Source organism: Abramis brama (assembly GCF_963993115.1).
Source record: "Abramis brama genome assembly, chromosome: 7".
NCBI lineage: Eukaryota > Metazoa > Chordata > Actinopteri > Cypriniformes > Leuciscidae > Abramis > Abramis brama.
The window spans coordinates 5,259,720-5,388,533 of NC_139969.1; the positions used below are offsets into that span (position 1 = coordinate 5,259,720).

The 128,814-nt window shown below is 37.6% G+C and overlaps 4 protein-coding genes and 2 long non-coding RNA genes across 9 annotated transcripts in view; all 6 read left to right on the forward strand.

Annotated features, from left to right (window-relative positions):
- The first annotated feature begins 795 nt into the window (after window positions 1-795).
- On the forward strand, window positions 796-9,198 carry LOC311085992 (uncharacterized protein). Its single transcript, XM_084118614.1, has 12 exons — window positions 796-938; window positions 1,085-1,411; window positions 5,917-6,225; window positions 6,306-6,351; window positions 6,652-6,710; window positions 7,402-7,435; window positions 7,526-7,615; window positions 7,750-7,850; window positions 8,293-8,342; window positions 8,457-8,522; window positions 8,795-8,956; window positions 9,167-9,198. Exons 1-11 carry the CDS (start codon window positions 893-895, stop codon window positions 8,954-8,956), a joined length of 1,290 nt encoding a protein of 429 aa, XP_083974740.1. The 5' UTR covers window positions 796-892; the 3' UTR covers window positions 9,167-9,198.
- Window positions 9,199-13,794: 4,596 nt separating this feature from the next.
- On the forward strand, window positions 13,795-73,363 carry LOC311085990 (uncharacterized protein). 4 transcript variants are annotated; one of them, XM_084118608.1, is made up of 14 exons: window positions 13,795-14,009; window positions 17,096-17,244; window positions 17,393-17,719; window positions 30,532-30,840; window positions 30,925-30,970; window positions 31,263-31,321; window positions 31,963-31,999; window positions 65,137-65,226; window positions 65,362-65,462; window positions 65,895-65,944; window positions 66,020-66,067; window positions 67,454-67,519; window positions 72,785-72,832; window positions 73,019-73,363. In XM_084118608.1, exons 2-14 carry the CDS (start codon window positions 17,199-17,201, stop codon window positions 73,178-73,180), a joined length of 1,389 nt encoding a protein of 462 aa, XP_083974734.1. In that variant the 5' UTR covers window positions 13,795-14,009; window positions 17,096-17,198; the 3' UTR covers window positions 73,181-73,363. The 4 variants fall into 4 exon arrangements, with proteins under 4 accessions (XP_083974734.1, XP_083974735.1, XP_083974736.1 ...); XM_084118609.1 differs by lacking the exons at window positions 13,795-14,009; window positions 65,137-65,226; window positions 65,362-65,462; ... (3 more) ...; window positions 72,785-72,832; window positions 73,019-73,363 and adding exons at window positions 32,093-32,179; window positions 32,312-32,412; window positions 32,856-33,028; ... (1 more) ...; window positions 37,160-37,225; window positions 38,524-40,736 and having other exon boundaries at window positions 17,072-17,719; XM_084118610.1 differs by lacking the exons at window positions 13,795-14,009; window positions 65,137-65,226; window positions 65,362-65,462; ... (3 more) ...; window positions 72,785-72,832; window positions 73,019-73,363 and adding exons at window positions 32,093-32,179; window positions 32,312-32,412; window positions 32,856-33,028; ... (1 more) ...; window positions 37,160-37,225; window positions 38,524-40,736 and having other exon boundaries at window positions 17,072-17,719; window positions 31,966-31,999.
- On the forward strand, window positions 45,034-52,076 carry LOC311087193. Its single transcript, XR_014607185.1, has 5 exons — window positions 45,034-45,086; window positions 49,582-49,670; window positions 50,586-50,670; window positions 51,396-51,452; window positions 51,570-52,076. It is a non-coding gene; the product is annotated as an uncharacterized lncRNA (long non-coding RNA).
- A 7,750-nt stretch (window positions 73,364-81,113) lies between the features above and the next one.
- LOC311086003 (polymeric immunoglobulin receptor-like) lies at window positions 81,114-88,361 on the forward strand. The gene is made up of 7 exons (XM_084118631.1): window positions 81,114-81,202; window positions 81,360-81,677; window positions 84,754-85,062; window positions 85,145-85,190; window positions 85,489-85,547; window positions 86,174-86,239; window positions 86,813-88,361. The coding sequence occupies exons 1-6, from the start codon at window positions 81,157-81,159 to the stop codon at window positions 86,191-86,193; spliced, it is 798 nt and encodes a 265-aa protein (XP_083974757.1). The 5' UTR covers window positions 81,114-81,156; the 3' UTR covers window positions 86,194-86,239; window positions 86,813-88,361.
- Window positions 88,362-109,459: 21,098 nt separating this feature from the next.
- On the forward strand, window positions 109,460-118,856 carry LOC311087052 (polymeric immunoglobulin receptor-like; the record flags this gene model as incomplete). The annotated part of the gene is made up of 4 exons (XM_084120303.1): window positions 109,460-109,520; window positions 109,669-109,992; window positions 118,416-118,724; window positions 118,807-118,856. The coding sequence occupies exons 1-4, from the start codon at window positions 109,475-109,477 to the stop codon at window positions 118,854-118,856; spliced, it is 729 nt and encodes a 242-aa protein (XP_083976429.1). The 5' UTR covers window positions 109,460-109,474.
- A 6,354-nt stretch (window positions 118,857-125,210) lies between these two features.
- Window positions 125,211-128,814, forward strand: part of LOC311086369 — an 8,007-nt gene continuing 4,403 nt past the window's right edge. Inside the window, exon 1 of the long non-coding RNA XR_014607050.1 lies at window positions 125,211-125,265. This is a non-coding gene — a long non-coding RNA (uncharacterized lncRNA). The remainder of the gene's footprint in view (window positions 125,266-128,814) is intronic.

Here is a 128,814-nt window from a genome sequence, read left to right on the forward strand (position 1 = left end):
GTCTCATCCTGTTAGTCTGTCTATTTATACCATGTTCATTCATTCACTCACCGCGAAGTCTTGTTAAGTGTTACACTGCATTTCTGAGCGTTTCCCTGGTTTTCTTGTTTCTTGGTTTTTGATATCTTGCCCTGTTCCCTGGATTACTCTCTTGCCTCTGGTCCCTGGATTACTCTCTTGCCTCTGGTCCCTGCCTGTTTTGTTTGTTTTGTTTGTTTCTTTGTTTTGACTACCTGCCTGTGTATGACCCTAGCCTGTACTTTGGATTACGCCTCTGGATTGCCCCAGCCAATAAAGCTGCACTTGGATCTCCTACTTTGTGTCTCTGAGCAGTTCGTAACAGTAGCCACAACACATTTTTAAATATTCTTGAATACATTTTAAATACATAATTGTGAATTATTTTAAGGAAATATGAGACACTGGGGATGGTTGCAATACTTTTTTATCTCAAACTTTAATATATTTTTTTCCTATATTCTTTGCTATGAATAGTGTTTTGAAATATTTTGAGTTGTTATATTTGAAAACATGTACAGTTTAGATTTTGTATGCATTTATTTTGTCAATCAAAATGTCCAAGTTTTATATCAAATTGAACAAGAGAATCTGCTTATTCAGATTATACCACTACTACAGTATCTTTTAACATGCTTTAACCTGTTCACAAATCAAATTAGCCATAAGTAAAATGTTGATTGTTGTTGTGTTGTGGCTAGTTTGAGTTTGCTGCTGCTACTTTGCTCACTTGCTGACGCTTATTTTATGTGGTTTCAGGCGATGATATTTCTGCTCTGAAACGGAAACAGGAGGAAACAGAGACACTTCAAGAAGAGACCAGCTCCTCTCATACACACACACTCCACTATAGCACACACACTCCACTATAGACATGATTTACTTTCTGATTTTCTCTGGGATTTTACTTTACATCTCGGGTAAGAGAATATATATATAATTTTGTTTAAAGTATTACTAAACCATTGTACAGACTGTTGTTAAATTTTTTAAATGGTTTAAGTTATAATTATCATGTGCAGTTTGTGTTTTATGGTTTCTCCCCTACGTTTATTCTTGTCTACAGGTGGTGCTAGAGTTAATACACTGGAACTTAATATAGCAGTGAAATCTGGATCATCTGGCATTATTCCATGTGTGTATGATAAACAACATAAAGTAAACCACAAATTTTTCTGTCAGGGGAGATATTGGGTCATTTGCAGTATATTGGCATTTGGAGCAGGAAAGACAGGAACATTTTCCATCACTGATTATCGAGACCAGAGTATTTTTACAGTGCGATGGGACAAACTGGAGATCTCCGACTCTGGATATTACTGGTGCGCTGTGGAGATTGGTGGCCCTGGCACTGTAGACCCTGGTTATTATTTGTATCTGACGGTCCAATCAGGTAAAAAACTTCTTTCCAAATTACGATTTACGAATTACAGTTTTGTTTTCTGACAATGCAATTTATTAAAATAGAATAAATATGAAATGATTAAGCTATAAATAGCGTTATAAATAATGTAAAAGGTAAGTGTTGTTGTTGGGTTATATATTTATTATAAATATAATATAATACAATATAAAAATGAAATAATGAAGATATAAATAACATTGTAAATATTATAAAAGGTAGGCTAAGTGTTGTTGGGTTATAATATGTATTTCTTTACACACAAGTAAACCGGATTACACCTTTAAAGTATTGGGTTTCAACTTACTCAAATATCTAATGATACATATGTAAAAAAAAAAAAAAAAAAAAACTTTTAAAAAATATTGAAAGTGCAATTTTGACTTATATTACTAAGATGCGATTAGTCAGTTTACAGATTTCTAAGATTATATAGTTTACTCTTTATAGAAATGGACGATGGCGACCATATTTAGACAGTTTGTGAACCCCTTTAAGAGAGTTTAATATAACTTTCAAAAAGTCCAGTACAAACGTTACTGCCACTCATCAACGGCAGCTGTCACAGTTGGCGACAAGAACAATCCTCCGGCTAGACCGTCCCATTTAACAACGTTCAGTCAGACCGTTTCACACATACTCCTGTGCAGTACCACAAACACATACTCACTTTGTTTCAAATCCATAAGTTATCAGCAACTTTTATTTAAAAAAACAATTTGTCAGCATTGCGATTCTCTTTGTATATAATAGACGTATCGTTTAAACACAATTTAAACAACGTATTATTCAATGCATTGCTTCTATATAGATTATTAGTTCCTCAAGCAGTGGTAAAATATTGAATCATGTAGGCCTACTTAAAATCGCATAGGCCTACATTTTAAATTAAAACTTAAAGGGATACTCCACCGTTTTTCATATTAAACTATGTTATTCCCTTAACTAAGACGAGTTGATACATAGGCTACCTCTCTCATCTCAGTGCATGCACTTAATCGCTCTGGCGCGCAGCGACACTCTGATAGTACTTAGCTTAGCCAAAGTCCTTTTAGGCAGTCTCTGGCTTACCCCAGTATATTCAATGGTATCTAACAGCAATGAATTTAGAAGTGACCAAACACATCAACGTTTTCCCTATTTAAAAACAGTTACACGAGTAGTTATACGACCAAGTATGGTGACACAAAATAAAACGTGGCGCTTTTCTAAGCGGGTTAAAAAGGATAACTATAATGTATGGCGTAATAGCACTTTTGGAAGTACTTCGACTCGGCGCAGTAAAAAGTCACGCCTGATCCTCTTCGCGCCACGTTTTATATTGTGTCACCATACTTGGTCGTATAACTACTCGTGTAACTGTTTTTAAATAGGGAAAACTTTGATGTGTTTGGTCACTTCTAAATTCATTGCTGTTAGATACCATTGAATATACTGGGGTAAGCCAGAGACTGCCTAAAAGGACTTTGGCTAAGCTAAGTACTATCAGAGTGTCGCCGCGCGCCAGAGTGATTAAGTGCATGCACTGAGATGAGAGAGGTAGCCTATGTATCAACTCGTCTTATACCATTATACTGGGGTAAGCTAAGTGCTTTCAAAGTGTCACCGCGCGCTAGAGCGATTGAGTGCGCGCACTGAGATGAGAGAGGTATGTATCAACTCGTCTTAGTTAAGGGAATAACATAGTTTAATATGAAAAAACGGTGGAGTATCCCTTTAAAATTGACAAAAACAGCAAATTCAAACCTTTTCTTTTGCATAATTTAAATCTGTATACAATAAATCTTGCATGTCACAAATAACTTGTTTTTCCACCTCCACGAATGAGTGTCATTCATTATGTCGCCTTGTTGCAGTAATTTTCCTTGCTTTACCCCAGTCTTAAAGTAAAAAGATGACTGTGAAAAATAGCAGTATTTAATTAAATGCATTTATTATGATATTATATTGTATTTAATCAAATGCATTTATGATGAAATTATTTAGCCTGGTTAAAACCAGACCATTTTCAGTAGTAACTGAGGTCTGGCAACGCTTCATTAATAACTCATTTCCAAAGGGGCGCCACCAACGGACGTCGCTCAAATGCCTCTGGGCGCAGTTGGATAGACCTAAAACCAATCAGAGCGATCGCCATCGTGTAAAGCCCGCCTCAATGTTTCTGATCGGCTTGAATGGGCTCTTTGCCAGACTACTTGCAAAGCAAATCTAAACTTGCCGGAAGGTTGTCTGGGTTTTCCCAGGCTAGAAATTACTACATTTTCATGTCAATCTGTGTTCATTTTTACCACAAACATACGCTGTCACTTTAATTCAGCATTTGCAGCACAGCAGAAATAGACTCAGTGCAGAAACGATCGCAGCACTGCTGTATACGCACCGCTCCTGCAATGTCTACTGCATTGGTCAGACTTGATGACTGCAGCTACGACAGCTCGTGTTCTCAATAAAGAATGCTGCTGAAGAAAGAACCAAGTCTTCTGGTCTCTGCTTTGATGAAGGAAAAGTTTCCAACACATCTAAAACTTTTTTGTATAAAATGTATTTCTGTCAGGACCACTACCGTCAAATATGATTGACAATTAGCATACAGTTTGGATTGGCGGAATGGTTCCATTCTGGGCGAGAACTCCCTGCGCATCCATGCAGCCTAGCATGGATAAGAGCAGGGAGAGCAGCAATAATCCCCCTTGGGGTAAACAGAACAGAACCAACATGAAAGTTTGCAAATATATTTAATTCAAGTTCTTAAAGTACAACATTATTCGATAATTATTCTAATTCAAGGGGAATCAGAATGTCAAATCCTGACTGGGCAAGAGGAGGAGCTGGGGAAGGAGGAGGGTAATTAGCTCCTGAGAAACGCGATAGCTGCTGATAATACTGAAGGAGCTTATATATGTATATGGTGATAGGCGTCGTATTCCTATAGGTAGATGTGGATCAGCTGAGGGTCAGCTGATGTGAGCTTGACTAACGTGACCTGCCAGAACTAACGCTACGCTTGATATTTGCAACAGTCATGTTAACATACACACATTAACAGCAATGATACAAAATTTCTGTTGTAAGAACAGATATTCAGCTGATGGACACCAACTGCATTATCATAGGAACATCCCAGATGAAAATAATGAGGAAATTACATTCTTTGCTCACTTCGCCAAGTGGCAACGCTACATAATGGCACACAAGTGCCCTGCTCACTCCAAAGTCCCCACTTCAAGGGCTTGGCCCTTCAAAGTTGTGAGTATTTGGAGCACACGTGTGTAAACTGATGAAGATGTTTTCTTAATTTGCGGGTGTTTTTCTATTTGCATGTGAGTTCTTCAGTTGCAGTGTGTTGAGCTCTCTCAGCCACCGTAGGGCCTCCTGTCACATACCAACAAGCTTTTAGCATTCAATTCCAATCAGAATAGGGATTGTGTGTGCTCTTTTACTGTCCATATGATGGTCACACACATCTTAAAGATAAAACTTCTCGTAGTGAATCAGACACCTTTGATATCAAGGGTGGATATCGCAGGATTCACACTCGTGCGCTTTGTTGCTGATAAACTGTTGCTTAAGTTCTGTTGCTTTTATGAAAATAAATATGATGAACGAGACACCCAAAGTACTTATTTATTTCCGTTTAAAAGACATTTTTACAGGCCTAAATATGACAGCAATCACATAACCCATAGAGAAATCGCACTGTCAGAAAGTTTAGGAATAGTCACACGTCATTTATACACATAAAAGCAGGATATCAGGGTTTTAAAATCAAACATTGTAAAAGAAAACAATATATCACGGTTGTTTAAACCAATGAACATTAAGCTGTGTCGTCAGCAAATCGTTTCCCATCACTTTTACTCAGCGCAGTCGGTGGAGATCAACTGCAGAATCCGACACGTCCGCCTCGCCTTCGCAAGAGTTTTTTTACATAGCCTACGTCAGCAGGACATCAGAGCGTTTTATACAGTCTACGGTACAGGACCACTCGGACACATTTCTAACCGGCATTTCGCGGTGATCACCGGTGATCGCTTCTGCGCAGATTTTGCTCTTATCAAACAAGCCTATTCATTCTGGAGTTGGACTGGTTGCTCTGTAGCCTATTTTTTAATGCACTGAAAAGAACCGTCTCATAAGAGTGATTCGTTCTGGATCACATTACTCGCTGAATGTGGTTTAAAAAAGCAGTAAAGCGGTATCAGTGCAGGAGACATTTTTTTGAATACGGAAACAGAAATTATGTTATTTTTTGTTAATTTTTTGTATTTTAGTACAGCATTCCTGCATACCGGTGAAAGAATGAACTTTCTATAGTACAGGAACCAAACTTCCACAATTTTCAGTTCTGTGACTGTAACTGTTACCAACCGTAACAAGTAAACACTTACAAATATCAAATATATCAATATCAAGGGAATTTAGATAGGTCTATTTACATTTTATAGCCAATAAGACAATTGATGGACAAATCTTATTGTCTTTTTGACTGTGTTCAGCTCCTGATGTGTCTGTGATGAACAGCAGTGTATCTGGACATGAAGGTGATAATGTCAGTGTCCAGTGTTTCTACACTTCTGGATATAAGTATAAACTCAAACAGTGGTGCAGATATAAAGATCAGAGCTGTTACACTGGGAAGAGGACTGACACATCCCAGAATTCATCAGTCCAGATCAGTGATGATGGGAGAAGCTCCTTCACTGTGTTGATGACTGGACTGAGACTCAGTGATTCTGGATGGTACTTCTGCTCTGCTGGAGATCTGCAGGCTCCTGTTCAACTCACTGTCAATGAACCCAAACCTGGTAAGATCACAAATCAGTTCAGCTATAAAAATGGTGATTCTCAATAGCCTAAAAATAACTTCATGTTTTTCTCCTTTCAGTGACACATATTCCAACAACTACACCATCTGACCCTGAGACAGACAAGTAGGTGTACTTTTTGACCATTTAAAAGAATCAAATGCATCTATTTATTTTTGTAGCCCGAAAACCTGTTGATCCTGTTCCCAAAACTGGTCTACATGATTTGGTCACAATTTGGACTGATTCGATATTTTTTAAGGAAAGAAGTACAGGAGAAGAGCATACAAGCCTACTTTTTTTTTTTTTTTTTCACTGAAGAAAGAAAGTATACAGTTTACATACAGGTTTGGAATGATAAGACTTGATTGTACTTTCATTTTTGAGTGAACATATTTTTCTTTCTCTTTTTGCATTGTTTTGCAGGTACACAACTCAGACATCTGCAAACAGAAATCCCACAAGTGTGAATGAAATAATAACCAGTAAGGAGCAGCTGAACTGGGTTAATCAGATCAAATATTTTTAATGTGTTTAATTACCAATTATGAAATGACATGTGTAATCATTTATCCATCAGAAAAAAAATACTCTGGAAACAGTCGTTGTTTAGATGCACTGCATACAATGGAAGCCACATACGAAAAAAAAAATCATGCTTTAGTAAATCATAATTATGACATTTATGACAAAAAAAATGCTGAAGTCTGAATTATGAGATAAAAAGTCATAATTATGACGCTGAAATTCTATAAAATGTCAGAATTATGACAAATGTCTAAATTATAAGATAGAAGTCATAATTATGACATAAAATGCTGAGACTGTGACAAGTCAAAATTATATCATAAAAAGTTATATCATAATTATGACAATTTTTAATTATGACATTAAAAAGTATGAAAAACCTATGTAACTTAAATCATGCTTAATTCAATTATAACAGAAAATTATGACATAAGACTAAATTATAAGAAAAGAATGACATCAAATGACATCTATTATGACATCAAAAGTCACGATTATGACAAAAAGTCAACTTTTTATGTCATAATTATAATTTACTAAAGCATTAGTTTTTTCCTTGTGTGGTGGAAACGGGCTCCTAACAAACAGCTTCTTTCATTAATGATAACACTAAGACACTTGTTTCTCTGTTTCTGTTGTTGGCAGCAGTTATGATTACTGATTTTAGACCTGAGACACGCATGTAAGTGTGAACATTGTTATTCAGTCATTCATAGCAACTGATACCAAACTATTACATGTCAACATAATGTAATGTTAATTTTAATTGCAGAGATGAAGCTCATCCATCTCTAACAACAACAGCCTCAGCGACTATTAATACAGAAATACACCGCCAGGATGAGCAAAACAACTATTTAAGGCATGTAAATTAATTAATTTGCTTATATTGGATCTCTAAATTAGAAACAAAGCTTTAACAGATGAATTTGCTGCACATTAAAAGTGAGAATAGTTCTGTATGATAAACACACATATGTCTCTCCATCACTGCAGGCATGATGTGATTCTGCTCATGAGTCTTGTAGCGACGCTTGTGCTGTTCCTGCTTGTTTTTCTCGCTGTAATAGTAACCTGGAGGCTGAGAAAGAAGCCGGGTGAGTTTTCTCTTTACACTTCTGGAGGACTGACAGTATATTATTGTGCTTCATTTACAGCTATTTAATAAAGAAATCAAATAAATGGGCATAATATACTGTCTATATGGATTACAGTATGTGAGAAGAAAGAGCCTGTAAAGTGACTCGAGAGGCATCAAACTCGCACAATTACAAAAACAGGGACAAAAAATGGGTCAAATTTACAGTTTTGCATCATGATACACACACATTTGACAACAAAAAGATACAACTGACAAGAATCAAGTATTTTATATCTTTTGTATATGCCATTCATAAACCCTGTCAACTGTAATTGTATAATCTTAAAAATAAAGGTTCCAAAAGCTGGTTTTCACAACAATACAAAAAAAGAGGGGTTTTTTTAACAGTGTATATGGAAAATATTATGATATTTAATCTTCATATCTCACTCTGACAGAGAGGGGTCACATTAGAGAAGAAGAACATTTTAACACCACCAGTAATACAGTAAGTAGAATACAGTAATACAGCAGCCGCTACTGTAAGTCATCAGTCCTCTCTGCAGACATTTACTGAGATGATGATTGAAAATTAATGATCATCAGTTGTGTTTCTTCACAGTCTTCTGCCTCAGTGGACGGCTGTTTGGTGACGGTGACTTACAGTTCTGTGATCTTTCATAAGGCAGTAAGTGTGGTCTTTGAATGCTCTGAATGACTGAGTCACACTGCAGTTTGGGCTGGGACGTCCTGTTTGTCCAAATCAAAAGGGAAACTTGATTTAGGATGGGGTGCTGGGGAGGGGGGTCAACACATTTGATTAAGAAACAATATCATGTCTATAAAACACATCAAACTCCACGACGCACAACAAGCGTATTGGTGAGAAGAACACAAAAATACACACCGAGATACAAGGAACATTAAAATTAGCACAAAAAACTTTTGCCTACCTTGCAGAACACTGAAGATGGACTTGGATTTTCTATTTTGAGATTCAGTTTCTTCACATCATTTACAGCTCATGTCGGACACAAGAGGAAGGATTGGGATAGGCTTATCCAGTTTCGAGAAAGAAAACATCACATGCTAAATGAAATGAATCCTATTGGAAAGAACTAGGTTTAATGCCAACATACAATTTATATTTTGTTTATTACAAATTAATTACTAAATGCTTAAATGGAAATCCCCAGCACACCTGCTTCCCATTGCCCCTTTTTGTAAATTATCACTATTTTTGCATTTCTGTTATGTGACATTTGTAGCACAGAAATTACAGACTAATGGTTGTGATACAGAACTCTTAAAGCTGATCATGTTTATTCACAGCCTTTATCGTCAGTGTATCCAGAGGACGACGGGATCTACAGCTCTGTGAACTTGAAACTTGAAAGGCTGTGAGTTCATATCCATACACACCCTGATCGTTCTTAATGACGTTTTGAGCAAATTAAAGTAATTTGTGAAAGTAAATGAAAGTCATTGTAAATTAATAATAAATCTATTTGTACCATTTCAGTTTTTAGTTAGTGTAAACCTGTTAAATGTCACTTTGGAAGTAAAAACACTTTAAAAAAAAGTTACTTTAAGTTTACTGTAAAGAAAATGTTCTGTACTAAACTTATTTTATGCAAAAATATATATTTTACAAACTCTGAAATTGCTAAAACATCAAAGCCACATGCTAACCAAGCTGTGTTCCAAAGTTGGCTATAGGCCTTCTAAACTGAATACTGAGATCACTCAATGTGCTGCAGGTGCAACTGAAGAAAACACAAGCAAATAAAAAAACACCAGCAAATTAAGAAAACATCATCAGTTTGATAACATGTGCTGCAAATACAGACACGTATTTGCATTGTGAGTGCGTTTTGAGTTTTTGCAGCACATTTTCTTAATTTGCTGGTGTTTGTTTCTATTTGCATGTGTTTTCTTTAGTTGAGCTCTCTCAGCCACCGTAGTTTAAGCTTTCAAATGATACCTAATTTAAGATGAATAATAAAATATGTGATAGGAAAAAAAGGCAATAAAAAAGAGCACTAAGCATCCCACTGGTGGGACAAGTTAAAGGAATAGTTCACTTTAAAATGAAAATTCTGTCATCATATACTCACCCTCATGTTGTTTCAAACCTGTATGAATTTCTTTCTTCTGCTGAACAGAAAGGAAGATATTTAGAAGAATATCAGTAACCAGACAGTTTCTGGGTCCCATTGACTTCCATAGTATATTTTTTTCCTATGGAAGTCAATAGGACATGAGGGTGAGTATATGATGACAGAATTTTCATTTTAAAGTGAACTATTCCTTTAACAGGTTGTATGCAGCTAAAACTGTAAATGTGTCAGCGTTGGGTGTGTGCGTGTTTAAATGTAGTTGGCTTTTATAGTTGAAACAAAATGAATAATTCCAGTCTTGCATAGAAGTGCATTTCATTTATCAAAGAGCTGAAACCTTCATTTTTATTTTCATGCAAGTCCAAATTAGGCCTACATAAATTGTAGGCTTACGGAAATGCAATTTTGTTAGTAGTTATTAAATTACAGTTAATTTAAAAAAAAAACTAAGTTATTTTACTTTTTAGTTTATTAATGTTTTGTTTTGAATTAATTAATTTTAATTGCACAATAAATAAGTATGTAAAATTGCTCATATAGCCAATGCACATCTGTCCTGTAAGTGTGACGCCATCTGATGGTGAATTTTCTACAGTTTTACCATGTACCTCTTCATCTGCTCAAATTTATATCAACAAATTTTAAAACCAAGTAATGTATCATTCGTGATGCCTTGACCTGTTCAACAATCATCTCATGTGTGATGTTCTCATTGTAACTTTTTAACATCTCAGTGATGTTTTCGTTTTTTCTTTAAGTTCTGATGTGAAACTTCCTGAAATTTTTAAAGGAATAGTTCACCTAAATTAGCCTGGCTAACGTCAGACCAAGTCTCATTTGAGACTTGGTCTGGGAACCACGTGTTCATTTTCTCGTATTTGAGGCGTGGTTTACGAATGCCCAGAGCCGTTTATTGGGCGCTATGAATGTCTATCAAATGCGCCTGTACGTAGCTCATAGCCAATTGTTTCAATTATACCAGATGACGTATGTAGAGTGACAGAAATTCGACGAGGAAAAAGACGATGGGTCAAAGATTTATTTGTACACGATGGCGTTTAGCGAATATTACCGTTTGTGCAAGATAAACATGAGGGTAGAAGGTAACGTTGAGTCTGATGCCATGTTGGATCCATAGATATAAACAAACTGCTTCGGTGTCGTCATCGTCTTGCTGTTCCCTCCCCGTTCTGTGATTGGTTCCCTTTTTCAGGGGAAAATCTGGTCCATGGTGTCCAGGCTGCCTAGCAGCGTGAATAAAACGGATCCTGATTTCCTTCTACTCTGCTGCTGTACAGAGTATTCTGACTGGAGCTATATCTGTTTGGTACGGTAGCAGCTCCTGTAGGGACCAGTGAGCCCTGCAGAGGGTGGTGAAGGCCACTGAGCGGATCCAGGCAGACGCCTGCGCTGCCACAAAACACGTACAGAGAGGATGAGGAACAGTTTTTTCCCTGCGGCAATCAGAGCCCTGAACTCTGCACTCTGAACTTTTTAAACTTTTAATACACTTTCAACACTTTTAAAAACAGCCATTGAATTTTAACATTTGTACATCTGTCTGTCGATCTAGCTTTAACTTATATTATAATAATATTTTTTTCTTTCATAACTATTATACATTGATTTTATTACTATTGTATATGTAAATTAGTCATAATCATAACTTAATTATAACTTAATATTAATTTAAATATAAACTTCCGCTAAAACCGCTATTGTACTTTATTGTATTTATTGTTTCTATTGTATTTTATTTTTTAGTTACATTGCATTTATTTTTATTACAATTGAGTACAGAAGTACAGTGTGTGTCACAAAAACATTTCACTGCGCATCTTGTATGAGTATGTGACAAATATGAACCTTGAACCTTCATCTTCCAAACACAAATGAAGCTCTTTTTAATGAAATCTGAGATCTTTCTGTCCCTCCATTGACCACTACCACTTTCAAGCCCCAGAAAGGTAGTAAAGACATCATTAAAGTGATCCATGTGACTCCAGTGGTTTAACCTCAGCTTTATTGAAAGTGGAAGTTGCGTTGGCTGTCAATGGAGGGACAGAAAGCTCAGATTAACCTCAGAACTAACCCTTTAATATCTGCCTTTAGATGCTATAGAGACCATGCAGCGCCGGTTCTCTGAATATTCTGCAATTATGGGTACATTAACTAAGTTAAATGGTTTAATCAGTTCAGTCTCGTGTGTATCATATGATGTATTTATATTGTTACTGACCAGCATAGTTTAGCAGTTTAATGATGATTTTTATTGGGTATATACTTGTAATTCAGGCATTATTTGAGTGTTTTGTTCTACTGTGCTGTATTCTATAGAGTCTCTGTCTCCCTCATCTGGTTCTGTTTGGGATCTACACCCCTGTAATGGGCTAATGATGTGGGTTGAGATGATCAGTGGAGGCAGGTGTTTCAGGTTCATGAGAAGCCTTAAAAACCCTCAGATTGTGGCGTTCCTGGAGGAGAAGGAGGGGGTGAAGATATTTGCTGGGTTTAGTCAACTGGTGCTTTGTGTGGCTGTTGAAGGAGTCAGTGTGTTTTTATTGAAAGAGTGGGATGATATTGTCCCCCCAAAAAAACAAGGTTGGAAAAATAATGAGGGATACAAATGCTTTTTGCTTTTGTTGGCTTTATTTTCTTTAGTTTCAAACAGTCAGTGAAGCAGGGTTACTTGTCTTTTTTATCTTTTTAAGCCTGGAAACAAAGTTTCAGTTTGTCTTTCAACATGAAAAATGTGTACCCTTTAAAAATCTGTTTAACTTGCCCTCTATATGAACCTGACCAGTTAAATAAACTGTGTTTGAACAGTCTTTTATGGGTTGTTTTAGTCTGTTATACAAATGAGTCTTATTTGCATTCGTCATTATTTATTTTGCTTGTTGAATTACTTTGGATTTGTACTTTGTACATGTTTTTATGGTTTTGACTTTATCAGTGAATATTTATAATTACTTTTTGAAAGTCCTTCGAATTAAGATAAAAAGCTGTAGAAATTAAAAATCCTGCAATTATTACCCAAGATAAAAGGTACAGACTCATTCTACAATGACCAATATAGTGGGGCATGTTGTCACAATGGAACCTGCTATTTCAAAGCGAAATTTAAATTGTAAACGATTATGAAACGGCAAAGATTTTATTTTGGCCAGCCAATGTTATAAATGTATTCATTTATTTGACATAACTGTGATAACTGTCACTGTGTCACAACCACCAGCTGAGGGCACTCCATCATTCTGCTTTATCTCACCATGAACTACATTTCCCATAAACCATTGCACTGCAGTTCTGAGTGTTATCCTAGTTTCCTGTGTCTTGGGTTTTTGATTCTCTGCCTGTGTGTTTGACCTTTTGACTGTAATATGTATTACGATTCTGGATTGTCCCAATAAATCTGCATTTGGATCTTCACCCCAAGTCTCTGAGCAGTTCATAACACCCTGAAATTGATAATGTGTGAAAAGGTTCTCAATTCTGCTTTTTACATTACATCCCTGACTCTTGTCTGAATGTGTGTCAGTGATGTTTTGTTGGGCTTGATACCCAAACAAGAATGGAATTGTAATTTTAGTTTGGAGAATGAAATAAGATGCTTGTGTAAATTCTGTTCTGCCTGGTTCGTAATATGCATGAAGCACACCATGCACTATATATAAAATATCTCTTTTTATGAATTAAGGGTCAATAATCTATAAGGTCTTCAGCTTCAGTGTTTTGTACATTGTATTTGTGCATATTTCTTTGGGAAGTGTTGTACTGTAAGGCTGCCTCAGCTCTTTGCTTTTATCTAAACCTTTTCAAGTGCATGTAAAATACTCTTTTGTCAAACCATTCATAGAGTGTGTGTGTGTGCGCGCGCAGGATTGATGATGTCTCTGCTGACTTCAGTTTTCATTACATCAATGAGTAGAAACAGGAACGGCTCATTATCAGAGGCAGGAAGTCAAGATTTTCATTTCAGGTTCTGTCTTTTACTCATTCAGACGGTCACATGGCTCTTCCTCCGATTCTCCTTGGTGTTTTACTTTACACTGCAGGTAAGAAAGAAATTACATTCTTAATCTTCCCTCAAAACATGCTTTTATATTTGTTTGTAGAAACTAGCCTGTTCTTCTGTTGTTTCTTTGTATACTTTGATTGATTTCACTTCTTAAAGACAGCAGGGTGAGCAAGTACTGCATGTAGATTTGATTATAAGTGTGTATATATAATATATTCTACTTTACAGCCACTGTTCAGTTTATATTCAGCTGTGTAAGACTTGAACATTGCATAAAAAACCTTTCAACAGCTTAAAAAAAACAACAACAACAAAAGAACTTCCAGTAACCGTACAGTTGCAACACTCATTGTTGACTTGGAAATTTTTAAAATGACAGTATTAAAATAAATCACTGGAATGTTCTTAACACAAATGTACCATTTCATTTGATGTCTATATCCCACTATTTCTAAAATCACCTTCCTCTGACCATGACTTAACACTTTCATATTGTCATATTATGTTACATTATATTGTATTAAACTTAAAAAGTCCCCCTTTCTATATTTCACCTGCTGTAAGTTCAACAACATCAAACACATTCATAAGTTAATGGAGGCAGGAGGTCAAACCAAATAAAAACCACTGGACATGCTGAACAAATAATTATTTGATGCATATATTTTTTATTTAATTTGAAAATTGTTTTAGCTATTTCGTACCAGTATTATCATTAAAGCTTAAAGTTCTAAAGTAGTGGTTTGAGAAAACTTGTTTATAACATAACTTGTTTAAATCCTCGGAAGTGTGTGTGTGTGTGTGTGTGTGTCTGTGTGTGTGTGTGTGCGTGCGTGCGTGTGTGTGTGTGTGTGTGTGTGTGGTTTAGGTATGTTATGGGGACAAAGTGTACCCGAAAAAAAATACCAGACATTTTTGATCTTGTGGGGACATTTTTTTTTTTGGACCCCATGAGTAAATCAGCTTATAAATCATACTAAATTAGGTTTTTTGACAATTTAAAAATGCAGAAGGTTTTCTTAGATGTGTAGGATTGTTTTGGGTTAGGAGATAGAATATACAGTTTGTACAGTATAAAAATCATTATGTCTGTAGAAACCCCCCATAAAACATGGAAACCCATGTGTGTGTTCGTTCTCCAAATGTCCCCACGAAGATAGAAAATTGTGTAATATTTTGACATTGATAATGTAAAAATGCAGAAGGTTTTCTGTGATGGGTTAAGTTCCTATTGGCTCACTGAAGAGTTAAAGGCCACTGTCGGAGTGACCTCTCTCCTCTCTCTTCTCTGCGTGTTCTGGTTGCTGTTCGAGTGTGAACTCACCCGGCCTCAGAGCTCACACACCACATCAAGACACAGGCCTCAACACATCAAGACATGTGTAACTTCCTCAACCATTAGAGAGTCAAACTAAAATTGCAAGTTCATCATCATTTCTTTGTTTAACATGGAAGAAATTGATTGCAACTTCAACACCATTGACTCAAGTATCAAGTCATCAAGCATCAAGTCTTTATCCTGAGACTGCATCCAGACGCTTGTTCAAGGGATACTTCACCCAAAAATGAAAATTCTGTGATCATTTACTCTCCCTCAAGTTGTTCCAAACCTGCATGACTTTCTTTCTTCTCCTGAACACAAAAGAAGATATTTTGAAGAAAGTCGGTAACCAAATGTCTGATGGACCCCATTGACTTCCATAGTAGGAAAAAAAACATACTATGGAAGTCAATGGGGACCAGCAACTGTTTAATTACCAACCTTCTTTAAAATATCTTCTTTTGTGTTCAGCAGAAGAAAGAAAGTCATACAGGTTTGGAACAACTTGAGGGAGAGTAAATGATCACAGAATTTTCATTTTTGGGTGAACTATCCCTTTCAACGGACCGTCTACTCTCCACCTGCTGACATAATGCGTAAACATTATGGGAAGTGCGCTAGCCAGACGGGATTTAAAGTTTGTCTGGAGACCCAAGTTTGCTTTGTAGACGAAAAAACGTACCAAGCACATACTGAAACCTAACGTGTGTGTGTGTGTGTGTGTGTGTGTGTGTGTGTGTGTGTGTGTGTGTCTGTGTTGTTTGCCTTTGGCTTCATGTTCTATTGTCCTGTCTTGTTTTGTAATGTGTAGGGGAGACCTGAAATGAACACTTCCAATTTTTCCAACTAGAAACAATACACACAAACACACAAATAGTGTTCAATTGTTGAAGCTGGTGCACATTTGCTCATTTTATTCAGTTTTGTTACACACACACACACACACAGCAATTATGTTAAAAAGCCTGTGTTGAATAAAACCTTTCAAATTAATTTTTTATACATTTTCTAATGTTACATCTAATGTAAGTTTCAACTAACCCGGACTATGTATTGTAACATTTCATTCCTCGTTTGAAACTGTTGCTATACTGTATTCTGGATATAGGCTACACTACTTTTTTCTTTTGAATGGCCGTCAACAGAGACATCAGTTTTTTTTTTTTTGTCTGCCCATATACTGTATGTATCTCACTGTATCTGATTTCCATGTGGTGAACAGTGCCGGTGGAGCTGAGGTCAGTCTCTGCGTGAATGTGTTGCTTCTTTACTGACTCGTGTGTTTTTGTGGTTGGTTTCTGTCCAAAGGCCACAGTGCAGATTCACACTCACACATTATTATTTTACTTGCACACTCACTACAGGAACCAATGTAGACACATTTTTAAATATTCTTGAATACATTTTAAATACATAATTGTGAATTATTCTAAGGAAATATGAGACACTGGGGATGGTTGCAATACTTTTTTATCTCAAACTTTAATATAATTTTTTCCTATACTCTTTGCTATGAATAGTGTTTTGAAATATTTTGAGTTGTAATATTTGAAAACATGTACAGTTTAGATTTTGTATGCATTTATTTTGTCAATCAAGACGTACAAGTTTTATATCAAATTGAACAAGAGAATCTGCTTATTCAGATTATACCACTACTACAGTATCTTTTAACATGCTTTAACCTGTTCACAAATCAAATTAGCCATAAGTAAAATGTTGATTGTTGTTGTGTTGTGGCTAGTTTGAGTTTGCTGCTGCTACTTTGCTCACTTGCTGATGCTTATTTTATGTGGTTTCAGGCGATGATATTTCTGTTCTGAAACGGAAACAGAGACACTTCAAGAAGTGACCAGCTCCTTTCATACACACACACTCCACTAGCGCACACACTCCACTATAGACATGATTTACCTTCTGATTCTCTGTGGGATTTTACTTTACATCTCAGGTAAAATATATATAATTTTGTTTAAAGTATTACTAAACCATTGTATAGTCTGTTGTTAATTTTTTTTAATGGTTTAAGTTATAATTCCACTACATCATGTGCAGTTTGTGTTTTATGTTTTCTCCCATACGTTTATTCTTGTCCACAGGTGATGCTAGAGTTAATACACTGAAACTTAATATAGCAGTGAAATCTGGATCATCTGGCATTATTCCATGTGTGTATGATAAACAACATAATAAAAAACACAAATATTTCTGTCAGGGGACATATTGGAGCTCTTGCAGTATATTGGCATTTGCAACAGGAAAGACAGGAAAATATTCCATCACTGATTATCCAGACCAGAGTATTTTTACAGTGCGATGGGACAAACTGGAGATCTCCGACACTGGATATTACTGGTGCGCTGTGGAGATTGGTGGCCCTGGCACTGTAGACGCTGGTTATTATTTGTATCTGACGGTACAATCAGGTAAAAAACTTCTTTCCAAATTACAATTTACGAATTACAGTTTTGTTTTCTGACAATGCAATTTATTAAAATAGAATAAATATGAAATGATTAAGCTATAAATAGCGTTATAAATAATGTAAAAGGTAAGTGTTGTTGTTGGGTTATATATTTATTATAAATATAATATAATACAATATAAAAATGAAATAATGAAGATATAAATAACATTGTAAATAATATAAAAGGTATAGGCTAAGTGTTGTTGGGTTATAATATGTATTTCTTTACACACAAGTAAACCGAATTACACCTTTAAAGTATTGGGTTTCAACTTACTCAAATATCTAATGATACATATGTAAAAAAAATAATACTTTTAAAAAAGATTGAAAGTGATTCCAATTTTGACTTATATTACTAAGATGCGATTAGTTAGTTTACAGATTTATAAGATTATATAGTTTACTCTTTATCATAGAAATGGACAATGGCGAACATATTTAGACAGTTTGTGAACAGTTTTATATAACTTTTAAAAAGTCCAGTACAAACGTTACTGCCACTCATCAACGGCAGCTGTCACAGTTGGCGACAAGAACAATCCTCCGGCTAGACCATCCCGTTTAACAACGTTCAGTCAGACCGTTTCACACATACTCCTGTGCAGTACAGTACCACAAATACATAGACATTTTTACAGGCCTAAATATGACAACAATCACATAACCCATAGAGAAAGTTTAGGAATAGTCACACATAATTTATACACATACTGTAAAAGCAGGATATCAGGGTTTTAAAATCAAACGTAAAAGAAAACAATGTATCACGGTTGTTTAAACCAATGAACATTATGTGTCGTCAGCAAATCGTTTCCCATCGATAACGTTCCCATTAAGTTATAAAAACGTTATTTCTGAATGTTCTAGAAACGTTCAAAGCGTCCACTTTTTTAGACGTTGTATTAACGTTATTTCTTAGTTATAAGAACGTTATTCAAAACGTTATTAGAACGTTCAATTCTCCTGTTATATAAACGTTGTATTAACGTTCTTGCTTGGTTATAAGAACGTTATTCAAACGTTATTAGAACGTTCAATTCTTAGGTTATAAGAACGTTTCCATAACGTTCCCATTAAGTTATAAAAACGTTATTTCTGAATGTTCTAGGAACATTCAAAACTGTAATGATGCTGGCTGAATCAAAGGAGGAATCAGGATCCATGTGCAACAGCTTTAATTAAACAGACTCAGAACTAGACAGACATAGACTTAGACTAGGGAACATGACTCAGGAACAGGAACAGGAACAGGGAACAGGGAACAGGGAACAGGAATCAGGAACAGTACAAACAACATTACAAAGTCAAGAACCCACAAACACTGACACAATACACAGGGTTTAAATACAGAGACAAACAAGCTAAACAAGATAACAAGGGGGCGTGGCTAATCAGAAACACCTGAGGAAACTAATCAACATAACAGGGAACTGTTAAACAAGGGACAAGACAGGGGAACACAGACATGAATCATGACATAACCCCCTCTCTATGGGCGGCTCCTGACGCCCAACAAAACAAAAAAACAATAGTTCAGGAGGGTGGTGGAGCGGAGGCGGACCCGGGGGCGGGATGGAGGGCCAGGCCCATGGAGCGGCAGAGGGCCTGGAGACTGCGGCAGGACGAGAGGCCAGGGCGGATCAGGCTGTGCAGGCGACCAGGGCGAAGCAGGCATTGCAGGCGAACAGGGCGGAGCAGGCAGTGCAGGCTGTGCCGGCGACCATGGTGGAGCAGGCAGTGCAGGCGGCCAGGGCGGAGACGACCCTTCAGGCGGCCAGGGCGGAGCAGACGGTTCAGGGGGACCAGGCGGACCTGGCGGTTCAGGGCTACAGGGCGGACCAGACAGTACAGGAGACCATGGCAGCGTGGCCTCCATGATCCTATCAGGGGACCTCCTGCCCCCCCCAAAAATTTCCTTGGGGGCGGCTATGGGGTTATGGGCAGGAACAGACACCGGCTCAGGAACAGACACCGGCTCAGGAACAGGAACAGACAGCGTGGCGGCGGCCATCTCTGCTGAGGGCTCAGGTTCAGGCGTGGCGGCAGCCATCTCTGCTGAGGGCTCAGGTTCAGGCGTGTCGGCGGCCATCTCTTCCGGAGACACTGGCTCGGCGACGGCCATCTTGTCCGAAGACACTGGCTCGGCGGAGACCATCTTGTCCTGAGACACTGGCTCGGCGGGCGTGACGTGAACAGTCTCTGGATCGGCAGAAGTGACGTGAACAGTCTCTGGATCGGCAGACGTGACGTGAACAGTCTCTGGATCGGCAGACGTGACGTGAACCGTCTCTGGATCGGCAAACGTGACGTGAACAGTCTCTGGATCGGCAGACGTGATCTCAGGAACAGAAAGAAGCTCAGGAAGCATGAAGGCGGCCATCCTGGGTACCAGAATTAGGCGTGGCCGCCTTCTTGGCTGGAGACTCCCCAAAGCTGCTGCTAGATCCATTTTTGGTGGGTTCTTCTGTAATGATGCTGGCTGAATCAAAGGAGGAAGCAGGATCCATGTGCAACAGCTTTAATTAAACAGACTCAGAACTAGACAGACATAGACTTAGACTAGGGAACATGACTCAGGAACAGGAATCAGGAACAGGGAACAGGAACAGGGAACAGGAACAGGGAACAGGAACAGGGAACAGGAACAGGGAACAGGAACAGGGAACAGGAATCAGGAATCAGGAACAGGAATCAGGAACAGTACAAACAACATTACAAAGTCAAGAACCCACAAACACTGACACAATACACAGGGTTTAAATACAGAGACAAACAAGCTAAACAAGATAACAAGGGGGCGTGGCTAATCAGAAACACCTGAGGAAACTAATCAACATAACGGGGAACTGTTAAACAAGGGACAAGACAGGGGAACACAGACATGAATCATGACAAAAACGTCCAGTTTTTTAGACGGTGTATTAACGTTATTTATTGGTTATAAGAACATTATTAAAAACATTATTAGAACGTTTAATTATCTCGTTATAAAACGTTGTATTAACATTATTGCTTGGTTATGAGAACGTTATTCAAAACCTTATTAGAACATTCAATTCTCCTGTTATATAAACGTTCTCTTAATGTTTTTCTAAGATTATGAAAAACGTTCTTAAATCATTACATTCACTTGTTTAAACATTCTCAATGTTTTTGCATATAATGTATATATGACAATCATTTTATGAAAGCACCTTATTAAGAACTTTCAGATTTTAAAATTAAGACAAAAGATCTAGAAAGATAATTAAAATCAAAAAGACCCATGAATCATGTCTATAATATGTGTAATGTAGTCCACTGAAGGCGAGCTGAAGTGAACCAAAGTGTTGTTTATTTCAAGATACAGATACAATTGAATCCGACTTGGGTTAAATTGAAATATGAAATTAACATGAAAATAAACCTGGACTAAAACATAGAACAAACTGATTAAACTTCAAAATAATGAAACATGAAACAAAACTAAAACTACCTCTTTACCTAACCCTAACCTATCAGCAAGCTAAAAAAATATATATATATATATATTTTTTTTAAATGATTATCCACGATCACATCAGCTTCCACTTCCGGCACATCGGACTGGACTGGACTAAACCCTGAGAGGATCTCCGGAGAGAGATCCACAGGGAGAAAATATAACAGTGTTGTATTAAAGTGTGGTGAGATTAGTATAAAAGCACTGGGATGCTGTACTTGCTCATGCAGAATATCTAATTAGATTTTCTGACAATTTACAAAAAGTTTAATCTGCTTTGGAATATTGGGTTCGCCACGTCTTTTAAATTCGAACACATTATTCTCTATGAGTGTACACACACCGGCGGCAACTAACACAGTGTTGTTCTCAGTGAAATATGTTATTTAACTGAGTTTGTTAAAGTCTGCGTGAACCGGAAGTTGCAAACGACTTTTCTCCAGTGCTGTGACGTATTTTCCCAGTGAAACGGAATATTGAACAGAGGGCAGGGTTTTACTCTAGCGCTCCTCCTCTCCATCTCTTGCTCATTACAGACTAACGATTTGAGGGGAGTGGTTTTATGGAGAGAGAATTGTGTCTTTATTACATGCGAGAAAATAAATGATCTGAGAGAGAAAAAGAAGATCAAGAGAAAAAGTTATCACACTGATAGCAAAAAAGCATTTCATGAGAGAAAAAAAAATATTTGAGAGAAAAAGTTTTCATACCAATAGCAAAAAATAATAATATTTGACACTAAAAAAAGTTTTGAGAGAAAGTATTTTCTCATAGAACATAAAAAAATATAAATTTGAATTTTTTAAAATTATTTCTGAGAAAAAAAAATCTCAAAATACTTTGAAAAAAACTCTCAAATATATATTTTTGCTATCAGTGTGAAAACATTTTCTCTAAAAAAAGTGTTTCTCTCAAAACGCTTTTCTTTGCTCTTGATGCAATTTCTTGCTCTCATGTCAGGATTCTGCTTTCACTGTGAAAATTGTGTCATGGGCGGGGCCACGTTCCTATTGGCCAATCAGGTGAGCATCGTCTTGTCTTGGGAGTCGAACTGAATCATTATACCATTGTTCGGTTCACCGACATAGATGCCCGCCTCTGCCTTAGCACGGACATTCCAATGTTTGGGTAAGATGATTCACGGTGATCATATGCCTGGTTCAGATTACAAGAATGTTGTGTCTGTTACGATAGTCACGGTGTCAGATTACACGATTTTGACTCCTAAAAATCTTGTTATGTCGTGGATGGACAAGAAATATGTCAGACTACACGTTGCTTTCCGACCAGTCACCGCGAGCCGTCTCACGCACACATTCACTCGCACATACACGCACTCACTCAAATACACACACACCGCACACACACACACACACACACACACACTGTGCTCGCTCGCTCACTCACTCGCGCGCACACACACACACACACACACTTACTGTGCTCGCTCACTCACTCGCGCGCACACACACTGTAGCTCGCTCACTCACTCGCGCACACACAATCGCTCACTCGCACACACACAATTGCTCTTGCACACACTCACTCGCTGTCGCACACACACACACACACACACACACACACTCGCTGTTGCTCTCACTCTCACTCTCACTCACATACTCACTCTTGACGGAACCCGTCGTGGAGGACCGTTAAGCCGGGTTTTCGCCTGGAAAGCTCTATAGAAATCTGGCACTCTGTTGAACGAAGTTAAACTGAGAGAGCGTTCACAGACACCAAAATGAACGAGTTCACAGCAGGGGCGTAACACAAGATCCCGGGCCCTATGCATGATGGGCCCCCGTGTTCCTCATAAAAAATAATAATAATAATAATAATATGGCCTCTGCACACATGAATCTGTAGACCTAGATTATAGCGTAATAACTATTAACTGTAGGCTAAATGCTTAGAGTAGCCTGATAATTTGTCATGTGTGCACCATAGACTGTAAAAAAATATGGACGTATTGTCCGTGACGTCACCCGTAGGTTTCTGAAGAGCATTTTTGAAGCCTAAAGTGGGCGGAGCCGGCCGTCGCCATCTTGGCCTTGCGTCACTCCCGGATAACAGAAAATAGACAAACAGGCGGGGCGTGAGTGGAGCTGAGGAGCCTGGCTATCTGAAATCACCTAGCTCGACGTGATCGAGTTAGCTGATGATGTAAAGCCAATTAAACGTTCCTATTTTTGCCCTTCGAAATATTATAATAGTTAAAAGACATGGCTACAAGTGAGACTGTGTATTACTTCGAGAGTGTTTGTGTATGACAGTGATTTATGTGCATACATGTCCGTCACTCTTTCATGGTCCGTCAGCGCGGCATCGCTCAAGTTCGTAGAGAGCTTATTCAGTCCATTTTAAATTCTGATGTTGGCCGTCTCTCAAATGGGTTATGGTTTAACCGTTAAACCATAGATATATTGCCTTTGAAGTGCAAATAAATGCGCTAGAAAATCCGCGCTCATTCATGCGCATTTATTGCACGGACGGAGAAGCGCCGACGCCTGCATGATTTCATCTGACGGTAACTTACATAAGCATATTATAATCCATCTGTTCCATGGGAGCAGAACGAACGAGCATTTATTGACGTTTTAAATTTGAAAACCCCAAAAAGCAACGAAATTGTCAGACATCCATTAGTGCATGTTCACAGAGGAAAACAACTGAAATACAGCGCTGGTTGTTCTCTCGAACGATAACGACGGAATCCAAAGACGTGGGCTTTGTAACGTTACCCAAGTATTAAATTGTATGAAATAATAATCCCGAAAAAAAGCACAAACACTGCAGAGATGGCAAGTTCAGCAGCTAACATTGCTGAGGTGAAGTGACGGCTAGTAACAGCAGACAAACGGCTAGCACTGACAGCGGCAATCCATCTGTCACTCAAGTGGCTTGGCCACACCCTTAAATTTAAATATTAATCAACTAAACGGACGAGTTATAAAATAATTCACCCCCCTCACAGTTGTTATGAAGGGCAAAATTAGCTGTATAGGCCAAATCCACATACAGACACCAGGCTTTAAACACGTTTTTTTCTGCTGTAAAATTTGGCATTTTAACATGGGGGAGATACAGATTTGACTCACTTCTGACAACAGCCTCAAGCGGCCAGTCAACGAATTGCAGTTTAACTCACTTCCGTGTTGGTTTCAAGAGAGAGACGGGGAGGTTGCCGCTTGGTGTGCACACACCAGGCACGGCGTCATGGGTGGGCCTGACGGGCCTAGGCCCACCCACTTTTCAACAGGCCCACCCAAAAAATAACTAAAAAATAATAATTAATATATTCTAATTTTGTCAAGAATTATAAAAAAAAATCGTCAATAAGCTCATAATTTGTACTAAAATAGTCTAAATGTTTAGTTTTAAAAACAATTTTAAAAAGCTGGCTATGTCTATTTTGATGTTTCTGCGCAAGTTCAGCAGACAGTTCGGGTTTGTTCCGATCAGAGCTCGTGAGCGGAGAGCGCATTTCTGAATATTCCGCTCCGCTCACTCATTCCGCAGGGTCGCTCGCTCAACCCAGAATGGCCTGCTGGTTCGAAAATATGTGGAATAAGGGCTGCCTCCGACTAATTTTTTTTTCTAGTCGACTAGTAGTTGTTCATTTAAGCCATTCGTGGACAAATCGCCGCTTTATATTAATTTAATTACTTAAATAGGCTATAGCCTACAGGATAATAAGCGTTATGACCGCACGCATAAAGCTTGCCACAACCGGTTAAAGTAATGATTATGAATGTGTCTAAATTAGCAAGGAGACATTTAATTGTTTAGTAATAAACTGGTGTTTTCTGTGTCGCTGCAAAGATGAAGTTGACGATGCGAGTCCGAGAGAAATGCACGCCAGAGAGAAATGCACATTTCATATGGATTATATAATCAGAGAGTAGCCTATAGCCTATTTATTTTGGTTTTAATATTTTCGTTTAAAAGTAGACATTTCAAGCTTTCTGTAATATATAGCCTATATTTCTCAAATCTGTGAGGCACAAGCTGAGTTTCGGCGCCTTCCAGTTCACATGCAGTGATCGTACCGGCGCCTTATTACATTGTCTTATTTATTAAATACGGGCAATTGATTGATAAAACATTGATCAAAATTAAGATACAATTTATACAAAACGAAAATCTTTTAAAAAGAGTTTTCTATAAAACAAAACTTAATGAAGTCGTCAAAATCATGTTTTACCAAAAACAGCGCCGTTTGCTAGGAGGGCGCCAGCGCCTCTGCCTTTCAGCGCCTCTGCCTCGCGAGTGGATGATAGCCCTGAAGACGCCTAGCAATGATATACCTTTAGTGGTAGTATACCTTTAGTTAAGCTATACCTTAAGAGTCTTCGTAGCGCGCTAAGAGACAATGTTATCGGAAAATGCAGCCCAGGTATGATGCCTATGATGCGTAACGGAGATTCCAATTCCTTCTTTGGTCAGAACCATGGAGAGCGATCGCGGATAGGTCTGTCCTATGCACCGAAACTTTTAACAATGCAACAAAATATTAAAAGAGCATCAAGCTATTAAAATCTATATCATGTATACGCACAGATAATATAACTGTAGGCTATTTTAGTCAATATTTTTTTATTAGGTTAAGCATTGATTGGATAACGTTTTTTTTATATTTTTTTTTTAACGTTTTTAATTTAAGGCCCACCCACAATTGGTCTGGCCCATCCAAAACTGGAATCCTGGCGCCGTGCCTGGCACACACATTTCAAACCTCCTTTCAACATTCTCTAGCCTACTTTACTGTGGTTACTAAGTTTAAGCTAAATGATATTACAATTTTTTTTTGTATATAACACTCAACGTAGGTTATATAATTGCTAATTATTGCTAATTTTAGATATTATAGCCTATTAATTTAAAATTAAACAGGTTTCAATTTAGGCTATTATAATGGTGTGTTGTGCAAACAGCATTGTTAGTGTACAGTTTATTTATTTAGCCTTTTCCTCAGATTACATGTATAACCAAATTATCATCTGAAAGTGTATGTTCTGCTCTTTCAGTGGGTTGTCTCAGTTGATTTTTAGCACTAACGATCGCGGAGATATTCAAGCAGTTTAGCACTACAGATTTCGTGTTCTAGATTGTGCTCACCTTTCTTTGAAAATAAGTCAGTTACCAATTGTTTCCCCTCATTTTGTTTTCTTTCCTTCTAATGTCGTTCCTTTCATTTTGGGGGGCCTGATTTGCCTTGCTTTGAGAAAGACATTTCTACAGCAGAAGTTTGCGCTCCTCCAGATGCTGAACTATAACTAACATAAACAAAATGCGTGCAGATGGACTAAACCATTTGGCGCATTAGCAAGGGGTGGGACCAGTCAGTCAATCAACAAAGTTATTCAGCCAATACACTAATTTTACATTTCATCTGACATTCATTATGAAATTTAATTAGGAAATGAAAATATCTAGGTAACATAAAATATATTCCAGACTTTTCAAGGGCCCTCTCTCCCTTTGGGGCCCTGGTACTGGTTTTACCCCCAGTCCGACGCCCCTGGTTCACAGTAACGTTCATCAGGCAGTAATACAGTAGGCTACTTTCAGTTCACGTTCGCCCAAAATATGAACGAGTTCATGAACTATCGTTCAATGAACCGTTCAGGCACAACACTGATAGTGCTATAGCCTACCTATAGTGAGAGATACAGATGCTAAACACATGAATAAAAATCATTTTAGGTTATAGTTAAGTTATAGGTTCAAACAGGAAATGTATCATATTGACCTTAAAACAAAATTGTTTATTCTGAGTCCGAGTAAAACTGTGGAGGTTGTATATGATGAACTAGGGCTGGGCCTGGGCGATATATCGGATGACATTGTTATGCGCATCTCGTCAGTAAAGCCGGTTCCTTGATTAGTAGTAAATCGCCATCGCCTGCTTTCAGATGAAGCGGCATTAACACAGAGCCGTAGTTCACTGACAAGCTGAGCAATATCGCATTAATTATCGCAGGCAATACGTCCATGATCATCTAAGATCACCATGAATCATCTTGCCCAAACATTGGAGTGTCCGTGCTCAACTGATCCACTTGTCCGACACGACTGTTGCGTGGTGTCGCGACGCCTCCCCACATTGGTACGTTGATGGGCGTTTACCGCTATGGGCGTGGTTTTGACCGAGTGGGAAATGTAACAGAGGACCTGCGAGAGACTTCCCTCCGTCTCCATATGCTCTACTTCTATTGGAGAGACGCGTCGCGTTTAACGGAATTCATTTGCATAAAGATGGGCATCGGCCAGCTTTTTGACGCGCAGCATTTTTTCAAATGAAGCGCCGCCTTCCCGGAATGCTTTGCGGGCACGTCAAAGTCGCTTGACGTCACCCATAGGAATATAGTGGAGAGCGGCGCGACAGAAGTGTCGCACGGACAAGTGGATCAGTGGCAGAAGGCTGATTTATACTTCTGCGTCGGACCTACGCCGGAGCCTCTACGCTGTAGGCAACGCGTTGGTTTTCATTTATACTTCTGCGTCGTTGTCCGCGTTGACACGTGCAGAGGGAGCATGTGAAACCCGAGGGAGTGGTCCTAGCAGACCAATCACAGCGCTTGCGTCCGCGTAGAGTTGACGCGGTGTTAAGGCCTATTTATACTTCTGCGTCGAACTGCCGCCGTAGCTACGTCGTAGGCTGTGTGTAGCGCGCATACCCTACGGCGTACCCTGACGTGCACCTCTCCAAAAATTTAACAACGCGTCAATTCTACGCGGACGCAAGCGCTGTGATTGGTGTGCCAGAACCCCTCCCTCGGGGTTTCACATGCTCCCTAGGTGCGCGTCAACGCGGACAACGACGCAGAAGTATAAATTAAAACCAACGCGTTGCCTACGGCGTATAGGCTCCGGTGTAGGTCCGACGCAGAAGTATAATGAGGCCTTTACATTTTTGAAGAGGTGCACGTCAGGGTACGCCGAAGGGTACGCGCGCTACACACAGCCTACGACGTAGCTACGGCGCGAGTTCGACGCAGAAGTATAAATTGGGCTAGAGGCGGCATCTATGCCGGTGAACCTAACAATGGTATAATGATTCAGTTCGACTCCCAAGACAAGACGATGTTCACCCGACTGGCCAATAGGAACGTGGCCCCGCCCATGACACAATTTTCACAGTGAAAGCAGAATCCTGACACGAGAGCAAGAAATTCCATCGAGAGCAAAGAAAAGCATTTTGAGAGAAACACTTTTTTTTTTTTGAGAAAATGTTTTCACACTGATAGCAAAAATATATATTTGAGAGTTTTTTTCCAAGTATTTTGAGAGATATTTTTTTTCTCAGAAATAATTTTTAAAAATTCAAATTGATATTTTTTTATGTTCTATGAGAAAATACTTTCTCTCAACTTTTTTAGTCTCAAATATTATTTTTTGCTATTGGTATGAAAACTTTTTCTCTCAAATATATTTTTTTTCTCTCATGAAATGCTTTTTTGCTATCAGTGTGATAACTTTTTCTCTCAAACTTTTTTTTTCTCTCAGATCATTTATTTTCTAGCATGTAATAAAGACACAATTCTCTCTCCATATGGTTTAGCGTTTCCCAAACCAAGTCCTCAAACCTACGTCATCAGAGAAGGGACGCCATTCCAGACCGGAAGTAACTTTTCAGACTTTGATTAAAGATTACGACGGCAAACAATTTTTTTCTGTGTTTTAACTTGCACGGATTAATTGTTCACCACAAGACTAGTAATATGCGCTAACAAGGTAAATAGGGTCAATTTTGATTTCAGTTGGACTTTAAGCAGTTTTTGAGATTTCAGTATTCCCCAATTCAAATAGATAGTACTTTCCCAAAAATAGCTGCCTGGAGGAATTGAAAATATGGCCTTCCATACACTGTATATTATAAATAGCACAATTTACTATACTGATGGTTGTTAAAACGCGTAATTACAGTCTGTGAAAACTGGGGTCCATTACTGTTGTCAAGTGCTCGATCCAAATATCAAATTTAAAGGGGTGTTTCTAAACTAATAATAATATTTTAATAAATATTTTAACCCCCCCCCCCCAAAAAAAAAAAATCAGTGCACTGTCACTGTATATACAAATTATGTTTCTGAAGTTGTTTTGCAGAAGATAAAAGCTGTATGATTAATTTGTAATTACTAATATTTGTTTTAATTTAGTAACGTTTTTAAAACGTTCCACTAACAAGTAAGAATAACGTTTTAATGCTAACGTTTTTAGAACGTTTATCAATGAAGTTAATCAGCATTGTGATAAAAGTGTCTAATTCATACAACAAGCAAAATGCACTCAACTTAAATGAATACTGCTATTTCCTTTTGAATACATAATTATTTTATATTCTGGGATTTTTTTTTCTGACCATAAAAAATAAGTTAAATAATGTCAGTGCATTGTGTCATTAGTTGTGTCACTGGATTTGCAGAATAAAAAGCTGTATAACTAATTTGTAATGACTAATATATATATTTTTAACATACTAACGTTTTTAAAACGTTCCACTAACAACGTAAGAATAACATTTTAATGCTAATGTCTTTAGAACGTTTATCAATGACATATAACGTTGGCACAACGTCATAATAACGTTACAGCAAGAACGTTTTTGAAAACTTTTAGAGAACTTTCAGAAAACGTTAGCCAATGTTCTGAGAACGTTCCCTGTTAGCTGGGTCGCAAGAGTTTTTTTACATAGCCTACGTCAGCAGGACATCAGAGCCTTGTATACAGTCTACGGTACAGGACCACTCGGACACATTTTTAACCGGCATTTCACGGTTATCACCGGTGATCGCTTCTGCACTGATTTTGCTCTTCTCAAACAAGCGTATTCATTCTGGAGTTGGACTGGTTGCTCTGTAGCCTATTATTTAATGCACTGAAAAGAACCGTCTCATAAGAGTGATTCGTTTTGGATCACATTTACTCGCTGAATGTGGTTTAAAAAAGCAGTAAAGCGGTATCAGTGCAGGAGACATTTTTTGAATACGGAAACAGAAATTGTTATTTTTTGTACATTTTTTGTATTTTAGTACAGCATTCCTGCATATCAATTGAAGAATGAACTTTCTATAGTACAGGAACCAAACTTCCACATTTTTCGGTTCTGTGACTGTAACTGTTAAAAAATAAAACCAGTTTTGAATAAAGTGTGTTACCATATAGTAAACACTTACAAATATCAAATAAATCAAGATCAAGGGAATTTAGATAGGCCTATTTACATTTTATAGCCAATAAGACAATTGATGGACAAATCGTATTGTCTTTTTGACTGTGTTCAGCTCCTGGTGTGTATGTAAAGAGCAGCAGTGTATCTGGACATGAAGGTGATAATGTCAGTGTCCAGTGTTTCTACACTTCTGGATATAAGAATGAACTCAAACAGTGGTGCAGATATAAAGATGAGGGCTGTTACACTGGGAAGAGGACTAAAACATCCCAGAATCCATCAGTCCAGATCCGTGATGATAGGAAAAGCTTCTTCACTGTGTTGATGACTGGACTGAGACTCAGTGATTCTGGATGGTACCTCTGCTCTGTAGGAGATCTGCAGGCTCCTGTTCAACTCACAGTCAATGAACCCAAACCTGGTAAGATCACAAATAAGTTCAGCTGTAAAAATGGAGACACTCTTAATGGCCTAAAAATAACTAATAATGTTTTTCTTCTTTCAGTGACACATATTCCAACAACTACACCATCTGACCCCGAGACAGACAAGTAGGTGTACTTTTTGACCATTTAAAAGAATCAAATGCATACATTTGTAGCCCAAAACCCTGTTGATCCTGTTCCCAAAATTGGTCTACATGATTTGTTCACAATTTGGACTGATTAGGTATTTTTTAAGGAAAGACTTACACGAGAAGAGCATACAAGCCTACTTTGTTTTTGTGTTCCACAGAAGAAAGAAAGTATACAGTATACATACAGGTTTGGAATGATAAGACTCGATTGTACTTTCATTTTTGAGTGAACATATTTTTCTTTCTCTTTTTGCATTGTTTTGCAGGTACACAACTCAGACATCTGCAAACAGAAATCCCACAAGTGTGAATGAAATAATAACCAGTAAGGAGCAGCTGAACTGGGTTAATCAGATCAAATATTTTTAATGTGTTTAATTACCAATTATGAAATGACATGTGTAATCATTTATCCATCAGAAAAAAAATACTCTGGAGACAGTCGTTGTTTAGATGCACTGCATACAATGGAAGCCAATTTCAGCCACATACGGAAAAAATAATAATGCTTTAGTAAATCATATTTATGACATAAAAGTAGAATTTGACATAAAAAAGTCATAATTATGATACAAAAAGCTGAAATTCTATAAAATGTCAGAATTATGACAAAAGTCTAAATTATAACATAAAAAGTCATAATTATGACAACATTTTTAATTATGACATTAAAAAGTATGAAAATGTGTAAAATCATGCTTAATTCATAATTATAACAGAAAATTATGACATAACTCTAAATTATAAGAAAAAAAAGTCATAATTATGACATCAAAAGTCACGATTATGACATAAAGTCAACTTTTTATGTCATATGATTTTTTATTTTTATGATTATGATTTACCAAAGCATTCGTTTTTACCTTATGTGGTGGAAACGGGCTCCCATAACAAACAGCTTCTTTCATTAATGATAACACTCTGATCAAACTAAGAAACTTGTTTCTCTGTTTCTGTTTTTGGCAGCAGTTATGATTACTGATTTAAGACCTGAGACACGCATGTAAGTGTGAACATTGTTATTCAGTCATTCATAGCAACTGATACCAAACTATTACATGTCAACATAGGAATGTAATGTTAATTTTAATTGCAGAGATGAAGCTCATCCATCTCTAACAACAGCCTCAGCGACTATTAATATAAAAATACACCGCCAGGATGAGCAAAACTACTATTTAAGGCATGTAAATTAATTCATTTGCTTATATTGCATCTAAATTAGAAACAAAGCTTTAACAGATTAACTTTCTGCACAATAAAAGTGAGAATAGTTCTGTATGATAAACACACATATGTCTCTCCATCACTGCAGGCATGATGTGATTCTGCTCATGAGTCTTGTAGCGACGCTTGTGCTGTTCCTGCTTGTTTTTCTCACTGTAATAGTAACCTGGAGGCTGAGAAAGAAGCCGGGTGAGTTTTCTCTTTACACTTCTGGAGGACTGACAGTATGTTATTGTGCTTCATTTACAGCTATTTAATAAAGAAATCAATAAATGGGCATAATATACTGTATATATGGATTACAGTATGTGAGAAGAAAGAGGCTGTAAAGTGACTCGAGAGGCATCAAACTAGCACAATTACAAAAACGGGGACAAAAAAACGGGTCAAATTTAGTTTTGCATCATGATACACACACATTTGACAACAAAAAGATACAACTGACCAATCAGAATCAAGTATATCTTTTGTATATGCCATTCATAAACCCTGTCAACTGTAATTGTATAATCTTAAAAATAAAGGTTCCAAAAGCTGGTTTTCACAACAATAAAAACAATAAAAAAGGTTTTTCGTTAACAGTGTCTATGGAAAATATTATGATATATAATCTTCATATCTCACTCTGACAGAGAGGGGTCACATTAGAGAAGAAGAACATTTTAACACCACCAGTAATACAGTAAGTAGTTTACACACTGATGGAATTCAGAAATCTTCAGAAAAGAATCTAAATCTGTGTTTGTGTTTGATGCAGACCACCTCTGAAAACCAGATGACATCCATCAGTCCAGCAGCCGCTACTGTAAGTCATCAGTCCTCTCTGTAGACATTTACTGAGATGATGATTGAAAATTAATGATGCCTCAGTGGACGGCTGTTCGGTGACTTACAGTACTGTGATCTTTCATAAGGCAGTAAGTGTCGTCTTTGAATGCTCTGAATGACTGAGTCACACTGCAGTTTGGGCTGGGACGTCCTGTTTGTCCAAATCAAAAGGGAAACTTGATTTAGGATGGGGTGCTGGGGGAGGGGGGTCAACACATTTGATTAAGAAACAATATCATATCTATAAAACACATCAAACTCCACGTTGCACAACAAGAGTATTGGTGAGAAGAACACTTGTTACACAATTACACACCGGGATATTTAACTGCACATAACATTAGTGACATCATCGATACTGCTTGCAATAATGCAATGGGAATTGTCTACGGGAAGTAAATTTAGCCTTTAAATAAAAGGGTTTTGAGCTGTTGTTTACACTGCCACATACAATAAAAGTGCATGCACAGCGACAGGAACATTAAAATTAGCCCAAAAAACTTTTGCCTACCTTGCAGAACACTGAAGATGGACTTGGATTTTCTATTTTGAGATACAGTTTCTTCACATCATTTACAGCTCATGTCGGACACAAGAGGAAGGATTGGGATAGGCTTATCCAGTTTCGAGAAAGAAAACATCACATGCTAAATGAATACTAGTTAGAAAGAACTAGTTTTAATGCCCACATACAATTTATATTTAAAGTGTTTATTACAAATTAATTACTAAATGCTAAAAAGGAAATAAATGGAAATCCTCAGAATTCTTATTCTTAAAGCCACACCGCGGACTTTGTGACCTAAAGAGTTGACGCATACGAGTTATTTTAAATGATTCCTCAGGCCAATATACAGCGTTTGACACTATTAATGCTCCGAGCGGGGCTGCCCTCTTGAAATACCGCCTATGTAAGTTTGGAGAAGACGGACCGTCGTTGGTCAGGTCATGTGACCTGGAGAACGTATCGCTTTACGGCCATCACGTGACCATAGGCTCTGATATACTCATGGAGCAGACTTTTGCGACAGTGCTGCGGCGCTTGTGGCCTCTAGGGGCGCTAGACGTGAAAGTTACCGGTCTAGCGCCCCTAGCGCCCGCAAAAGTTCCGTGGTGTGGCTTTAAGCTGATCATGTTTATTCACAGGCTTTATCGTCAGTGGATCCAGAGGGCGACGTGATCTACAGCTCTGTGAAAAAACCTCGAAAGGCTGTGAGTTCATATCCATACACACCCTGCTCCTTCTTAATGACGTTATGAGCAAATGAAAGTAATTGATTGTAAATTAATAATAAATCTATTTGTACCATTTAAGTTTTTAGTTAGTGTAAACCTGTTAAATGTCACTTTGGAATAAGATTGCTGAAGTAAAAACACTTAAAAAAAGTTACTTTAAGTTTACTGTAAAGAAAATGTTCTGTACTAAACTTATTTTATGCAAAAATATATATTTTACAAAACAATTTGGACTCTGAAATTGCTAAAACATCAAAGCCACATACTAACCAAGCTGTGTTCCAAAGTTGGCTATAGGCCTACTAAAAATAGTTTTAGGGATGAATCTTTGATTTGGGAAGGAATTAGGAATGAACTCGGGGGCCATGACAATACTATGCGTGTCAGGGGAATGTGTTCGGGAGAGACCTGGACAGTATTGGGCACCGACTCGGAACCGTGCTCCGTGGCTGAAGGGATATACACATGACTGGACACTAGGATGTCCCCAAGGGCTGCTGAGGTGTCTCTCAGGGTATCACTGGCGTGCTCAGGGATAGACTCGGGAGCGCCCTCCTGGGCTGCACTGGCGTGCTCTGGGGCAGCTTCCTCCAAAACGGCGGGCTCAGGACTGACAGGAGCAGACTCGACTTGTTCATAGGCTGATGCAGTGATCTTGGTTGCTCTCTTCCTTCGTTTCTTTGGAGTCAGAAGACGATCTAGAACTTGACTCGAAGGTGGGAGAGAAAGTTTGTCACTGCAACCAGACTCTGGAGGTACTGGAACAGGCTTGACAGACTCTGGGATGACTGCAGTGGTCTTGATTGACTCAGTGGAAACTGCAGGAACAGTCTCAGCTGATACCAGGCTGACTAGAACTGACTTGACTGGATCTGGGGTGGCTGGACTTGACAGACTCAGGAGTCACTAGAGTGGACTTGACAGACACTGAACTTGGGGTGCCCTCGGGGGCTTCAGGAACAAACACTGGACATGGCTCCGGGGCTGGAGCCGACACTGGAACTTGCTCAGGGGCTGGAGCCGACACTGGAACTTGCTCAGGGGCTGGAGCCGACACTGGAACTTGCTCAGGGGCTGGAGCCGACACTGGAACTTGCTCAGGGGCTGGAGCCGACACTGGAACTTGCTCAGGGGCTGGAGCCGTCACTGGAACTTGCTCAGGGGCTGGAGCCGACACTGGAACTTGCTCAGGGGCTGGAGCCGACACTGGAACTTGCTTCAGGACCTCCCGGGCCAATGCGCTAGGGGCCTCTAAAAGGACATTTGACTTGCCAACATGGGACCTCCTTTTCTTCGGCTTCTGAGGGCATGACAGTTTGTGCTTGACTGGCTCTGGACTGGCATTCTTGTTCAAAACAGATGAAATGAGCTGCTCTGGAACTTGAGCGGGCTCATGGACTGTAGGAGACTCTGGACTGTGCTCAGGAGTGGCCTGCGTGGCAATGACAGCAGGCTCCTCGGAGACAAACTCCATGACTGTTACAGGGAAAGCAGGCCGCTTGAGAATCACCTCTCGGTCCAGGACAGTGAGAGCGGGCTGCTCAGGAACGGCCTCCTTGGCCATGATGGGCTCAATGAGAGCCTCTGGAATGGTCTCAGGGGCCAAAACTATGAGACTGCGCTGCTCTGGAATGGACTCCTCTGGGTAGACTGGAACGGTCTCTGCAGGCTCTGGGGTGACTGGAACTGGCTTGGGAAGATTTTGAACTGACTCGATGGAGACAGAGACTGATGCAGCAGTCCGAGCTGCCCTCTTCCTTCTCAACCTTTGTTTTTCAGTTGGATTCAAAAGAGCAAGAGCTTGACTCGACGAAGAAGGATGGGTGAGGTGGTCACTACTGTCAGGCTCTGGTGGTCTCAGGATCCTCCAATCCTTGCGATGATGCAGGTAATTGGTAAAATTCCAAAAGTCCAGGATCCTTAAATGCTCCATCTCCCACTGAGGAAGGGGATCATCCAGACAGTGGTTGAAAGCCTCTTTAGGAGCTGCATCATGGTACTCCAATCCCCTAGCCATTGTCCAGAAGAACTGGGCGAAGGATCGTACCTCACGGCCCTGCTGGCGCAGCGATGCCAACCGCTGCTGGAGTGCTAGTCTCTCCTGAGCTGTCGCCGGGGGGAACAACACGGATGCTCATTCTCCTGGGTCCGATTAGGGCTGGTTCGTTATGTCAGGATTCAGAGAGGGAGGACCCAGGCGCATTTATTGACAAAGACAGGTAGAACAGATGATAATACTCAAAACACCATGTAAAGCAGACGGGCGACCAGGATACAAATACACCGGAGAGGATGAGTGATATGAATAATCCTGTGTGGATGCCAAACGGGAACTGGAATGAAGAGAACTCCAAACGATTTCCAAGTTGTCAAGTTGTCAATTTCTGTGGTAACTTCATACAAACATTGAACACAGACAACACACCAAAACGAACCAGCAAAGACATGAGGAAAAGAGGCACAATATAAAGGGACCAGAGCACATGACGATCAGGTGAGCACAATTAGTGAAACGAGGGCAAGACGTGAACTAAACAAGGGGGCGTGGAAACAGGAAACAAGGAGGCAGGACAAGAGGAGCACATGGCAAACACAAACAAAGACAGAGCCATGTGCTCAAACACAAGACAAACATAGAAACATGAAACCACGACAACACAGACAAGGCTTCCAGGGCAGAACCCTGACAGTTTCGAGAAAGAAAACATCACATGCTAAATGAAATTAATCCTAGATGGAAAGAACTGGGTTTAATGCCCACTTACAATTTATATTTAAAGTTTTTATTACAAATGAATTACTAAATGCTAAAAAGGAAAGAAATGGAAATCCTCAGAATTCTTATTCTTTAGCTGATCATGTTTATTCACAGGCTTTATCGTCAGTGGATCCAGAGGGCGACGTGATCTACAGCTCTGTGAAAAAACCTTGAAAGGCTGTGAGTTCATATCCATACACACCCTGATCCTTCTTAATGAGGTTATGAGCAAATGAAAGTAATTGATTGTAAATTAATAATAAATCTATTTGTACCATTTCAGTTTTTAGTTAGTGTAAACCTGTTAAATGTCACTTTGGAATAAGATTGCTGAAGTAAAAATACTTCAAATAAGTTACTTTAAGTTTACTGTAAAGAAAATGTTCTGTACTAAACTTATTTTATGCAAAAATATATATTTTACAAAACAATTTGGACTCTGAAATTGCTAAAACAACAAAGCAACATGCAAACCAAGCTGTGTTGCAATGTTGGCTATAGGCCTACTAAAAATAGCCACCAAGTGTCACGGTTTGTTGTAAACACGCGTATGAAGATGAAGGATCAAAAGTCTTTAATATCAGGCAACAGGACCACAGGATAAACTTCTGCAAAGTATTGACGAGGCCGAACAAACTGAACAAAGAGAGAAAGTACTAGGCTGAATCAGAAATCGCCCCCTATATCCACAAAAAGGGCATTATTTGAGGGGACAGCCATTTGTAGTGGTGTCCGAAACCATAGTGGACGTTATTGAGTGCACTTATTCAATCCCATAATGCACCGCAGTTAGTGCAATAAAGAGTGTACAACCGATGTACGCTCAACGGCTGTCCGAATTCGCTCACTCCTTTTCATTCTCTCCCTCAAGTGAACGGTGTTAGTGGACTAACGTAGGGAATAGTGAATGAGGGATTAGGGGATGATTTCGGATTCAGCCCTAGAGATAGTGAGGTGCACACCGCTGAACTACCGTTTTCATCATAAGGCAATGTCTGATTTGAACAAGATGAATACTGAGATCACTCAATGTGCTGCAAATGCAACTGAAGAAAACACAAGCAAATAGAAAAAAACACCAGCAAATTAAGAAAACATCATCAGTTTGATAACACGTGCGTTTCGAGTTTTTGCAGCACGTTTTCTTAATTTGCTGGTGTTTTTTTCTATTTGCATGTGTTTTCTTTAGTTGAGCTCTCTCAGCCACCGTAGTTTAAGCTTTCGAATGATACATAATTTAAGATGAATAATAAAATATGTGATAGGGAAAAAAAGGCAATAAAAAATAGCACTAAGCATCCCACTGGTGGGACACTGACAGTTAACAGGTTGTATCAGCTAAAACTGTAAATGTGTCAGCGGTGTGTGTGTGTGTGTGTGCGTGTTTAAATGTAGTTGGCTTTTATAGTTGAAACAAAATGAATAATTCCAGTCTTGCATAGACGTGCATTTCATTTCTCTGCATCTTTACATCACAGGGACATTCCAGAATGGATTCTTGACCAAATGGAGGACAAAAGTGACACAACAACACGTTAGAAAGAGCTGAAACCTTCATTTTTATTTTCATGCAAGTCCAAATTAGGCCTACATAAATTGTAGGTTTACGGAAATGCAATTTTGTTAGTAGTTATTAAATTACAGTTCATTTAAGTTAGAATTCATTTTAATTGCACAATAAATAAGGACATTAAATTCTCTGCATAAAATTGCTCATATAGCCAATACACATCTGTCCTGTAAGTGTGACGCCATCTGATGGTGAATTTTATCTACAGTTTTACCATGTACCTCTTCATCTCAAATTTATATCAACAATTTTTAAAACCAAGTAATGTATCATTCGTGATGCCTTGACCTGTTCAACAATCATCTCAACTTTTTAACATCTCAGTGATGTTTTCGTTTTTTCTTTAAGTTCTGATGTGAAACTTCCTGAAATTTTTAAAGGAATAGTTCACCTAAAAATGTAAATTCTGTCATTAATTTCTCACCCTCATGTCGTTCCAAACCCGTTCGACTTTCGTTCATCTTCGGAACACAAATGAAGCTCTTTTTAATGAAATCTGAGATCTTTCTGTCCCTCCATTGACAGCTACGCAACTACCACTTTCAAGCCCCTGAAAGGTAGTAAAGACATCATTAAAGTGATCCATGTGACTCCAGTGGTTTAACCTCAGTTTTATTGAAAGTGGAAGTTGCGTTGGCTGTCAATGGAGGGACAGAAAGCTCAGATTAACCTCAGAACTAACCCTTTAATATCTGCCTTTAGATGCTATAGAGACCATGCAGCGCCGGTTCTCTGTAATATTCTGCAATTATGGGTACATTAACTAAGTTAAATGGTTTAATCAGTTCAGTCTCGTGTGTATCATATGATGTATTTATATTGTTACTGACCAGCATAGTTTAGCAGTTTAATGATGATTTTTATTGGGTATATACTTGTAATTCAGGCATTATTTGAGTGTTTTGTTCTACTGTGCTGTATTCTATAGAGTCTCTGTCTCCCTCATCTGGTTCTGTTTGGGATCTACACCCCTGTAATGGGCTAATGATGTGGGTTGAGATGATCAGTGGAGGCAGGTGTTTCAGGTTCATGAGAAGCCTTAAAAACCCTCAGATTGTGGCGTTCCTGGAGGAGAAGGAGGGGGTGAAGATATTTGCTGGGTTTAGTCAACTGGTGCTTTGTGTGGCTGTTGAAGGAATCAGTGTGTTTTTATTGAAAAAGTGGGATGATATTGCCCAAAAAAAGCAAGGTTGGAAAAACAATGAGGGATACAAATGCTTTTTGCTTTTTTTGGCTTTATTTTCTTTAGTTTCAAACAGTCAGTGAAGCAGGGTTACTTGTCTTTTTTATCTTTTTAAGCCTGGAAACAAAGTTTCAGTTTGTCTTTCAACATGAAAAATGTGTACCCTTTAAAAATCTTTTTAATGCACTAACAAATGCTTGCCCTCTATATGAACCTGACCAGTTAAATAAACCGTGTTTGAACAGTCTTTTATGGGTTGTTTTAGTCTGTTATACAAATGAGTCTTATTTGCATTCGTCATTATTTATTTTGCTTGTTGAATTACTTTGGATTTGTACTTTGTACATGTTTTTATGGTTTTGAATTTATCAGTGAATATGTATAATTACTTTTTGAAAGTCATTCGAATTAAGACAAAAAGCTGTAGAAAATGCCTGCAATTATTACCCAAGATAAAAGGTACAGACTCATTCTACAATGACCAATATAGTGGGGCATGTTGTCACAATGGAACCTGCTATTTCAAAGCGAAATTTAAATGGTACAACGATTATGAAACGGCAAAGATTTTATTTTGGCCAGCCAATGTTATAAATGTATCCATTTATTTGACATAACTGTGATAACTGTCACTGTGTCACAACCACCAGCACTCCATCATTCTGCTTTATCTCACCATGAACTGCATTTCCCATAAACCATTGCCTGGATAATCATGTTCTGATTACTTCCACTTGTGTGTTATTATCTTGTTCACTTTTGTCTATTTAAGCTCTGTGTATTCACTCTTACTTTGTGAAATGTCTTGTTGCACTGCAGTTCTGAGCGTTATCTTAGTTTCCTGTGTCTTGGGTTTTTGATTCTCTGCCTGTGTCTTTGACCTTTTTCCTGTAATATGTATTACGATTCTGGATTGTCCCAATAAATCTGCATTTGGATCTTCACCCCAAGTCTCTGAGCAGTTCATAACACCCTGAAATTGATAATGTATGAAAAGGTTCTCAATTCTGCTTTTTACATTACATCCCTGACTCTTGTCTGAATGTGTGTCAGTGATGTTTTGTTGGGCTTGATACCCAAACAAGAATGGAATTGTAATTTTAGTTTGGAGAATGAAATAAGATGCTTGTGTAAATTCTGTTCTGCCTGGTTCGTACGATGCATGAAGCACACCATGCACTATATATAAAATATCTCTTTTTATGAATTAAGGGTCAATAATATAAGGCCTTCAGCTTCAGTGTTTTGTACATTATATTTGTGCATATTTCTTTGGGAAGTGTTGTACTGTAAGGCTGCCTCGGCTCTTTGCTTTTATCCAAACCTTTTCAAGTGCATGTTTAAAATACTCTTGAAAACCATTCTTATAGCATTCCTGTGTGTGTGTGTGTGTGTGTGTGTGCGCGCGCAGGATTGATGATGTCTCTGCTGACTTCAGTTTTCATTACATCAATGAGTAGAAACAGGAACGGCTCATTATCAGAGGTCAGAGGAAGTCAGATTTTCATTTCAGGTTCTGTCTTTTACTCATTCGGACGGTCACATGGCTCTTCCTCTGATTCTCCTTGGTGTTTTACTTTACACTGCAGGTAAGAAAGAAATTACATTCTACCCTCAAAACATGCTTTTGTGTTTGTTTGTAGAAACTAGCCTGTTCTTCTGTTGTTTCTCTGTATACTTTGATTGATTTCACTTCTTAAAGACAGCAGGGTGAGCAAGTACTGCATGTAGATTTGATTATAAGTGTGTATATATAATATATTCTACTTTACAGCCACTGTTCAGTTTATATCCAGCTGTGTAAGACTTGAACATTGCATTAAAAAACCTTTCAACAACTTAAAACAACAACAACAAAAAAACTTCCAGTAACCGTACAGTTGCAACACTCATTGTTGACATTTGGGAAATGTGGATTGTTGACTTTTGGAATTTTTTTAAATGACAGTATTAAAATAAATCAGTAGAATGTTCTTAACACAAATGTACCATTTCATTTGATGTCTATATCCCACTATTTCTAAAATCACCTTCCTCAGACCATGACTTAACACTTTCATATTGTCATATTATGTTACATTATATTGTATTAAACTTAAAAAGTCCCCCTTTCCATATTTCACCTGCTGTAAGTTCAACAACATCAAACACGCTCATAAGTTAATGGAGGCAGGAGGTCAAACCAAATAAAAACCACTGGACACGCTGAACAAATAATTATTTAATGCATATATTTTTTTATTTAATTTGAAACTCGTTTTAGCTATTTCGTACCAGTATTATCATTAAAGCTAAGAGTTCTAAAGTAGAAGACTTGTTTATAACATATTTTTAGTGTGTGTGTGTGCGCGTGTGTGTGTGTGTTTGTTTGTTTGTTTTCTGCAGATACTTTGAGCATGAATATATTAGATCATGTAACTGTGAGAGAAGGAGGATCTGGTACAATCCCGTGTCTGTATGACAGTCAGTATAAACCAAACTCGTAGAGGGTTTTTATTGGACATTCTGCCAAATCACAGCCCGTGCAAATGATACAGGGAAATGTACAATAACTGATTATCCAGCCCACAATATTTTTACTGTGAAACTCAACAATGCAACATCTTCAAAAAATATTTATTACTTTTTTGTTTGTTTGTTTGCTGTGTGTGTTCAGCTCCTGCACTGAAAAAAGTGCATATGGCTTGTCATTAGTTTAAATAACTTTTTATACTTGATCTGACTCAATAAATTCACTTTTCTGGCTTGTCGTTGGTCTAATGTAATTGAGTTTAGTTGTCTTGAAGTAAAACAATTTTTTTGGGTGTAATTTAAACTAATAGCTTGTTTGCATATGACGTCACGTCACTGCGTTGCCATGGCGCGAAATGCAGATGGAGGGCAGGAAGTGTTGTGCTACATTTAGGAAGCACTATAACAAACTCAAAATGCCTATGTTTTGCGTCGTTTATGGTTGCTCAAATCGATCAGACTTTTCAATTTTGCTTATAGTTTCTATAATTCGCAAAGAGCATTTGTGTTAAATAGGAATACATTGTAATAATGTTAATCAAGCTGACTAAATCACACGCAGCAGTTCACATGCACTCACAATAAAAATACAATTTAATTTAAAACAAAGACAAGCTCATTATACAAAGGAAATAATATTACATATCTAGACAAATTGGGTTGCTTATAGTTAAAAGAATGTCATGAACTATTTAGGCTAGATGTATTGATAGCATTAGTGCGTGATATTGAAGAGTGCGCGCCTCGAGCGCAAGGCTGACACGACAGGAAAGTTCGTGTTTCTGAGTTTTATATTCGGACATATACCGTGACAACATCTCATCTGACAGAGGACTGTGCGGCGCTGCTGACTGCGTTATTTATATAAAAAAAATAATTGCTGTGAGATTGTTTGCTGTTGCGCGCAAATCCTGGAGAAATCTAGGATAGGCTGAAATCACTCACGTGGTGCGTCTCTGTGTGAGACAGATTTCAACAAGTCAAAGACAGCAGCAAAGCCATAGCACAATGAAATAAGGCAACTTATGATTTCGGAGGTTTACAATAGGCTATTGTCCGGTTTCATATTTGTCAGTTAAAATTTCAAAATACATTCGGGACTTTGAAGCCCCGGCAAAATCCAAGAAGTCCTCGCTGCAGCCTGTAGCACGATGACGTAGCTGGATGATCCCATACGTACTGGAGGCGCATGCGCGGTGGTGTGTTTTCGTCTGTACAAAAAAAAAAAAAAAAAAAAAATGAAATAAATTAAATATAAATTATCACTTGAGTGACAACAGCGTGATCTAACTGCTGTGATCAGTTTGTATATTAAACTTAAATTAAGTTTTTTTTTTTGTTTGTTTGTTTTTTATGTATGTAGGCTACATCATGGCATGTATGTAGTAACAAGTTACATAAAAATCCGTCGCTATAGAAACAAAGACGCTAAAATGCAATCATGCAATGAGCTTCTCTACTACTTATTGTGAAATTTATTTCTTTATATTTGCTATTAGTATTATTCATACGGCAAAATCCTTATGTTTGTATTCAACTATGTGTGGGCCTAATGAAAAATACGGGACAAATCCCGTCCCTTATTGATTTGATACGGACGCATCATCTTACTTGTAAATACGGGACGATTCCGTATTTAAAGTGACGGGTGCAAGAGGAACCTTATGTACAGATCACTGTGGAAAAATTAGTATAGCCATTAAAGAAGGAACTCTTACCAGGCAAAATATCATTAAGGACTTTTTTTTCTGACAAGATTTAGTTTCTTGATGCTATTATTATTTTTGCATTTTCCTTGAATGTAGGCCTACTGAGCTGGTCCATAATAATTTGACTTTTGGCTCGATTTTTTGACAGTTTTCAGTGGTTATGAGGAGCAATATATGAGAGAGAAATTTGGTAATCATTGTTTTGGTACATTAAACCACGTCATGTCATATTGTCAACATGGTGAAGCAGAATAGTGGGTCATAGTCTAATGCTTTTTGAAAACTTAAGGCTTTCTTCCTCATAAAACGAGTCGGACATCATCACATTTTTGTATACATTTTTATTTATTTACATTAGTAAGCTACAGGACATCGTCATTCAAAACCTGCGCGAAAGAGAGAAAAAAAAGAAGAATGCGTCATTGTACCCAGCGCATTTCAAACCAAACTGACGCCCATGATAAACGCATTAAATCCATCACATTTAGGTTTAAAATGTTATGTCATGTTATTTAAAATGCTGTAAAATTAACTATTTTGCATGTAAGTAGAGATAAACTAGGAAAGCATCACATTTATGTAAATAATTACTTATTCATCAATAATTACTATTTATCAGTAGGCTACTACTACTACACAGGTTAGATCTCACTTAAGACCAGCGCATCCGAATTATGAAAGTGACTAATGAACGAAAGACTCGGAAGGTAAAGTAAATTATGTATGTTCCCTGTAAATTATTTTTGACTGCATTATAATGATTTCTTAATTCAGAATATGATCAAGATTGCGTAGGTGGATGTGTTCGGGGAATTTGCTAGTTAAAAGTATAACATTTAAAGCCCCTTAAATGAACGAAATGACTCGAAAAAAGATTCGTTCATTTTGATGAAAGAGATCGAACAAGAGAGTCAGCATAATGATCCGAACTTTCCCATCCAGTACGTATTGGATCATCCAACTACGTCATCGTGCTACAGGCTGCAGCTCTGCTTGCAAACCTACGTCTGCGGTCGGGAGGAGCTGAATCGGAAAATGCCCGTGTGTGCAGTGATCACTTCGTCAAAGGTGAGTTAATACAACTTATGTGGCTAGTATGTTTGTATAACGTACCAGTTTCCGAACTTTGTAAAGTCAAAGTAATTGTTTCTTCTTTTCTTTGGGTTTGTAAGTTACCCCTGTAACTGAAGACAAACGTAACGTTACAGGCAAATCTTTCAATTCAGTTGAAAAATCGCTCTCTTCATAACGTAAAGATCACGTCCAACATATGTTTAGATTTTTTTTGTTATAGGGGAGAGTGGGGTGATTTGTGCCAGGGGGGGAAGTAGTTCCACCCTTGTTTCTGGAAAACCATAGAAGAAATTGGTCATGTGACCACATAATTTTGAAAAGCAATCACTTTTACTCGTCCTCCAAAGAAGAGAGACACATGGCATGAGAGTTAAGCACATTTTAGTGCAAAAAACTGTTTTTTGAGTAATTTTGTATTGAATTTATCTTGCTTTCATATATATGAAATATATGCTATAGCATTACGGTTCATAACATTAAAATGTTCTGTTTTACTTCAGAAATCACTGGCACAATTTACCCCCAATGTATTCCCCCAAAGGCACAACTTCCTCCGCACCAGGTGGGGCAAGTTGTGCCATGAGACCACTTTTTTCCCAAGAGCTATATTTCTGAAACAATTTATTTCAGATCCAAAGTTATTGTTCTCAGGGATGCACCACATCCTGAAATATATGTACATCCTTAAGTTGAAGGCATTACTGCCATGGCCTCACTTTAAAGTCACTTTGAGTAAAAACTGGCACAACTCACCCCACTCTCCCCTATCTTTCTTTTGTAATAGCGTCTAAAGTAGTACAGTACGGACTTTCCTCCATCTCGTCCATTCCGCTCTTCACTTCCTGCCCTCCATCAGGGTTGCCAGGTGCCAGCAAGGTTTTCCGGCCCAAAACCTCGTCACTTTCGTTTCAAAAACGTTTCAGGATGAAATGTGTCGTTATAGAGCTGCACGATTCATCTTTAAAAGACTGTGATCTCGATTCAAACACCCACGCGATCTTATTCCATTTCGTCTGTCTATTAAACCTTTGACAAAATCATATCGCAACATTCAAATCTGTGTTGGCGCTGCCGCTGACCCAGAGAGAGTTGTCATGAAACCGCATGTCAGTCAGCTAGCTAAGTAACTTTGAAAACCCCGCGGCGCGATCTAGTGTGTTGTTGTTTGAGGGGCGGGCGCGGGCATCACTGAAGGTAGTGGGAAGGAGTGTCTGTTGTGAGGTTAGGGGGCACGTAGTGTGGGTGTGTGTGTGTGAGTGAGTGAGACTGCTGCCTGCTGAACACTGGGTCGCAGGAAGAAGGATCTGAAGTGCCGGTGTTTCGGAAATAAAAACCCGCCGAACTGATCCGAAACCAGCCCAATTTTTATCCACCCGCCCAAACCCATTTTTGCCCGCAAAATAGATTGCAAAACCGCCCAATTGGGCGGTAAACCGCCCAATCTGGCAACCCTGCCCTCCATCTGAATTTCGCGCGTCATCACAATCACGTGACTGCAAACCACCTATTGCTTTACAGTTTTTCTCCATTGGTTTGGCTCATTTCTTGAAACAGAAATTACATTCTCAAACTCTAAGATCATTTGGCAAAAACTCATATCTCTCCCAAAACTGTTCACTCATGCTTCAAAACTAAATCTGTTTCTCATATAAAAAGTCAGTGCCACGAAAACGGCAAAGATCCTTCTCAATTGCTTTGGCTCATTTCTTGAAACACACCGGACGTTCTCAACACTCTTGGTGCTTTTGCCAAAATAACGTGGATGGTTCGGCACAACACCATGGTTCATCTGCAAAAGTTCATACCTCTCCCAAAACAGTTCACTCATGTGTCAAAACTAAATTTCCTTCTCATTTAAACAGTCAGTGCCCCCAAAATGCTTTGTCCCTTTGGCATTGTGTAAGCACTGCAAGTCAAAATGTTTAGATGTTTTGTCACTATGGCAGAGGACCATTGAAATATCCCTCATGTCCACCTTTCAGTCTTAGCCCAGTCCTTCATTGACAATGGTTACTGTACTGTTTTCTGTCTAGCTAACAGAATACAATTGTGTATAAAACTGAAAAAAAGAAATAGGATTTTAGGGTAAGAGTAGCCTCCAAGGTTTGACATCACACATTGCACTCATACTGCCAAGGAAATTGTAACCATTATCATTCACACACATAAAGTAACTTCCATACATCAGAGTAAAAAGAAAATGTATACAGCATAATATACTGTAATATAAACACACAAACAAAAAACAATGAAAATGATATGCAGCCTACAGTGCTGTAAATAAAGCTGGAGTTTCACAACTAACAGTTCTTCACTGGTCGCTGTCCTCACCCTCCTGGCCATCCACACGCTGCTGTCTGTCTGGCCACAGATTCTCGTCCACATCACAGCGTATATTCTCCCTTGCGATGCAACGAGGGAAGAAACGGCATGCATGTCACAACCATCCCCTACACTGATCTCATGTAATATCCTCACACGCAGCGTCCATTGCATGGAGCAGGGACCTCTGATCTTGAGCCCGATGCTCATACACTCTCCACCTCCAAGCGGATAAATACTCCTCAATAGGATTGAGGAAAGGAGAGTAAGGTGGTAGGAACACCATGACCATCCTTGGATGAATAGTGAACCAGGCCCTGATGAGCAGGCCACGGTGGAAATTCACATTGTCCCATACAATGACATATAGTGGTAGGTGAGGCCCTACGAGACCTCTCTCATTTTCAGGGATCAAATAAAAATGAAAGTGGTCCAAGAAGATGAGGAGCTTCTGTGTATTGTATGGGCCAAGACTGGGGATGTGAGTGGCCACACCATTGTCAGATATGGCAGCACACATATTTATATTGCCCCCTTGCTGGCCTGGGACATCCACCATTGCCTGGTGGCCAATAGGCCAATAATATTATATGGTATAATATATATGTACAGTATATATATATATATATATATATATATATATATGCACACATATATACACACATACATATACACACACACACACACACACATATATATATATATATATATATATATATATATATATATATATATATATATATATATATATATATATACACACACATATGGTATTCATGGTATTATGTTTTTGACTAATTTTGACAATTGAACAGACTATTGTGCATGTGATGACTTATACAATGAAATGACGCTCACATGTTTTGGAGCGAACAACCATTAGACTGAGAATCAACAATCAGTTTAGATCAACAAGATCTATTCACTTGGAAATTGTGCTAAATGTAGGCTACCTGTACTTAATCATTTGCAAAGATGTACTGAGACATTGAGACATGTACTTAGACATTTGCAAATTGATGAAATGAATGAGAAATTCAATTCTGTTGTGAACAATTGCCAAGTGGTTTGGAGGTTTGTCCATGTTGTTTTGAGAATGTCATTTCTGTTTCAAGAAATGAGCCAAACCAATGGAGAAAAACTGTAAATCAAATTACAATTTTACGTCCACGTCCAAACCTCGTGACTACTGACGTCATCAAGCTTGGGTCGAGAATACTCGAATTTTCTGTTCGGCCGCCATATTGTTTTGCTGTTGGCATTCTTTGCTTCCACGTCCATTGAAATGCATTGCAGTTAGTCAGTTTTCATTCGTTTTTATCTGTTTTTTCTTGTCATTTTAAGTTTAAAATGGTCAAACGGTGTGCATGGGGTACATTCAACTCCAACACTAGGTATCCTGAGAGGCTGGGCGACGGTGTGTATTTTTTAACCCTTTCCCAAGCCACATTTCAACCGAGATAAGTGTCTGCTCTGGATTAATTTACGCGGTAACTTGGACCACAATACCAACTAAACGTGGATAAATTAAACAAGGATGTCTACATCTGTTCTAAGGTAAGTCAACAACGTATTTGAACGTTATCTTTAACATTTAGCCTAGCTTCTAGCTGCGTTGCAGTTTGACAAGAGTAGTTTGACAAAAGCACAATGTTGTGTCTTACACAAATATAAGTAGGCTGAACACTTTGCAGTTTTAATGATGTCCTGTATGAACAAAATGGAGTTATTACACAAATAACGTTATGTTTTTATGTTTCCACTGTTCGATCGCGATCGCGCCCGCGGCTCTCTCTCTCTGACACACACACTGCTGCGTTCACACCAAACACGAATAGAGCGTCAAATTTGCGCGTATCGCATCTACTTCGACGCTTGAACATTTTGAATCCATTTGCGCGTCCAAAGCGAATAGGACGCGTGTATAAAGCGAGCGTTTGAAGCGAAATAGCACCAAACTATAACGTTTACACACTGACCTGTAACATTAAATCTTTGTCTGACTCTGGAGCTGAAGCTTTTCATCGACCTTCTCAAAATAAAATGATTAATATAACCCTCCAATGCATAGTTAAGGCCCATTTGGTAACTTTGAAAGATGATATATAATCTTTCTGTCTCCAAAAATCATCAATTGCCTCCTGTGAAATGTCTCCGACTGTGACAGCTGCCATAGCGCCTGTTACCGAATGTAACTGTTTGTCCGAGTGAGTGGAAGGGGCGTGGCTCAGCCATAGGTCAATTTCCACAGTATTGGTGAGTAATCCTAAAAATAAGTTTTCATTAAGTTTTATCACCATTGATATACATTTGTATAATATTAAAGTAGAATTCAATGCATTCATGCATGTGTTTGGTTGAATATCTTTTATTTTGGTCAGAGTCATCTGATATTTCAAGTAGCCTACAGTTAGCTAAGTTATAACTGTTAGGCCTAGTAACGATGGATAGCCATTAATAAATACTTAAGTAGTAACGTTAGATAATTTGTGGACTTTTAATTAGGCCTAACGTTACATTATTTATTTGGGTTTTTCATGCATCGAGAATTAAAAGGCGGCCGCCTCCGTCTAATGTCGTTCCCGATCCGGCTGTCCTCGATTAGGCCTGTCGCGATAAATAATCAGAAATATATATCTTTGTTACTCAATCATTCACAAATTCTAATATAATTATTTAAGTGGTGCAAAGCCATTTCATATCTTGTTGTGAGGGACAGAAGAAATTTTACATCGTTAAATTAAAGTTTACGCAAACTCGTCTTCCCTCCGCTGCAGCTGTCAATCATTTGATCCATTCAGCATTCAAACAGCGCGTCGCGGTAAAACTCCTCGTCTACCAAATTTAATAATCGTGACAGCCCAAGTTCAGATACCTATTTTCCAAGCAGGATTTTACCACCTTCAACTCATTTTGATCCAGGAAAAACCCTAAAATAGTATATAATTGTTACTATCGGTAGAGATTGTATATATAATACATTGCGTATCTGCATTTCGTTCATTGAGTGGATTGCATAAAGTTTCTGACATTTGATTGATGTAGAAACATTGGTGAATGAGAAAAATAAAGCAGCAAGAGTGGTTAATACTTTAAAATTAGTCAAGCAACAGTTAAGTTGGTGTGATGATTATGCTTCAAATCAAATGACAAGTTTGCATTCTGTTTAAGCCACGTGACCACGGACAAAATTCTTCTCGACCATCATCTTCTTTTGCTGCAGGATAACCTCATGGTGGACACAAAATTACATATGGTGAGTAATCATACAAATTAAGTTAAGTTTGTTTCTATCATACATTTATAATCACATGAGGATCAGTTAACTGATTAATGCAAGTGTTTTATCAAATAATTCAAAGTTTGTATTCAAAGTGGACATCAGAGAATTTACACTTTATCAATATATTGCACAGCACTGAATTGAGTTCTTTTTAGTGTCATATATGGCGTTTGAATGGTCATAGATATTTTATTTTAATTGAAAATGTCTACCTTGCCAAGTATTCACTTTAACACATTTGGTTGTGTCTTAAACATTTGCCAAAAAATCGAGTTTGTCTTTGTCGGTATGTGTGTCAATTCTTAAAGTGACAGTAGCCTCATATATACATACTACTGTATAACCTTAAAAGAATAAATATATGGTAAATACTTGATTGATCAATTACGTTGTTGACGTTTTAACACACTGCAGTAGGTTCCGATTACGTCATAAAAGTTTAAACATGCATGCACGCAATGACCTATTACATAATACGTTACACAAAATACATTTTTTTATGAAATCTGTATGACATGACATCTTTGCAACTTTGAAAATAATTATTGATAAACGTTCAAATTACACCAATTTATTTAACGTATTTTTTATAAATATCTAAACTTGCAAAATTTTTGGCTCTTAGGTGCAAAAGCATATCCATGCATTTTAATTTTCTTTATGAAAGTTGGTGATTGCTGTGTTTGTCTTTTTTTAAGATACAGATGTTGAAAGACAACAGTTTGGAGTCATTGTAGTCCAGTCAGAAGATAACGGTAAGTAATTGGTCTCTTTTTGGTAAGAGCAGTTGAATTTATGAATTAGCTCTCTGAGTAAGAATTGTTTCTTTTTTTTTTTTGCTTTTTTTTTTTTTTTGCTTGTGTGTCTTTCAGATTGGCCAGAAAGATGAAGCACAGAGAGAACTTGGACAGTTTTTGTGCTCTGTGAAAGTGATGGTCTAAGCACTCCCCTGGACATCAGCATTGTCATTGATGGTACTGAGGTTTTACATGAGTTGTCCTCGGTTGCATCTGCTTGTGCCATGATGTTTGGAATTACGTACTGAGAACTTGAGGTATCCTGAAGTACTTAAATATACCTTTGAGGCCTTTCAAAAAATTGTCATGGACATAGCGAAGATGCAAATGGATTTTAAAGGGTTAATTCATCCAAAAATGAAAATTCTGTCAGTATTTACTCACCCTCAAGTTGTTCCATCCCCGTAAGACTTTCGTTCATTTTCTTGACGTGTTCACAAAAGCAACACAACGCATGCGCAAGAACTGAGAAGATGCCGCAGATGGGTCTCGGTGTAGTGTTTAAAATGGTTCTAAAGTGTGCATTTACTGGATGTCCGAATCATGAAAAACCAACGAGAAAACGTATAAGTGCCTTGCCAGTGCCGCTAAATGAATGGCTTACCTTTCAACCTTTTCCCATCAAATGATCGTGAGCGTCATCTTCTCAGTTCTCGCGCATGTGTCGTGGCGCTCTCGTGAACTCACTCAGACCCAAACTGAAGAAAATTAATAGTTGAATAAAGTCGAAATTTTTGTTTGTTTTTTTGTACACAAAAAGTATTCTCGTCGCTTGATAAACTTAAGGTTGAGCCACTGTAGTCACTTGGACTATTTTAACAGTCTTTAACTTGTCTTGGCCGGCAGAATGAAATTACCTAGCAACCTATGAAGGAGTGAGACAGCTTTCAGATCTCATTAAAAATATTTTAATTTGGTGAACTAACCCTTTAAATGTTCCTGCATGTCATGTCTTTTAAGGAGCTTTCAATGTTGATTTGTTTCAATGTTTTTTTTTTTAATGAATTGATGTTACACTGGATGATTTATCAATGCCATATTAAGGGCTTTTCAATGTTTTCTGTTACATTCCTAAATTTAATGCAAGATAATCTGAAATGTCGAGTGACAATTTTACTGTAGCAAATGGAATTGATGTATACATTTATTGATGGATGTTTGTTTTTTATTGTTGTACAAAATGACATTGTTGACGGTTTTATTATTGAATGTATTTTTTTTATTTATTAAGTCATGCACTAAAACGGTTTCAGTATTGACTTTTGTAAATCAAATGAATTCTTCATCAAATGTTTTTAGAACAAGTGGAAATTCTGGTTTCTGTGAGTTTGTTGGAAGATTGCACTAAATAAACAGTTAAATGTTTGATTCCAGAGTGTAAAAGGCTTATTTTTTCAGACAAAAATTCGGTGATATTTCATGTTTGTAATTTTGTTTTGTATTTATTTTGATATTTAATATATAAAAGTTGTAAAAATTAAGTTAATCCAAATAATAATTTATAATTTAATGCTAATTAAACAAATCTCTTTGGTTGAAAGAGTATTTTTACTTTTCAGTTGACTATGGAAATGTGATTTGAGTAAATTAATTTTTTTAAGTTGAGATAAAGTAAACCGATTACTTGTAACAAGTTGAAGTAATTTTTTTACTTTGATCCAACGACTTTTTTTCAGTGTATATAATCAGGTAAAACCCATGATTAAAAAACTAAATAACAATTAAACATATTGACTTGAATAATGCAACATTTTGTTCAGTTATGGGTGAAGAAAGTATTTTATTTAGTATTTTTGAGTAAATGTTTTATATCAAATTGAACAAGAGAATCTGCTTATTCAGATTATACAGTACGACTACAGTATCTTTTAACATGCTTTAACCTGTTCACAAATCAAATTAGCCATAAGGAAATAGTTGATTGTTGTTGTGTTGTGGCTAGTTTGAGTTTGCTGCTGCTACTTTGCTCACTTGCTGATGCTTATTTTATGTGGTTTCAGGCGATATTTCTGCTCTGAAACGGAAACAGGAGGAAACAGAGACACTTCAAGAAGTGACCAGCTCCTCTCATACACACACACTCCACAAGCACACACACTCCACTATAGACATGATTTACCTTCTGACTCTCTGGGATTTTACTTTACATCTCAGGTAAAAAATTAAATAAATAAATAAATAAATATATAATTTTGTTTAAAGTATTACTAAACCATTGTACAGTCTGTTGTTAATTTTTTTTAATGGTTTAAGTTATAATTCTACTACATCATGTGCAGTTTGTGTTTTATGTTTTCTCCCATATGTTTATTCTTGTCTACAGGTGGTGCTAGAGTTAATACACTGAAACTTAATATAGCAGTGAAATCTGGATCATCTGGCATTATTCCATGTGTGTATGATAAACAACACAAAGAAAACCGCAAATATTTGTGTTGGGGGAGAGATTGGAGCTCTTGCAGTATATTGGCATATGCAGGAAAGACAGGAAAATATTCCATCACTGATTATCCAGACCAGAGTATTTTTACAGTGCGATGGGACAAACTGGAGATCTCCGACTCTGGATATTACTGGTGCGCTGTGGAGATTGGTGACCCTGGCACTCTAGATGATGGTTATTATTTGTATCTGACGGTCCAATCAGGTAAAAAACTTCTTTCCAAATTATGATTTACGAATTAGCCTACAGTTTTTTTTTTTTTTTTACTTTTAAAAAAGATTGAAAGTGATTCCAATTTTGACTTATATTACTAAGATGCGATTAGTTAGTTTACAGATTTATATATTAGCCTATATACTCTTTATCATAGAAATGAACCATGGTGAACATACACTACCGTTCAAAAGTTTGGGGTCAGTAAGATTTTTTTTATGTTTTTAAAAGAAGTATCTTCTGCTCACCAAGGCTGCATTTATTTGATTAAAAAAATAAAAAAACAGTAATATTGTGAAATATAATGACAATTTAAAATGACTGTTTTCTATTTCAATATATTTTAAACTGTAATTTATTCCTGTGATCAAAGCTGAATTTTCAGCATCATTACTCCAGTCTTCAGTGTCACATGATCCTTCAAAAATCATTCTAATATAATGATTTGATGCTCAAGAAACATTCATTATTATTATCAATGTTGAAAACAGTTGTTTACATTTTTATTTCATGATGCTATGATGAATAGAAAGTTCAAAAGAGCAGCATTTATTTAAAATAGAATATTTTCTAACATTATAAATGTCTTTACTGTAACTTTTGATCAGTTTAACTCAGGGGTCTCCAACACGTCGCTCGCGAGCTACCAGTAGCTTGTGGCCTGATTGGAGGTAGCTCGCCAAGGGCTGTTCACATATTGCGTCTTTTGCGCGCTCAAGATCGTTATTTAAATTTTTTTTTTGAGTCAACATGAAGGATGGTGGTGCACCCAAACACTACGGGTGTTTTTTTCTTCACCGTAAATAAATCTTGTAGCAGAGCTTAGCTACATCAAGCGTTTTTCGGTGGTGGAAATCCATTAGCTATTAAAACTTCTTTGTCTGTGGAGAGCGCATGGTTGAATAGCAACGACAGACGCCACGGGAAAATCGGACCGAATTTGACTATTAATAATAAAATATAAGCTAATGTGCATTGTAAATGTCAGTAATTTATCTTTTTTGACTCATTCTTTTTATAAAAATGATTTAAAAGGCTGAAATATGCGAGGTTTGTATTTTTATAAAAACTTTTTTGTCAAAACTTTATTTGAACACTCCTTTAAAATCTGGCCATCATTTTTAATGTTATTATTTTAATGTTTATGTAAACAAAAAGTGCATATTGATGCTAAGTTTATTTGTTATTTGCTGGTTTTCGACATAAAACTTGGTGAATTGATTTTATTGTGTAGTAGCCTATTAGTACTTTTTGAAAAGGATTCTGAGATAACCGTGATAATTTTGGTCACTATAATCATGAAATTAAATTTTCATGCCATTTCATCTCTAGTTATCATGCACTATAAAATCAACTATAATTATGTGTTTTTACAGTATAATATGCAAAGTACAATTTTCTATAATTTTTTTTTTATCTCTGATTTTGTTCTTTTCTCTGACATTTAAGGGTGACATATATAGGCCTACAAAAAATATTTTAGGTCTAAAAAAGTTTGGATAGTTGTTAATATGAGAGTTATGAGACATTATTTAAGAGATTTAAGTATTGTATTGCATGAGTACCTCTCGGCCACTTTCATTTTTAAAAAAGTAGCTCTCAAATGAATAAAGGTTGGAGACCCCTGGTTAACTCATCCTCGATGAATAGAAGTATTGATTTATTTTATTTATTTCCCCCAAAAATAAAATTAAAATTCTTACTGACCCCAAACTTTTGAAGGGTATTTAATGTTGAAGGGTTAATGTTGAAGAGTATTTAAAGGTGTTTAATGTTACAAAAGCTTTCCATTTCAGATAAATGCTGTTATTTTGAACTTTCTATTCATCATAGCATCATTAAATAAAAATGTAAATAACTGTTTTCAACATTGATAATAATCATAAATGTTTCTTGAGCATCAAATCATCATATTAGAATGATTTCTGAAGGATCATGTGACACTGAAGACTGGAGTAATGATGCTGAAAATTCAGCTTTGATCACAGGAATAAATTACAGTTTAAAATATATTAAAATAGAAAACAGTCATTTTAAATTGTCATAATATTTCACAATATTACTGTTTTTTTATTGTTTTTTTTATCAAATAAATGTAGCCTTGGTGAGCAGAAGATACTTCTTTTAAAAACATTAAAAAATCGTACTGACCCCAAACTTTTGAACGGTAGTGTATAATTTGTGAACCCCTTTAAGAGAGTTTAATATAACTTTCAAAAAGTTACTGCCACTCATCAACGACAGCTGTCACAGTTGGCGACAAGAACAATCCTCCGTAGGCTAGACCGTCCCATTTAACAACGTTCAGTTCTTTGTGGCCTTCGAATGATCCAGCCTTTGAATTGGGACACAGCAGTTGTTAGCCAACTATGGTCGCAAGAAGCAGCAAAAAGAACCGTTTGGGAATTGGACAACATTGGTTCTGCTGTATGTTTTAGGCTTGTTCGACTTGATCGGTGCTGCAGAGACCGATCGGTGTATGACATCAAAGTACCGCGAGAGCGATTCAAAAGCATACAGTGTCGTCTGCTAATCGCTCTCGCTGTGCATTCATGTCATACACTGATCGGTCTGTGCAGCGCCGCTTCAGTGTGAACAAGCCTTTTAATTTAATAAAAATAACCGACTCGTAAAGTCATAAGGCTCGTTTGAGATGCGCCTCGCCTGAAATATAGGCAAGAGTATGCGGCTACAGTGATGGGGAGTGAAAAAACTGCTGGCAAGATAGACGAGATGGCAAATAAACAAATAAACAATTCTGAATAAGAGACAAATTGACTAATTTTATTTTCTCTTAAGTTAAGGCCAGCAGTCATACAGTCACACAGAGTGGCTGCAGTGTGACAGTGAAGGGAGGGCATCCTTCCTCTTTTATAGTCGTAACTCTCAGAATGTTATCTCTCTAGGCCAGTGATGGTATTTTCAACCATATGTGGAACATTTTTTAGATTTCACTCCTCGAGTGGAGGCTATACGGTGGCAGAGAGCACAATGCAACTGAATAAAACACATGCAGATAGAAAAAAAAATGGCCGCAAATTAAGAAAACATCTTCATCAGCTTTTTAACACACGTGTGCTCCAAATACTCAACATACAACCAAATACAGAAACATGGTGCAAAAGTTGACAACTTTTCTTTTCTTTCCTTCTTTTTTTTTTTTTTTTGCAAAACGTACAGAGATGACATGTTTATGACAAACAACTTTGTATGCAATATACAAAATGCATTAACAATATATTCAATGTCATCAGAATACAAATGAGAAAAGAGTTAACAATGAGCTGAAATAAAAAAGATAGAGAAATAGAACATCAGGGTAAGATATTAATATATACATCAGTTACATTGTACAAATTTTGTCATGTTAAGTTTAAATAAGTTTCATAAGAAATGTTAGGTAATGCAGGGTCCAAAGATGAGATGACAAGTTTTAAAGTTGAGGCACTCACTCACACACAGATATATAACATCTAAAACTTTTTGTATAAAATGTATATTTGCAACAGTTATGTTAACAGCAATAATAAGAAATGTCTGTTGCAAGAACAGCCTATTCAGCTGATGGACACCATTTGTGTTTTCATAGGAACATCCCAGGTGAAAATAATGAGGAAATTACATTGTCTTTCGTTGCTCCCTTCGCCAAGTGGCACCGCTACATAATGCTACACAAGTGCCCTGCTCACTCCAAAGTCCCCAATTGCAGGAAGTAGGGCATAAGGATGCTCACGAGCAATAAGCATGTCCCAGCCTGGTTCGTCACTTATTGGGGTCCCCTGGAAACATTTCCGTTGTGTTATTTTTATTATTCCATTGTGCTATTTGTAGCGCGTTTCTATATTTGGTTGTGTTGTGAACTTTTGCAGCACTTTTCTGTATTTGGTTGTGTTGTGAGTATTTGGAGTACACGTGTGTTATAAAACTGATGAAGATGTTTTCTTAAAGGGGTGGTATAATGCCCTTTTCTCAATATGTAAAATAAGTCTCTGATGTCCCCAGAGTGTGTATGTGAAGTTTCAGCTCAAAATACCCCACAGATATTTTTATATAGCATGTTAAAGTTGTCACTTTTTGAGGGTGAGCAAAAATGCACAGTTTTGTGTCTGCTCCTTTAAATGCAAATGAGCTGCTGCTCCCGGCACAGGGGGCGGAGCTTCAAGAGCTTGTGTCCTTTTACCTCACACAGACACGCACTGAAAATTTCTAAAACTTTTAGCCTTTTATGTTCAAACCGAAGTCAGAAAGATGGAGAGACTCAAGAAGAAGTGACAATATGTAACATTTCTGAATGGTTAGTTGGTGAATTTATGTAACTTATGTGTAGTTATCTTCTAGTCATTGATTAGCATATTCTGTCTTGATAATCTATAAATCGTGTTCTGGGGGTGGGGTTTATGTAAATTATAGGGTTGGTGATGTCACTAACAGGGCCGTGCACAGACCTTTTGAGGGGTGCTGAAACTGAAAAAGGGCACCCTCCTCCCGTTTTCTTTTTATATCAAGATTATTTAGTAAGCCTACATAAAATGAAGAAATGGTCACATCTTCATGACAAATTCAATAAGACAAAATAAAAATAATAATAAAATAATAGTCTCAAAAGCTTTAGATTTATTCACGATTAATAACAACCATAATTCAGCTTTGATCACAGAAATAAATGACATTTTAAAATATATTCAAATAGAAAACAGTTATTTTAAATTGTAAAAATAGTTCACAATATTACTGTTTTTGCTGTATTTTGGATCAAATAAATGAAGCCTTGGAATGAATTAAATCATGAATTACATTATGCATGATAAAATATAAAGATTTCACAGTGATCTTCTGTAATGTTTTTTTTAGTTACTACTACAACATTACTGTAGTAAAACCATGTTTTACTACATTTTATACATGTGAGGACGAGCAGAGAGTATAGAATACTATAGATTAAAAAATTAGCTAGATAGCGAATATTAACAGCCTTGAATTAACCATAATTAAGTCTAATTAGTCTAATTTCGCTTTGTGTAAGTTCCAGTACGAAACAGCACGGGGGCGCACCTGTTATGATTTTCCGATGGTAAAAACAAATTATATGTTGTTGTATTACTTATCAATATATAGTTTTTGACCAGCGAATGCGTGCAAATGTGCATTTTTTTGTCCATCATTAAAACGACGCCAGCGCCTGCCGGCATCACATTACATTTTCATCAACAGGTTACAAACTAGTTTGTTGTAGCTATATGGGCGGGGCGCTCAGTTTTTCCTGTTGTAAAATACATTTGGCCAAAATCGCATTTCATAAAAGATGAAATGCTACTGTATGCACGCACAGGCTATTTAGGCTATGTATTGGCTATGACTAGATGGCAAATGCTACCTCTCAATCAGGCGAAGTCCCACATGTCTCAGTCAGTGAGTCGGACATCAAATAAATAAAATATGAGCCTTTATAGACATAGTGTTTAGTAGTACTTATTCAAACAACAAGATATTTATTTACCCTTCGCAAAACTTCGTTCAGCTGCTGTCTACTGTGCGGCTGCTGTGGAACTTTAGTTGATTCAGTGAATATAGAGGGGGCGGAGTTATCAGCTTACTGACAGCTTGAGGATCGAATAAGATTTACACAAGCTTGTTTTAAGAACTTTCATTGGCTAAATATTTGTAAAACAGACAGACAGACGTAAAGGGTGACCAATAGCATTGATTTAAAAAAAAAAAAAAAAACACCACCAAAATAAGGGCACTTCGGAGTGTAAGGGTAAAAAGGGCATGTGCTCTGCATAGGTTGAGCCCTATCTGTGCACGTGCCTGGTCACTAACCTGGGAGGAATGTTGTGTAGTTCCTACCAGCCGTTTGTTGTAGTCCTTAAAAAGTAATTTCTTTAAAAGAAAATATCTCCCTTTGCTTTGAACTTTGAGCATTGTAACTTTGCAGATGTTGTTTATGTTCAAACAGCAACATTACACACTAACTAAAGTTAGAAAAGTGAAATCATAATCAACCACCCCTTTAATTTGCAGGTGTTTTTCTATTTGCATGTGAATTCTTCAGTTGCAGTGCGTTGAGCTCTCTCGGCCACCGTAGCGCCTCCTGTCACGTGCCAACACGCTTTTACCATTCCATTCCAATTAGAATAGGGATTGTGTGTGCTCTTTTACTGTCCATATGATGGTCACATACATCTTAAAGATAAAACTTCTCGTAGTGGATCAGACACCTTTGATATCAAGGGATATTGTGGGATTCATGCTCGTGCGCAAATCGCACTGTCAGAAAGTTTAGGAATAGTCACACATCATTATACACATAAAAGCAGGATATCAGGGTTTTAAAATCAAACATTGTTAAAGAAAACAATATATTACGGTTGTTTAAACCAATGAACATTAAGCTGTGTCGTCAGCAAATCGTTTCCCATCGTGCTTTTACTCAGCGCAGTCGGTGGAGATCAACTGCAGAATCCGACACGTCCGCCTCGCCTTCGCAAGAGTTTTTTTACATAGCCTACGTCAGCAGGACATCAGAGCCTTTTATACAGTCTACGGTACAGGACCACTCGGACACATTTCTAACCGGCATTTCGCGGTGATCACCGGTGATCGCTTCTGCACAGATTTTGCTCTTATCAAACAAGCCTATTCATTCTGTAGTTGGACTGGTTGCTCTGTAGCCTATTATTTAATGCACTGAAAAGAACCGTCTCATAAGACAGATTCGTTCTGGATCACATTACTCGCTGAATGTGGTTTAAAAAAGCAGTTAAGCGGTATCCGTGCAGGAGACATTTTTTGAATACGGAAACAGAAATTATGTTATTTTTTGTTAATTTTTTGTATTTTAGAACAGCTTTCCTGCATATCGGTGAAATAATGAACTTTCTATAGTACAGGAACCAAACTACCACATTTTTCGGTTCTGTGACTGTAACTGTTAAAAATAAAACCAGTTTTGAATAAAGTGTGTTACCAACCGTAACAAGTAAACACTTACAAATATCAAATATATCAATATCAAGGGAATTTAGATAGGCCTATTTACATTTTATAGCCAATAAGACAATTGATGGACAAATCTTATTGTCTTTTTGACTGTGTTCAGCTCCTGATGTGTCTGTGAAGAGCAGCAGTGTATCTGGACATGAAGGTGATAATGTCAGTGTCCAGTGTTTCTACACTTCTGGATATAAGAATGAACTCAAACAGTGGTGCAGATATAAAGATCAGAGCTGTTACACTGAGAAGAGGACTGACACATCCCAGAATTCATCAGTCCAGATCAGTGATGATGGGAGAAGCTACTTCACTGTGTTGATGACTGGACTGAGACTTAGTGATTCTGGATGGTACCTCTGCTCTGTAGGAGATCTGCAGGCTCCTGTTCAACTCACTGTCAATGAACCCAAACCTGGTAAGATCACAAATAAGTGATAATCTTATCAATTAAATATCTACACAAATAATCTTAATGGCCTAAAAATAACTTCATGTTTTTCTCCTTTCAGTGACACATATTCCAACAACTACACCATCTGACCCCGAGACAGACAAGTAGGTGTACTTTTTGACCAATGCATCTAAATACTTTTGTAGCCCGAAAAACCTGTTGATCCTGTTCCCAAAACTGGTCTAAATGATTTGTTCATAATTTGGACTGATTAGGTATTTTTTAAGGAAAGAAGTACAGGAGAAGAGCATACAAGCCTACTTTTTTTTTTTTTTTTCATTGAAGAAAGAAAGTATACAGTATACTTACAGGTTTGGAAAGACTCGATTGTACTTTAATTTTTGAGTGAACATATGTGACCCTGGACCACAAAACCAGTTACATGGGTACATTTTTTGAAATTGAGATTTATGCATCAGTTGAACGCTTAATAAATAAGCTTTCCATTGATGTATGGTTTGTTATGATAGGACAATATGTGGCCGAGATACAACTATTGAAAATCTGGAATCTGAGGGTGCAAAAAAATCGAAACATTGAGAAAATCTCCTTTAAAGTTCTCCATTTATGTTGGCGATTGTGCTGCATTCATTCACAAAAATAAATGTTTTATATATTTACGGTAGGAAATTTACTAAATATCTTCATGGAACATGATACTTTACTTAATATCCTAATGATCTTTGGTAAAAAAGGAAAATCGATGATTTTGACCCATACAGTGTATTGTTGGCTATTGCCACAAATATGCCCGTGCGACATGTGACTGGTTTTGTGATCCAGGGTCACATATTTTTCTCTCTCTTTTTACATTGTTTTGCAGGTACACAACTCAGACATCTGCAAGCAGAAATCCTACAAGTGTGAATGAAATAATAACCAGTAAGGAGCAGCTGAACTGGGTTAATCAGATCAAATTTTTTTAATGTGTTTAATTACCAATTATGAAATGACATGTGTAATCATTTATCCATCAGAAAAAAATAAAATACTCTGGAGACAGTCGTTGTTTAGATGCACTGCATACAATTTCAGCCACATACGGAAAAAAATCATGCTTTAGTAAATCATAATTATGACATTTATGAAAAAAAAATGCTGAAGTCTGAATTATGAGATAAAAAGTCATAATTATGACACAAAAAGATGAAATTCTATAAAATGTCAGAATTATGACAAAAGTCTAAATTATAAGATAGAAGTCATAATTATGACTTATCATATAGGGATTGTCAAAGGTTTTTTTTTTTTTTTTTTTCGTCATCTACTGAATTTTTTCGTCAACGATACCAGGGACACCGAAACACCGGGGAACATGAAATTTGGTGGGCATGTAGCCCCACTAGACTTTTACGGAAAAATTTCGTTTGGTCCCCGGGGGCCACTCCCCCCCCCGCGCTGGGCCCCCCCAAACCCAAAAAATGCAGTTTTTCCTAAATAACTACCTGAACCGTGGCACCGAGGATGAAGAAATGTTTATGGTATGTTGCTCTTAAGGGCCCACATCAACCTAGCCCATAATCACTCATTTGTGATTTGCGCCCCTCCCATAAAAAATGAAAATGCAATATTATTCTGCTTTAATCGCCCCTATCTTCAGTTGAGATGTTCAGAACTGCACCATATTTCATGTGTATGATTAACTTGACATCCTCTGGGGGTATGCTAAGTTTCGTAGAATTTCATCCATGGGGGGGTATAAAATAAATTCATTTATGTGCACATTTAGTGACTGTACACTCATCGGCCTGTAGATGGTGGTGTTGAGCGAAGGGTTGCTGGTTTAGGATGATACTGTCACTAAGGTTGCCAACTGTCCCGAATTAGGCGGGACGTCCCGCATTTTGGCCCTAATTTATTTGTCCCTTGCGTGACCTCCCGTGTCCCGTTTTTTGACAAGCTGATAAACCACTGACTGATACAACAGCAACAGCAGCAGTGCTGACCACGAGACTTGAGAATGATCACAGACACCTGTCATCATCCAATCACAGCTTTTTTTAATCACTGTTTTGAGACAAATCATTGTTTGATTTGCGAACATCCTCTGCCGTCTGGTCGCTTCCGCTTCAAGCCGGACTCGTCTCGCGCTAACGGTAATTTCCTTTCACTGTCCACGTTTTGATTTCGGCTAATAAATTTTGGCGAATGCAAACAACGTGATTATTGTTCATGAGTCTAACATCCAGCCACGCAAGAAAACATGTAATCTACCTGAGGGAATAATATGCTCAAAAAACATTTCTGATTATTATTAATGTTTTAAAGCTTTTAGAAAGTACATAGAAAGCTTTTGTAACATTATCTTAACTGTCACTTTTGATTAATGTAATGCATCCTTGCTGAATAAAAGTAGGCAATTACTTTCTTTATTTTTTTCCCCAAAAAATAATCTTACTAACCCCAAACTTTTGAACTGTAAGCCTAGTGTATAATGTTAAAAAAGCTTTCTATTTTATATAAATGCTGTTATTTTGAACTATGGTTTGTTTGTAATGTGACTTTTTTCATGTATGACATTAAAATTATTTTTAGAATTAAATACATAAATAGGTTAAGCAATACAAATGTGTTTATGTCTGATAACCTTTTAAACACAAACTTAACTGCAGACACTGAAATGACGTACACTGTGTGATACAGTACAAATATTTTGAGTGTCCCTCATTTTCCTATAAATAACCACGATTGTCCCGCATTTTCCTTTTCTGAAGTTGGCAACCCTAACTGTCACACACACACATGCAGGAATACAAACAAACGCAAGCATGCACACACACTGACATCCACACGCACAGACACACACCCATACACACACACATACAAATCCACATGCACAGACACACACACACACACACACACGCGCACACACATGTACGCACGCATACATACACGCACAGACACACACACACAGACACACACATACACAAACACACAGACAGACATGCACATACTACTACTTTTTTTAGGTATATACATAAACACGCAATACAGCCAAATTGCTCACGTCATTTCTTTTTGTGGAAAGCCAGTGCAGGCCTGAGCGGCGGTCATATTTTGTACATCTAGTTATGACATAAAAAGACTGTGACATAAGTCAAAATTATAACAAAAAAAGTCATAATTACGACAGCATTTTTAATGATGACATTAAAAAGTATGAAAAACGTAAAAAACGCTTAATTCATAATTATAACAGAAAATTATGACATAAGTCTAAATTATAAGAAAAAAAGGCATAATTATGACATCAAAAGTCATAATTATGACAAAGTCAACTTTCTATGTCATAATTATCATTTACAAAGGCATTAGTTTTTTTCCTTATGTGGTGGAAACGGGCTCCCATAACAAACAGCTTCTTTCAAATAATGATAACACTCTGATCAAAATCTGTTTCTGTTTTTGGCAGCAGTTATGATTACTGATTCAAGACCTGAGACACACATGTAAGTGTGAACATTGTTATTCAGTCATTCATAGCAACTGATACCAAACTATTACATGTCAACATAGGAATGTAATGTTAATTTTAATTGCAGAGATGAAGCTCATCCATCTCTAACAACAACAGCCTCAGCGACTATTAATAAAGAAATACACCGCCAGGATGAGGAAAACAACTATTTAAGGCATGTAAATTAATTAATTTGCTTTTATTGCATCTCTAAATTAGAAACAAAGCTTTAACAGATGAATTTGCTGCACACATTAAAGTGAGAATAGTTCTGTATGATAAACACAAATATGTCTCTCCATCACTGCAGGCATGATGTGATTCTGCTCATGAGTCTTGTAGCGACGCTTGTGCTGTTCCTGCTTGTTTTTCTCGCTGTAATAGTAACCTGGAGGCTGAGAAAGAAGCCGGGTGAGTTTTCTCTTTACACTTCTGGAGGACTGACAGTATATTATTGTGCTTCATTTACAGCTACTTAATAAAGAAATCAATAAATGGGCATAATATACTGTATATATGGATTACAGTATGTGAGAAGAAAGAGGCTGTAAAGTGACTCGAGAGGCATCAAACTAGCACAATTACAAAAACAGGGACAAAAACCGGGTCAAATTTACAGTTTTGCATCATGATACACACACATTTGACAACAAAAAGATACAACTGACCAATCAGAATCAAGTATTTTATATCTTTTGTATATGCCATTCATAAACCCTGTCAACTGTAATTGTATAATCTTAAAAATAAAGGTTCCAAAAGCTGGTTTTCACAACTTTTTTTTTTTTAACAGTGTCTATGGAAAATATTATGATATTTAATCTTCATATCTCACTCTGACAGAGACGGGTCACATTAGAGGAGAAGAACATTTTAACACCACCAGTAATACAGTAAGTAGTTTACACACTGATGGAATTCAGAAATCTTTGGAAAATAATCTAAATCTGTGTTTGTGTTTGATGCAGACCGCCTCTGAAAACCAGATGACATCCATCAGTCCAGCAGCCGCTACTGTAAGTCATCAGTCCTCTCTGTAGACATTTACTGAGATGATGATTGAAAATTAATGATGCCTCAGTGGACGGCTGTTCGGTGACTTACAGTACTGTGATCTTTCATAAGGCAGTAAGTGTGGTCTTTGAATGCTCTGAATGACTGAGTCACACTGCAGTTTAGGCTGGGACGTCCTGTTTGTCCAAATCAAAAGGGAAACTTGTTTTAGGATAGGGTGCTGGGGGAGGGGGAGGGGGGTCAACACATTTGATTAAGAAACAATATCGTGTCTATAAAACACATCAAACTCCACGTTGCACAACAAGAGTATTAGTGAGAAGAACACTTGTTACACAAATAAACACACCGAGACAAAATACACACTGGGATATTTAACTGCACATAACATTAGTGACATCATCGATACTGCTTGCAATAATGCAATGGGAATTGTCTACGGGAAGTAAATTTAGCCTTTAAATAAAAGGGTTTTGAGCTGTTGTTTACACTGCCACATACAATAAAAGTGCATGCACAGCGACAGGAAATTAAAATTAGCACAAAAAACTTTTGCCTACCTTGCAGAACACTGAAGGTGGACTTGGATTTTCTATTTTGAGATTCAGTTTCTTCACATCATTTACAGCTCATGTCGGACACAAGAGGAAGGATTGGGATAGGCTTATCCAGTTTCTGTCAGGATTCAGAGAGGGAGGACCCAGGCGCAGAATGAACAGGGAGTGATATTTATTGACAAAGACAGGTAGAACAGATGCTAATACTCAAAACACCACGTATAGCAGGCGGGCGACCAGAATACAAATACACCGGAGAGGATGAGTGATATGAATAATCCTGTGTGGATGCCAAACGGGAACTGGAATGAAGAGAACTCCAAACGATTTCCAGAAGTTGTCCATTTCTGTGGTAACTTCATACAAACATTGAACACAGACAACACACCAAAACGAACCAAGACATGAGGAAAAGAGGCACAATATAAAGGGACCAGAGCACATGACGATCAGGTGAGCACAATTAGTGAAACGAGGGCAAGACGTGAACTAAACAAGGGGGCGTGGTAACAGGAAACAAGGAGGCAGGACAAGAGGAGCACATGGCAAACACAAACAAAGACAGAGCCATGTGCTCAAACACAAGACAAACATAGAAACATGAAACCACAACAACACAGACAAGGCTTCCAGGGCAGAACCCTGACAGTTTCGAGAAAGAAAACATCACATGCTAAATGAAATTAATCCTAGATGGAAAGAACTGGGTTTAATGCCCACTTACAATTTATATTTAAAGTTTTTATTACAAATTAATTACTAAATGCTAAAAAGGAAAGAAATGGAAATCCCCAGAATTCTTATTCTTAAGCTGATCATGTTTATTCACAGGCTTTATCGTCAGTGGATCCAGAGGGCGACGTGATCTACAGCTCTGTGAAAAAACCTCGAAAGGCTGTGAGTTCATATCCATACACACCCTGCTCCTTCTTAATGACGTTATGAGCAAATGAAAGTAATTGATTGTAAATTAATAATAAATCTATTTGTACCATTTCAGTTTTTAGTTAGTGTAAACCTGTTAAATGTCACTTTGGAATAAGATTGCTGAAGTAAAAACACTTTACTTCAAAAAAGTTACTTTAAGTTTACTGTAAAGAAAATGTTCTGTACTAAACTTATTTTATGCAAAAATATATATTTTACAAAACAATTTGGACTCTGAAATTGCTAAAACATCAAAGCCACATGCAAACCAAGCTGTGTTGCAATGTTGGCTATAGGCCTACTAAAAATAGCCACCAAGTGTCACGGTTTGTTGTAAACACGCGTATGAAGATGAAGGATCAAAAGTCTTTAATATCAGGCAACAGGACCACAGGATAAACTTCTGCAAAGTATTGACGAGGCCGAACAAACTGAACAAAGAGAGAAAGTACTAGGCTGAATCAGAAATCGCCCCCTATATCCACAAAAAGGGCATTATTTGAGGGGACAGCCATTTGTAGTGGTGTCCGAAACCATAGTGGACATTATTGAGTGCACTTATTCAATCTCATAATGCACCGCAATTAGTGCAATAAAGAGTGTACAACCGATGTACGCTCAACGGCTGTCCGAATTCGCTCACTCCTTTTCATTCTCTCCCTCAAGTGAACGGTGTTAGTGGACTAACGTAGGGAACAGTGAATGAGGGATTAGGGGGTGATTTCGGATTCAGCCCTAGAGATAGTGAGGTGGACACCGCTGAACTACCGTTTTCATCATAAGGCAATGTCTGATTTGAACAAGATGAATACTGAGATCACTCAATGTGCTGCAAATGCAACTGAAGAAAACACAAGCAAATAGAAAAAAACACCAGCAAATTAAGAAAACATCATCAGTTTGATAACACGTGCTGCAAATACAGACACGTATTTAGCGTTGTGAGTGCGTTTTGAGTTTTTGCAGCACTTTCTTTTTTAATTTGCTGGTGTTTTTTTCTATTTGCATGTGTTTTCTTTAGTTGAGCTCTCTCAGCCACCGTAGTTTAAGCTTTCGAATGATACATAATTTAAGATGAATAATAAAATATGTGATAGGGAAAAAAAGGCAATAAAAAATAGCACTAAGCATCCCACTGGTGGGACACTGACATTTAACAGGTTGTATCAGCTAAAACTGTAAATGTGTCAGCGGTGTGTGTGTGTGTGTGTGTGCGTGTTTAAATGTAGTTGGCTTTTATAGTTGAAACAAAATGAATAATTCCAGTCTTGCATAGAAGTGCATTTCATTTCTCTGCATCTTTACATCACAGGGACATTCCAGAATGGATTCTTGACCAAATGGAGGACAAAAGTGACACAACAACACGTTAGAAAGAGCTGAAACCTTCATTTTTATTTTCATGCAAGTCCAAATTAGGCCTACATAAATTGTAGGTTTACGAAATGCAATTTTGTTAGTAGTTATTAAATTACAGTTCATTTAAGTTAGAATTAATTTTAATTGCACAATAAATAAGGACATTAAATTCTCTGCGTAAAATTGCTCATATAGCCAATACACATCTGTGCTGTAAGTGTGACGCCATCTGATGGTGAATTTTATCTACAGTTTTACGCAACTACCACTTTCAAGCCCCTGAAAGGTAGTAAAGACATCATTAAAGTGATCCATGTGACTCCAGTGGTTTAACCTCAGTTTTATTGAAAGTGGAAGTTGCGTTGGCTGTCAATGGAGGGACAGAAAGCTCAGATTAACCTCAGAACTAACCCTTTAATATCTGCCTTTAGATGCTATAGAGACCATCCAGCGCCGGTTCTCTGTAATATTCTGCAATTATGGGTACATTAACTAAGTTAAATGGTTTAATCAGTTCAGTCTCGTGTGTATCATATGATGTATTTATATTGTTACTGACCAGCATAGTTTAGCAGTTTAATGATGATTTTTATTGGGTATATACTTGTAATTCAGGCATTATTTGAGTGTTTTGTTCTACTGTGCTGTATTCTATAGAGTCTCTGTCTCCCTCATCTGGTTCTGTTTGGGATCTACACCCCTGTAATGGGCTAATGATGTGGGTTGAGATGATCAGTGGAGGCAGGTGTTTCAGGTTAATGAGAAGCCTTAAAAACCCTCAGATTGTGGCGTTCCTGGAGGAGAAGGAGGGGGTGAAGATATTTGCTGGGTTTAGTCAACTGGTGCTTTGTGTGGCTGTTGAAGGAATCAGTGTGTTTTTATTGAAAGAGTGGGATGATATTGCCCAAAAAAAGCAAGGTTGGAAAAACAATGAGGGATACAAATGCTTTTTGCTTTTTTTGGCTTTATTTTGTCTAGTTTCAAACAGTCAGTGAAGCAGGGTTACTTGTCTTTTTTATCTTTTTAAGCCTGGAAACGAAGTTTCAGTTTGTCTTTCAACATGAAAAATGTGTACCCTTTAAAAATCTTTTTAATGCACTAACAAATGCTTGCCCTCTATATGAACCTGACCAGTTAAATAAAGTGTGTTTGAACAGTCTTTTATGGGTTGTTTTAGTCTGTTATACAAATGAGTCTTATTTGCATTCGTCATTATTTATTTTGCTTGTTGAATTACTTTGGATTTGTACTTTGTACATGTTTTTATGGTTTTGACTTTATCAGTGAATATGTATAATTACTTTTTGAAAGTCATTTGAATTAAGACAAAAAGCTGTAGAAAATGCCTGCAATTATTACCCAAGATAAAAGGTACAGACTCATTCTACAATGACCAATATAGTGGGGTATTGGTCCTTCCTTTTACTGATTTTTTTTTTTTTTTAAACACAGCGAGGGAAAAAAATAAATACATAAAACAGAAAGGTAACACCGAAAACACAATCACTCTCAACACACGCTCAGCACCTCCACAAACTCCCAGCATGCACCAGAGAGAGAGAGACCACCTATTCAATCCACGTCCAGCCAAAAAGAGCCCAGAGAGAGGGCGAACACCTTCCTTTATCCTCTTTGACCAGGTGACATGGGGGATGGGGGAGACCACCCTCAAATGGCTTCTATCCAACAAAAGGGGGGTTGCCTTATCTGGCCTTATCTCTGAAACAGTATTCTCTAAACTTCTATAAACCTTATTTCCTTTTATTTGATCTATCTGGATATGAGATATCTGTACCACTCACTTTGAGACATTTCAAATGACACCAAAAACATAACAGTCAATGATAAACATTCACATTAAACCATGTTCTTGTGTGAGCTCTTAGTTGTTTCTGAGAGGAAGTGAGGTTGTATGGGGGAGGTCGAATGTTAATTAGCCAGCAGGGCCCTTTTGTCTCATAGACCAGGCCTTAACCAGTATTTTCAGTCTTACAGATTTCCCTCCTTGATCCGGTGGGTCACATTCTGATGAACACTTACGGGGTCACAGTAAGACGTTTGTTATACTCCTTGAAGATGTAGCACAAAAATTGTCTTTGCAATGTTGGCATCTGTAGAAGCTCAGCTGTGTTCACCTGCAGAATACCTGTTCTCACCAGGTGTATAGCTTGAGTCCAGCAGGTGGATGAATGCGTTCAGGTTCTCTTCCTGTAATCCTGTGATGTGAGCAAAGTTCATAGAGTCAATCTGGAACTTTTGTGACTTGTTCAGTTGACGTGTCATTCCTTCATGGAGAAACTTCCGCTTCCCTGGCACCTTCTCCACGATGATGATCTGACCCTTCTTGACCTACCCTGTCACCTCCAGTGGTACGGTGGCCTGGGCAGACCTCAGTGGATGAAGGGGTTCTCCTTCGATCCACACTGCTTTGTGTGAGACACCTGAAAAGCATCTTAAATGTCCGCTTCACGATTGAGCACATATAAACTTACAGTCGTAAGGAAATGCATAGGAACGCATAATGCAATAAAGCAAAATCATGTCATGTTCAGTGTAAAATACCATGTTCATGTCAGCAAATGTGAGTGGTACATTTGGTCTCATTAATTACCTGATTTTAATTACCACACCAATAGTACTCCTATAGAGGGTCAAGGAAGGACAAAGGAAGATCTTACAAGCTCTTATCCTGTTTCTAGAAACTTTTAAATAAATGGCATTCTAACAAAACAACCAGTGCTGGGTTAAAACAACATTTCATGATGAGAGTCAGCTAAATTTTGGTGTAACCAAACATAGAGATTCAATTGAATTGATGTCCAAAAACATTGTTGCAAGTAAAACGGACAATATACAAATATGCAGAAATCAAAATAAGTTTCAGAAATGTTTGTCTGAATTACTCAAACGAAATCAAAATAAGTTTCAGGAATTAAAATCAAAATAAGTTTCAGAAATTAAAATCAAAATAAGTTTCAGAAATGTTTGTCTGAATTACTCAAAGGAAAAAATGCAGAAATCAAAATAAGTTTCAGAAATGTAACAAGAGGTCGGTGTAAACCGAATAATCAAACAAATGGTAGGATCAATGGTTTTGTGTTTGTGTGAGAGTGTTTTTTAGAATGTCAGAGTGTGTTTTTGTCTGCGAGAGAGAGTGTGTGTGTGTGTGTGTGTGTTTGTGTTTATCTTTGTCTGTGACAGTGAGTGTTTGTGTGTGTGTTTGTGAGAGAGTGTGTGTGTATTGATCTGGCTAAGTCACAGTCGATGACAGAGTTGAATTGTAAATTTTGTAATTGATTGAAGCGGTCACACTTCAGATTTATCCATTTTAATTATGTTTCTGTTATTAGTAGGTATGTTGAGAAATCAGGGGCCCTCTGATTTTCCAACTCCCACCAACAATCATAGAGTTTGAAATTTAATGGCAGGTCTGCCTTAGAATTTGTCTTGATTTGTGACTGTAGGCATTCAGTCGTCCATGTGTGTTACATTTGTTGGCAGTTTGTTGTGAATAGCGTATGCTATTCTCTGTGTCTCTGTTAGACCTCGATCGTGAGATCAGCTCCATCCTGTGTGTGTGAAGCTATCTGGATCTGTTAGGCTGAACACTTGGATAGACTCTATCTACTCCAGGTGATGATGTTATGAGGGTATAGTGATGGAGGTGTGTGTTCAGTGTTCATATCTAGGAGATGGGTGGAATCTAATCTATAACAATTGTGTTGCAAATTTCGATACAGTTCTAAACTGGGAGGCCATATTTATGCAGTAATGTAATAGTGTGACATGTGAAAAGGCCTTTTGTAATGTCTTTTCACCCATCTCCCGAGTCTCAGGTTATGTTCTAACAATTCCGCTGTCCTGGATTTGCTCTAGGTGGGCTCCTGCCCCTCCTGGCATCCGTCTTCCGAGGAATTTGCAGAAGTAAGCCTGAGACAGAAAACAGAGGAGAGCGAACCACAGATAATTCCAATATTTCAAAAACATTCAATTCAAACGTGTGGAATTCTTTTACTTGTTCCATTATCATGTCAGTTGCATTTTTAATTCCAGATGTCACATGAAACCTGTCACATTCACCGTCTGTCTTCTCTGCACTACATTCCCCAGGATCCTCTTTGGCGCACCTGCACTCACTCTCCCCTGAGTAATTATCATCATCACCTGCACCTCGTCATCATCTCCCCCCTTTATATTCAGCACTCATCCTTCAGTCATCGTCTGGTCTCGTCTCTACTAAGACTCACAGACTCATCTTGTTACTCACCTTGATACTTACCTGTAGTGATGGCCAAATGAAGCGTTTCAAAGCATTATTGCTTTCTGATACAATTGTGTCGAAAATGGTTCATTACTCGAAGCTTCATTCAGATAGAAATTACAGCACCATCTCCTGGTGAAGTAAATGTAATGCAACAAAGCTGACAACCATAAAATGCAAAGGCTTATATGTTAACGCCCTGTTTATGACGTGTTTACCGAGCCGATCAAAGCTGAACCAGTGTTAGTGCTGTGAAACTCATTTATGTAGGTGAATTTTACAGATACTGATGAATTTCATGTGTTCACCTTGATAATAAAACATTAAGCATGATGTGTATGTGTAATTATTTCTTTAGACAAGGACAGAAGATCAGACCCGCTTAAAAAAAGTTGGAAACCATCACAGAAATTCTAATGGTTTCTATTAAAATACCAGTAGGAACCATTGGCTTTTACCATTTAAACCACTAAAGAATAATTTTTTGTAGTGTATTTGGGATATATTCCATTAGGATTTAATGCCCCCACCAATAGAACCCAAATCAGTAGAGACCCACAGAGACCACTATAAATCCCATTACAACCAATAAAATTCCCATGAAAACCATTAAATCCATTAGAATTTCTATAATGGTTTCTATAGTTTTTTTTTTTTTTTTTTTTTTTAGCAGGGCAGTATCATGTGTGAAAGCTTTATCTTGTTTAGCTGTGGGAAGCAGTACTCTATAACTTGTTAACTGGTGGGACTGATATTTTTATATGTTGAAAAGGATGTGCTTGTGTTGTACTTGTATAATGTAGCAGAGGGTTTTTGAAGTTTCTGTCTTTGATGCATGTTTTTATGTAACAATGTTCATATGTTCTCTAATTAATAATAATAAAAAAATGTGTCAGAGGCTGTGCTTTGGGTACATGCAGAAGGCTTAGACAAAGTGTTCATTAAATGGTATGGTTTTTATTCAGAAATATTATTTATTTTTATTTTCTTTCTCGCTGGCACAACACTGAAATAAACTCAATCCACTCTCCTCAACAATAACGCCAATCCAAACACCGACTACAACCCACGGTGTTGCCATGGTTTGGCTTCACTTTTATAAGAAATACATCCGCCAGGTTTCAAACCTGTCAACACTGGATTGGGCAAATCAAAGCAGTCAGGTGGTTCACTACAAGAATGAAGCAGTGTGTTTGCTTCAGAAGTCATTTTCACGTGACTAGTGACGTAATGATACAAGCTCCGAAGCAGTGGTTCATTGCAAGGACCGTTCGAGTTTGAAGCAAGCTTCGGAGCGTCGGTGTCAGGCGTAACATCACTACTTACCTGCCTCATCCTCATCCTCATCCTCATCCCGTCTTCACCTGCCTTCTTCAGTCCTCCGTCTATCTCCAGTCATCAGCCATCATCTACCTGCATCAGAGAGACTGTATTATCCTTCAGTTAAGTTCCAGTATCCTTCTGCAAGTTATCAACTCACCTGCTTAACACCTGGTTCCGTACTTCTGTTTATAATAAAGATTATTCACATCTCGTCTGAACCTGTTCATTCCGTGACAAAACCGAGTTTCATTGACCAAGTCTGAATTGTTGCTGTTGTTTCAGAATGTTGTGACACCTGAAGCTGCTCTTGCAGTTCAGCCTTCACAGTCTGCTGTGTCTTTTGAGCATTAGAGATTAATCAGAGTTTTTATCACTCGTAGTGTCATGAGTTCCAGTGAGTCAATGTTCATGGCTTTACCTCAAGTTGCTCTCATTACAGCCAGATCTGTGGGTTGCCTGCTTAGCATTTGCTATGGTGTCGTTTGCACATTTAGTTAGTGCAGATCTTTTGTGACCTGCAAAAGGCTGTGGTACTTCTGTCTGAGGTTAGCTTTTCACACTCTCCTTGTAAATTTACTTATCTTATCAGATTCAATTCAGTTGGTGCACCCCAGTCAAGGATGATTTGGTGTGCTATTACCTGTGCCACACTCCTAGCCATGTTTTTTAAAGGCAAAAATAAAAGCATACCCCTCCCCTTCTTGCACTGGGTAGTACACCAATGAAATATCACGCTTCTTCAATTAATGCCCTGCTTGGCGATTATAATATAATGTATATAATTCGGGTTATAATACAATTATATTATATTTAAGAATATAAATTCAATTATTGTTTCTGGTCTCTGAAGAGTCTCTGGAACGGCTTATTTGTTAGTGTTCGTTTTTCAAAAGACAATTTATTTTAGATTTGGCCCTGTAGTCACAGCAGTACTGGCCAGTGCATTGTATGTGCAACACAGGTCAGGCTGAAAGCCAATGAGGGACTCTGTCATTGTTAACACTCAGGCTACGTTTACACGTGGATGGCTATTTTCATAAACGGACATTTCTCCCCTCTTCGTTTTCAAAAATAACATCGTGCACACGAACCTGTGTATATGCTGTCAAGAGCATGCCAAACCTGTAGGTGGCAGTGTAACGAGAAGCTCAAGCCCACCTTAGCCAATCAGAATCCCGAAAATGGTCACATTCCGTGACGTCGCTGCCTAAAACTCCGTTTTTCTCTGTTTACATGCAAACGTGCAAACGAAGATTTTCAAAATCTCCACTCTGGCCGGAGTTTTTAGAAAGAATCGGTTTCATTGGCGAATCCTCCGTTTGCGTGTAAACGAAGGGTGCAAACGAAGGGAAATGTCTCCGTTTTTCAAAATAACCATGTACGTGTAAACGGGGCCTCAGTGAACCGCCAGCACATGCTAAACGCATGGTCAAATCTCTGCTTGTTATCATGTCAATACATTTGAATATGAAAAGGTTTCTGGCTCAGTGCTGATGAGATGCACATTCGCTGTTTCTCTTTTTTCTTTGTGAACAAATATTTGATTATTCTTTTAACTCTGATTATATTTACCCGCTTAGATCAGGAAACTATATCGCTTCGAGTTCCTCACCAGGTCTCCGGCACAAGTGGTCAGTCCCGAAGATCAGAAGCTGAGGCAATTGGCTAAATATCTAGGATTTTGCCGTAATTCCCACGCGCAACAATCAAAGATATATTCAATAGCCCCCTTGGATGCCCTTCAGGAACTTAATTTAATCGTTTTACCTTAGTAGGTTTTGGCCACCATTAAAGACGCAAGTAGATCAACTTTACTTCTCTTTAATAGCTTTGGATTAGCCAAGCCCGCGATTATTCATGTACACTTATCTAAAGTAACATTAAATTAGAACAGAAGTCATCGGAAGCGTCCAAGCTAGGTTGACCAACCAGCATCTTGCTGATTCTAGTCGGACTAACCCATCCTCTCATCCAAGTAGCCTGCACACTTTCTGATATCAGTTATTAGCTGTCGCTAATCTCTGACGCAACCTTATGGTAATATACGGATCCATTAATCTACTTGAGAAAAACAAATCTCAGAGTAATTCAGAATAAATTCAAACGTAAGAATTTATGATTTTTGTTCAAAGTTCAGAGTTACTGCGTTCTCTGACGCCTTCAATATGAAAAGGTTTTTGTTTCAGGATTAATGAGATGCGTTCGCTGTGTCTGATTTTCAAATTCATTGTGAATCACATTATAGTCACAAAATTCAGCATAGACACACGTGTTTAATTCAGTTTACACAGGGTACATGGCCTAGAATACAACATCTACAACCTTTACCTAAGTGTTCCAAATACACCCACAGCAAAGCAATAGAATACAACATCTATATCACCTTTGCTTAAGTGTTTCAAATACACTTACAGTAAAGTAATCCCGTATTTAAAGAATAAACTTTAAATTAGCCTATGTGCATGTTGTAGCACAAACAACCAAATTGTGTTCTATGTGCACAATGTGTTGTGCACAATGTGTTAAGCACAATTTCAAATTTGAAAATTCACAGAATTATTGATGGTTTCCTGTTAGTTTGCTCAGAATAGTATCCTCAAATATTTGAACAGCTTTACGGTCAAATCAGGATGCACGCGATCATAGCTAGTTACAACGGTGCCTTATTATACTTGTATTACTCCAGCGTGTTACAATGTTTTAGAGTTTATTCTGCCATCGTTTTTACAGACTCGCCACATTTAACCGCTCCTGTCAACCAAGTATCACTTGTGTTTCACTTCCTCGTCTCCTTCTGAGAACGAATCTTCCGTGTGTTGGATATATTTTAGAGATTACTCTGCCATCGTTTTTACAGTCTCGCCATTTTTGCTAATTTTCCCGAATTTTTGACTAGATCGCTGCCTTTTTATGCATGTATTACTCCAGCGTTTTACAATGTTTTAGAGTTTATTCTGCCATCGTTTTTACAGACTCTCCACATTTAACCGCTCCTGTCAATCAAGTATCGCTTGTGTTTCACTTCCTCGTCTCCTTCTGAGAATGAATCTTCCGTGTGTTGGATATATTTTAGAGATTACTCTGCCATCGTTTTTACAGTCTCGCCATATCCCCAACCACCTAACAGTGATAACCAAGCAAAATTTTGCTAATTTTCCAGAATTTTTGACTAGATAGCATATCAAATACTTTAGAGGTTTACTTTTCAGAGGAATTTAAATAAGCCAAATTAATTTTAATTACTTAATTTAATTCCATCTGTGTTAAAGTTTAAGCTTTTAAATGCAATATAGAGTTTGTCAAGATTAGTTTAGGTTTAGTATAGGATATTAATGTTTTCAATGTGGCTTTTGGGCCTACCAGTCAGCCAGTGACACAAAACAAGGGTTAAGCGTTTTGGACGCAGCATGGCTTTAGCATTAGCCTTGGGTGCAGCATGGCTTAGCATTGACAATAGCATTTAGCATTATCGTTAGCCTTGAGCGTTTTGAAAGTAACATGGACAATAGCATTTAGCATTAGCCTTGGGCGCAGCATGGCTTAGTATTGACAATAACATTTAGCATTAGCCTTGATATTTGAGTTTTAGCCTGTAAATCATATCATCCTGTTTTCCCAAAATTTTCTTTTCATAAAACAATGCATCGATCTGCCTTTTTATTTATAAAATCACGTGTTTTCCGATCGTTTACAAACTTAGATATTTCTTTCTGTTGTTTGCTCATTCTCATCACTCAGCCAATACAACAATGGAGAAAACATGCGGCTGGTTTGAAAAAATTTCGGCTCTAATTTACTGCTCTTCATCGAGTAGGCTACCAGAAAATAATTAATAATTTACCAGTTAATTCAATTTAGGTTTCATTTCTTGCTGTGTAGGCAAACAAGGAGATCTTTAAAATCTAATACACAAGGTGTTTCATTCTTCATCTGGCTGCCGCATCACGTTTCTAAACAAAGGGCTTTAATTCCGACCTGTAAACAATGCAAACATTTCTTCAACACTTCTATAAAGGGCAGAAAAAGTTTACTTACCATAGCGGCGGAAGAAAGAGAAGATGTTCAAACCTCGTGTTGATTTTAAAATCACAATACTTTGCTGGAAAGGACGGCTCGCCTGTGTTGCGAAATCACGTCGCCGAGGTCACCACTTGTAAGCTCGCGCTAGATCGGCCCAAAGTCCGCCGTCCGACCAGCGTGGAAGGTCTTAATGTGTTCCTATCCTTTTCTCGAGAGCAAAGTATTTTTTGATTAAATGCAATACATTAATATGTATTTAGTCATTATTTCATCTGACTCCATAAATGAAAGGTTTTAATAATATCTGTGCCTCACTTAAAGTGAGCAAATGTTTGACTATTCCTTTTAACCATTAAATGAACAATGTCAAAATCAGTTAGAATAATCACATGTAACAATTTAATATTTCAGATATCAGAGATCAATTCCACAATCAATTCAAATATCTAGAACATGGTTATACATTGGTTACACCAAATAATCTTACCCAGATTGTAGCCTACCTGAGAGAGAGAGAGAGAGAGAGAGAGAGAGAGAGAGAGAGAGAAACCACCTATTCAATCCACGTCCAGCCAAAAAGAGCCCAGAGAGAGGGCGAACACCTTCCTTTATCCTCTTTGACCAGGTGACATGGGGGATGGGGGAGACCACCCTCAAATGGCTTATATCCAACAAAAGGGGGGTTGCCTTATCTGGCCTTATCTCTGAAACAGTTTTCTCTAAGCTTCTATAAACCTTATTTCCTTTTATTTTATCTATCTGGATATGAGATATCTGTACCACTCACTTTGAGACATTTCAAATGACACCAAAAACATAACAGTCAATGATAAACATTCACATTAAACCATGTTCTTGTGTGAGCTCTTAGTTGTTTCTGAGAGGAAGTGAGGTTGTATGGGGGACGGTCGAATGTTAATTAGCCAGCAGGGCCCTTTTGTCTCATAGACCAGGCCTTAACCAGTATTTTCAGTCTTACACTAACACAGATTTAGACAGATTTGTGATTGCAAATTAAACTATTAGTCAAGTTCATAACTAGCCTTCTTTGAAATGTTATAATCTTTTTTAACAGTATTTATTGTATTTATATATTTATATTTATATATTTATTGTTCTATTGTCCTGTCTTGTTTTGTAATGTGTAGGGGAGACCTGAAATGACTGTAACACATGTTAATTGTAACGCTTCCGGAACAACACACACAAACACACAAATACTGTTCAATTGTTGAAGCTGGTGCACATTTGCTCATTTTATTCAGTTTTGTCACACACACACACACACACACACACACACACACACACACACACACACACACACACACACACACACACACACTAATTATGTTAAAAAGCCTGTGTTGAATAAAAAGCTTTCAATATATATATATTTTTTAATTTCCTAATGTTACATCTCACCCCTGGGTGAGCCACACATTTTTCTGTTTGTGCTGCAAAGATAACAGCCATGTCATTTAATAGCTGACACTTGTAACTAGTTCCTGAATCACATTTTGAACTGGCTTAAAAAAACTCCAAGATACAGACAGAAATGTCAAAAATGTTACAACCATCCCTGATCTGTCGTCTATATAGTTTTTTGCTATATATTCTGGATATACACTACTTTTTTCTTTTGAATGGCCGTCAACAGAGACATCAGTTTTTTTGTCTGCCCATATACTGTATGTATCTCACTGTATCTGATGTCCATGTGGTGAACAGTGCCGGTGGAGCAGAGGTCAGTCTCTGTGTGAATGTGTCGCTTCTTTACTGACTCGTGTGTTTTTGTGGTTGGTTTCTGTCCAAAGGCCACAGTGCAGATTCACACTCACACATTATTATTTTACTTGCACGCTCACTACAGGAACCAATGTAGCCACAACACATTTTTAAATATTCTTGAATACATTTTAAATACATAATTGTGAATTATTTTAAGGAAATATGAGACACTGGGAATGGTTGCAATACTTTTTATCTCAAACTTTATTATAATTTCCCATTATTCTTTGCTATGAATTGTGTTTTGAAATATTTAGTGTTGTAATATTTGAAATATATATATATTGTAAAACCCATGATTAAAAAACTAAATAACAATTAAACACAACAGTTTGGGCAGACAAAAGAACTGGTAAAAATGTGTACCTTGAAATGCAATGTAAGTCGCTTTGGATAAAAGCGTCTGCCAAATGCATAAATGTAAATGTAAATGTTTGTGTTAATCACTTTCACAGTTTTGTCAAAATGGTGACTTGAATAATGTAACATTTTGTTCAGTAATTGTGGGTGAAGAAAGTGTTTTATTTAGTACTTTTGAGTAAATGTTTTATATCAAACTGAACAAGAGAATCTGCTTATTCAGATTATACCACTACTACAGTATCTTTTAACATGCTTTAACCTGTTCACAAAAACAATCAAATTAGCCATAAGTAAAATGTTGATTGTTGTTGTGTTGTGGCTAGTTTGAGTTTGCTGCTGCTACTTTGCTCACTTGCTGACGCTTATTTTATGTGGTTTCAGGCGATGATATTTCTGCTCTGAAACGGAAACAGGAGGAAACAGAGACACTTCAAGAGACCAGCTCCTCTCATGAACACACACTCTACTATAGCACACACACTCCACTATAGTCATGATTTACCTTCTGATTCTCTCTGGGATTTTACTTTACATCTCGGGTAAGAGAATATATATATAATTTTGTTTAAAGTATTACTAAACCATTGTACAGTCTGTTGTTAAATTTTTAAAATGGTTTAAGTTATAATTCTTCTATATACATCATGTGCAGTTTGTGTTTTATGTTTTCTCCCCTACGTTTATTCTTGTCTACAGGTGGTGCTAGAGGTAATACACTGGAACTTAATGTAACAGTGAAATCTGGATCATCTGGCATTATTCCATGTGTGTATGATAAACAACACAAAGAAAACCGCAAATATTTGTGTTGGGGGGGAAATTGGATGACTTGCCATATATATGCAGGAAAGACAGGAAAATTTTCCATCACTGATTATCCAGACCAGAGTATTTTTACAGTGCGATGGGACAAACTGAAGATCTCCGACTCTGGATGTTACTGGTGCGCTGTGGAGATTGGTGGCTATGGCACTCTAGACGCTGGTTATTATTTGTATCTGACGGTACAATCAGGTAAAAAACTTCTTTCCAAATTACGATTTATGAATTATAGTTTTTTTCCTGACAATGCAATTTATTAAAATAGAATATAATATAAATATGAAATAATGAAGCTATAAAATAACGTTAGCCTATAAATAATGTAAAAGGTAAGTGTTGTTGTTGGGTTATATATTTATTATAAATATAATATAATAGAATATAAAAATGAAATAATGAAGCTATAAATAACATTGTAAATAATATAAAAGGTAGTTGTTGGGTTATAATATGTATTTCTGTACACACAAGTAAACCGAATTACACCTTTAAAGTATTGGTTTTCAACTTACTCAAATATCTAATGATACATTATGTAAAAAAATACTTTTACTAAATTACTAAGATGCGATTAGTTAGTTTACAGATTTATAAGATTATTTATACTCTTTATCATATAGAAATGGACCATGGCGAACATATTTAGACAGTTTGTGAACCCCTTTTAAGAGAATTGAATATAACTTTCATAAAGTCCAGTACAAACGTAACTGCCACTCATCAACAACAGCTGTCACAGTTGGCGACAAGAACAATCCTCCGTAGGCTAGACCATCCCATTTAACAACGTTCAGTCTGACCTTCGTGGCCTTCGAATGATCCAGTCTTTGAATTGTGACACAGCAGTTGTTAGCCAACTATGGTCACAAGAAGCAGCAAAAAGAACCGTTTAGGAATCGGACAACATTGGTTCTGCTGTATGTTTCAAGCTTGTTCGACTTGAAGCGGCGCTGCACAGACCGATCGGTGTATGACATCAAAGTACCGCGAGAGCGATTCAAAAGCATACGCTAGCTGCGTTTACATGGACGCTTATAATCGGACTGACGACTCAATCGGACTAAAAAACCTTCATGTAAACACATCAGATCCGATTAGAAACTTGTGACATATAAACGCGCACATCAACCCGATTACTTTATTTATCATTCATGTAAACACCTTGTTCGGATCCATCAATCGTATTGATTTCATTCCGATTGTGTCCATGTAAACGTAGCTAGTGTCGTCTGCTAATCGCTCTCGCTGTGCATTCATGTCATACGCCGATCGGTCTGTGCAGCGCCGCTTCAATGTGAACAAGCCTTTTAACTTAATGAAAAGAACCGACTGGTAAGGTCATAAAGCCTCTGTTATACTTTACGCGACCGCGATGGCGCGAGGGTCCGCAAGGGTCCGCGTGACGTAAAAATCGTCATCGGGGGTGCGCGCGGAGGCTCGTTGCGGACTGGCGCGTGCTTCCCATTTTTTGTGACCGCGCGGACCAAGGGCGCGCGTTCATTAGGTTAAAACCGCGAAAGAGATGGAAATAACATGGACGCCGAATTTGAAAAAACGGAAAACGCGTGCATGCTAGAAATAGAACCAATGCCTATTTTTCACGCAAGCCTGTTGGAAGCGTTTCCAGGCAAAATAGAATAGGAAAAGATGTTTATATGTAATTTTGACACGAATACATATTAATAAATGTCATTTTGATGTTTGAAAGTGTCTAGGTTTTGACATAAATGCAAATATAAACTATAAATATTTAAAATATTATCGATTATACTGGCCAGACCGATCTACTGCGCATGCGTTGAACGCGTTTACCGAGCGGACCTCAGCAGAAAGTATAAATACAAGTAGTCCGCGTCCGAGCTGTGCGCAGCTGTCGTGTACGCGTCCAAACTGGAGTATAACAGAGGCTTGAGGCTCGTTTGAGATGCATCTCGCCTGAAATATAGGCAAGAGTATGCGGCTACAGTGAGGGGAGGAGTGAAAAAAGTGCAGGCAAGATAGACGACATGGCAAATAAACAATTCTGAATAAGATACAAATTGACTAATTTTATTTTCTCTTAAGTTAAGGCCAGCAGTCATACAGTCACACAGAGTGGCTGCAGTGTGACAGTGAAGGGAGGGCATCCTTCCTCTTTTATAGTCTTAATGTTATCATTCAATGTTGTTATCTCTCTCTAGGCCAATGATGGTATTTTCAACCATATATGGAACATAGATTTGTTCATCATATTCTACCCTTGAGTTGGAGGCCCTACGGTGGCAGAGAGCACAATGCAACTGAATAAAACACATGCAGATAGAAAAAAACGGCCGCACATTAAGAAAACATCATCAGTTTTACAGCACACCTGTGCTCCAAATACTCACAACACAACCAAATACAGAAACGCACTGCAAATAGCACAGAACACAACGGAAATGTTTCCAGGGGACCCCAATAAGTGACAAACCCGGCTGGGACATGCTTATTGCTCAAAGTCTACTTTTCTTTTCTTTCTTTTTCTTTTCTTTTTTTGCAAAACATACAGAGATGACATGTTTATGACATACAACTTTGTATACAATACAATATACAAAATGTATTAACAATATGTTCAATGTCATCAGAATACAAATGAGAAAAGAGTTAACAATGAGCTGAAATAAAAAAGATAGAGAAATAGAACATCAGGGTAAGATATTAATCTATAGTACATCGTTTACATTGTAAAATTTTGTCATGTTATGTTTAAACAAGTTTCATAAGAAATGTTAGGTAATGCAGGGTCTAAAGCATAAACAAAACATAAAATGTATATTTGTTATGTTATGTTAACAGCAATAATAAGAAATGTCTGTTGTAAGAACAGCCTATTCAGCTGATGGACACCGTTCTGCCCTTCGAAGGGAGTAGGGCATAAGGATGCTCACGAGCAATAAGCACGTCCCAGCCGGGTTCGTCACCTATTGGGGTCCCCTGGAAACATTTCCGTTGTGTTCTGTGCTATTTGTAGCGCGTTTCTATATGTGGTTGTGTTGTGAACTTTTGCAGCGCGTTTAATATGGAGATCAACTGCAGAATCCGACACATCCGCCTTGCCATACATTCTGTGACTGTAACTGTTTAATAAAACCAGTTTTGAATAAAGTGTGTTACCAACCATATAGTAAACACTTACAAATATCAAATAAATCAATATCAAGGGAATTTAGATAGGCCTATTTACATTTTATAGCCAATAAGACAGTTGATGGACAAATCTTATTGTCTTTTTGACTTTGTTCAGCTCCTGTTGTGTCTGTGAAGAGCAGCAGTGTATCTGGACATGAAGGTGATAATGTCAGTGTCCAGTGTTTCTACACTTCTGGATATAAGAATGAGCTCAAACAGTGGTGCAGATATAAAGATGAGGGCTGTTACACTGGGAAGAGGACTGACACATCCCAGAATCCATCAGTCCAGATCAGTGATGATGGGAGAAGCTCCTTCACTGTGTTGATGACTGGACTGAGACTCAGTGATTCTGGATGGTACTTCTGCTCTGTAGGAGATCGCCAGGTTCTTGTTCAACTCACTGTCAATGAACCCAAACCTTGTAAGATCACAAATCAGTTCAGCTATTAAAATGGAGACACTCTTAATGGCCTAAAAATAACTTCATGTTTTTATCCTTTCAGTGACACATATTCCAACAACTACACCATCTGACCCTGAGACAGACAAGTAGGTGTACTTTTTGACCATTTAAAGGAATCAAATGCATCTAAATGCTTTTGTAGCCCAAAAACCTGTTGATCCTGTTCCCAAAACTGGTCTAAATGATTTGTTCACAATTTGGACTGATTAGGTATTTTTTAAGGAAAGAAGTACAGGAGAAGAGCATATAAGCCTACATTGTTTTTGTGTTCCACTGAAGAAAGAAAGTATACAGTTTACATACAGGTTTGGAATGATAAGACTTGATTGTACTTTCATTTTTGAGTGAACATATTTTTCTCTCTCTTTTTACATTGTTTTGCAGGTACACAACTCAGACATCTGCAAACAGAAATCCCACAAGTGTGAATGAAATAATAACCAGTAAGGAGCAACTGAACTGGGTTAATCAGATCAAATATTTTTTATGTATTTAATTACCACTTATGAAATGACATGTGTAATAATTTATCCATCAGAAAAAAAATACTCTGGAGACAATCGTTGTTTAGATGCACTGCATACAATGGAAGCCCATTTCAGCCACATACGGGAAAAATAATGCTTTAGTAAATCATAATTATGACATAAAAGTCTAAATTATGAGATAAAAAGTCATAATTATGACACAAAAAGCTGAAATTCTATAAAATGTCAGAATTATGACAAAAGTCTAAATTATAAGATAGAAGTCATAATTATGACATAAAATGCTGAGACTATGACAATTATAACATAAAAAGTCGTAATTACGACAAAAAAATAATTTATGACATTTAAAAGTATGAAAAACGTATAAAATCATGCTTTAGTAATTCATAATTATAACAGAAAATTATGACATAAGTCTAAATTATAAGAAAAAAAGTCATAATTATGACATAAAGTCAACTTTTTATGTCATAATTATGATTTACCAAAGCATTCATTTTCATTATGTGGTTGAAACGGGCTCTCATAACAAACAGCTTCTTTCATTAATGATAACACTCTGTTGTGTTTCTTCACAGTCTTCTGCCTCAGTGGATGACTGTTTGGTAACAGTGATTTACAGTTCTGTGATCTTTCATAAGGCAGTAAGTGTCGTCTTTGAATGCTCTGAATGACTGCACACCGCTGAACTACCGTTTTCATCGTAAGGCAATGTCTGATTTGAACAAGATGAATACTGAGGTCACTCAATGTGCTGCAAGTGCAACTGAAGAAAACACAAGCAAATAGAAAAAAACACCAGCAAATTAAGAAAACATCATCAGTTTGATAACACGTGCTGCAAATACAGACACGTATTTAGCGTTGTGAGTGCGTTTTGAGTTTTGCAGCACATTTTCTTAATTTGCTGGTGTTTTTTTTCTATTTCCATGTGTTTTCTTTAGTTGAGCTCTCTCAGCCACCGTAGTTTAAGCTTTTGATTGATACCTAATTTAAGATGAATAATAAAATATGTGATAGGAAAAAAAGGCAATAAAAAAGAGCACCAAGCATCCCACTGGTGGGACACTGTCAGTTAACAGGTTGTATGCTGCTAAAACTGTAAATGTGTCAGCGTTGTGTGTGTGTGTGTGTTTAAATATAGTTGGCTTTTACAAATGAATAATTCCAGTCTTGCATAGAAGTGCATTTCATTTCTCTGCATCTTTACATCACAGGGACATTCCAGAATGGATTATTGACCAAATGGAGGACAAAAGGGACACAACAACACGTTAGAAAGAGCTGAAACCTTCATTTTTCTTTTCATGCAAGTCCAAATTAGGCCTACATAACTTGTAGGCTTACGGAAATGCAATTTTAGTAGTTAAATTACAGTTCATTTAAAAAAAAAAGAAAGTAATTTTACTTTTTAGTTTATTTATGTTTTGTTTTGAATTCATTTTAATTGCACAGTAAATAAGGATGTAAAATTGCTCATATAGCCAATACACATCTGTCCTGTAAGTGTGACGCCATCTGATGGTGAATTTTATCTACAGTTTTACCATGTACCTCTTCATCTCAAATTTATATCAACAATTTTTAAAACCAAGTAATGTATCATTCGTGATGCCTTGACCTGTTCAACAATCATCTCATATGTGTGATGTTCTCATTGTAACTTTTTAACATCTCAGTGGTGTTTTCGTTTTTTAAGTTCTGATGTGAAACTTCCTGAAAGTTTTAAAGGAATAGTTCACCTAAAAATTAAAATTCCGTCATTAATTTCTCATCCTCATGTCGTCCCAAACCCGTTCGACTTTCGTTCATCTTCAGAACACAAAATGAAGCTCTTTTTAATGAAATCTGAGATCTTTCTGTCCCTCCATTGACAGCTACGCAACTACCACTTTCAAGCCCCAGAAAGGTAGTAAAGACATCATTAAAGTGATCCATGTGACTCCAGTGGTTTAACCTCAGTTTTATTGAAAGTGGAAGTTGCGTTGGCTGTCAATGGAGGGACAGAAAGCTCAGATTAACCTCAGAACTAACCCTTTAATATCTGCCTTTAGATGCTATAGAGACCATGCAGCGCCGGTTCTCTGAATATTCTGCAATTATGAGTACATTAACTAAGTTAAATGGTTTAATCAGTTCAGTCTTGTGTGTATCATATGATGTATTTATATTGTTACTAACCAGCATATATAGTTTAGCAGTTTAATTATGTAATTCAGGCATTATTTGAGTGTTTTGTTCTACTGTGCTGTATTCTATAGAGTCTCTGTCTCCCTCATCTGGTTCTGTTTGGGATCTACACCCCTGTAATGGGCTAATGATGTGGGTTGAGATGATCAGTGGAGGCAGGTGTTTCAGGTTCATGAGAAGCCTTAAAAACCCTCAGATTGTGGCGTTCCTGGAGGAGAAGGAGGGGGTGAAGATATTTGCTGGGTTTAGTCAACTGGTGCTTTTTGTGGCTGTTGAAGGAATCAGTGTGTTTTGTTGAAAGAGTGGGATGATATTTCCCCCCCAAAAAACAAGGTTGGAAAAACAATGAGGGATTTTGTATGCTTCCCTTTGCTTTTTTGGCTTTATTTTGTCTAGTTTCAAACAGTCAGTGAAGCAGGGTTACTTGTCTTTTTTATCTTTTTAAGCCTGGAAACAAAGTTTCAGTTTGTCTTTCAACATGAAAAATGTGTACCCTTTAAAAATCTGTTTAATGCACTAACAAACGCTTGCCCTCTATATGAACCTGACCAGTTAAATAAACCGTGTTTGAACAGTCTTTTATGGGTTGTTTTAGTCCAGGGGTGTCCAAAACTCAGTCCTGGAGGGCCACTGTCCTGCAGAGTTTAGCTCTAGCCTGCCTCAACACACCCACCTGGAAGTTTCTAGAATGCCTAGTAAGACCTTGATTATCTGGTTCAGGTGTGTTTAATTGGAGTTGGAGCTAAACTCTGCAGGACAGTGGCCCTCCAGGAGCAGGATTGGACATCCCTGTTTTAATCTGTTATACAAATGAGTCTTATTTGCATTCGTCATTATTTATTTTGACGATTATTACCCAAGATAAAAGGTACAGACTCATTCTACAATGACCAATATAGTGGGGCATGTTGTCATAATGGAACCTGCTATTTCAAAGCGAAATTTAAATGGTAAAACGATTATGAAACGGCAAATATTTTATTTTGGCCAGCCAATGTTATAAATGTATCCATTTATTTGACATAACTGTGATAACTGTCACTGTGTCTCAACCACCAGCTGAGGGCACTCCATCATTCTGCTTTATCTCACCACTATGTCACACCCCTGGTCTGAATCTCATTAATATTTATAGGCCATTACCACTCCCATGCATAAACCTCTTCTGACAAAAAAACTGTTTTACAACGTTTAAATCAATGTAATGTTTTATGAGAACGATTAGGCAGGATGATTTTCACATCATTTTGAAGAAAAAGGCGACTCTAGGCGACAACATCCATTAGTCAAAAGTCTTGTGGACACATATTTACTATATGTTGTGTGGTCTTATTTCAGCAACTTTCATTTTTATTTTTTCAAATAACCACGCATAAACATTATTCTCTTAAAAACACAAAGATTTACAAGCATGTTGATCAGATATGATGGTAGCCCTGTTTGTGCTTTATAGAGTGAATTTACACCTTTGCCATTAACATGTTTATAAATAACTGAAAAAACAACAAATGTCAGAGCTAATCGCTTGCATGAACATGAGAATAGTATGGATCATCGTACTGCTGTGCTGAGTCTATCATCACTTGGAAATAAAAATGCACGCATAGATTCAAACATAGTACAGCAACAGGAGTCTGAGAGAGCATACTGGCTCAACATTTTGAAACGTATAGTGGCAACTATTCAGTTTCTTTCTTCACGAGGACTGCCCTTCCGTGGGGACGATGAGTTAGTAGGATCACCCCACAATGGGAACTTTTTGGGCTGCTTGGAGTTAATTAGTCGCTTTGATCCACTTCTGTCAGAGCATCTAGCCAGATATGGAAACAAGGGCAGGGGACATACCAGTTACCTGTCCTCTACAGTTTGTGATGAGTTTATTCAGCTGATGGCTGAGAAAGTTATGCGTGCCATTGTAAAAGAAGTTAAAGATGGCAAGTATTTCTCCATCATTGTGGACTCAACAGCTGACGTCACACATGTTCATCAGCTTGCTTTGATAATTCGCTATGTCCTGAAGAAAAGTGGTGAGCCTGTCGAGAGATTTTTGGAGTTCATACCACTACATGGTCATACTGCAGAACACATGGAGGAAACACTCAAATCTGAGTTAAAAGAACTGGACATTGATTTGATGGACTGTCGTGGGCAGAGCTACGACAATGCTAGTAGCATGGCAGGGAAATATTCTGGACTCCAAGCAAGAATAAAAAATAAAAATCCTAATGCTGACTTCATACCATGTTCTGCACATTCTCTTAATTTAGTTGGTGCATGTGCAGCAGAATGTTGCCTAGAAGCAGGTTCATTTTTTGGCTTCATTCAAAATCTCTACAACTTCTTCTCAGCTTCAACTCGGCGGTGGGAGATTTTAACAGCCCATCTCACAAAATGTGAGCGAGGTCTGACACTAAAGAGCCTTTCCGGCACAAGGTGGTCTGCAAGACAAAGCTCTGAGATTTGGCTACAAAGCTATACAGGATGCTTTGAACGAAATCAAAGTTGACCATGGAACCCCCAGAGCTGCTCAATATGAGGCGAGTCAATTAATAACAGTGATGGAAACCCTTGAAACTGCAGTTATGACAGTACTGTGGGATGAACCAGTGGCGTCATGCCCATTCAAAGTGAGGGGGCACGTGCCCCCTCAGATTTTTCCTCCCTGATAATATTTTTGTCACAACTTTATTCCTATTATGCTCCATAATATACCAAAGCCTATAACGACTCAAATGTATTCTTCTGGATGTGTAATAAATCGGTCAGCATCAGCCCGCTCCTTTTTCCTAATATGGTGTCTGTGTATATCAACGCTACGCGCGTAGCGCTCTAGAATCTTTGCTGTGTATGTTCAAGCAACTCACTCGTCTCGCACGTTGAGCTGGCAATGTTTTACAGATGGCCTTGAAGTGGTAAGTGGGCAAAGCAACAAATCAGCATTGAATTAGTTATCGGATGATATTAAAAGGTAGTGGGATTATTTGTGGTTGACCTGGAAATTTTAACTTGATCAAAAAGTTATGGATTTGAGCTGCGAATTCAGAGCATTAACTTAAGTTGTGTCAGTGTAACGTTATCGATAGCTAGCCTAGTCTAACCGTAAACTAGTTGGCTAACGTTACTGCCATACAAAGCCATAGTAACGTTATCTGATCGGTTTTGAAACATCTGTTCTGTTTTGTCTTGTGTCAAAGTCTCCAGCTGGTTCAATTGTTTTCAGCACTGTTTTCTGTCAAACTTCTTTCAAAGTCCTTCATCACATATTAATATTAAAATAACTTAATTTCAGAGCACCACAAAGTCAGACCTCAGCACCTTTATGTACCTTTAATGTAAGACCGTTCTTAGGTCACATACCAATTTAAAATCATAACATAAAAACTGCAATGGTACTGTTTTTAAAATCATGTGTAGTAGGCCTAAGTGTACAGTAAGTGTGTGTGTAAACATGCTTTAATGAAGTAGACTTCAAAAGCTTTTGAATTTGAACTTACAGTTCTTCCATCAACCTGTCTTTTACATAAACTTACAAAATAGATACTTTAACTTAGTCCTCAGATAGAGGAGGGTTGCTGCTAGCTCCGTTAAGGTATTTCTGTCCCTCCCAAACTGCATTGAAATGGTATGTTTAGCAGCCAGAATTTAAAAATTTTCAGGGGTTTCCCCTCCTAACATGATCCATATCACCCGTCAATTGTCAAATGTCATACGTCAAAACAATTGCAACGTCTCAGATTGTGCCCCCCCAGAATTTTGGCTTGCATGACGCCCCTGGGATGAACTGCTGAGAAGAATCAATTTAACCAGCAAAGCATTGCAACAGGTACAAATTGATGTATGTACTGTTCCTATTCTGTACAGTTCACTCATAGAATACATGGGACAGGCCAGAAATGATTTCGATGTCTATGAAGCAGAGGCCAAGACTCTCACAGCGACAGAGGGATACAAAGCAGATTGCCAAAGGAGACGAGTGAAGAAAGTTATGTTTGATGAGTCTGCAGGTCCAGAGGTGCGGCGCTCAGGCCGTGAAGCATTCTTGATTGACACACATTATGTCATCTGTGACTGCTTGTCACAAGAATTGAAACAACGCAAAGACGCATACAAAAACGTGGAGGAGAAATTTGGTTTCCTTACTAAAACGAAATCAATGAACATTGAACAAATCCGTGCAGCCACAGAAAAGCTGAAGAAAATATACCCCCAGGATCTTGAGGAGGACTTTACAGCAGAGTTTTGCCAGTTCATCTCAATGGTAAAAGATGAAGAATCAGTCATGGCCATGTACAAGAAGTTCCTAGAGCTAGGCTTGAGGGATGCTTTCCCTAATGTGGACATTTGCCTTCGCATGTATCTGACATTACCGAACTGTTCAGGAGAAAGATCATTTTCTTTGTTGAAACGAGTAAAAACATACCGGAGAGCAACAGTAACAGAAAAAAAAAACTGAATGCCTTTGCCCTGTTGGCAATTGAAAATGGATTCACAACTGCCCTGGATTTTGAAGACATCATCGAGGACTTCACCTCATCAAAACTCAGGAGAAAGCATCTGTAAATTTAAGTTTTCCATTTAAACATCTAAATCTGAATAAGTAAAGTGAATATTAAAATCAAATGTAAGATGCATATAAATTAAATGTATAATATAGGGCTATACTTTCTACTATAATGAAATGAAATATGAGAAACAAACCAAGTATATTCAAATCTCAAACAGCTGTCTACATTTTATTATTTCTCCACAAGATTGTGATGATGCCGTCAAGACGTGTTTCTGCTGTGATGGAGGCATGTGATGCTGGAAGGCTGAAGATTATCCCTGAGTGGAGCATGCTAAATGGTTTCCTTAGTAAGTGTTGCTGGTTTTATTTATTTATATTTTATTTTTTTATTTTTTCCAAATATTTTTATTAATTTTCAAATAATAACAAACATAACAAAAAAAAACGAAACATGTATCACTCACACACACACACATTCACATAATCAGAGACCCGCACCTATCAGAGATAAAGTAAAACAACATTTCCGTGTCAAGTTTTAAGTTACAAGAAAATCTAATTCAAAATGATAAAAAAATAAAAATAAAATAAAAATAATAATAATGGCATGGCCCTACTTTACATATGATATAATAATCATGTATGGCTCCCATAATTGTACAAAGTCCTTTATTTTACCCTTGGAGATATAAGTCAGCCTTTCCAGTCCAATGCACTCTGAAAGTTCTTTTATCCATTGTTTTATAGAAGGTGCTTCCATGCTCTTCCAGTTCAAAGCAATGGCTCTTCTGGCATGTAACAATCCAAAGTCCAATAGTCTAGTGTGTTTCTTTGTTTGTGAGAAACCTGTAGGATATATTCCCAGTACACAAAGTTTGGCACAAAGTGGTATTTTAAGATTAAACAGTTCTGACAAACAGTTTATGACATCCTTCCAGAACTTCTGTATATCAGAACATTCCCATAGACAGTGAATTAGAGTTCCTTTATGATTTTGGCATTTTGTACATATATCAGGAATATTGCTAGACATATGATTGAGTTTTTCAGGTGTTATATAAACCCTTGTCAACCATTTATACTGTAATAATTTAAGCCGCGTGTTTATGGTTTGTTTTTGCGCCTTTAAACATGCTTCAGTCCATTCAAATTCCTCTATTTCTTCTTGAATGTCTTTCCTCCATGCGTTTAATTTGTCTACAGCAGACTCTTTAGAGCAGTGGTTCTCAACTCCAGTCCTCGGGACCCGCTGCTCTGCACATTTTGTATGTCTCTCTTATCTGACACACTCAGTTCAGTTCATGGAGTCTCTCCTAATGAGCTGATGATCTGGTTCAGGTGTGTTAAATAGTCAAGTCAAGTCAAGTCAAATATATTTGTATAGCGCTTTTCACAATACAGATTGTATCAAAGCAGCTTCACAGTATTAAATTAAAATAAAACAACAAGGTTTGTTTCTAGTGGAATTTATTGATTGATAAAATAAAATGAAATATCCCCAAAATATCCCCAACTGAGCAAGCCAAAGGCAACAGTGGCAAGGAACCGAAAAACTCCAGCAGGTGACCTAATGGTGTCCTAAAACTCCATCAGGTGACCTAATGGAGAAAAAAAAAAACTTGGGAGAACCCAGTGCTCAGTCGGGGGCCAGTTCTCCTCTGGCATTTATGAACTAGAGGCCGGATTGTAGTTTGAACTGTAAGATTAAAAATATTATATGAATGCCTGGCCGAAAAGATGCGTCTTTAATCTAGTTTTAAACTGGGAGAGCGAGTCTGAGCAACGAACAGTATCAGGAAGGCTATTCCAGAGTTTTGGAGCTAAATGTGAAAATGCTCTCCCTCCTTTGGTGGATCTGGATATCCTAGGTATGACCAAAAGCCTCGAATTTATTGATCTTAAAGAGCGCGATGGATTATAGGGCGATAGAAGATCCGTTAAATAGACTGGAGCTAAGCCGTTTAGGGCTTTATAAGTCAGTAGCAATACCTTGTAATTAATACGGAACTTTATAGGTAACCAATGTAGTGATGATAAAATCGGTGTTATATGATCATATTTTCTTGATCTAGTAAGAACTCTAGCAGCTGCATTTTGGACTAACTGTAGCTTGTTTATTGAGGATGCAGGACAACCAGCTAATAAAGCATTACAGTAATCTAGTCTCGAAGTCATAAATGCATGAACTAGCTTTTCTGCATCAGAAACTGATAGCATATTACGTAGCTTAGTAATGTTTCTAAGGTGGAAAAAGGCTGTTTTTGTAACATATGAAATATGATTTTCAAAAGACAGGTTGCAATCTAATATAACACCCAGGTCTTTTACTGTAGAGGATAAAGTAACAGGACATCCTACGATGTTAAAGTTGTATTGTAAGAGGTTTTGTGGGCGGTTTTTTGAACCGATAAGTATTACCTCTGTCTTGTCTGGATTTAATAAAAGAAAATTACGCGTCATCCAATCTTTTATATCTTTAACACACTCTGTCAATTTGGATAATTTAGCGTTTTCATCCGGCCGTGATGAAATATAGATTTGAGTGTCATCAGCATAACAATGGAAACTAATTCCATGTTTCCTTATAATATTTCCAAGTGGCATCATATTTGAGAATAATAGAGGGCCCAACACAGATCCCTGTGGCACTCCATAGTTTACTGAAGTTATGATCGATTTTTCTCCATTTAAATAGACAAAATGGTAGCGGTCTGATAAGTATGATCTGAACCAGCTTAATGCTTGTCCTTGAACACCCGTATAATTTTGTAGTCGATCTAAGAGTATTGTGTGATCTATAGTATCGAACGCAGCACTAAGATCAAGTAAAACTAATATTGAGATACAGCCTTGGTCAGAAGCTAAAAGTAAATCATTTGTGATTTTAACGAGCGCAGTTTCAGTGCTATGGTGCGGCCTGAATCCAGACTGAAAGTTTTCATAGATGTCATTTTCATAGATGTCATGTTCACTCCCGCGTGAAGTCTTTCTTCAGAACCTCCGTCTGGCGCAGCCTGATGTCGTTCACTCCCGCGTGCAGGACCACAGTTCCGACGCGCTCGTCACTGTTCAGAATCTCGGGAAAGCGAGAATCTCGGGAAAACGAGCACCAGGAAAGCAGTGACTGTGCACCTTACTTTTAGCTAACGTAGCGTGTACGTGTTGAACGATGGAATCGCCGATGATCATAGCATCGCGTTCTGTTTCGCGAAGAGGGGAGAAGCGGTTTTGTGTGGATAACTCGAAAACCGGGAGGGTCGGAGAGAGTCTTGGTCTAGACCTGACTCGCGTCTTCCGCTGCGGAACCATCCAGGCTTCGTGGTGGCGCGTCGGAGCCGGAGTGAATGAAACCATGGCTGATCGTGACCTCGGCGCTCGGGACCGATGCTGAGTAACGCACGGAGTAGACGAGGTCGGAATCAACGGGTTAGTAACGTTAATCTCTGATTTGTGTGCATCAGCGCGTGATGTTTCAAGAGCTAACCGCCGGTCTCTTAGCTCGGCTTGTCTCACTAAAAGGTCGTGGATCTGTTTCTCAACAGCTTCCAGCTTGGACTGCAATGCGTGCAGCTCAAATGTGTCCTCACCTGCACCAAAAGGTAGACTACTTACATCTGATATATTCGCCATTTTAACAGATGGACAGTTAGCAACGACGCTACCAGTGATGCTATCAGTATTAATACTAATTTATGACTAAACTCTTGGATATAATCCGTCTTTTTAGTGGTACGGGTGTAGAGTAGACGCACGATAGGCGAAAAAAAATGTTTGTAAGTGAGTGTGGAGAAGACGTGTTCAGCCGTGATCCACGGACGTAACCTATAGGAGTATCCAGCGTTGGATCACTAATAGGCTTGAGACGCGTCTGCTCAACAGTCCGCGTTGTAACTATGAGGTTTGAGCAGTAGTGCTTCTCAGTGAGGAAAAGTGGAAAATGTTCGTTGTAAGTGAGTTTAAAGAGAAAATCAAGAATTATAAATCAAATCGATAGAGCTCCAAAGACAACAACGTGTTCAGACGCGACGCATGCGCAAATTACATAGGAACGATGATCCAGTAAGGGAGACATACAAAATGTGCAAAGCAGGTCCCGAGGACTGGAGTTGAGAACCACTGCTTTAGAGTTAGACATTATTAAATTATAATATTTTGACAATTGGCCCTTTTCACCTCTTTTTCCAATTATTTCCTCAATTAATGACAGTTTGGGAATATACATAATATCTGTAGACCTGGAAGACATAAAACTTTTAAGCTGTGAATATTTAAAAAAAAATGTTTTGAGGGAATCTGGTGTTTATCACACAATTCTTGAAATGTAAGAAGTATTCCATCCATATACAAGTCTTTAATAGTCTGAATACCTTTAGTTTTCCATAGTTTAAATCCTCCATCCTTATATTTATTATTATTTATTGTTAGACAGTTTCTAAATGGTCTTGATGAATGTGAAGGGGTCATGTTTGCCTTCTTGTTCTTAATTACAACATTTATAAATGTTGTAAGCTATTGTATTTTGCAGAAAATCTTAATTACAACATTTATAAATGTTGTAAGCTATTGCATTTTGCAGAAAATCTTAATTACAACATTTATAAATGTTGTAAGCTATTGCATTTTGCAGAAAATCTTAATTAAATGTGTTGATTAAATGTAAACAGAGCAAATAAGATAAACTTATTTGCTCTGTTTACATAGTTTACTGACACCTATTGGTTATTTACTGGTACTACTGCCTTAACAATGTGTGCGAGTGTGCCACACGAAGCGCATGTAAGACCCAAGGGCGGGCTTTTATCTATAGCCTACTCCCGAACCGAATTAATCAGAACCGAACTCTCTCAACCCCCCCTCCCCCTTTTCATGTCGTTTGAAAAAGTTGTTTGTCAATAAATAGCTGTATTCTGTACAGGTTTGACTCGTGTACGACAATTTTCTTCCAAATACGATAATTTTGAGCTTCTGGTACGATACTTGGACATTTCCAATCTGGCAACACTGAGCGGGCATGATTATGTTGTCAGCATGAGCGAAGAGGATTCATTTAGCCTGGCAGAAGAGGAGTTCCCAGCTCTGCCTGCTACTCCAAGCAAGCCACCAGCTGCTAAAAAAAAAGGCCAGTGATAATACGAGTGTTGATATTTCCTCTCAGCTGGCGAACATAACGCAGCTGATTAACTGCCGCTCTGACGCGATAGAGCGAAAGATCTCTGACCTGAGAGAAAAGGTGGATGCTGTGTCGTCGGATTTAAAGACTGTCACAGCAAAGGTGGTGTGCTTGGAGAGGCGCGTGGAACAAATTGAACAGCCGGTTAACAAAATGGAGAGAAGAATGGATGATCTAGAAACCTACATGAGACGGCGCAACCTGAAGATCATAGGCATTCCAGAGGCAGCTGATGAAAATATTCGTCTAGAAGTCATCAAGATTTGTCAAGCTGTTCTTCCCAGCGAAAGTGATAAGCTTCCAGGTGCCATTGATGTTGTTCACCGTCTCGGGAGTGCGCAACAGAGCAGCGGTAGGCCTAGAGCAACTATACTACAGTTTTCCACGCGCTCCTACAGAGATGCAGTTTGGAAGGATGCCAAAAGCTCCTCGTATTTGCGGGACAAGGGTTTGCAGTTCAGAGAGGACTTTTCCAAAGGAGATCGCGAGAGAAGGATGAAGTTGTGGCCGGAAGTTCAAAAAGCTTGAGCGGCTATGAAAACTGCTTACTTGGAGGCAGAGCCTTTGTACAAGGGCAAGGTGAAATTCTCCTCACGGTCAACTGAGTTGGGAACTAATGCTGTTGAAGACATGTTGACTTCTGTTGAAGACACAAGACGCGTGTTTGCGTGATCTTATATGCATATTTGCACTTTTGGACAGTTACTGTTTCAGTGGTTGAAGCGAGAGAATTTTTTATTTATTTTTTATTTATTGAAGAGATGCTTATTTGCACAAAATACAAGTCTTTATGGTGCTATATTATGTGGTTGACCTTTTTGCCAACTTTATTTTAATATACTGATTGTTATAAGAGGTTATAAGTTGTTTTGTTGTTTCAGAGTTAACTTTGTTGTTCATGTCATTTTCCATTATATCTTTGAATGCCAGGGGTTTAAGAGATAACGTTAAGCGTAAGGCTTTGTTTTTGTTCACTAAGAGATTTAATAATGACTTTGTATTTTTTCAAGAATCTCACTCTATTGCTTCTGATGTTAATTTTTGGAGATCACAATGGGGTAGTGACATTTGGCTATCTCATGGAACAGAACACTCAGCAGGGGTTTCTTGCCTGAAAAATAACTATAGAGGTGAGGTTTTGCATGCGGATAGTGATGAAAATGGCCACTTTATATGCTTAATTATAAAATGTTTTAGTGTCATTTTTATAGTAGTTAATATCTATGGATATAATTGTAAATCTGATAATGACCAGTTATTATGTTTGTTGGAGGAAAGACTTACACATTGGTTATCCAAATTTCCTGATTCTTATTTAATTATAGGGGGTGATTTCAATGTTGTTTTAAATGAGTCAATAGATAGGTGGCCTCCAAAACGACCTTCAAATTTAAATACTAATTTGAAACTGTTTATGGATAGCTTTCATCTAATTGATATATGGAGAGGGAAAAATTTACACGATGTTGTGTATACTTGGAGTAACAAGGATGGCAGTAGACGTTCTAGGATTGATTTTTGGCTTGTCTCTAACCATTTTGATGAGAACAATATTTTGGTTAATGTTTTGCCAACACCATTAACCGACCATAAGGCCATATTAATTACAATTAATATTTCTCCAAACACAAATTGTAACAAATATAATTCATACTGGAAAATGAATAGCTCTTTGCTTAAATTAAGTGCAGTTAAACAGGAATTGGAAAAACTCATTAATTATTATTGGATTAAAGCTAAAAAGGAAGGGTTGTTTAGTCATAATTGGGAATTATTAAAATTTGAAATTTGAAAATATTTGAGGAAGTCTAGTAGCACATTAGTTAAATCACAACGTCTTATGGAAGAGAAAGTTGTTAGTGAAATCTTAGCTATTTCTAACATTTCTGCGGTGGACCTGGTAGAAGGACAGAGATTGCGTCTAACAGAGCTGCAAAATGAGCTTGATAATATGTACAAAATGCGAGCACAAGGTGCTTTTATTCGATCAAGGCAAAAATGGTTAGAGCATGGAGAGCAGATGTCTGCTTATTTTTTTAATCTTGAAAAGTCGACGGCTAAACTAAATTCTATTTCTAAAATGAATATTAATGGATCTATTACAGATAATGTTGACGCAATTTCTAGCTTTTGCTATGATTATTACTCTAAATTATATACTTCTAAATTCAATGAGCATAATATGACTTCTTTTTGTAAACAGCTTAAGAATGTAAAAACAATTACTGAGGAGGACCAAAAGTTATGTGATTTTCCAATAAGTATTACGGAAATTAAGCAAGCTATTGGACGTTTAAAATGTAATAAATCACCCGGCAATGATGGAATTACTACGGAGTTCTATAAGCAGTTTTCTGAGATTCTTGCCCCGTTTCTTTTTGAAGTATACTCTGAAAGCTTAAAGTGCTCACAGCTTCCTACAACTATGACGCAAGGTATAATTTGTTTGATTCCTAAGCCCAAGAAAGATTTGTTGCTTATTGATAATTGGAGACCCATTAGTCTGTTGAATAATGACTATAAAATATTTGCTCAGATATTTGCCCAAAGATTCAAATTAGTATTAGATTCCATTATTGATGAAAATCAATCTGGGTTTATGAGAAACCGTCATATATGTAACAATATTAGACTTATTTTTGATCGTATTGATTATTCTGACCTTATAAAAGATGATAGCTTTATACTTTTTTTTTTACTTTTTCAAAGCCTTTGATTCTGTTGAGCATCCTTTTATTTTCTACTGTTTAGAACACTTTGGGTTTGGGGCTTATTTCTGTAATGCCATGAAAACTCTTTATGCAGGGGGAAATAGTTCCGTGAAATTAAATAATGGCACTACTCAAAGATTTGATTTGGAAAGAGGAGTTAGGCAAGGCTGCCCAGTTTCTGTTTACCTTTTTCTTATTGTTGCCCAGGTGTTTTGTTATTTTATCAAATCATCCAATTTAAAAGGAATTCAAGTTGAAGAGAGAAGTGTCCTGATAAGTCAGTTGGCGGATGACACAGCTCTTTTCCTGAAAAATGTTGATCAAATTCAGTCAGCTGTCAAGATCATTGAAATTTTTTCCAGTGCCTCAGGTCTTTGCCTTAATTTACAAAAATGTGAACTATTTGCTTTAAAAAGTTGCCATTCCAGAACTATTTGTAATATCCCTGTAAAGGATGCTCCAACTTATTTGGGTATGGTTATTACTAAAAATGAGCAGGAGAGAATCTCACAAAATTTTGACCCGGTGATTAAAAAAGTAAAGAATAGATTTAATATTTGGTTGCAGAGGGACTTGTGTCTCAAAGGTCGTGTTCTGCTGGCTAAAGCGGATGGTATTTCTAGGCTTACTTATGTAGCTTCCTCAATACACTCGGATAATAAAATAAATAAGATAATTGATCAAATTATGCTGAATTTTTTGTGGAAAAACCGTATACAAGAAAATCTGTAGTTGTTAATTCATATAAAAATGGTGGGCTTGATTATTTAGATTTTTCTATTTTAAATAACACTTTCAAAATTAAGTGGTTGAAATATTTTCTAAAAAACACTGATTCTGTGTGGAATATAATTTCTAAATCGTTTTTTGACAAACTTGGTGGTCTTCCATTTTTGCTTATTTGTGATTACAAAATCGAGAAACTTCCAGTTAAACTGTCAGCTTTTCATAGGCAAGCACTTTTGGCTTGGAAGTTAATTTACAAGCATGATTTTTCTCCACATCATTATTACATCTGGAATAATGGTAATATTTTGTACAAACATAAGAGTATATTTTTGAAAACTTGGTTTGATGAGGGCATTCTTGTGGTTGGACAGTTGTTGAATTATCAGGGGTATTTAATGACTTATGATGAGTTTCTTTCATACTTCAACTTCCCTGTTTCCCCTAAAGAATTTGTCTCTGTAATTGGTGCTATCTCTTCGGGTGTTGTCTCTTTATGTAGAGGTATTTCATACTCTAAACATATGTCTTTAAATCAAATCAAATCAAGTATATTTGTATAGCGCTTTTCACAATACAGATTGTATCAAAGCAGCTTCACAGTATTAAAATAAAATAATACAACAAAGTTTGTTTCTAGTGGAATTTATTGATTGATAGAATAAAATTAAATATCCCCAAAATATCCCCAACTGAGCAAGCCAAAGGCAACAGTGGCAAGGAACCGAAAAAACTCCATCAAGTGACCTAATGGTGTCCTAAAACTCCATCAGGTGACCTAATGGAGAAAAAAAAAAAACTTGGGAGAACCCAGGCTCAGTCGGGGCCAGTTCTCCTCTGGCATTTATGAACTAGAGGCCGGATTGTAGTTTGAAACTGTGAGATTAACAATATTATATGAATGCCTGGCTGAAAAGATGCGTCTTTAATCTAGTTTTAAACTGGGAGAGCGAGTCCGAGCAACGAACAGTATCAGGAAGGCTATTCCAGAGTTTTGGAGCCAAATGTGAAAATGCTCTCCCTCCTTTGGTTGATCTGGATATCCTAGGTATGACCAAAAGTCTTGAATTTATTGATCTTAAAGAGCGCGATGGATTATAGGGTGATAGAAGATCCGTTAAATAGACTGGAGCTAAGCCGTTTAGGGCTTTATAAGTCAGTAGCAATACCTTATAATTAATACGGAACTTTATAGGTAGCCAATGTAGTGATGATAAAATCGGTGTTATATGATCATATTTTCTTGATCTAGTAAGAACTCTAGCAGCTGCATTTTGGACTAACTGTAGCTTGTTTATTGAGGATGCAGGACAACCGGCTAATAAAGCATTACAGTAATCTAGTCTCGAGGTCATGAATGCATGAACTAACTTTTCTGCATCAGAAATTGATAGCATATTACGTAGCTTAGCAATGTTTCTAAGGTGGAAAAAGGCTGTTTTTGTAACATACGAAATATGATTTTCAAAAGACAGGTTACAATCGAGTATAACACCCAGGTCTTTTACTGTAGAGGATAAAGTAACAGGACATCCTACGATGTCAAAGTTGTATTGTGAGAGGTTCTGTGGGCGGTTTTTTGAACCGATAAGTATTACCTCTGTCTTGTCTGGATTTAATAAAAGAAAATTACGCGTCATCCAATCTTTTATATCTTTAACACACTCTGTCAATTTGGATAATTTAGCGTTTTCATCCGGCCGTGATGAAATATAGATTTGAGTGTCATCAGCATAACAATGGAAACTAATTCCATGTTTCCTTATAATATTTCCAAGTGGCATCATATATATTGAGAATAATAGAGGGCCCAACACAGATCCCTGTGGCACTCCATAGTTTACTGAAGTTATGATCGATTTTTCTCCATTTAAATAGACAAAATGGTAGCGGTCAGATAAGTATGATCTAAACCAGCTTAATGCTTGTCCTTGAACACCAGTATAATTTTGTAGTCGATCTAAGAGTATTGTGTGATCTATAGTATCGAACGCAGCACTTAGATCGAGTAAAACTAGTATTGAGATGCAGCCTTGGTCAGAAGCTAAGAGTAAATCATTTGTGATTTTAACGAGCACAGTTTCAGTGCTATGGTGCGGCCTGAATCCTGACTGAAACTTTTCATAGATATCATTTTCTTGCAAGAAAGAGCCCAGTTGAGCGGACACAACTTTTTCTAGTATTTTAGACATAAAAGGTAGATTTGAAATGAGTCTATAATTTGCTAGATTATTATGATCTAATTGTGGTTTCTTAATGAGAGGTTTTATAACTGCCAGTTTAAATGTTCTTGGAACATGACCTAAAGATAAAGATGAGTTAATAATATTGAGGAGAGGCTCTTCTACTACAGGTAACACTTCCTTCAGTAGTTTAGTTGGTATAGGATCTAATAAACATGTTGTTGTTTTAGATGAAATTATAAGTTTATTTAACTCTTTTTGTTCTATATAGTTGTAAAGCACTGTAATTGTTCTTGCGGGGGGATAATTGAGGCTGAATTATAAGGTGCGATTGAGGATTGAACGTTTACAATTGTGGTTCTGATGTTTTCTATTTTCTCAGTGAAGAAGTTCATGAAATCATTACTACTAAACTGTAACGGGATATTTTGTTCGGGTGACGTCTGTTTATTTGTTAGTCTAGCCACGGTGTTAAATAAAAACCTAGGATTGTTTTGGTTGTTTTCTATTAGTTTGCGGAGGTGCTCAGCCCTGGCTGCTTTTAGGGCCTTTTTATAACGTGACATACTGTCTTTCCACGCGATTCTAAAGACCTCTAAATTAGTTTGTTTCCATTTACGCTCTAAATTACGGGTTTCTCTCTTTAGAGCATGCGTAGTATTATTGTACCATGGTGCTTTAATTTTCTCTCTGACCTTTTTTAATCTAATGGGTGCAACAACATCCAATGTTCTAGAGAGAATGGTGCTCATAGTGCTAGTTAGTTCTTCTAGTTCATCTGTTTGTTTGGGTTCAGGCAGCAGCTGAGACAGATTAGATAAGCAATTTGAGAAATTATCTATGGTGGATGGAAGGATTGTTCTGCCTGGTCGAAAACGCGGCACAGCATGACATATTACAGCAGTACGTAATATGCAAGTTACCAAGTAATGGTCAGTGACATCATCACTTTGTGGAATGATATCTATATCGGTTGGATCGGTTCCATATGATATAATTAAATCGAGTGTGTGATTAAGACGATGAGTTGGTCCGGTGACGTTTTGCTTGACCCCAAAGGAATTTAATAAATCTATAAACGCAGCCCCTAACGCATCATTTGAATTATCTACGTGTATGTTAAAATCTCCAACAATTAATGCTTTATCTACATTGACCAATAGATCTGAGAGAAAATCTGCAAACTCTTTTAGGAAATCAGCGTAAGGCCCAGGCGGTCTATATACGGTAGCCAAGGCTAGAGATAATATGGATTTTTTTCTAACATCTAAGAGCGTAACATTTAGTACAAGTATTTCAAACGAAATAAACTTATAACCCGTTTTCTGAGTAACATTGAGAATATCTCTATAGACCGCTGCAACACCGCCGCCACGACCAATCAGACGGGGTTCGTGCTTATAGGAGTATCCAGATGGAGTAGACTCATTTAGACCGAAATAATCATTAGGTTTAAGCCAAGTTTCAGTAAGGCAAAGTACATCGAAGCTATTATCTGTGACTATTTCATTTACAATAACTGCCTTAGGTGTGAGTGATCTAATGTTTAGAAGACCTAGCTTTAGAAATTGTTTTTGATTACTAATAGCAACATTTTCTGGTTTAATAACAATTAGATTTTTTCTAGATCCTGCAGTAGATTTATTATTTGATCTCACTAAACGAGGAATAGACACAGTTTTTATGCAATGTTCTACAATATTTATATCAGTTAATTTGGTGCAGCAGAGACTATGATTTGGACTTTTGGTTACTAGTCAAAAGGTATTTAACATTTTGGAGATGTTATCTGACAGAAGATCCGATCCGAATCTGCTTGGGTGTAAATATGTCTTTATTGCATCTAGCTGATACGATTTGTAGTAAAGTTTTTTTTTCGACAAGCAAAAATAATAAGGCTATACGCTCCCTTTTTCAAAAAGAGCTAGTCAGTAAACCATATGTCATTTCCTATTGGTCAAGGTTTATTGGAAATATTAACTGGAATAATTACAAATTTCATTTAAGATACTGCATAAATTTTACCCTGCTAAACATTTTCTATCCAAATTTAACAAAGACATAGATGTAAATTGTTCATTTTGTTTTTTGCAACCAGAAACTGTACCTCATATTTTTTGGCACTGTCAATACACCAAAAGGTTGTGGTGGGAAGTTTCTAAATTTATAAATAACAAATTAGGATGTAATTTTCTTTTGCTATACGAACATGTAATATTTGGGTTTTTCCCATATGAAAAGAGTCTGGAAAAGGAAGCGTATATTATTAATCTTTTGATTATTTTAGTTAAGTTTCATATTCATCGGTGTAAATTTACTAATCAGAAACCTTTTGTTTTCTGTGCTATTGAAAGAATTAGAAAATTATATGGTTTCCATTAAGGACAGTACAAACAAAAAAGCTGTTAAAACCATGTATTTGTTGAATACTTTTCGGATTTTGTGAAATGTCAAAGCCTTTTATTGTTTGTCTGTTTAGTTTTGTTTTCATTCAATTTTTGTATTGTGTATTTGTATATCTTTAACCCTGGCCTTTTTTTATTATTTTTTTTATTTATTTTTTTGTTCATGTTCTGTAAATGTTGTTCATGCAATAAAAAAAATTAATAAAAAAAAAAAAATAGAATCTGAGTATGATGACGTCAGGCTAATAATAAAGTATAATTGCAATAAACTAGAATCAACATTATTTTTTAACATTATTTTTTTTACAGTATCCTATGTAACTGTTTTTTTGTTTTGTTTTGTTTTTTGCTTTTTGTCCTCCAAACTCAGCTGAGAATGATGAAGCTCTGATGAAGCTGGTCCGTCTTCATAAGTAAATCCCTGAAACTTGAAATAATCAAGTAACTGATTTAAAAAGGGACTTTTCTTAATAATGTCATTGACATTTTAGACCCATTTAATTATTCTATTTATAGTAACAGCAAAATAACAAGAAATGAGACCGAGGACGCCTCGTCTGACCACAGGAACAGGATTCTTCTGCTGATAGAGCCCGACCGATAAAGGATTTTTAAGGCCGATACCGATACAAATATTTGGTGATTTAAAAATCCGATATTCCGATATATCGGCCGATATATATATTTTTGTAAAAATCCAGAAACGTAACAAAACATGAACAGTTCTGATAAATATAATATATAAAAATACAAACTTAAGATATGTGTGCGTGTGTGTGTGTGTGTGTGTGTGACAGTAGAGCGTTGGTGCTTGCAACGCCAAGGTCATGGGTTCAAAGCAAGAACTGATAAGATTGTAAATGTGTACCTTGAAATGCAATGCAAGTCGCTTTTGATAAAAGCATCTGGCAAATGTCAATGTTATGTTATGCTACCTTATAATTACAATGTCAACTTGCTTATCCATTTACCTGCACTCTTTTAATTCTATCCATCTATTCCATCAAGCTACAACAAACCATTTTCAATCATCATTTGCTGCCTGCCTTCTAAAATCTACTACTTAGTGATGCACTAAATACATTATGTGACTCGTTAATGCTGCGGCTAAACGAAGTCATCAACGCACACTTGGATTTCACACACGTGCAAAAGAAAAGCTAACTTTTATGCACAGGCTATGTTTGATACTTTTTCTCTATGTCTAAATGTTTACTCCTCGCGTGCCTAACTTACGTTTTACAATGCAGGGACTGGAACTACAGATATGCTAGTTATAAAAACAGTAATCATTACTTTATTTAGACAGAATAAGTTTGTTGTGATTTCCAAGCTCATTGATGTTAGCGGTCTTCCTTGTAGAGTGCCCTCTGGTGGACAAACTATGCAACGCAAGCACTCATAACATGGTTGAAGGGTGTTTCATCTGCTTTTATTTTATTTTTTAAATATTCATTTATCGGCCATTATAAATGCCGATACCGATAGTTTGGAAAATGCCTAATATCAGCCGATAATATCGGCCCGCCGATATATCGGTCGAGCTCTAGCTGATATGGACAGCTGTGCCGCTGCTGACGCTGGTTTTGGTGATCTGGAGCCTTAAACAAAAACACAGTCAGTTCTAACACAGCTTTATATTCAATTCAAAGCAATATTCCACTGCTAATGCCTCAAATCCAATTTCACAGGATTTATTGCACTGCCGCATTACATTACCTTGGCGAAAACTCACATTTTAGTCTCCATGAATAACACTTATCTTTTTTCATTTCTATAGCATTTTGCCTACAAGAAGTTTTTTTTATTTATCTGCATGTGGTTTTATGATGTGATTCTTCCTGTTTTAAGATTTCCCCACACAAGGACAAGACGTCTGTTCTGAGGTATGTGTTTAGGCCTTGCAATATCTACACATCAGACATACACATCTAAAACTGCAGCATGACTTTAGATTCATACCATCTGAATTATCTTTTAAAGTTTTGTTTGCGCTCTTCTTATACAGACAGAAGGTCTTATGATGTATGAAACAGTGGTCTTCAAGAAAGGAAAGGACAATGATCAAAACCAGGTCTCCATTGTAAGTAACACTAATACATACTGTAAGCAATGTTATAATATAATCTATTTATGGCCAAGTAGGTGATCTCATGATTTATTTTTTTCTGTGGAAATGCATAATGTACCATGATCTCAATGCTTTTAATCACTGGCTCGTTGAAATTCAACCCACTCTGTCTTGTGTTTTATTAACTGATTCTCAGAGCCGTCCTCCTGACCAAGAAGAAGTGATTTACAGCGCTTTGAAACTTCACTAATAACAGTTGATCTCTGACACACCAGCAATTCACATTATGCATTAAAATCTGAAGTAATGACATATTCGTCTGTTTTACATCATCTAGAGTTTCCTTTAAAGCCACAAAGGATGTGAGAAAGAAAAAGAGGAATTTCCAGCACGTTTTAATGTGTTGTTTGCAGATTGAGAGGTCATGGTTGTGTCAGATTATCATTTTACTATTAAGAGTTTTGCCACAACTGCAAAATGCAAGTGTGAAAGTGTCACCTATATTTATTAGCATGTAGGTTTCTTCTGCTTTCTGCTTTTATTCTTAAAGTCCCTTTGAACCGGAAGTTGCAAACGACTTTTGACTTTGAAACGACTGTATGACTTTCTTTCTTCTCCTGAACACAAAAGAAGATATTTTGAAGAAAGTCGGTAACCAAATGTCTGATGGACCCCATTGACTTCCATAGTAGGAAAAAGTCAATGGGGACCAGTAACTGTTTAATTACCAACCTTCTTTAAAATATCTTCTTTTGTGTATAGCAGAAGAAAGAAAGTCATACAGGTTTGGAACAACTTGAGGGAGAGTAAATGATCACAGAATTTTCATTTTTAGTTGAACTATCCCTTTCAACGGACCGTCTACTCTCCACCTGCTGACATAATGCGTAAACATTATGGGAAGTGCGCTAGCCAGACGGGATTTAAAGTTTGTCTGGAGACCCAAGTTTGGTTTGAAGACAAAAAATGTACCAAGCACATACTGAAACCTAACGTGTGTGTGTGTGTGTGTGTGTGTGTGTGTGTGTGTGTGTGTGTGTGTTTTGTGTGTGTGTGTGTGTGTGTGTGTGTGTGTGTGTGTGTGTGTGTTGTTTGCCTTTGGCTTCATGTTCTATTGTCCTGTCTTGTTTTGTAATGTGTAGGGGAGACCTGAAATGACTATAACACATGTTAATTTTAACGCTTCCGATTTTTGAACAGTGCTGGTGGAGCTGAGGTCAGTCTCTGCGTGAATGTGTTGCTTCTTTACTGACTCGTGTGTTTTTGTGGTTGGTTTCTGTCCAAAGGCCACAGTGCAGATTCACACTCACACATTATTATTTTACTTGCACGCTCACTACAGGAACCAATGTAGCCACAACACATTTTTAAATATTCTTGAATACATTTTAAATACATAATTGTGAATTATTTTAAGGAAATATGAGACACTGGGGATGGTTGCAATAATTTTTATCTCAAACTTTAATATAATTTCCTATATTCTTTGCTATGAATAGTGTTTTGAAATATTTTGAGTTGTATACAATATTTGAAAACATGTACAGTTTAGATTTTGTATGCATTTATTTTGTCAATCAAGACGTACAAGTTTTATATCAAATTGAACAAGAGAATCTGCTTATTCAGATTATACCACTACTACAGTATCTTTTAACATGCTTTAACCTGTTCACAAATCAAATTAGCCATAAGGAAAATGTTGATTGTTGTTGTGTTGTGGCTAGTTTGAGTTTGCTGCTGCTACTTTGCTCACTTGCTGACGCTTATTTTATGTGGTTTCAGGCGATATTTCTGCTCTGAAACGGAAACAGGAGGAAACAGAGACACTTCAAGAAGTGACCAGCTCCTCTCATGCACACACACTCCACTATAGCACACACACTCCACTATAGCACACACACTCCACTATAGTCATGATTTACCTTCTGATTCTCTCTGGGATTTTACTTTACATCTCAGGTAAAATATAATTTTGTTTAAAGTATTACTAAACCATTGTACAGTCTGTTGTTACATTTTTTAAATGGTTTAAGTTAAAATTCTTCTATATACATCATGTGCAGTTTGTGTTTTATGGTTTCTCCCATACGTTTATTCTTGTCTACAGGTGGTGCTAGAGTTAATACACTGGAACTTAATATAGCAGTGAAATCTGGATCATCTGGCATTATTCCATGTGTGTATGATAAACAACACAAAGAAAACCGCAAATATTTGTGTTGGGGGAGAGATTGGGGCACTTGCAGTATATTGGCATATGCAGGAGAGACAGGAAAATATTCCATCACTGATTATCCAGACCAGAGTATTTTTACAGTGCGATGGGACAAACTGGAGATCTCCGACTATGGATATTACTGGTGCGCTGTGGAGATTGGTGGCCCTGGCACCCCAGACGATGGTTATTATTTGTATCTGACGGTCCAATCAGGTAAAAAAAACTTCTTTACAAATTACGATATACGAATTACAGTTTTGATTTCTGACAATGCAATTTATTAAAATAGAATAAATATGAAATGATTAAGCTATAAATAGCGTTATAAATAATGTAAAAGGTAAGTGTTGTTGTTGGGTTATATATTTATTATAAATATAATATAATACAATATAAAAATGAAATAATGAAGATATAAATAACATTGTAAATAATATAAAAGGTAGGCTAAGTGTTGTTGGGTTATAATATGTAGGCCTGTACACACAAGTAAACCGAATTACACCTTTAAAGTATTGGGTTTCAACTTACTCAAATAGCCTATCTAATGATACATATGTAAAAAAAAAAATATATATATAGGCTACTTTTAAAAAAGATTGAAAGTGATTCCAATTTTGACTTATATTACTAAAATGCGATTAGTCAGTTTACAGATTTCTAAGATTATATAGTTTACTCTTTATAGAAATGGACCATGGCGAACATATTTAGACAGTTTGTGAACCTCTTTAAGAGAGTTTTATATAACTTTCAAAAAGTCCAGTACAAACGTTACTGCCACTCATCAACGGCAGCTGTCACAGTTGGCGACAAGAACAATCCTCCGGCTAGACCGTCCCATTTAACAACGTTCAGTCAGACCGTTTCACACATACTCCTGTGCAGTGCGTATGCGGTGCAGGAGCAGCACGCGCTAGTGCTTTCACATATGCTGCGTTTGCAGGGCGTAACTGATCCGCGGCTGTACAGTACCACAAACACATACTCACTATGTTTCAAATCCATAAGGTATCAGCAATTTTTATTTAAATTTTTTTTTTGTCAGCATTGCGATTCTCTTTGTACACATATACTCTATAATAGTATTCACGTTTAAACACAATTTAAACAAGGTATTATTCAATGCATTGCTTCTATATAGATTATTAATTTCCTCAAGTGGTAAAATATTTAACCATGTACTTAAAATCGCATAGCCTACATTTTAAATTAAAACTTAAAATTGACAAAAACAGCAGATTCATATACCTTTTCTTTTGCATAATTTAAATCTTTATACAATAAATCTTGCATGTCACAAAGAACTTGTTTTTCCACCTCCACGAATGAGTGTTGTTCATTATGTCGCCTTGTTGCAGTAATTTTCCTTGCTTTACCCCGGTCTTAAAGTAAAAAGATGACTGTGAAAAATAGTAGTATTTAATTAAATGCATTTATTATGATATTACTATATTGTATTTAATTAAATGCATTTATGATGAAATTACTACATTTTCATGTCAATCTGTGTTCACTTACTCCTGTGCAGTGCGTTTGCGGCTATAGTGCTTTCACATATGATGCGTTTGCAGTGCGTAACTGATCCGCGGCTGTACAGTACCACAAACACATACTTACTATGTTTCAAATCCATAAGTTATCAGCAACTTTTATTTAAAAAAACAATTTGTCAGCATTGCGATTCTCTTTGTATATAATAGACGTATTCACGTTTAAACACAATTTAAACAAAGTATTATTCAATGCATTGCTTCTATATACAGTGAGGAAAATAAGTATTTGAACACCCTGCTATTTTGCAAGTTCTCCCACTTAGAAATCATGGAGGGGTCTGAAATTGTCATCATAGGTGCATGTCCACTGTGAGAGACATAATCAAAACCAAAAAAAATCCAGAAATCACAATGTATGATTTTTTAACTATTTATTTGTATGATACAGCTGCAAATAAGTATTTGAACACCTGAGAAAATCAATGTTAATATTTGGTACAGTAGCCTTTGTTTGCAATTACAGAGGTCAAACGTTTCCTGTAGTTTTTCACCAGGTTTGCACACACTGCAGGAGGGATTTTGGCCCACTCCTCCACACAGATCCTCTCTAGATCAGTCAGGTTTCTGAGCTGTCGCTGAGAAACACGGAGTTTGAGCTCCCTCCAAAGATTCTCTATTGGGTTTAGGTCTGGAGACTGGCTAGGCCACGCCAGAACCTTGATATGCTTCTTACAGAGTCACTCCTTGGTTATCCTGGCTGTGTGCTTCGGGTCATTGTCATGTTGGAAGACCCAGCCTCGACCCATCTTCAATGCTCTAACTGAGGGAAGGAGGTTGTTCCCCAAAATCTCGCAATACATGGCCCCGGTCATCCTCTCCTTAATACAGTGCAGTCGCCCTGTCCCATGTGCAGAAAAACACCCCCAAAGCATGATGCTACCACCCCCATGCTTCACAGTAGGGATGGTGTTCTTGGGATGGTACTCATCATTCTTCTTCCTCCAAACACGTTTAGTGGAATTATGACCAAAAAGTTCTATTTTGGTCTCATCTGACCACATGACTTTCTCCCATGACTCCTCTGGATCATCCAAATGGTCATTGGCAAACTTAAGACGGGCCTTGACATGTGCTGGTTTAAGCAGGGGAACCTTCCGTGCCATGCATGATTTCAAACCATGACGTCTTAGTGTATTACCAACAGTAACCTTGGAAACGGTGGTCCCAGCTCTTTTCAGGTCATTGACCAGCTCCTCCCGTGTGGGCTGATTTCTCACCTTTCTTAGGATCATTGAGACCCCATGAGGTGAGATCTTGCATGGAGCCCCAGTCCGAGGGAGATTGACAGTCATGTTTAGCTTCTTCCATTTTCTAATGATTGCTCCAACAGTGGACCTTTTTTCACCAAGCTGCTTGGCAATTTCCCCGTAGCCCTTTCCAGCCTTGTGGAGGTGTACAATTTTGTCTCTAGTGTCTTTGGACAGCTCTTTGGTCTTGGCCATGTTAGTAGTTAGTTAGATTCTTACTGATTGTATGGGGTGGACAGGTGTCTTTATGCAGCTAACGACCTCAAACAGGTGCATCTAATTTAGGATAATAAATGGAGTGGAGGTGGACATTTTAAAGGCAGACTAACAGGTCTTTGAGGGTCAGAATTCTAGCTGATAGACAGGTGTTCAAATACTTATTTGCAGCTGTATCATACAAATAAATAGTTAAAAAATTATATATTGTGATTTCTGGATTTTTTTTTTTAGATTATGTCTCTCACAGTGGACATGCACCTACGATGACAATTTCAGACCCCTCCATGATTTCCAAGTGGGAGAACTTGCAAAATAGCAGGGTGTTCAAATACTTATTTTCCTCACTGTAGATTATTAAGTTCCTCAAGCAGTGGTAAAATATTTAACCATGTAGGCCTACTTAAAATCGCATAGGCCTACATTTTAAATTAAAACTTAAAATTGACAAAAACAGCAGATTCATACCTTTTCTTTTGCATAATTTAAATCTGTATACAATAAATCTTGCATGTCACAAAGAACTTGTTTTTCCACCTCCACGAATGAGTGTTGTTCATTATGTCGCCTTGTTGCAGTAATTTACCTTGCTTTACCCCGGTCTTAAAGTAAAAAGATGACTGTGAAAAATAGCAGTATTTAATTAAATGCATTTATTATGATATTATATTGTATTTAATTAAATGCATTTATGATGAAATTACTTGGCCTGGTTAAAACCAGACCATTCTCAGTAGTAATTGAGTTATGGTCTGGCAAAGCTTCATTAAAGGACAAATCCAGTGAAAAATGAACCTAGGGGTATTTAACACATGGTTACCGAGTCGATCGTTCCCTGCAATGCGTTTTCATGAAAATCGAATGTATAGAGTTTTATCTTTAAAAACAGTATAGCTCATAGCAGTAGTATATGGGGCATAGAGTAAGTAAAATTAAATCGCTAGTTAATACCACTAACAAGGCTCAAAATAGCCTCACACTAACACGGTAACATAATGAGGGTCCTTACATACAAACCGAAGCATTGAGAACTTTGTAAGTGTACAGACAGTTTAATAAGAAGATACTTTATAAAGACAGTACATTACGCGTTGACATGCAGGATCCATCTTGGAAAACAGTCTCGACTAATCGAGCCACGAACGTAAGGACCCTCATTATGTTACCGTGTTAGTGTGAGGCTATTTTGAGCCTTGTTAGTGGTATTAACTAGCGATTTAATTTTACTTACTCTATGCCCCATATACTACTGCTATGAGCTATACTGTTTTTAACTATACATTCGATTTTCATGAAAACGCATCGCAGGGAACGATCGACTCGGTAACCATGTGTTAAATACCCCTAGGTTCATTTTTCACTGGAATTGTCCTTTAATAACTCATTTCCAAAGGGTGCCACCAACGGATGTCGCTCAAATGCCTCTGGGCGCAATTGGATAGACCTAAAACCAATCAGAGCGATCATCATCGTGTAAAGCCCGCCTCAATGTTTCTGATTGGTGCCTCGATTTGGACGGATTAGAAATCGGCTTGAATGGGCTCTTTGCCAGACTACTTGCAGAGCAAATCTAGGGTCTGGGTTTTCCCAGGCTAGAAATTACTACATTTTCATGTCAATCTGTGTTAATTTTGACCACGAAACATACGCTGTCACTTTAATTCAGCATTTGCAGCACAGCAGAAATAGACTCGGTGCAGAAACGATCGCGGCACTGCTGTATACGCACCGCTCCTGGAACAGATCGCTGGACCGCATCCGCGTGCAGTGTGAAAGCTCCAACCTGTTAACATGGGTACGGAAAATGATACAGCCTTTGAATTGGGACACGGCCGTTGTTAGCCAACTATGGTCGCAAGATAAGATATTAATCTATAGATCAGTAAGATAAGATATTAATCTATAGATCAGTTACATTGTAAAAAAAAATCATGTTATGTTTAAATAAGTTTCATAAGAAATGTTAGGTAATGCAGGGTCCAAAGATGAGATGGCAAGATGAGAGCCCCTTGGTCGTTGAATAGTTGGGTTGATTGGATTAGCATCAATGCATTTGAATGACACTGTTATGCTGATGAGATCTGGACTGGGGAAATTGTCTGACTCCTGTAATTCATTTGCATGCCACCTCTGTGTGAATCCCTCCCCCTTGAAATGTATAGACTGCAATGTCTACTGCATTGGTCAGACTTGATGACTGCAGCTACGACAGCTCGTGTTCTCAATAAAGAATGCTGCTGAAGAAAGAACCAAGTCTCCTGGTCTCTGCTTTGATGAAGAAAAAGTTTCCAACCAGTGGCGGACTGGGACAATAATTCAGGCCGGGAATTTGACTCCACTGCCAGGCCACCTCTGCTGCTGCAGTCACCACCACCCTATTCATGTAATCTACTGGACTGATAAACTTGTAGGCTAACCCTATTAATGTACCAGGTAGACTACCAGATGCAATATAAATGAATAAAAAAATAACCCTTAAAAACTCACTAGGAATACACCATTTATACTACCAAACCAATGACAAATAGAAAATTGGCTTTTTAAAAGAGATAATAAGAGACACATTCACATGTTGAAATATTTACATTTTATGTATTTTCAGTGCTCAACTCTAGGGGTGGGCGATATGGCAAAAATATAATATCACGATTTTTTTCAGAAAAATCACGATTCACGATTTTATCACGATTCTTTTTTTAATGTTGGTTTTACTATTTTGTGACTGAGCATTACAGCCAAACTAATGTCCATATTTTAAAAACAAAGCCTTAGGTAACAAAATATAAAATAAAAAAGAATAGCAGACAGGGGCGAAGATTTTTTTTTGTCATTTTCTTTGTTATTAAATATTAAGATCAAAGATACACATTACACATACACAACTTAATATACAAATTAAATAAACAGTGCTTTATGTTTTCAGCTGCAGTAGGTGTATTTAACAGTAGCATTGAAGAAAGTACTTAAAATAACAAAAATAACAAATATGAAAATAAAACAAAACATAGACTTCACTGTATAAATTATACATTGATACTTATTAAAGCTACTATTAAAAGTTATCAGTCAGGAGCAGTGAGTGATTTTCTCTTTGCATTTTGTTGTTTTATTAACATTAAAGGGATAGTTCTCCTAAAAATGCTATTTGTCATAAGTTACTCTCTCAAGTTGTTTTAAACTCGAATAAGTTTCTTTCTTCTGTTGAAAATAAAAGTTATTTGGAAGAATGTGGGTAACCAAACAGTTGATGTACCCCAGTGACTTCCATAGTATATTTTTCTCCTATGGAAGTCAATGGGGACCAGCTACTGTTTGGATAGCCACATTCTTCAAAATATTAATATTAGAAAAATATTAGAAAATATTAAAAGGAAATTAATACAGGTTTGGAATAACATTAGAGTGCGTAAATAATGAGAGAATTTTTATTTTGGGGTGAACTATCCCTTTAAGGAGAAGCGGCAGCGTGTTTACTATTACTACTATTACTACTGTCTCTTTAAGAGTTGCGCACGACCCGTCTATTATACACGCATTTGACAAGCAGATTTTCTCTCAATTTTCTCAAGTTTGCGTTCACTTTAGACATAACCGACTTTGTTTATGTAAACCTTGTGTGTATTTGACAGTATTAGCACAATAAGACTCAAAAGATAACTTAGTCCAGTATCCAGGCGCTGGTAGACAGGCTTTTAGTGCATGTGAACTCATGTACGCGCTGAGAAACGCACACGTTAGAACAGCGCATCAGCACGCGAATTAAATGTTTAACCGACAAGGCATTAAAGCACTGCACTGCGTCTGCATTCGTAGTTGCACACCAGCCTATCACATGCCAGGCTGATGGTCTGCACAGCGGCAGCCGGCAGGCCAGAACGACCGTCAGGCCACCGGGAAATGTCCCGGTGCTCCCGATGGCCAGTCCGCCCCTGTTTCCAACACATCTAAAACTTTTTTGTATAAAATGTATATTTGCAACAGTTATGTTAACATAAACACATTAACAGCAATGATAAGAAATTTCTGTTGTAAGAACAGATATTCAGCTGATTTACACCAACTGCATTATCATAGGAACATCCCAGGTGAAAATAATGAGGAAATTACGTTCTTTGCTCACTTCGCCAAGTGGCACCGCTACATAATGGCACACAAGTGCCCTGCTCACTCCAAAGTCCCCACTTCAAGGGCTCGGCCCTTCAAAGGGAGTAGGGCATAGGGATGCTCACGAGCAATAAGCATGTCCCAGCCAGGTTCGTCACCTATTGGGGTCCCCAGGAAACATTTCCGTTGTGTTCTGTGCTACAAATAGTTTCTGTATTTGGTTGTGTTGTGAACTTTTGCAGCGTGTTTCTGTATTTGGTTGTGTTGTGAGTATTTGGAGCACACGTGTGTAAACTGATGATGATGTTTTCTTAATTTGCGGGCGTTTTTCTCTATTTGAATGTGTGTTCTTCAGTTGCAGTGCGTTGAGCTCTCTCAGCCACCGTAGGGCCTCCTGTCACGTACCAACAAGCTTTTACCATTCCATTCCAATTAGAATAGGGATTGTGTGTGCTCTTTTATTGTCCATATGATGGTCACACACATCTTAAAGATAAAACTTCTCGTAGTGGATCAGACACCTTTGATATCAAGGGTGGATATCGCGGGATTCACACTCGTGCGCTTTGTAGCTGATAAACTGTTGCTTAAGTTCTGTTGTTTTTATATGAAAATAAATATGATGAACGAGACACCCAAAGTACTTGTTATTTATTTCCGTTTAAAAGACATTTTTACAGGCCTAAATATGACAACAATCACATAACCCATAGAGAAATCGCACTGTCAGAAAGTTTAGGAATAGTCACACATCATTATATACATAAAAGCAGGATATCAGGGTTTTAAAATCAAACATTGTAAAAGAAAACAATATATTACGGTTGTTTAAACCAATGAACATTAAGCTGTGTCGTCAGCAAATCATTTCCCATCGCTTTTACTCAGCGCAGTCGGTGGAGATCAACTGCAGAATCCGACACGTCCGCCTCGCCTTCGCAAGAGTTTTTTTACATAGCCTACGTCAGCAGGACATCAGAGCCTTTTATACAGTCTACGGTACAGGACCACTCGGACACATTTCTAACCGGCATTTCGCGGTGATCACCGGTGATCGCTTCTGCGCAGATTTTGCTCTTATCAAACAAGCCTATTCATTCTGGAGTTGGACTGGTTGTCCTGTAGCCTATTTTTTAATGCACTGAAAAGAACCGTCTCATAAGAGTGATTCGTTCTGGATCACATTACTCGCTGAATGTGGTTTAAAAAAGCAGTAAAGCGGTATCAGTGCAGGAGACATTTTTTGAATACGGAAACAGAAATTATGTTATTTTTTGTTAATTTTGAGTATTTTAGTACAGCATTCCGGTGAAAGAATGAACTTTCTATAGTACAGGAACCAAACTTCCACATTTTTCGGTTCTGTGACTGTAACTGTTACCAACTGTAACAAGTAAACACTTACAAATATCAAATATATCAATATCAAGGGAATTTAGATAGGCCTATTTACATTTTATAGCCAATAAGACAATTGATGGACAAATCTTATTGTCTTTTTGACTGTTTTCAGCTCCTGATGTGTCTGTGATGAACATCAGTGTATCTGGACATGAAGGTGATAATGTCAGTGTCCAGTGTTTCTACACTTCTGGATATAAGAATGAACTCAAACAGTGGTGCAGATATAAAGATGAGGGCTGTTACAATGAGAAGAGGACTGACACATCCCAGAATCCATCAGTCCAGATCAGTGATGATGGGAGAAGCTCCTTCACTGTGTTGATGACTGGACTGAGACTCAGTGATTCTGGATGGTACCTCTGCTCTGTAGGAGATCTGCAGGCTCCTGTTCAACTCACTGTCAATGAACCCAAACCTGGTAAGATCACAAATCAGTTCAGCTATAAAAATGGTGACACTCTTAATGGCCTAAAAATATCTTCATGTTTTTCTCCTTTCAGTGACACATATTCCAACAACTACACCATCTGACCCTGAGACAGTCAAGTAGGTGTACCTTTTGACCATTTAAAAGAATCAAATGCATCTATTTATTTTTGTAGCCCAAAAACCTGTTGATCCTGTTCCCAAAACTGGTCTACATTATTTGTTCACAATTTGGACTGATTAGGTATTTTTTTAAGGAAAGAAGTACAGGAGAAGATTATACAACATTGTTTTTGTGAATAAAGAAAGTATACAGTATACATGTAGGAATGATAAGACTCGATTGTACTTTAATTTTTGAGTGAACATTTTTCTCTCTCTTTTTACATCGTTTTGCAGGTACAAAACTCAGACATGTGCAAACAGAAATCCTACAAGTGTGAATGAAATAATAAACAGTAAGGAGCAGCTGAACTGGGTTAATCAGATCAAATATGTTTAATTACCAATTATGAAATGACATGGGTAATCATTTATCCATCAGAAAAAAAAAATACTCTGGAGACAGTCGTTGTTTAGATGCACTGCATTCAATGGAAGCCCATTTCAGCCACATACGGAAAAAAATAATGCTTTAGTAAATCATATTTATGACATAAAAGTAGAATTTATGACAAAAAAAAAATTAAATGACAAAAAGTCTAAATTATGAGATAAAAAGTCATAATTGTGACACAAAAAGCTGAAATTCTAACAAAATGTTAGAATTATGACAAAAGTCAAATTATAAGATAGAAGTTATAATTATGACATAAAATGCTGAGACTGTGACATAAAATTATAACATAAAAAGTCATAATTACAACAGCATTTTTAATTATGATATTAAAAAGTATGAAAAACGTATAAAATCAAGCGTAGCGTTAGTTCTGGCAGGTCACGTTAGTAAAGCTCGCATCAGCTGACCCTCAGCTGATCCACATCTACCTATAGGAATACGACGCCTATCACCATATACATATATAAACTCCTTCATATTATCAGCAGCTATCGCGTTTCTCAGGAGCTAATTACCCTCCTCCATCCCCAGCTCCTCCTCTTGCCCAGTCAGGATTTGACATTCTGATTCCCCTTGAATCAGAATAATTATCGAATAATGTTGTACTTTAAAATCTTGAATTAAATATATTTGCAAACATTCTTGTTGGTTCTGTTCTGTTTACCCCAAGGGGGGTTATTGCTGCTCTCCCTGCTCTTATCCATGCTAGGCTGCATGGATGCGCAGGGAGTTCTCGCCCAGAATGGAACCATTCCGCCAATCCAAACTGTATGCTAATTGTCAATCATATTTGACGGTAGTGGTCCTGACAGAAATCATGCTTAATTCATAATTATAACAGAAAATTATGACATAAATCTAAATTATAAGAAAAGAAGTCATAATTATGACATCAAAAGTCACGATTATGACAAAAAGTCAACTTTTTATGTCATAATTATAATTTACCAAAGCATTTCTTTTTTCCTTATGTGTTAGAAACGGGCTCCCATAACAAACAGCTTCTTTCATTTATGATAACACTAAGAAACTTTCTCTGTTTCTGTTGTTGGCAGCAGTTATGATTACTGATTTTAGACCTGAGACACGCATGTAAGTGTGAACATTGTTATTCAGTCATTCATAGCAACTGACACCAAACTATTACATGTCAACATAGGAATGTAATGTTAATTTTAATTGCAGAGATGAAGCTCATCCATCTCTAACAACAGCCTCAGTGACTATTAATACAGAAATACACCGCCAGGATGAGCAAAACAACTATTTATTAAGGCATGTAAATTAATTAATTTGCTTATATTGCATCTCTAAATTAAAAACAAAGCTTTAACAGAGGAACAATAAAAGTGAGAATAGTATATGACACAAATATGTCTCTCCATCACTACAGGCATGATGTGATTCTGCTCATGAGTCTTGTAGCGACGCTTGTGCTGTTCCTGCTTGTTTTTCTCGCTGTAATAGTAACCCGGAGGCTGAGAAAGAAGCCGGGTGAGTTTTCTCTTTACACTTCTGGAGGACTGACAGTATATTATTGTGCTTCATTTACAGCTACTTAATAAAGAAATCAATAAATGGGCATAATATACTGTATATATGGATTACAGTATATGAGAAGAAAGAGGCTGTAAAGTGACTCGAGAGGAATCAAACTAGCACAATTAAAAAAAACGGAGACAAAAAACGGGTCAAATTTACAGTTTTGCATCATGATACACACACATTTGAAAACAAAAAGATACAACTGACAAGAATCAAGTATTTTATATATTTTGTATATGCCATTCATAAACCCTGTCAACTGTAATTGTGTAATCTTAAAAATAAAGGCTCCAAAAGCTGGTTTTCACAACAATACAAAAAAAGAGTTTTTTTTTTAACAGTGTTATGATATTTAATCTTCATATCTCACTCTGACAGAGAGGGGTCACATTAGAGAAGAAGAGCATTTTAACACCACCAGTAATACAGTAAGTAGTTTACACACTGATGGAATTCAGAAATCTTCGGAAAATAATCTAAATCTGTGTTTGTGTTTGATGCAGACCGCCTCTGAAAACCAGATGACATCCATCAGTCCAGCAGCCGCTACTGTAAGTCATTAGTCCTCTCTGTAGACATTTACTGAGATGATGATTGAAAATTAATGATCATCAGTTGTGTTTCTTCACAGTCTTCTGCCTCAGTGGACGGCTGTTCGGTGACTTACAGTACTGTGATCTTTCATAAGGCAGTAAGTGTGGTCTTTGAATGCTCTGAATGACTGAGTCACACTGCAGTTTGGGCTGGGACGTCCTGTTTGTCCAAATCAAAAGGGAAACTTGTTTTAGGATGGGGTGCTGGGGGAGGGGGGTCAACACATTTGATTAAGAAACAATATCATGTCTATAAAACACATCAAACTCCACGTTGCACAACAAGAGTATTGGTGAGAAGAACACTTGTTACACAAAATTACACACCGGGATATTTAACTGCACATAACATTAGTGACATCATCGATACTGCTTGCAATAATGCAATGGGAATTGTCTACGGGAAGTAAATTTAGCCTTTAAATAAAAGGGTTTTGAGCTGTTGTTTACACTGTCACACAATAAAAGTGTTTGCACAGCGACAGGAAAATTTAAATTAGCACAAAAAACTTTTGCCTACCTTGCAGAACACTGAAGATGGACTTGGATTTTCTATTTTGAGATTCAGTTTCTTCACATCATTTATAGCTCATGTCGGACACAAGAGGAAGGATTGGGATAGGCTTATCCAGTTTCGAGAAAGAAAACATCACATGCTAAATGAATACTAGTTAGAAAGAACTAGTTTTAATGCCCACATACAATTTATATTATGTTTATTACAAAAGAATTACTAAATGCTAAAAAGGAAATAAATGGAAATCCCCAGAATTCTTATTCTTAAGCTGATCATGTTTATTCACAGGCTTTATCATCAGTGGATCCAGAGGACGACGTGATCTACAGCTCTGTGAAAAAACCTCGAAAGGCTGTGAGTTCATATCCATACACACCCTGCTCCTTCTTAATGACGTTCTGAGCAAATTAAAGTAATTGATTGTAAATTAATAATAAATCTATTTGAACCATTTCAGTTTTTAGTTAGTGTAAACCTGTTAAATGTCACTTTGGAATAAGATTGCTGAAGTAAAAACACTTTTAAAAAAGTTACTTTAAGTTTACTGTAAAGAAAATGTTCTGTACTAAACTTATTTTATGCAAAAATATATATTTTATAAAACAATTTGGACTTTGCTAAAACAAAGCCACATACTAACCAAGCTGTGTTCCAAAGTTGGCTATAGGCCTACTAAAAATAGTTTTAGGGATGAATCTTTGATTTGGGAAGGAATTAGGAATGAACTCGGGGGGCCATGACAATACTATGCGTGTCAGGGGAATGTGTTCGGGAGAGACCTGGACAGTATTGGGCACCGACTCGGAACCGTGCTCCGTGGCTGAAGGGATATACACATGACTGGACACTAGGATGTCCCCAAGGGCTGCTGAGGTGTCTCTCAGGGTATCACTGGCGTGCTCAGGGATAGACTCGGGAGCGCCCTCCTGGGCTGCACTGGCGTGCTCTGGGGCAGCTTCCTCCAAAGCGGCGGGCTCCGGACTGACAGGAGCAGACTCGACTTGTTCATAGGCTGATGCAGTGATCTTGGAGCAACCTCTTCCTTCGTTTCTTTGGAGTCAGAAGACGATCTAGAACTTGACTCGAAGGTGGGAGAGAAAGTTTGTCACTGCAACCAGACTCTGGAGGTACTGGAACAGGCTTGACAGACTCTGGGATGACTGCAGTGGTCTTGATTGACTCAGTGGAAACTGCAGGAACAGTCTCAGCTGATACCAGGCTGACTAGAACTGACTTGACTGGATCTGGGGTGGCTGGACTTGACAGACTCAGGAGTCACTAGAGTGGACTTGACAGACACTGAACTTGGGGTGCCCTCGAGGGCTTCAGGAACAAACACTGGACATGGCTCCAGGGCTGGAGCCATCACTGGAGCTTGCTCAGGGGCTGGAGCCGACACTGGAACTTGCTCAGGGGCTGGAGCCATCACTGGACATGGCTCCGGGGCTGGTGCCGTCACTGGAACTTGCTCAGGGGCTGGAGCCGACACTGGAACTTGCTCAGGGGCTGGAGCCGACACTGGAACTTGCTCAGGGGCTGGAGCCGACACTGGAACTTGCTCAGGGGCTGGAGCCGACACTGGAACTTGCTTCAGGACCTCCTTGGACAATGCGCTAGGGGCCTCTAAAAGGACATTTGACTTGCCAACATGGGACCTCCTTTTCTTCGGCTTCTGAGGGCATGACAGTTTGTGCTTGACTGGCTCTGGACTGGCATTCTTGTTCAAAACAGATGAAATGAGCTGCTCTGGAACTTGAGCGGGCTCATGGACTGTAGGAGACTCTGGACTGTGCTCAGGAGTGGCCTGCATGGCAATGACAGCAGGCTCCTCGGAGACAAACTCCATGACTGTTACAGGGAAAGCAGGCCGCTTGAGAATCACTTCTCGGTCCAGGACAGTGAGAGCGGGCTGCTCAGGAACGGCCTCCTTGGCCATGATGGGCTCAATGAGAGCCTCTGGAATGGTCTCAGGGGCCAAAACTATGAGACTGCGCTGCTCTGGAATGGACTCCTCTGGGTAGACTGGAACGGTCTCTGCAGGCTCTGGGGTGACTGGAACTGGCTTGGGAAGATCTTGAACTGACTCGATGGAGACAGAGACTGATGCAGCAGTCCGAGCTGCCCTCTTCCTTCTCAACCTTCGTTTTTCAGTTGGATTCAAAAGTGCAAGAGCTTGACTCGACGAAGAAGGATGGGTGAGGTGGTCACTACCGTCAGGATCTGGTGGTGTCAGGATCCTCCAATCCTTGCGATGATGCAGGTAATTGGTAAAATTCCAAAAGTCCAGGATCCTTAAATGCTCCATCTCCCACTGAGGAAGGGGATCATCCAGACAGTGGTTGAAAGCCTCTTTAAGAGCTGCATCATGGTACTCCAATCCCCTAGCCATTGTCCAGAAGAACTGGGCGAAGGATCGTACCTCACGGCCCTGCTGGCGCAGCGATGCCAACCGCTGCTGGAGTGCTAGTCTCTCCTGAGCTGTCGCCGGGGGGAACAACACGGATGCTCATTCTCCTGGGTCTGATTAGGGCTGGTTCGTTATGTCAGGATTCAGAGAGGGAGGACCCAGGCGCAGAATGAACAGGGAGTGATATTTATTGACAAAGACAGGTAGAACAGATGCTAATACTCAAAACACCATGTATAGCAGGCGGGCGACCAGGATACAAATACACCGGAGAGGATGAGTGATATGAATAATCCTGTGTGGATGCCAAACAGGAACTGGAATGAAGAGAACTCTAAACAATTTCCAGAAGTTGTCAATTTCTGTGGTAACTTCATACAAACATTGAACACAGACAACACACCAAAACAAACCAGCAAAGACATGAGGAAAAGAGGCACAATATAAAGGGACCAGAGCACATGACGATCAGATGAGCACAATTAGTGAAACGAGGGCAAGACATGAACTAAACAAGGGGGCGTGGAAACAGGAAACAAGGAGGCAGGACAAGAGGAGCACATGGCAAACACAAACAAAGACAGAGCCATGTGCTCAAACACAAGACAAACATAGAAACATGAAACCACAACAACACAGACAAGGCTTCCAGGGCAGAACCCTGACAGTTTCGAGAAAGAAAACATCACATGCTAAATGAAATTAATCCTAGATGGAAAGAACTGGGTTTAATACCCACTTAGAATTTATATTTAAAGTTTTTATTACAAATGAATTACTAAATGCTAAAAAGGAAATGGAAATCCCCAGAATTCTTATTCTTAAGCTGATCATGTTTATTCACAGGCTTTATCGTCAGTGGATCCAGAGGGCGACGTGATCTACAGCTCTGTGAAAAAACCTCGAAAGGCTGTGAGTTCATATCCATACACACCCTGCTCCTTCTTAATGACGTTATGAGCAAATGAAAGTAATTGATTGTAAATTAATAATAAATCTATTTGTACCATTTCAGTTTTTAGTTAGTGTAAACCTGTTAAATGTCACTTTGGAATAAGATTGCGGAAGTAAAAACACTTTACTTCAAAAAAGTTACTTTAAGTTTACTGTAAAGAAAATGTTCTGTACTAAACTTATCTTATGCAAAAATATATATTTTACAAAACAATTTGGTCTCTGAAATTTCTAAAACATCAAAGCCACATGCTAACCAAGCTGTGTTACAAAGTTGGCTATAGGCCTACTAAAAATAGCCACCAAGTGTCACGGTTTGTAAAAACGCGTATGAAGATGAAGGATCAAAAGTCTTTAATATCAGGCAACAGGACCACAGGATAAACTTCTGCAAAGTATTGACGAGGCCGAACAAACTGAACAAAGAGAGAAAGTACTAGGCTGAATCCAAAATCGCCCCCTATATCCACAAAAAGGGCATTATTTGAGGGGACAGCCATTTGTAGTGGTGTGCGAAACCATAGTGGACATTATTGAGTGCACTTATTCAATCCCATAATGCACCGCAATTAGTGCAATAAAGAGTGTACAACCGATGTACGCTCAACGGCTGTCCGAATTCGCTCACTCCTTTTCATTCTCTCCCTCAAGTGAACAGTGTTAGTGGACTAACGTAGGGAATAGTGAATGAGGGCTTAGGGGATGATTTCGGATTCAGCCCTAGAGATAGTGAGGTGCACACCGCTGAACTACCGTTTTCATCATAAGGCAATGTCTGATTTGAACAAGATGAATACTGAGATCACTCAATGTGCTGCAAATGCAACTGAAGAAAACACAAGCAAATAGAAAAAAACACCAGCAAATTAAGAAAACATCATCAGTTTGATAACACGTGCTGCAAATACAGACACGTATTTAGCGTTGAGTGCGTTTTGAGTTTTTGCAGCACTTTCTTTTTTAATTTGCTGGTGTTTTTTTCTATTTGCATGTGTTTTCTTTAGTTGAGCTCTCTCAGCCACCGTAGTTTAAGCTTTCGAATGATACATAATTTAAGATGAATAATAAAATATGTGATAGGGAAAAAAAGGCAATAAAAAATAGCACTAAGCATCCCACTGGTGGGACACTGACATTTAACAGGTTGTATCAGCTAAAACTGTAAATGTGTCAGTGGTGTGTGTGTGTGTGTGTGTGTGCGCGTGTTTAAATGTAGTTGGCTTTTATAGTTGAAACAAAATGAATAATTCCAGTCTTGCATAGAAGTGCATTTCATTTCTCTGCATCTTTACATCACAGGGACATTCCAGAATGGATTCTTGACCAAATGGAGGACAAAAGTGACACAACAACACGTTAGAAAGAGCTGAAACCTTCATTTTTATTTTCATGCAAGTCCAAATTAGGCCTACATAAATTGTAGGTTTACGGAAATGCAATTTTGTTGGTAGTTATTAAATTACAGTTCATTTAAGTTAGAATTAATTTTAATTGCACAATAAATAAGGACATTAAATTCTCTGCATAAAATTGCTCATATAGCCAATACACATCTGTCCTGTAAGTGTGACGCCATCTGATGGTGAATTTTATCTACAGTTTTACCATGTACCTCTTCATCTCAAATTTATATCAACAATTTTTAAAACCAAGTAATGTATCATTCGTGATGCCTTGACCTGTTCAACAATCATCTCAACTTTTTTACATCTCAGTGATGTTTTCGTTTTTTCTTTAAGTTCTGATGTGAAACTTCCTGAAATTTTTAAAGGAATAGTTCACCTAAAAATGTAAATTCTGTCATTAATTTCTCACCCTCATGTCGTCCCAAACCCGTTCGACTTTCGTTCATCTTCAGAACACAAATGAAGCTCTTTTTAATGAAATCTGAGATCTTTCTGTCCCTCCATTGACAGCTACACAACTACCACTTTCAAGCCCCAGAAAGGTAGTAAAGACATCATTAAAGTGATCCATGTGACTCCAGTGGTTTAACCTCAGTTTTATTGAAAGTGGAAGTTGCGTTGGCTGTCAATGGAGGGACAGAAAGCTCAGATTAACCTCAGAACTAACCCTTTAATATCTGCCTTTAGATGCTATAGAGACCATGCAGCGCCGGTTCTCTGAATATTCTGCAATTATGGGTACATTAACTAAGTTAAATGGTTTAATCAGTTCAGTCTCGTGTGTATCATATGATGTATTTATATTGTTACTGGCCAGCATAGTTTAGCAGTTTAATGATGATTTTTATTGGGTATATACTTGTAATTCAGGCATTATTTGAGTGTTTTGTTCTACTGTGCTGTATTCTATAGAGTCTCTGTCTCCCTCATCTGGTTCTGTTTGGGATCTACACCCCTGTAATTGGCTAATGATGTGGGTTGAGATGATCAGTGGAGGCAGGTGTTTCAGGTTCATGAGAAGCCTTAAAAACCCTCAGATTGTGGCGTTCCTGGAGGAGAAGGAGAAGGAGAAGATATTTGCTGGGTTTAGTCAACTGGTGCTTTGTGTGGCTGTTGAAGGAATCAGTGTGTTTTTATTGAAAGAGTGGGATGATATTGCCCAAAAAAAGCAAGGTTGGAAAAACAATGAGGGATACAAATGCTTTTTGCTTTTTTTGGCTTTATTTTGTTTAGTTTCAAACAGTCAGTGAAGCAGGGTTACTTGTCTTTTTTATCTTTTTAAGCCTGGAAACAAAGTTTCAGTTTGTCTTTCAACATGAAAAATGTGTACCCTTTAAAAATCTTTTTAATGCACTAACAAACGCTTGCCCTCTATATGAACCTGACCAGTTAAATAAACTGTGTTTGAACAGTCTTTTATGGGTTGTTTTAGTCTGTTATACAAATGAGTCTTATTTGCATTCGTCATTATTTATTTTGCTTGTTGAATTACTTTGGATTTGTACTTTGTACATGTTTTTATGGTTTTGACTTTATCAGTGAATATGTATAATTACTTTTTGAAAGTCATTTGAATTAAGACAAAAAGCTGTAGAAAATGCCTGCAATTATTACCCAAGATAAAAGGTACAGACTCATTCTACAATGACCAATATAGTGGGGTATTGGTCCTTCCTTTTACTGATATTTTTTTTTTAAAACACAGCGAGGGAAAAAAATAAATAAATACATAAAACAGAAAGGTAACACCGAAAACACAATCACTCTCAACACACGCTCAGCACCTCCACAAACTCCCAGCATGCACCAGCAGAGAGAGAGAGAGAGAGAGACCACCTATTCAATCCACGTCCAGCCAAAAAGAGCCCAGAGAGAGGGCGAACACCTTCCTTTATCCTCTTTGACCAGGTGACATGGGGGATGGGGGAGACCACCCTCAAATGGCTTCTATCCAACAAAAGGGGGGTTGCCTTATCTGGCCTTATCTCTGAAACAGTATTCTCTAAACTTCTATAAACCTTATTTCCTTTTATTTGATCTATCTGGATATGAGATATCTGTACCACTCACTTTGAGACATTTCAAATGACACCAAAAACAT

Bases quoted from the DNA above. Each gene is read 5' to 3' on its own strand.
- LOC311085992 (XM_084118614.1), top strand. From the start codon at position 893: ATGATTTACTTTCTGATTTTCTCTGGGATTTTACTTTACATCTCGG. The intron at 6,352-6,651 runs GTAGGTGTACTT...ATTGTTTTGCAG, and splicing joins TCTGACCCTGAGACAGACAA to GTACACAACTCAGACATCTG. The intron at 8,343-8,456 runs GTAAGTAGAATA...GTTTCTTCACAG, and splicing joins TTAACACCACCAGTAATACA to TCTTCTGCCTCAGTGGACGG.
- LOC311085990 (XM_084118608.1), top strand. From the start codon at position 17,199: ATGATTTACCTTCTGATTCTCTGTGGGATTTTACTTTACATCTCAG. The intron at 32,000-65,136 runs GTAAGTGTGAAC...TTTTAATTGCAG, and splicing joins TTAAGACCTGAGACACGCAT to AGATGAAGCTCATCCATCTC. The intron at 66,068-67,453 runs GTAAGTCATCAG...GTTTATTCACAG, and splicing joins TCAGTCCAGCAGCCGCTACT to GCTTTATCGTCAGTGGATCC.
- LOC311086003 (XM_084118631.1), top strand. From the start codon at position 81,157: ATGATTTACCTTCTGATTCTCTCTGGGATTTTACTTTACATCTCGG. The intron at 81,203-81,359 runs GTAAGAGAATAT...TCTTGTCTACAG, and splicing joins GATTTTACTTTACATCTCGG to GTGGTGCTAGAGGTAATACA. The intron at 85,548-86,173 runs GTAAGGAGCAAC...GTTTCTTCACAG, and splicing joins TGTGAATGAAATAATAACCA to TCTTCTGCCTCAGTGGATGA.